Source organism: Neoarius graeffei, chromosome 17 (assembly GCF_027579695.1).
Source record: "Neoarius graeffei isolate fNeoGra1 chromosome 17, fNeoGra1.pri, whole genome shotgun sequence".
NCBI classification, from domain to species: Eukaryota; Metazoa; Chordata; class Actinopteri; order Siluriformes; family Ariidae; genus Neoarius; species Neoarius graeffei.
In genome coordinates this window covers 64434823-64579001 of record NC_083585.1, presented here as the reverse complement: position 1 = coordinate 64579001, position 144179 = coordinate 64434823, and the positions used below count along the sequence as shown (strand labels likewise).

Here is a 144179-nt window from a genome sequence, read left to right as displayed (position 1 = left end):
ACCTCCTACACTCACCCGGCCAACCACTCATCCTAGGATACCCGTGGCTCCATCTACACAACCCCTAACTCGACTGGGAGACTGGCACCATACGAGAGTGGGGAAGGGGCTGCCATCAGACCTGCTTGAAGGGAGCCATCCTGCCAACCAACCAGGAGACCACCAGCTCCACCCCCGACATATCCAAGGTTCCTGTCTGCTATCACCACCTGAGGGAGGTGTTCAACAAGTCCAAGGCCACGTCGTTGCCCCCACACTGACCATACGACTGCGCCATTGACCTCCTGCCAGGCACTGCACCCCCTAAGAGCCGTCTCTACTCCCTGTCAGCCCCAGAAAGAAAGGCCATGGAAGACTACATAAACGACTCTCTGGCTGCCGGCCTAATCCGTCCATTGTCCTCTCCTGCCGGAGCTGGATTTTTCTTCGTGGGGAAGAAGGATGGTTCTCTTCGCCCATGCATAGATTACCGGGGCTTGAACGACATTACGGTTAAGAACTGCTACCCTCTGCCACTACTTTCCTCCGCCTTTGAACTACTGCAAGGGGCCACAGTGTTCACCAAGCTAGATCTCCGGAACGCTTACCATCTGGTGCGAGTGAGAGAAGGCGACGAGTGGAAGACTGCGTTCAACACCCTGACGGGACACTATGAATATCTGGTCATGCCATTCAGTCTCACCAATGCCCCAGCAGTGTTCCAGGCGCTGGTAAATGACATCCTCTGAGACATGCTCAACAAGTTCGTTTTCGTTTACTTGGACGACATTTTGATCTTCTCTAAAACCCTGTCTGAACACACCCACCATGTCCAGTTGGTCCTGCACCACCTGCTTGAGAATTCATTGTTTGTGAAAGCAGAGAAGTGCGAGTTCCACGCTCAATCTGTCTCGTTCCTGGGATATGTGGTTACTGAGGGCAGCATACAAATGGACCCTGCGAAGGTGTCGGCAGTGATGTCGTGGCCGGTTCCAGAGAGCCATAAGAAGCTGCAGCAGTTCCTGGGGTTCACCAACTTCTATAGGAGGTTCATCCGGGGCTACAGCACCGTGGCAGCCCCACTCACTGCACTGACCAGCATCAAACAGCCTCTCCAATGGATGGCAGCAGCTGACAAAGCCTTCAAAACCCTCAAGGCCCGTTTCACCTCAGCTCCCATCCTCCGGATGCCTGACGCCGAGCGGCAGTTTGTGGTGGAGGTCGATGCTTCGGATGTGGGAGTCGAGGCTGTGCTTTCCCAGCGGGCAGCTGAGGATGGAAAGATGCACCCCTGCGCCTTCTACTCTCGAAGACTGACCCCAACAGAGAGCAATTGCGACATCGGCAATCGCGAGCTACTGGCGGTCAAGCTCGCCCTTGAGGAGTGGCGCCACTGGTTGGAGGGGTCTCAGGTTCCATTTGTGGTCTGGACAGACCACATAAACCTGGAATATATCCGGACAGCCAGGAGGCTAAACTCCCGCCAGCGCCAGTGGTCACTATTCTTCACCTGCTTCAACTTTGTCCTTTCCTACCGTCCTGGCTCCCGCAACATCAAACCAGATGCACTCTCCTGGATGTTTCAGAGGGATGAGGCTTCCAAGGAGGAGTTAACACCCATCCTCCCAAGCCCCTGTGTTGTTGCTGCTCTGACCTGGGACATTGAGGAGCAGGTTCGAGAGGCCAGGCCCCAGCACTTGCCCCTCCAACCGTCTCTACGTCCCAGCTGACCTGAGGTCTCAGGTGATTCAATGGGGACACGACTCCCGCCTGGCCTGTCACCCCGGGGTCACACGCTCTCTCCATCTGCTGTCTCAGTGATTCTGGTGGCCGTCGATGAGAAGGGACATCCAGGATTTTGTGAGAGCCTGCCCCACTTGCAACCAGCACAAGTCCCCCAGTCAGCCCCCAGCCGGGTTACTCCAGCCCCTGCCAGTACCCATGCATCCCTGGTCCCATGTCTCCCTGGACTTTATTACTGGTCTTCCTCCATTGGAAGGTAATACGGTCATCCTCACCATCGTGGACTGCTTCAGTAAGATGACCCACTTTGTGCCTCTCCCTAAACTGCCAACTGCTAAGGAGACTGCCCGGGTCATCTTAGAACACGTCTTTCGGGTCCACAGCCTGCCCAAGGATATCGTTTCCGACCGGGGCCCACAGTTCTCCGCCAGTTTCTGGAGGGAATTCTGCCACCTCCTCGGGGCCACTGCCAGTCTGTCGTCCGGGTTTCACCCACAGTCTAATGGCCAAACGGAGCTCATGAATCAGGAACTGGAGAAGGCACTTAGGTGTGTGGCTTCGCGCAACCCCCACGCCTGGGCTCAACATCTGCTCTGGGTGGAATATGCCCACAACTCCCTCACCAGCTCTGCCACCGGACTCTCCCCCTTCCAGTGTGTGTATGGGTATCAACCACCTCTGTTTACCAGCCAGGAGGGAGAAGCCACCTGCCCGTCTGCTCTCGCCTACTCCTGCTGCTGCCGCCACACATGGGCCCAGGCCCGCACCGCACTCCTGAAGTCCAGTACCAGCTATGCTATTGGGGCTAACCGGCAGAGGACCCCGGCACCCGTTTACCATGTCGGCCAGAAGGTATGGTTGTCGGCTCGAGATCTACCACTACGGGCGGAGTCACGCAAATTGGCATCTCGCTACATCGGACCCTTTCCCGTACAGAAGGTCATCAGTCCCATGGCAGTTCGGCTGCTACTGCCCAAGACCATGAGGATACATCCCACCTTCCAAGTCTCCAAACTCAAACCGGTGCACGAGAGCCCCCTGGTCCCGGCAACACCGCCGCCTCCTCCTCCACGCTTCATTGATGGTGGACCAGTCTACACGGTCCGGCGACTGCTCCGCTTGTGACGTAGGGGCATCCAATACTTGGTAGACTGGGAGGGTTATGGTCCTGAGGAGAGGGCATGGGTCCCTGCTGGAAGGATTCTGGATCCGGCCCTCATCGCCGACTTCCATCGGCGACACCCTGACCAGCCCTCCATCCGACGGGGTCGACGTAGGGGTTCTCACCATGCGGATCCACTTCCGGACCCTGCCCCTGCTCCAGTGCCCGAGCCTGACACTGAACCGAATCCTGGGCGGGGGCCCTTGGATGATGAGTCTTCCGACAGTGAAGATGGTGCGGAGGCTATGGACACTGACCGGTCAGAGGAATTCTGACCCTCCACCAGTATTCCCCCTCCTCCCGCCCATCTTGGTGGATCTGTGGCTAGGAACTTCTGGAACCATCCCTTGAAGGGGGGGGGGGGTTCTGTCATGGTCCTACCTGTGGGTTTCCTCTTGTCAGGTAACATCTCCACTCCTCTCCACTCAACATTACCGGCCACGCCCGCATACACTTCCTCTTATTAACTCTCAGTGGCTGTCATTGGCTGTTGCCCATCACCTGCTCCTCCTCTGTGTGTATTTAAGCTGCTGTCCTCCATAGCTTCAGTGTCAGATCGTCTTCTAGACGTCGACTCCATCAACTCTTCCGTCCTTTTAACCTGACCCTGCATTTCTGTCCCTTATCTTGCTACCTGATCTGTGACTCTGTGTTCCAGCCTGTTCCCTACTCCTGCCTGTTGTGCTGTCTTGTCTTTCTGCTGAGGGACTGCTCACTGGGAGACAGCCTGAACATCTAGTGCTATCAGCTTACTGCTCTGACAGCACCTGATCCCATCTGATCTTTGAAGCTAAGCAGGGCTGAGCCTGGTCAGTGCTTGGATGGGAGACCACAGACATCCCTGCCTCTCAGTCCTCCTGCCACTGAACTTCACACATCCTCCCAACTCCCTTTCCCCTGTTGTCAATAAAACTCAAACATTTAACTTGCGCTCTTGGGTCCTCGTCTGTTTCTCCTGACAGCCAGTTTCCAGAACAGCTACACACATCCTTTAAGAGTGCACTTTTATCACAAGAAACTGCCACATGAGCAGTTACAAACATTAAGAAACTTACTGTGGATTGACAGGACAAATATACAGACTCTGACTCCTGGCAAACAATTCATTATTTTTAAAGGGCCCATTTTTAAAATTTTAATTTATTTGTTATTCTGCGGCGGCACGGTGGTGTAGTGGTTAGCACTGTCGCCTCACAGCAAGACGGTCCGGGTTTGAGCCCCGTGGCCGGCGAGGGCCTTTCTGTGCGGAGTTTGCATGTTCTCCCCGTGTCTGCGTGGGTTTCCTCCGGGTGCTCCGGTTTCCCCCACAGTCCAAAGACATGCAGGTTAGGTTAACTGGTGACTCTAAATTGACCGTAGGTGTGAATGTGAGTGTGAATGGTTGTCTGTGTCTATGTGTCAGCCCTGTGATGACCTGGCGACTTGTCCAGGGTGTACCCCGCCTTTCGCCCGTAGTCAGCTGGGATAGGCTCCAGCTTGCCTGCGACCCTGTAGAAGGATAAAGCGGCTAGAGATAATGAGATGAGATGAGATCTTGTTGAGTGTTGTATGGCCTATTCTTAGATGGGTGATGATGGTTTCCTCTCTTCTGTTTCTCCTAACACCCACATGCTTTTGTATATTGTAGAGATGTCTTCCTGTATCACTGGTGTCCTAGTTCTCCTGACCTACTTTTTCTGTTTGACTCTTAATGATGGTTCTAGCCTCAGCTTTACATAATGAAACTTGCAGATGAATTGTTTGTGATTTCACTGATTGTTTTGCCAATATGTTTACATCCTCGTTTCCTTCTACCCCTACATGAGCAGGAACCCAAATGAAACATCCACTTAAACCCACTCTGTGTATTCTGCATATATGATATTTCATTTATGATATATTCCCTGCATGATTTCTCTGACCTGATGCTCATGAGTATTGATAAACTGTCTGTTGCTATTAGTGTATTGTTTTGGTGTTTTTTCTCTACCCATAGTAATCCTAGCATTATGGCCACAAGCTCTACTGTGTATACTGAAAGATGGTATGATGTTCTCCTTTTTTATAGCTGTGCCATACTGTGGGATATATACTGCAGCACCAGTATGTTCAGATTCAGGGTTTTTGAACAATCTGTAAATACCACTGTCTTATCTGCAAAGTGTTGTTGTATGTAGCTTTGGACAATGTAACAAGCAGGCACTAGCTTGGACTTGTCTTTCATTTCTTTCTGTAAATTCAGATCGACAGATGGCATCACAAACAGCCAGGGAGGGATCACTGAAATTGGAACTGTTCTGCTGTACTGGTGACTGTGTAGACCTGCTTCACCTGTCTTGACATCACCAATCCATCCAAAACTGTAAGTTTGATTTGTTGTGTTCCCAGCAACTTGCAGGATGGCCTTTGTTGGGTGCAATTCATTGTGCCCCTGTAAGTTAACCCAGTATGCCAACATAAGCTTACAGTAACTCTCCTAATATGTAATGGCATTTCTCCCATTTCTACCTGCATGGCAGCTACTGGAGAGGTTTTGAATGCCCCGCAGCATGTTCTTTGGGCCTGTGTTTGCTCTACATCTAATTTTTTAAGGTTGCTATTTGACGCTGACACACAGGCTACACAGCCATAATCTAATGTTGCTCTCATGAGTGCCCAGTAAATGTTTAGTAATGACGACCTTACTGACCCCCAGTCCCGTCCTGACAAGCAACGCAGAAGATTGATTTTCTTACATTTTCCTTTCGTTTGTTCGATATGCTGTCTCCACGTGAGTTTCTCATCAAAAATAACCTCAAGAAACCGAACCACTCTGACTTGCTCAAGTGTTTGACCATATAGTTTCAGCAAAAGTGATTTTTGCTGCTTAGAAAAACATATTAGCTGGGACTTTGATAGCTTAAACCCCCATTTCTTTGACCATTCCTCTACTTTTTTTTATTGCTGTCTGCATTTTCTTCTGAATGTATCCTAAATTTCTGCCCCTAATCCCGAGGGCCCCATCATCTGCATACAGTGCTTTCCCAAAACCATATTCCACCTGCTCGAAAATGTCATCGATCATTATGTTCAATAACACCGGACTACACACACTGCCTTGTGGAGTTCCATTTTCTACTAAATACGTGTTCGAATACTCCACACCTACTCTTACTTCTATTGTTCTGCCAAATAGAAAGTCTAACACCTAGTTATATAACTTACTGCCTATACCTAATTTATTCAATTTAATAAGAAGTCTTTCTTTCCACAACATATCATATGCTCTTTCTACATCAAACAGGACCGCGACAACTATTTCTTTATTAGTCTGGTCTTTCCTGATTTCTGATTCCAAGCATAAGACAGAGTCCAATGTGTTTCTTCCTTTACGGAATCTGCTTTGATAAGGTGGGAACAGGTGTTTATTTTCCATGAAATAATTAAGCCTCTCAGCTGTCATCTGCTCCATTGTTTTACCAAACTGTGATGTTCATGCTATTAGTTTGAAGGGTCAGAAGGGTCTTTTCCAGGCTTTAAAATTGGCACAATGATACAGTAGACTGCTTCCAGGTTGTTGGAATTATTCCTGTTTCCCAAACCATGTTAAATAGACCGATTATCCAGATGTTCCAGCATGCTATAGCTAATACCATCTTTCCCTGGGGAAGTTTGCTTTACCTTCATGATTGCTCTATTTAACTCAAATAGACTGAAGGGTAAATCTAGACTATCACCTAATGTAGTTTTCCTCACCTCAACACCTGGATTTAATGCCAGTGTATTATCCCTAGATTGTCTAGCTGTATTTGACAGATTCTCTAAGCTATGAATTTTAACAAATGTTTGTGCCAATAGCTCTGCTTTGTCTGTTTGTAACTGCTATTTTATTATTTTTGTTTAATATTGGTATTTCATACCTTCTTATACCACTCATTTGTCTGATCGTTCCCCAGACATCTGACAGCTGCATTTCCCTGCCTATGCTACGGCAGTAGTGTCTCCAATATGTACATTTTGTTATTCTAATAATTCTTCGAACTATTGCTTGTGCTCTTTTATACTGAATTAATGTTTCTAATGAATGATGTTTCTTTAATTGTCTGAAAGCTCCATTTCTTCTTTTGATATCCTTTCCTCAATTTTCATCCCGGGGCGGCACGGTGGTGTAGTGGTTAGCGCTGTCGCCTCACAGCAAGAAGGTCCTGGGTTCGAGCCCCGTGGCCGGCGAGGGCCTTTCTGTGCGGAGTTTGCATGTTCTCCCCGTGTCTGCGTGGGTTTCCTCCGGGTGCTCTGGTTTCCCCCACAGTCCAAAGACATGCAGGTTAGGTTAACTGGTGACTCTAAATTGACCGTAGGTGTGAATGGTTGTCTGTGTCTATGTGTCAGCCCTGTGATGACCTGGCGACTTGTCCAGGGTGTACCCCGCCTTTCGCCCGTAGTCAGCTGGGATAGGCTCCAGCTTGCCTGCGACCCTGTAGAAGGATAAAGCGGCTAGAGATAATGAGATGAGATGAGAATTTTCATCCCACCAGGGAACCATCTTTTTCTCTCTGCCTCCTACTGCCTTTGGAATTGTTTCCTCTGCTGTCTGTATGATTGCTGTCACCAACTTATTGTTAAACTCCTCTACACCAGTAATATCCTCCCTAACCAGTTCTTCACATCTTATTTTATTTAATATTTGAAATTTGGTCGGCACGGTGGTGTAGTGGTTAGCGCTGTCGGTTCACAGCAAGAAGGTCCGGGTTCGAGCCCCGTGGCCGACAAGGGCCTTTCTGTGTGGAGTTTGCATGTTCTCCACGTGTCCGCGTGGGTTTCCTCCGGGTGCTCCGGTTTCCCCCACAGTCCAAAGACATGCAGGTTAGGTTAACTGGTGACTCTAAATTGACCGTAGGTGTGAATGTGAGTGTGAATGGTTGTCTGTGTCTATGTGTCAGCCCTGTGATGACCTGGCGACTTGTCCAGGGTGTACCCCGCCTTTCACCCATAGTCAGCTGGGATAGGCTCCAGCTTGCCTGCGACCCTGTAGAACAGGATAAAGCGGCTGCAGATAATGAGATGAGATTTGAAATTTGTCCCAGTTGGCTTCTTTGAAATTCCATCTTGGCATCCCCATTGATATTTCCTGACATACTTCTGTACCAACTTTGATCACTATAGGATAATGATCACTACTGACAGGTGTTTTATTAATTACTTCCCATGTTGTGATACCTGTTATTTCCTGCGATGGTAGTGTGAGGTTGATTGAACTTTGTGCTATATTTTGTGCCTTTATCATTGTTAACACACACTAATCATTTCTCATCAATAAAATCATCGATACTTGAACCATTAGCATCTGTATCCCTACCACCCCACAGTGTACTATGAGCATTAAAGTCCCCACACCGTATTACTTTACCCTGCAGCCTTCCACCAATAATATTTAATGTGTCTTTAGTCAACCTTTTATAAGGGTTATAATAATTGATTGAAATCTCCTCTTGTCCTGTCTAGATCTTAACCGTTATTGGTTCATCTTCTTTCCCTTTACTGACTACATTGTACCTCATTCCATTCTGCACAAATATTAGCACCCCTCCACCTTTACCATATTTCCTGTCATTTCTAATAGCAGTGTATTCATGTAGAATAAAATCCCATTTTGGTTTCAGCCAGGTTTCCTGTATGCAGATTATGTTTGGTTTATCTTGTAAATTTACTAAGAAATGTTTAAACTGCTGATCATTAGCAAGGAGACTTCTTGCATTCCACTGCAGAATGATCAGTGCCATGAATCACCAAGCCTCGGGGCCTGTGTACTAGGGGGGCCCTTCCCCACTTAGCACTTCCTCAACCGCTTCCCAACACAAACCATTAACCCCAAGATATTTTTCTGCTGACTTCACTATTATTTTGATTTTCTCAGTTTTCTTGTCTGTTTGTGCTGAGCAGTTTATCTCCTCCACCATGAATAACACAAAATCATTTCTCCTTACAATCAGCGTCTCCTCCTTTATTTTATCACAGCTTTCACATGGGTTTGTTTTGTAGCTTTCTGTGTTACTTTGTTTTGGCTTCTCTGTCTAACCAGACACCCTCCTTACTGCTTCTGCATGTGTTATCCCTTGTGAGATTTTCACTTTTTGCACCTCTGCTGCTCTCTTACTGGCCTCACATCTGCGAGAGGCTGAGGTCTATTCCCTTCCACAGTTACAGCACTTTAACTTGGCTCCACTTTCACACTTTCCGTATTCATGCTCTCCTGCCCATCTTCTACATCTCTGTTTTCCTTTGCATATGGCTGCTACGTGTCCTTATTTCTGGCATTTGAAGCACCTCGATGGCGGGGGAACATAAGGCTTAACATCATAGCACATAGAACCTAAATAGACTTTAGCTGGCAGCTTTTCCTCATCAGTTTTTATCATTATCACTAAACTATCACACTTCTCCCTGTTTCTTGTCGTTCTCAGTCGTTTTGCCTCAATCACTTTTGTCCCTACTATATTCTCTTTAATCTGGTCCACTGATGCATCTGTGGGTCCCCCTGAAATGACTCCTTGTACAAACTTCTTATCCTTGACCAATGTTCATTGCACTCTTTTGTCTTCAATTTTATTCAGTTTGATGGCCCTCCCTTGCTGAGTACTATCTCTGCACACAACTAAAAGTGCTCCACTTCGTAGTATCTTGGCACTCTTCACATCACCTAACAGTTTGTTTATCGCTTTGGTTAGTTGAATCGGGTTCCACTCACTGAATGACGCTCCTTCTTGAGTTAGTTTAATTATCACTTTATACTCTTCAACTTGTTTCCCTGCAGCTACCATGCTTTGATCACTGTCCGTGTCTTCAACACTCGAATTTTTCGCTCATTGCTTACGCTTCCTTCGTTTACGACTATTTTTAAAAGTTGCAGTCCACCAACCTTCGTCTTTCCCGCCACCCTCATCCATTCCTCCTAGCTCACTTCCTGATCCATCACTACCTTCTGCCATCCTCTGTCCATTCACAATCCAGCCGCATGCCATGACTCTGCCCCCTTCAGATCTCTTCCCTCTCCTCTTTCCTGAAATTAACTTCCTGGTTCTGTGTGGCAGAGAGAGTGGGCATGGCTTTAAAGACAGAGCTCCTTTTTTGTGATGTGTAAGTCGTGGCCTGGCTATGTTAGCAAATTGCTATTCAGCATGAAGAGATTTGAAACAGTGTGTGTGAATGTATTTCTTGCAGGGCATATAAACTTGAAGAATCTTGCCAGTGGTAGTTTAAAAGAAAAGAAAATCCATTTATGAAGATAGATTATGATATAAACTAATGATTCATGTGAATAATTGAAAATTAGGAGCTCACACAACAAAGATTTCCATCTCCGAAAGTTAGTTTCTATGCAGAATGGATGATTTCATGGATACCGCCATTGACAATGTTTTAACCAATCAGAAAATTCCCCCCGATCGTTTCCGGCAATTCTGACATCGTTTGGGTGCAAGACATGGAAGCTCCGCATAGCGAGTAAGACTTGAAGCTTACAAACGAGACAACACAGTCAGTAGTCCGCAAAAGAGAAATTCAAAGGGTAAGAAAACACTTTATGGCTTCCCTAAGTTTGTATTAAGTGTGATGCTATTTTGAGTTCCTTTGGGCATAAACATAATAATTGCTGATGCAGCTAAGCAGCTCGATGTTTGTTGGGTGTCTTGCTTTGATTCAGTGTTCTCAGAAAAGCCTCAGTAATGACTGACTCAAACGACTCTATAAATATTATTCACTTGTCTGTAACTAATTGATACGGTAATGCTTGTTTATCATGATCCTCATCATTATTCGTGTCATTGTCCGAAATACTCGAGGAAATCAGTGAAGAAATGTTGCTAGCACTGTGGTCCATTTCGTTGAATACGACTGTGTATTGGAAGTGATGTCAAACACATGATAATTTTAAGAAAGAGGTGAAACAGTTTTTATGGAGTAAATTCCAAACCCAGTTTGTTTGTTTGTTTTTTTGTGTGTGTGTTTTTAATCATTTTGGTGGTACTTCTGTAATCTAGTTGTACTCTAATAATTACAGTTAGCATATTTTTGTTTATGATTTTTTCATCATTGTTTATAGAATTTTGTCAATTTATTATTGTCTGGTATATTTTATCGTTTCCTGCTGTCATCAAGAGGACCACATTGGAAATAAGTGTATTTTATACTTTGTGTTGTCCTCGGTGCTATTTATACTGTATCCTTTACATGTATGAATTTTACCAGATAAATCCATCCCATACCAGCAGCTCGGGGGTTTCTGGCAATATTTCTGCCTTTTCTCGTACAAGTGCATCCTGCTGTAATGTTCAGATGAATCCTGTATAGTAAAGCAGTTTGTTTACCCTCTTTCTGCGTTGCTGCAGGAGTTGGACTGTCTACCACGGTAATTACGGTCGGCCAGCCTGGGGACATCTTGATGGAGTTTTTCATGAATGAGTCGAGCGCATGCTAAGCGTGCTAATGAGTAGTATAATGCAGTTTCAGCCTCGTTTTACAGGTAAAGAGTTCAGATTTGTCCAAAAGTCAGGGTTGCAGCTCATTAATACACTATTTCAGATGTATAGTAAAAAAATCAACATTTTCACCTTAGCAGACCTTTCGCTTTACTCCTTCAGTACTGAAGAGCTACACTCAGCCTTGCGCCCAAATGACGTCATGCATCGCCCTTCCAACAGGCAACATGGCAGCCTCCTGGTGGCATTAGAGCAGCGATACAAAAACGCTCATAAATTTCTTAGTAATGGTCAAACATGACTGAAACCTTTCTTACAGGCTCTCAATATTACAAGTTACCAACCCATGCATGTATTTACATTTTCTATTCCTTTCAGTGAGCAATGAACGCATCTCTCTCTCTCTCTCTCTCTCTCTTAGGAACAGGATTCTGAAGTGATTAATTGATCTGACCATCCATCCATCCATTCTCTGTAGCCGCTTATCCTGTGCAGGGTCGTGGGTAAGCTGGATCCTATCCCATCTGACTATGGGTGAGAGGCGGGGTTCACCCTGGACAAGTCACCAGATCATCACAGGGCTGACACACAGAGACACACAACCGTTCACACTCACATTCACACCTCCAGTCAATTTAGAGCCACCAGTTAACCTAACCTGCATGTCTTTGGACTGTGGGATTGATCTGACCAAACACTGCTATTCCTTTACACTTTTCCCCCATGTGTACTTTTCTTTTGTCATTTACTTTATTTGTTGTCACATATGACTGGACAATTAAAAACATCTTTTATATTGAATATGTTATAATGTTGGCACATAGTTTACTTACATTATGTTTAAATTTCTGATTCCATTCTGAAACCATAATAATCTAATATACTACAAAATGGTCACCAGTAAAAATAAAAAGATCAGAAAAATGCCCAAGGATAAAATGAAACAGTAGAAGGGGAAAAGTGTGTGTGTGAGAGAGTGAGAGATAACTATATTCTAAAAATAAAATCTATAAATACCTGAACAGTGGAAGTGTTTTGATCAAAGTTAAAAATTAAAAATTTCTCATGTCATTTCCTGACTTCTTGTTAACACCCTTTTTAACACATTATACTAAAATTAAAGTCAGAAATGGCCCTGATGCTGCTCCTGAAGACCTTTCCAACACACTTAGCACTTTTTGACTCTATAGTATCCAGTTATAGAAGACTTATAAGAAGAATTAATGTTCTAGTCATCCAAACAAAATTCATAATGAAATCACTTCATCCTTTTCCACCTTGTTGTTTAATTCAGCTCTTCAGGTTTCGACTAGGTGTGGGCTGATCTTAATTCTCATAATCGTATCATAATTTACACCTACCGTAATTATGGCATTTCTTTAGAACAGGACTGGATCCCAGACGTCAGTCTCCTGATCATCAGCCCTTTTCCAGTTGTTCCATCTGAAACTGTAGTTTTATTTTACTTTTTGTTTTTTTGTACTGTATATGTGTCTGAACAGAGAATCTTGATGATACTGGATCGGTGGTGTTTGTGGTTTTTCCCCGTACGCTAGCGTACGTGTGGAGCTGCACATTAGTGAAGGCCTCACAGGAAACCAGTGTGTGGTGTGTGAGGCCTGAAGTGTGTGCAGTTCTCAGTGTGTAGTGATGGAGAGAGACATGAGCGCTCCATCTGGGATTTAAACTGATCTCTGTTTAATAAAGCTTTGTTTTAACACAGTGTTTGGATCTTGAGTTTATGAAGCATCTTTTATAAATCTGAATTTGATTAATAGTCATCATTTGGCCTTTAAATGGAAACAGAAAGAGAAAAGTAGAAACACAAAGGGAGTTTTTATGCCCTGGTAATTAAAATTAACACTATTTTATTGTTTTCATTGATTTACATCATCTGTTAGTTTTAAAGTACAATAAACTACTACAAATGAGTTTAGAACATGGGGGGAGAGACACATCACTGACATTAAATCAGGCATCTAAGAGGAAATACAGCCCCAAATCAGAAAAATGTGACATTGTATGTTGAAATTAAAACTGAAAACAATGATTTGTAAATAATCTTTGATCCAGGTCGCTGGTCCTTAGGAAAGGCAAGATAACTGACCAGTTTCGCTTCTGTCTGGGAGACACCAGAATTCCATCTGTGTCAGAGAAGCCAGTTAATAGCTTAGGTAAGCTCTTTACCAGCAAGCTGAAGGACAAAGCAACATGCCAGGCAGCCAGCGATGACCTCAGCTCGTGGCTTTCCACTGTGGACAGGTCAGGACTCCAAGGTAAATTCAAGGCCTGGATATACCAACATGGAATCCTGCCTTGACTCTTCTGGTCACTGCTAATCTATGAAGTCCCTATTACCACCATTGAGAGCTTCGAAAGGAAGATAAACCACTTCTTGCACAGGTGGCTGGGCCTGCCACGGAGTCTCAGCAGCATAGCCCTTTATGGGCGTGACACCAAGCTGCAGCTCCCATTCAGCAGTGTGGTGGAGGAGTTCCAGGTCTCCAGAGCCAGAGAAGTCCTGCTCTACCGAGACTCTGCTGACACCAAGGTCGCATCTGCAGATGTAAAGGTCAGGACCAGAAGGAAGTGGAGCGCCAAGGAGGCAGTTAACCGAGCTGAGGCAAGACTACGGTACAACATCCTGTTGGGTGCTGTGGCGACCAGGTGTGCTGGGTTTGGGTACATCCCATCACCCTGCTACACCAAAGCTAAGGGAAAGGAGAGGTGGAAGCTTATCCAGGAAGCGGTGCGGGCAGAAGTGGAGGAAGTTTGCCTCAACAGAATGGTGGGCATGGGCAAGCAGGGGGCGTGGACAAAGTGGGAGCATACTGCGGGCCGGAAAATCACATGGACTGAACTGTGGAGAGCAGAGCCTCAACAATTTAGGTACCTAGTCCAGTCAGTGTATGACGTCCTCCCAAGTCCAACAAATCTGTTCACCTGGAGCTTGGCAGACTCACCTGCTTGCCAGTTGTGCCAGAAGAGGGGGTCACCAGAGCACATACTCAGCTGCTGTTTGAAGGCCTTGGGAGAAGGGCAGTACAGGTGGCACCACAACCAGGTCCTGTGGGCAATAGCAGATGCCATTTATACCAGCATCAGCTCCATCAAGTGGCAGCACCCAACCAAGCGCCCCATCTCTTTTGTGCGGGCTGGAGAGAAGCCACAACCCTGACCAAAGTCCCAGGGTGGGCTGCTCTCAACAGCGAGGGACTGAAACATTCAGGTCAACCTAGGAAGGCAGCTGAAGTTCCCAGACATGATCACAGCCACCACTCTCAGGCCTGGCATGGTCCTGGTGTCAGAGACTACTAAGCAAGTGGTGATGCTGGCACTCACAGTCCCCTGGGAAGACAGAATGGAGGAGGCCCAGGAGAGGAAAAGAGCTAAGTACACATCCCTAGTGGCAGAAAGCTGAAGACAGGGGTGGAAGGCCAGATGCGAGCCTATCAAAGTGGACTGCAGGGGCTTCGCAAGGCGGTCTCTGCACAGGGTCCTGGGACTCTTGGGAATTGGCAGACAGCAGCAACAGAGAGCCATCAAAAACATCTTGGAAGCCACAGAGAAGGCTTCATGATGGCTCTGGACTAAGAGGGGTGAAATGTGGCAAACTCAGCTACCTGGACACAAGTCGTGGTCTGATCACCCCCGGCTGAGTCGCCCAGGAGAGGGTGTATGATGATAAGACCCGAAACATCCGATGACCCCGGGTTCATCACTAGCGATGTGTCCAGGTTGCACCACAAGGTGTATGCATAGGACTATATGGATAGATTACAAAACCTGCAAAATGAGTCTGTATTTATTCCCTATTTTATATTTTAAATGTTTTTTTTTAACGGGTCTGACTACGTTGAGTGCATTTTTTTAACAGAAAATGGTTCAAGACACAAAATTTTTAAAAAGGTTCTTACACACAGTAGGGTGTGTTTCCACCAGCAGCAGGACAGAAAGACGCAGTAGTTTGAGGAAGTTTTATTTCTGAAGAAACAGATTTTGCCAAAGAATAAACAGAACTTGAGACATTCTAACTTTCATATCAGTGTAATTAATTTTCATATCAGTGTAATAAATCTCATTTAACTTTCACCAGCATGTAATAGTACATACATTTAAAACAGTCTAATAGCATTTCTTTTTTTTTCTAGAAACATCCTACATTCTGCCTTAAGACACTTATTTGTGGAATTTATTTATTTTTAATCTATAAAACAGATGCACTTTGAAAATAATTCATTAGTGCCACAGTTTCTGCACACAAAAGTGTCTTTGTATTTCAGGGAGAAATTCAATCTGACATGTCAGTTATAATTTTACTAAAATTTCAACTTTAACCAGCATTTTATTTTTTCATTGGCTCACAAAACCTCAAAGTTGAGTCAGAACCAATCCAGAACCCAGCGTATAGAGGCTGAGTGAATGTGACATGGACTCTGTGGAGGAGCCTCATCGTGTCAGAGACACTGTAGAAGGACAGAGTTCCTGCACTGAGATCCACATACACTCCTATTCTGGAGGATGATGGACCTCAGAGATCAGTCTTAATGTTGTTGTGTTGGAAACAGACAGAGGAAGGAAAACACTCCAGACTTCAGGACTGACTGTTGAATCCAAACATACACGTATCACCCCATCCTTTCCTGCTGATCTCTTTATATGAGACTGATATTTCCACACCATCACCCCTCCACTCCACCTCCCAGTAACAGCGTCCACACACACTCTCCTTACACAACACCTGAGACTTGGAGTCAAATCTCTCTGGATGATCAGAGTATCTCTGTTCTGTCTCACTGCGTGTCATCGCTCTGTTCTTCTCAGACAGAATGATTTCAGGATTTACTGTGTTTGGATCCAGAGTCAGATAACAGAAATGACTTTGATAACAGAAATCTAAAACAATAAAATATCCACAGGTTAGATGTTAATCACAGGATTTATTAGAAGTGTGTGTGAGACACCTGTCTGTCGTGAGGCTCTGAAGCGCGTACGGAGTAGAAGGGGGCGTGGCAGAGGAAACCACGTGACCGATGACAAATGAGGCCTCGGCTCTATATAACATCTGGAGGGTTCAGGACCCATTCCCCTCTGTAGAGACGAGTGAAGCCATCTGGACGCCATCTTACCATTCACATCACGTGTATTTAGTTTGTGCGTTAAACCGTCGTATCTGATCAAATTTGCCCCAAGAAAAGTATCTCCTGAGTTTTTTCCTTTCATTCCCTCCTCTTATTTTCTCAACTTTACCCCCCATTCCTTACATATCTTTATAGTGCTTCCCTTCACTGCTACTGGTTTATTTTTTTCCTTTTCCAATCCAGTCTCTGATCATTTTTCTTTTTGAACGGCTCTATTCCTACACCTACTGTTCAGAGAAATGTACAGCATATTTTAGTTCCTACATCACAACAGTGTTCTGACATTTTACATTATTATTCACACAATTTTCTTTTTTAAAATAATGTCTTTTTTTTTTTTACATACCTTTTTATTATTCGGTGCCAGTGTTGGGGAGTAACGAGATACATGTAACGGCGTTACGTAATTTAATTACAAAATAAATGTAACAGTAATACATTACAGCTACTGGAGAAAAATGTGTAATTCAATTACAGTTACTTACGAAAATATTCAGAATTACAATTTGAATTACATCTGAACAGGGCAGGAATTTGGCCTTGTGCCCTTGGGAAAAAATATCTGCCGTCAGGCCACAGCGGCCTTGACGCTTTCTTTCTTTCTTAGGGTTTTATGGCGGTTGACAACCAACTTAAAGGAGCATTACCGCCACCAACTGGGCTGGAGTGTGGAACAGGTAGATATTGTTTTAAATAAACAAAACAAAACAAAAAAACCTTATATCCAGTATGGCACAGCTGGGGCCCCACCCTGGAGCCAGGCCCGGGGTTGGGGCTCGTATGCGAGCGCTTGGTGGCCGGGCCTTTGCCCACGGGTCCTGGCCGGGCTCAGCCCGAAGCGGTGACGTGGGCCCGACCTCCTGTGGGTTCACCACCCACAGAGGTAGCTGTAGGGGGCTGGTGCAGTGTGGATTGGGTGGCAGTCGAAGGCAGGGGCCTTGATGACCTGATCCCCGAACGCAGTGGCTAGCTGTTGGGACATGGAATGTCACTTCGCTGGGGGGGAAAGAGCCTGAGCTTGTGCGGGAGGTTGAGAGGTACTGGCTAGAGATAGTCGGGCTCACCTCCATGCACAGCTTGGGCTCCGGAACCCAGCTCCTCGAGAGGGGCTGGACTCTCCACTTCTCTGGAGTTGCCTATGGTGAATGGCGGCAGGCTGGTGTGGGCTCACTTATAGCTCCCCAGCTCAGCCGCCATGTGTTGGAGTTTACCCCAGTGAACGAGAGGGTCGCCTCTCTGCGCCTTAGGATCGGGGAGAGGGCTCTTGCTATTGTTTGTGCCTACAGGCCAAATAGCAATATAGAGTATCCGGCCTTCTTGGAGTCCCTGGGAGAGGTACTGAGAGGTGCTCAGACTGGGGACTCCATTGTTCTACTGGGGGACTTCAACGCTCACATGGGCGACAACAATGACACCTGGAGGGGCATGATTGGGAGGAACGGCTTCCCCAATCTGAACCCAAGTGGTGTTTTGTTATGGGACTTCTGTGCTAGTCACGGATTGTCCATAAAGAACACCATGTTCAAGCATAGGGGTGTCCAAAAGTGCAAGTGGCACCAGGACACTTTAGGTCAGAGGTTAATGATTGACTTTGTTGTCCTGCCAGAACGTCTGTGGAGGACATTGAAGATATCTACCTATTCGGAACCATGATTACCAGACTTTTGCTGATTGGATTAGGCATTGCCCTGGTATATCGTGGAAATCAGACAATGGTGACAGCTGTTCAAAGCCCCACAAAGCTGCCCGATATGATTGGAGCGGTGGGCAAAGCTGTCGGCACTCAGACTGTGGCAGAACTTGAACCACAACAGGGTTGTTATCTTGGAGACGCTTTCGGCTTTTCAAGGAATAAGTATTTCGGAGACTAAATGGAATTGAACAGAAATGGACAGATATGGACAAAATGGACAGATATGGACGAGTGGTGTGGACGTGTAAAGACTGCATCTGTTCGAAAGACCAAACAACCTCTATCTTATCGACATTCGGCTCCCTGAACAGCACCGGCCTCAATCAAGGCCGTTGCTGGGGCACCATTTCCCCCAGAAGGTCACTGCTGGGAGACACTTTCGCATTCTTCGACATTCCTTCCCCAATTTTCTGCGGTCACCGTTTTTCATCCCCAGTGTGACAAGCGGGTGCATGACCAGCGCCGCTTGCATGGCTGCAGGAGCGGACGGCTGCTTGCTTGCGCTGGGTTACCGCTACCTCCTCCCCTCCCCTCCTACCCCCTTACCCTTTCCCCCCCTCAAGTCCCATGTTTTAAAGTGTACTTGCATAGGCGCCAACTTCATGTCAACATTGGGGGGTCAGAATTATGTTCTTGCACCGTGACGTCATGACATCGGCAGTGTATGTAGTTAAATATCAAAGACTTGTAAGTCATTTTCATTCATTATTATTCACCATTGCAAGTGGGAAGCGCCCATTTTAACGATAACTTATTATGATGCATTAAAAAAATCTCACGACTTTAAACATTGTATGAAACACAATTTATTCAATAAACAAATTTAGTTTCATGCAATTTTCTTTGAGATGAATTCGGCAGACAACTGTACATGAATGTAGTTTCTGTTAAGAGTTAATGGATATGACAAAGTTAATTTTAATCTTACTTACAAACTTTAACAACACATCTCTTTCATGGCCACGGAAATTAACAAGTAGGCAGTGAGAAAATCATATTCATGAACATGAGAAAATCATATTCACCCTAATAGCCCATCAGCCCTAAAACTTCTCAAAAACATCACTCCTTCTGTCACAAGCGCTGAACTCATTGGTAATTTTTTTCAAATCAATGTGGTCTGTATGTTCCTTGTGTGTGTCAAGAACAGCCAAGTAATTCAGTCTCGGAGCAGTCATGGTGCTCCGCAGGTAGGTCTTAAGTCTGCGCAAAGCACTAAAGGACGTGTAAATTTTGCGTAGTGCAACCTGTCAATCACTCACTGCCAACCATTGGAATATTGCAAGCGGAAAAGGGGGCGGGTCATGTCCGATCATAACATTTTAGGTGACGTTTCTATAGATTACTTATTTTGCATTCAAAGCTAGGCTATTATTTGTTTAGGTGGTTTCAATCGTCAGTTAACATGAGTTCATCTGTACTGTTTACTACTTTTTTCATTATTGGGGTGTTTTTGCCCCCCCAACTTTATCTTTGGGGGGTCAAAAAGGTCCGTGCCCCCCGCAGATGGCGCCAGTGTGTACTTGTGTTATTGTGTGCTTGTGTGGAGGTTTTTAAATGCTCCCACACTGTACTCCTGATAGGAGCATAGTGGGGGGTGTTCTTTTTTTTCCTCATCTTGCCTCGTGTAACTACTGTGTTTCTTTTTCTTTTATCCCTGTCTTCCTGTCCTGTTCCCCCTCTGTAGGGACAGGTTGATGGTCAATTTCACTGGTAACAGTGATAATAAAGGGTTCATTCATTCATTCATCTCCGGCCCTATGTCTTGGACACTTGGGTGAAGAGAGGGGCTGAGCTGTCAACTGATCACCACCTGGTGGTGAGTTGGATCCGCTGGCGGAGGAGGAAGCCGGACAGACCTGGCAGGCCCAAACATATGGTGAGGGTCTGCTGGGAACGTCTGGCTGAGCACTCTGTCAGGGAGATCTTTAACTCCCACCTCCGGGAGAGCTTCTCCCAGCTTCCGAGGGAGGCAGAGGACATTGAGTCTGAGTGGACCATGTTCTCTGCCTCCATTGTCGACACGGCTGTTCAGAGCTGTGGCCGCAAGGTCTCCGGTGCCTGTCGTGGCGGCAATCCCCGAACCCAGTGGTGGAAGTAAGGGATGCCATCAAGCTGAAGAAGGAGTCCTATCAGGCCATGTTGGCCTCCGGGACTCCTGAGGCAGCTGATGGGTATCGGCAGGCCAGGCGTGCCGCAGATCGGGCAGTTCCGGAGGCAAAAACTCAGAACTGGGAGGAGTTCGGTGAGGCCATGGAGGAGGACTATCGGTCAGCCTCGAAGAAATTCTGGCAAACCATCCGGTGCCTCAGGAGGGGGAAGCAGTACTCTGCCAACACTGTTTACAGTGCGGGTGGGGAGCTGTTGACCTCGACTGGGGATATTGTCGGGCGGTGGAAGGAATACTTCAAGGATCTCCTCAATCCCACTGTCACGTCTTCCATTGAGGAAGTGGAGGCTGATGACTCAGAGGTGGACTCGTCCATTACCCAAGCCAAAAAGTCACTGAGGTGGTTAGCAAGCTCCTTGGTGGCAAGGCACTGAGATTGGATGAGATCAACCCCGAGTATCTCAAGTCTCTGGATGTTGTGGGGCTGTCTTGGCTGACACGCCTCTGCAACATCGCGTAGTGGTCGGGGACAGTGCCTCTGGAGTAGCAGACTGGGGTGGTGGTCCCTCTTTTTAAGAAAAGGGACCGGAGAGTGTGCTCCAATTATAGGGGAATCACACTTCTCAGCCTCCCAGGGAAGGTTTACTCCAGGGTACTGGAGAGGAGAATTTGGCCAATAGTCAAACCTCAGATCCAGGAGGAGCAATGCGGTTTTTGTCCTGGTCGCGGAACACTGGACCAGGTCTATACCCTTCATAGGGCAAGGCAAGGCAAGTTTATTTATATAGCACATTTCATACACAGTGGCAGTTCAATGTGCTTTACAGAAGTAAAAGCAAAACAGTAAACAATAGAAAATAAAATTACATAAAATAAATGGGGAAGAAAAATAATAAGAATTAAACAATATTAGAAATAAAATAAAATGAAGTAAAAGTTCAGTAAAAAAAACAGCAGAATAAAATAGAATAAAATTTAAGTAAAGTTTAAAACATGCAGAGACTGTAAAAGTTAAGAAAGTTTAAAACATGTAAAGATGACACTATTAATCAGTTAGCAGAAAGCATCTGAAAACAGCTTGGTCTTTAATCTAGATTTGAAGCTGCCAACAGCAGGAGCATTTTTGATGCCCTCTGGAAGTTGGTTCCATAGCTGTACTGCATAGTAGCTAAAAGCTGCTTCACCACACTTTGTTTTAACAACAGGTTTTACCAGTAAATTTTGCTGATGCGATCTGGTAGATCTGATTGGGTTAGGTCGCTGCAACATATCAGAGAGGTAATTGGGCCCTGTACCATTTAGAGATTTGTACACCAGCAGCAATACTTTAAAGTCAATTCTGTAGCTTACTGGAAGCCAGTGAAGGGACCTTAGAATTGGAGTAATGTGCTCTCTTCTTTTTGTTCGTGTGAGAACCCTAGCCGCTGCATTTTGAACCAGCTGAAGTCGTTTGATGGTCTTTTTTGGCAGGCCTGTGAAAAGGCCATTGCAGTAGTCAACCCTACTAGAGATGAAGGCATGTACAAGTTTTTCCAGATCATTTTTTGACATAAGTCCTCTTAGTTTGGAAATGTTTTTTAGGTGATAAAATGACGTTTTAGTAATTGCTTTCATGTGACTGTCAAAGTTTAGCTCGCTGTCCATGAAAACACCAAGATTTTTAACCATATCTTTTGTTTTAATCCCCTTTTGTGTCAAGAATAGTGGTAATCCTGAGTCTTTCATCTTTTTTCCCAAATAGAATTACTTCTGTTTTATCTATGTTCAGCTGAAGAAAATTTTGTGACATCCAGTTGTTGATTTGGTCGATACACTGGTAGAGACATTCAAGGGGGGCATAATCATTAGGTGATGGAGCAAAATAAATTTGGGTGTCATCTGCATAGCAGTGATACAAAATTGAGTTGTTCTTGATAATTTGTCCAAGTGGGAGCATATAAAGGTTGAATAGTAATGGTCCAAGAATCGACCCCTGGGGGACACCACAGGTCAAGGACATTGATGTTGAGGTACAATTTCCCATGGTAACAAAGAAGCTTCTATATTTTAAGTATGATTTTAACCAATCGATAACTTTACCAGTCAACCCAACCCAGTGTTCAAGTCGATATAGCAGTATGTTGTGATCAACAGTATCAAAAGCTGCACTGAGGTCCAGTAACACGAGGACTGATGTTTTGCCTGCATCAATATTAAGACGTATGTCATTTATAACTTTAATCAGCGCTGTTTCAGTGCTATGATTGGCACGAAATCCTGACTGAAAGTTATCAAAACAGCTGTTTGATATCAAAAAGGCAGTTAATTGATTGAAGACAATTTTTTCAAGGATTTTCCCGATGAATGGTAGATTTGATATTGGCCTGTAGTTGTTTAATACTGAAGCATCCAGATTATTCTTTTTAAGTAGGGGCTTTACAACGGCTTTTTTCAGGGACACAGGAACAATGCCAGTCTCTAGGGATGTATGTATGATCTGAAGCACATCTGTAATTATAAGGTGAAGAACAGACTTAAAGTTGGTGGGCAGGATGTCCAATTCAGATGTTGAGGAACTGAGATTTTGTACAGTTTTCTCAAGAGTCTCGTAATCAATTAAACAAAATTCTGACATTGTGTTGAAGTTGTCTGTCTGTGTCACTGGTGATTGCAGCTTTTCAATTTTTTGCAACTGTTATGTCCCCAAATTGTCTAGGGGGAAAAAAATGAGGACACAGACAAAAGTGGTAAAAATAAGCGACAGACTTCTCACAGAACATTTAAGGGGAGGTTTATTTACATAAAAGAAAATAAGGAAATGAATAAAAAAAAACCAAAACACAAACAAACAAGCTAAAGCTCTCTCTCCCCCCGGGTGACATCACCGCCGGTGGCTTTTGAAGGCTGAGCACCAAATACCCGCCAATCCTGTGCTGCTCTCACCAGACTCCAGGTGGTGGTAATTTGGGCCCATCAGCCACCCACGGGATCTGCAAGAATAAAACACAAAACAAACAAGAAAAATATGGGGTCATAACACCCCCACCACCAAAAATCAACATCTATGTTGATTACAAAAATAACACAGCTCATTCACAAAAAGCTCGCGACAAAGTGTCTGCCAAAATATTTTCACTACCCCTCTTGTACTTAATCTCTAGGTTGAAGCCTTGCAGATAGAGTGACCAGCGCATAAGGTGCTGGTTGGCATTCTTCATCTGGAGAAGTAACAGACGGGGTGATCAAATCCATCCGCTCCCTCCTGAAGGAGCACCGCACCAGCACCTGTTGCGCTAGCATCCACCTCGAGTTTAAAGGAACAGTCCACCATATTTCCATAATGAAATATGCTCTTATCTGAATTGAGACGAGCTGCTCCGTACCTATCCAAGCTTTATGCGACCTCCCAGTCAGACACGCTGTCACTCCTGTTAGCAATGTAGCTAGGCTCAGTATGGCCAACGGTATTTTTTGGGGCTGTAGTTAGATGCAACCAAACTCTTCCACGTTTTTCCTGTTTACATAGGTTTATATGACCAGTGATATGAAACAAGTTCAGTTACACAAATTGAAACGTAGTGATTTTCTATGCTATGGAAAGTCCACACTATAATGACAGGCATACTAACACCTTCTGTGCGCTTAGGCAGCGCATTGATACGGAGCTCAGATATCAATGCGCTGCCGAAGCGCGCAGAAGGTGTTAGTACGCCTGTCATTATAGTGCGGACTTTCCATAGCATAGAAAATCGCTACGTTTCAATTTGTGTAACTGAACTTGTTTCATATCACTGGTCATATAAACCTATGTAAACAGGAAAAACGCGGAAGCATTTGGTCGCATCTAACTACAGCCCCAAAAAATACCGTTGGCCATACTGAGCCTAGCTACATTGCTAACAGGTGTGACAGCGCGTCTGACTGCGTCTGACTGACTGGGAGGTCGCGCAAAGCTCGGATAGGTACAGAGCAGCTCGTCTCAATTCAGATAAGAGCATATTTCATTACGGAAATACGGTGGACTGTTCCTTTAAAGGGAGTCTCAAAATTAGGCGCACTGAGCACTGGTGAGCTGCACAGCAAAGCCTTGGTGTTCTGAAAAGCAGACTCAGTCGTTAGACCACACAAAATCAACACGATCGTGGAGGAGGTTCGTCAATGGCAAAACAACATCCGAAAAGTTGCGGCAAAAATTACAGTAATAACCGGCCATTCCCAAGAACCGACGGACCGCACGTTTGGTCCTGGGAGTGGGAAACTCGGCAATTGCCCGAACCTTGGCCTCAACAGGACGAACCTGACCTTGACCTACCTGCTTACCTAAATAGGTAACGGTTGCTTTGCCAAACTTGCATTTGGCGAGGTTCAAGGTCAATGAAGCTTTACGCAAACGATCGAAGACTGTATCAATTAACTGAAGATGACTAGACCACAAGGACGAATATAATACGATGTCATCCAAATATGCCTCACAATTCAAGATGCCAGCTAAAACTCGGCACATCAAGCGTTGGAATGTGGCGGGAGCATTCCTCAGCCCGAATGGCATGACTCGATATTGCATGAAACAATCTGGAGTAACAAAAGCGGAAATCTCAGCAGCGCGAGATGTAAGCAGGACCTGCCAATAACCTTTAAGAAGGTCGAGCTTGGTAACAAACTTGGCAGAGCCAACTCAATCCACACAATCCTCCATCCGGGGGAGTGGAAACGAGTCAGGCTTTGTAACCGCGTTGACTTTTCTGAAGTCGGTACAAAATCTAAATGTTCCGTCAGATTTCGGAACCAAGATACATGGGGAGCTCCATGGACTAGAGCTAGGCTCAGCTAACCCATGATCAACCAAATAGTCAACCTCAGAAATCATCGCCACCCTCTTTACCGGATTAACACGATATGCGTGCTGTTTGATTGGAGGATGATTATTCACATCAATATCATGACTAAGGACGCGAGTCTGCGAAGGGACATCTGAAAATAAATCAGAGTAAAACTCAATCAGTTGCTGGATATCCTTAGCACAATCATCTGGCAAATCTGAAAGAAAATTGGTGAGATTAGTCAGCAACTCAAAATTCTTAAGACGTGGAAAAGACACTGGAACATCACGAAAACTCAGCCCATCCTCCTCTGGGGAATAAGAGGAGAGCACAGGAGCACACGAAGCAACAGATACAGGAGACGCAGACTCATACTTCACTCCCCACCACCTCACCATCACGAGACACATATTGCTTTAACATATTCACATGACAGATGCGAGTCTTACGCCTCCTTTCAGGTGTATGGATCACATAGTCTGTCTCACTCAATTTAAACAATTTCATAGGGCCCAGAAAATTTGGCCTGTAATGCGGATCCCACCATTGGCAGCAACACTAAAACTTTATCCCCCACCTGAAAGGAGCGCAGAACTGACTTGCGGTCAAAACGAATCTTCATTTTTGACTGAGCAGAAGACAGGGCTTTCTGAGCACAAGCACAAGCATTGTGCAAACACTCACGAAATGAACAAACATAATCCAAAACGTTCTTCTGCTGAGGAGCTGTGGTCTCACACCCCAACTGCTCTCTAAGCAGCTTCAATGGACCTCTCACAGTGTGGCCGAACACCAGGTCAGCAGGACTGAAACCTAGTGACTCTTGGGTTGTTTCACGCACAGCAAACAAAAGCAGTGGGAGATCTTCATCCCACTCCTTTGCAGAGTCATGACAGTAAGTGCGAAACATGGACTTCAGTGTCTGATGGAATCTTTCCAGAGCTCCTTGCGACTCTGGATGATATGCACTAGATGTAATGTGCATAATGGACAACTGCTGTAACACCTGTGTGAACAAACGCGACAGGAAATTTGATCCCTGATCAGTTTGCACCACTTTTGGTAGCCTGAAGATTGAAAAAAAAAAGAATAAGTGCTTTAATTATGGGCTTTGCTTTTAGCGAACACAGTGGAATAGCCTCAGGGTAGCGAGTAGCTGCACACATGATTGTCAAGAGAAACTTATGGCCAGATCTAGTTTTGGGCAAGGGGCCAACACAATCCAAAATTATGCGCTCAAATGGCTCACCAATTACTGGAATAGGGCGAAGAGGAGCAAGCGGAACAACTTGATTTGGTTTTCCTGCCATCTGACAGCGATGGCACGAACGGCAATATCTCACAATGTCAGACTTTAAACCGGGCCAAAAAAAATAACGAAGAATACGATTATAACTCTTCTTAATGCCTAAATGACCAGCAAAGTCATGATCATGGCCCAAAGTCAAAACATGTGGTCAAAATTTGGCAGGAACAACCACCTGGTAAACAGTGTTCCACTGTGAATCTTGATTTAATGGTGTCCACTTTCTCATCAACATGCCACTTTCCCAATAATAAGCCACCGTTTTACTTGCCGTTTTCCCCTTCCCATTAGCTATAGCATGACACTTACCCAGTGATGGATCTTTTCTTTGCTCACTCTTAAGTAACTCACAATCAACAGGTAGCGACAACACATGAACATTTTCTGCGGACACGGTCACCGACTTCAGGGCATCAGCACTACTGGCCGTGGACAACGACCGATGCGCTGAGCTACTTTGAGAGTCGAGACACAGCACAACTGGATTCTCAAGTGACATGAATGTATCACAGAGATCAGTAGGGTGAGATTGGCATGCTTGAGCTCTCGTTACAACACTCTCTGGAAATACATCAAATAACTCTAGGCTTACCTCACTGTTCTCTGATGGAATCGAAGATACTTCAGGGAGAGAAAACACTTTTTCCCCCACATAAGTCATTCCCCACGAGAAACTGAATACCTCTGATCGGTAACTGGGAACAAACAGCCACTTTAACAGTCCCAGATACTAAATTACTTTTAACATAAATAGTATGCAAAGGGACTTTTAAATATCCCATCTCAATCCCTTGCACCAACACATCCGTTCCACAATAACTACTGTCAGAAAATGGTAAAACAGAAGACAAAACAAAACTCTGAACAGAGCCTGTATCACGTAATATTCTAACAGATACGCTGTCTGCCTCACGCCCTGTAAATGATACTTTCCCTTCAAAAACAAACGGATCATAAACAGAGTCAACTTCATCATGACAATTACCATGCTGAACAAAACCAGAACTTTTCGGTGACTTTCGTTTCGGAGAGCCTGACTTGGGGGAGCCCTGCTTGAATGAGCCTCGCTTGGGGGAACCTGGCTTGGGGAAGCTTCCATATTTTCGTTTATACACAGGACATGATGCAATGAAATGACCAGCTTCGTGACAACAGAAACATTCACGTGAATCATTTGACGAAGACTGGTCAGACTTTTGATTTCGAAAGCTTGAATAAGAGTTGGGAAGTTGCGCAGTGTCATAGTGAGAGGAGGATAAACGAAAAGAACGTTTATGCGTAAGGACATATCAGTCAGCACAAACAGCAGCATTCGCAAAAGTGGCAACTTTTTGGTCATTTAAATACATCGCCACGTCGGTGGACACACAATTTTTGAACTCTTCGAGTAACATCAACTCTCTTAGTTGGGCCCGGGTGTGTGCGTGTTCTGATGTGCACCACCTATCGAACGCATTCTCCTTCTCTCGTGCAAACTCTACAAATGTTGTTCTATCATTTTTACGAAGACCACGGAACTTTTGCCTTTAGGCCTCCGGGACCAACTCATAGACGGTTAGTATTGCATTTTTCACAATCTGGTAATCAGAGCCCTGCTGCACAGTTAATGCAGAATACACAGATTGCACCTTACCACTCAATACAGGTTGCAATAATAATGTCCAAATGTCTACCGGCCACTTAAGCGTTAATGCTACCCTCTCAAAATGAGCAAAATATTTAGCAACTTCTCGTTCATTGAAAGGGGGAACCATATGGACATAACGACTAATCTCCAATGGTGGGTCAAGCAGTGAGTGCGCCATCAAAATGGGAGCATTTACATTAGTGCAGTTGGGAACCGGCAACGGAGTCATGACTGGGACATACGAGCCAGAGTCTACACTTACTAATGGGATGGCATGTGAGGACACAATATTATGTCCACTCATCAGAGGAACTGAATCAGAATCTACAACATTTACGGTCTCAGAATACCAAACAGGCGAAGTATGTTTATCGCTGGAAATACCAGCAGAGAGCCGAACAGGAGAGGTAGGCTGTGAACTGAAGGCAGGAACCGCGGCAACATCCGACTGGGATATAGTGAATTTCTTTACTGCTAACTCAAGCTCAAGTCTTCTCAGTTCAAACTCATGCTGCTCTCTTTCTCATTGATATTCACAGTCTTTCTCACGAGCTGCAAACTCCAATTTTTTTTAACTCCAACTCATGCTGTAATTCCAACTTTTTCAACTCGAGTTCTTTATCAACCTTGCCTTCTTTGACTACGCGACTCACAGTGTGCTCCGCTCTCTCAGAAAATTGCTTGCTTTTAAATTCCTGATCGAAAATATTGCTCTCACCCAATGACACTGACGTCGGAGATACTAGACCTTCACCAATAGAGATGATCTCTTTCAACTAAGCCTGCTCGAACAACTTTAAACAAAGAACTTTTAAGTTTCTTTTCCTCAGTTGAAACACTAAGTGAATAATGCTCTGCTATATCAATTAATTGGTCCTTAGTACAGCGAACCAAAATAATTTCTGAAGGATTCTTCACAAATTCTTCTACCAGCGACATGATTAACTAAAGTGCTCTTCCGAAACAAAGTGAATGTGACTTACCTCACAAACTAATTCATAACCTCGGTCAGGCAATCCATAATACGCTAAACCTTTCCCCTCCACCCCGAAAATGCTGCTCCGTAGCACAGCACAAAAATAGAAAAGATGGGAGGAAGAAAAAACACCAGAAAAATTCCATGGACAAGTTAGGTCACCCAAGAAAAAACCTGAGTCAAGCGCAACAGGTGCGCACAGGTAAAAAAGATGTGCAGCAGGAGAAAAAACACTTCTAACAAAAAAAAAAAAAAAAAAAAATATATATATATATATATATATATATATATATATATATATATATATATATATATGTAACCCGGATGCCATCTCCGAGTCACGTGACTGCATCTTAGCATGTCAATTTATTGTCAGTAATAAATGGTGGTAAAATTTATGATGAGCAGAATATTTGTATTTTTGTTTTTTATTTCTGTTAAAACATTGTGAAAGCACCTAGATAAGATTTAATGAGAGATGTTCCATCAGAGAGTAAAAGGGGAAATACTGTATACGTGAGTTCATGAAGTTATCGCGGGACTTGAGGGGGAGGGAGGAAGGAGGGAAATGAAAAAAAAAGGAGGAATAAAAGGGGAGCTCCGGGCAAGCTGCTTGGAGAAGGCTAAAGTTTGAGAAATATTTCATTATTTACTCAGTTACTGATAATTTGTAACAGTTTATTGTTGATGAACCAAGCCATCCGAGTTTGGGGAGGCTTGATTTTAATACCGGGCAGCAACTAGTTGTAAACATTGCGAGGTGGACACCGAGTTAAGGCAACGCACATGAGTTGTGCCAGCAGCTAGTTAAGTGCATAGCCACGCAGCCGTTGTTGGCTATAGTTAGACAAAGAAGACAGCGAACGTTGCTTGGTTAGCGCCTCAGACTACCAGGCACGTCTGAGGTTCCACCAGGTAACCATCGAGGGATCAACGCACCCCGGATAGCGCCACTGACGACCCGGGTAAAGTCAGTGGTTCATCCGGGCAACGAGGGAGGCTCGCGCTTCGTGTCGGATGGTTGCATGGGCGATATGCGACAACATAAAAATCATCCCGCTACAGCTCGCTGGGTGTCGTGAGTAATAACAGACTTTTGGAAGGAAGCAAAACTAGTGAGACGCAACAGGCCTGCAACGTTTGTTATTTTCATAGCCGGCTTTTTCTTTTGTTTTTTCTTTTGGTGCACCGGTGCATTTGTGTGATTGTAACTAAAAGTGTGAAGTAAGCGTCGCGGTTTCTCTGAGTGCTTGGGGAAACATTTGTTTAGTTTACAGTGATAGTGGGGCGACCGTGTGACGGATTTACTTGTAAAGGGGAAGCCTTTTGTTTGGTTAAAGGGGCACTTACTATTTGTTACGGGGAAATTTATGAACGCAACTAGTGTGTAACATCCTTGGTTATTTTATTTCTGCTGGTTTACACAGGGGTGACATAAGTGTTGTTTGTATTGTATTGGTTGGGATTTTTCCTTTTTTTTTATTTACCCTTTTGAACATTGGTCACAGACAACAATTTATGTTGCTATTGAGTGTGCACCTGGTGTTCTGAATAAATATTTTTCCTTTTGAAAATTCCGTATAGTACTTGTCAGACTCCACTCGCTTTAGGATAATTACACTGACAGGTACCAATACTTGCTATAACTTAGCGCGAACCCACTTTGGTCCTCTTATTTATTTGAATGGTAATAGGATGGGCTACATAAAATGGCGACGAGGATGGGATTTATCTAGCAGTGGGTATAGTATTTAAGCTGGTGGCTAACGTAATAAGTGAGTGGAGTAGTTTAGTTTAATATAATAACTTACCAGTAGCAATGTCTTTTTTGGTCAATTGGTGTAAGGGGGAGGGGCTAGACCCCAAACATGCCTTGGTAGTCCGTCGTGTCTTAGCTGATGTCAGCAATGACACATTGGAAGAAACTCTCAATTCAATTAAACGCCTTGGTCGGGTTAAAGTGAAGGGAAAAATGTTCGATCCCCAAACTAATGGATTAGTGGTACTGTGTGCTTGTAGTGAGGTGGTGAATATAAAAGCAATTCCACTAGATGTGGTACCTAGCACGGGAGGGGAGCCTTGGACACTCAGTGTGCCCGGTTCAGAAGAAGAAGAAAGTGTGACCCCAAAGCCTGTACAGCAGACTGCGTCACCACCACTCACAACCGAGCAGCAGTTCCTAAAGTCCATAGGGGATATTTTAGAGAAAACACAACGACCGGTAGTACCTGAGAACACTGCTTTTCGGAGGTTACGAGCTTTCTCCGGAAACGCCCCAACCCCAGCTGGGGAAGAAACCCTCGACACTTGGCTGATGCAGGCCCATTTGATGGTGGATGAATGTGAGTGCTCTGTTGGCGAAAAACGCAAACGCATCATTGAGAGCTTAAAAGGCCCTGCATTAGAGATAGCTCAAGCGGTTAGGTCTAGTGACCCTCAAGCAACACCCAAAGACTATCTAGAGGCCTTGGAGCGGGCCTTTGGCTCTTCTGTATCCGGAGAGGACCTGTATTATACATTTAGATCACTTCGCCAAAATCAAGGAGAGCGATTGTCAGACTTTCTGCGCCGCGTTGAACATGCATTAACTAAGGTTGTTTTTAGGGGTGGTGTAGCAGCTAGCCAGAGAGATCGGGTGCGTATTGAACAACTTCTACGAGGGGCAATCGAGTCAGACCTTATGCTGGTACAACTACGCCTCCGTGAGCGCAAGGACTCACCCCCTTCATTTTTACAGCTGCTAACTGAAATCCGGGAAGAGGAAGATCAGCAGTCAGTGAGACAGAGGTCACCGCCCCCGAACCCCAAAGCCACAATACGGCAGGTTAGAACAAATGATGATGAGCCGCTGAGTTCCACAGATGCAGCTAAGCTCCGAGCCGAACTGGATAAGCTCAGAGTGGTGGTTGCGAAGCTGACAGCTAACGAAGCAAGACACTCAGCTCCCAGCAGGGAGACAGAGACTACCGTAGCTCCACCCAGTAATCAAATGGGCAACGACAGTGAGGTGCGGGCATTACAAAGACAGGTATCTGACCTACAGCAACAATTACAGATTATGGCTGTGAACCACCGAAGTATGCCCTTCAGTACAACCCCAGAATGGAAGCCCCAGGGTGCGGGTAGCTCTTATAGCAAACCAGTGCCTGCTAGCAGTAGGAGGGCGCAGCCTCCTAGTGGGTTAGGAGAGTATTTTTGCTATCGCTGCGGGCAGGATGGACATATAGCCACTCGGTGCAATGCTGAAGAAGACTCCGCTAAAGTCATCACTCGACTTATTCGCAATTTGCGTAAGCAAAAGGGTGAAGACCACGACTTTTCCCAGAATCAACCCGCCTCTGCAGATACACATTGCCCTGCAAAGAAAAGTCACGTGGAGACCCCAGTCACCTCCCTCCTTCCTGATGGGTTGGTGGGAAAACCATCTCTGAGCCCTGTGAAGATAGAGGGACAGGCATGCATGGCTCTAATGGATAGCGGGTCTACGGTTACTATTATTTTTGAGAAGTGGTACCATGAACATTTGTCTCATCTTACCATTCAGCCCATTTCTAGTTTGTGTATCTGGGGTTTAAGTGACAGCAGCTACCCATACCTGGGTTATGTGGCAGTCTCTCTGCAGATTGAAGATGATGAGGGCAATTGCCTTACCCAGACAGTCTTAGCATTGGTTTGTCCTGACCCTCAAGGGCCAGACCAAGTACCCGTGATCATAGGTACCAATGCGAGGGCATTCCGCCATGAACGTGTGGCATGTATCAGATCAAGTGGCCGTCACCCCGCGACAACCTGGAGAGTGACTACTGGTCTCCCAACACCGAGCTACGAACCCATGAAAAGTCTTACGGCTGATCATGTGGGACAGGTGAAGTGGGTAGGCCCAGGGCCACTTACCTTGACACCTGGGGAATCCTGTCTAGCTGTTGGCAAGGCCACGATCGACGGTGCAGGAACTCCGGGCATACTGGTTGTAGATAGCTCGAATGCATTGCCACAGGGAGTGGCCTTACCTCCTTGTGTGTTGTTACCAACTGACCTGGATAAAGACCATTGTAAAGTTCTCCTACAGAATGTCTCACTAAAAACAAAATCCATTCCCAAAGGGACAGTCATCGCTCAGATCCATAAAGCAGACGTGGTAACTGGTCTTGCCCAGGCTCCATCAACTCAGGATGCCATTGATCCAGCTCTGTTTGATTTTGGCAACTCCCCGTTACCCCAGATATGGCAAGACAGACTGGCTCAGAAGTTAGCTGAAAGGACCAAAGTGTTCTCCGTGGAGGAATGGGATGTGGGGTTGGCAAAAGATGTGGAGCACCGCATTAGGCTGACAGACTGCAGACCTTTTAGAGAACGGTCCCGACGCATTGCTCCAGGGGATATTGATGATGTACGGCGCCATTTACAGGAGTTGTTGGCGGCCGGAATAATTAGGGAATCACGTAGCCCATACGCATCGCCCATCGTCGTGGCGAGGAAAAAGAGTGGCAAAGTTCGCATGTGTATTGATTACAGAACCCTAAACACCCGCACTATTCCTGATCAGTACACCGTGCCCAGGATAGACGATGCACTCGACTGCCTATCCGGGAGCAAGTGGTTTTCCGTTTTAGATTTGAGAAGCGGTTATTACCAGATTCCTATGTCTGAAGAGGACAAGGAGAAGACAGCTTTTATCTGCCCACTGGGTTTCTATCAATTTGAACGAATGCCGCAGGGCATCATGGGTGCTCCTGCAACGTTCCAACGTTTGATGGAGAAAGCAGTGGGAGATATGCATCTGTTACAGTGCCTGGTATATCTGGACGATGTAATCGTGTTCAGCCGCACCCTTGAAGAGCACGAAGAGCGATTGCTTAAAGTTTTGGACCGCCTGGAAGAATTTGGTCTGAAAGTGTCCATTGATAAGTGTCAGTTCTTTCGTACCTGCGTTAAGTATGTTGGACACATTGTGTCTGAAGATGGGGTCTCAACAGACCCAGACAAGATTACTGCGGTGTCCCAGTGGCCACAGCCCACAAACTTAAAGACGTTGCAGTCATTTTTAGGGTTCTGTGGTTATTACAGACGGTTTATCGCTAACTACTCGGCAATTGTACGCCCCCTGACTGATTTGACGAGAGGTTATGAACCCCCCCGAAGGGGGCGACCAAAACAAAATGAACAGGGAAAACTTTACTTGAGCAAGACCGAGCCGTTTGGAGACCGATGGACTCCTGCTTGTACAGAGGCATTCCAAAAAATTAAGACTTGCTTGCTTCAGGCCCCAGTTTTAGCATTCGCTGACCCAACACGCCCTTACATACTGCACGTGGACGCCAGTTTTGATGGCCTGGGAGCTGTGCTCAACCAAGAATACCCAGAAGGGTTGCGACCAGTAGCATTTGCAAGCAGAAAGCTCAGTGGATCAGAACACAACTACCCAGTCCATCAACTCGAATTTCTAGCGCTGAAGTGGGCGGTAGTCGATAAATTTCACGACTACCTTTATGGCCTTCGTTTTACTGTACGCACCGACAATAATCCACTAACTTACGTCCTGACTAGTGCCAAATTGAATGCCTGTGGCCATAGGTGGTTGGCGGCCTTGTCTGTATATGATTTCAGCATACAATACAGACCAGGCCGTGAAAATGTTGATGCTGACCTTTTATCCCGAAATATAGCCGGTGAGGTTGAGTGTATCTCCCCTGCTGGGGTGAAAGCCATTTGTAAGCCCATTCATGCCCCCTTGCTCCGTGACCCCGCAACACGATGCATTGATCAGTTGGGTGCACCACCCCAGTGCGTTCCGAAGGCGTATGTTCACACAGTCCAGGTCAACGAACGGAATTTAGAGCCCTTTAGTTTAGCAGAGTTGCGTGGGGCACAGGATGGAGATGACACTATCACTAAAATGAAACAAGCCCTGCTAGCAGGACGTAAAAGTGCCTCCCCACATGACTCGCCAGAACTTGGTGCCTTACGAAGAGAGTGGCCACGTCTCGTTATCAAGAATGGGGTGCTATATCGAAACACTGTCAGGAAATTAGGGAAGAAGATCTCCCAGTTCGTGCTACCCAAGCAGTTGAGAGTCCCTGCCCTTAAGTCACTACATGATGATGGAGGCCATTTGGGCATTGAACGTGTCGTTGAATTGATGAGGGAAAGATTTTTCTGGCCTAAGATGGCAAATGACATCGCCAACTACATAAAAAACTGCGGCAGATGTGTAGCTAGGAAGACTCTCCCTGGACGTGTGGCTCCCTTAAATCAGCTTACCAGTAGTGGACCACTCGAGCTGGTGTGCATTGATTTTTTATCGATCGAGCCAGATTCCCGCGGAATCGCAAATGTTTTAGTAGTGACAGACCACTTTACAAGATATGCACAAGCCTATGCAACTCGGGATCAGAAGGCACCTACGGTCGCACGAGTATTGGTTGAGAAGTTCTTTGTCAATTATGGTTTGCCCGCTCGGATCCATTCCGATCAAGGGAGGGATTTTGAGAGCCGATTGATCAAAGAGATGCTCAGAGTGTTGGGGATCCGAAAGTCTAGAACGACTCCTTACCATCCTCAGGGGGACCCTCAACCTGAGAGGTTTAACCGTACTCTGCTGTCCATGTTGGGTACTCTAGATCCTGGAAAGAAACAAAGATGGAGCCAACAAATAGCCATGCTTGTGCACGCATACAACTGCACCCAAAATGATGCCACAGGTTACTCCCCTTATTTTCTAATGTTCGGGAGAGAGGCCCGCCTGCCCATAGATGTGTGTTTTCAGGCAGTGCTAGACAGTGAGGAGGCGGTCACTCACCCGAAGTATGTTGACAACCTGAGGCGTGACCTCAAAACTGCATACCAGTTGGCCATGGAAGCCTCCACAAAGAACCATCAAAAGAACAAAAGGGCTTATGACCTAACTTTACGACATCAGGCTCTGGAAAAGGGGGACAGAGTACTTATACGTGCATTAGGGGGAACTGGGAGGCAGAAGCTGAAAGACAAATGGGCTTCACTGCCCTATGTAGTCCTTGATAAGTTGCCAAACTTACCAGTTTATCGGGTGCGACCAGAAATGGGAACAGGGGCAGTGAAAACTCTACATAGAGATCATTTATTACCCATTGGCGAGTTAGTACGATTGCCCTATCCACAGACTAATGGCAATGAGGCACCGGGGCCAGCCGACAAGGGGGTGTCTACACGGCACAAACACAGGGCAACACAAAATAGTCACCGCCCACAACACACTGACCATGAGTCCAGTTCCTCTGATAGTGATGATTATTATGCCCCTGGAGCGAGTGTGAGTTTAGAGCCTTACCTCACCCCACCTCTTGAAGGATCTGTGAGCATAGAAAGTAGAGACCAAGATGTGTTGGAAGTACCCTCCCCTCCGCCAACACAACCTGCTACAGAGAGTAGAGAGTTTGATAATAGCGGAGATGAGAGTTCCCCTATCAGAGAAGCAGATACTGGGGTGGTATTGGACAGTGATGATGTGGATGGGCAACAAGCTCACTTAGAGCCGCTAGAAGGTGCTACCGATGATACAGACAGTGTCATTGTATCTGTTGACAGTCAAGGTGTAAAACAGCCTGCCCTGAGAGAGAGGCGACACACAAAGCCTGTGCTGCGGTTTACCTATGATGAGTTGGGGGAACCTTCAACTCGCCCTTTAGTTATTCAGCATAAGGGTCTACGGGTATTGATCAACAAAGAGGGGCACAGCCCCAAGGCTGCATGTTTGATGATTCGTATTGTTTCAACAGTCTGATGGGGACATACAGACCATTTGAAGGGGGAGGGTGTAACCCGGATGCCATCTCCGAGTCACGTGACTGCATCTTAGCATGTCAATTTATTGTCAGTAATAAATGGTGGTAAAATTTATGATGAGCAGAATATTTGTATTTTTGTTTTTTATTTCTGTTAAAACATTGTGAAAGCACCTAGATAAGATTTAATGAGAGATGTTCCATCAGAGAGTAAAAGGGGAAATACTGTATACGTGAGTTCATGAAGTTATCGCGGGACTTGAGGGGGAGGGAGGAAGGAGGGAAATGAAAAAAAAAGGAGGAATAAAAGGGGAGCTCCGGGCAAGCTGCTTGGAGAAGGCTAAAGTTTGAGAAATATTTCATTATTTACTCAGTTACTGATAATTTGTAACAGTTTATTGTTGATGAACCAAGCCATCCGAGTTTGGGGAGGCTTGATTTTAATACCGGGCAGCAACTAGTTGTAAACATTGCGAGGTGGACACCGAGTTAAGGCAACGCACATGAGTTGTGCCAGCAGCTAGTTAAGTGCATAGCCACGCAGCCGTTGTTGGCTATAGTTAGACAAAGAAGACAGCGAACGTTGCTTGGTTAGCGCCTCAGACTACCAGGCACGTCTGAGGTTCCACCAGGTAACCATCGAGGGATCAACGCACCCCGGATAGCGCCACTGACGACCCGGGTAAAGTCAGTGGTTCATCCGGGCAACGAGGGAGGCTCGCGCTTCGTGTCGGATGGTTGCATGGGCGATATGCGACAACATAAAAATCATCCCGCTACAGCTCGCTGGGTGTCGTGAGTAATAACAGACTTTTGGAAGGAAGCAAAACTAGTGAGACGCAACAGGCCTGCAACGTTTGTTATTTTCATAGCCGGCTTTTTCTTTTGTTTTTTCTTTTGGTGCACCGGTGCATTTGTGTGATTGTAACTAAAAGTGTGAAGTAAGCGTCGCGGTTTCTCTGAGTGCTTGGGGAAACATTTGTTTAGTTTACAGTGATAGTGGGGCGACCGTGTGACGGATTTACTTGTAAAGGGGAAGCCTTTTGTTTGGTTAAAGGGGCACTTACTATTTGTTACGGGGAAATTTATGAACGCAACTAGTGTGTAACATCCTTGGTTATTTTATTTCTGCTGGTTTACACAGGGGTGACATAAGTGTTGTTTGTATTGTATTGGTTGGGATTTTTCCTTTTTTTTTATTTACCCTTTTGAACATTGGTCACAGACAACAATTTATGTTGCTATTGAGTGTGCACCTGGTGTTCTGAATAAATATTTTTCCTTTTGAAAATTCCGTATAGTACTTGTCAGACTCCACTCGCTTTAGGATAATTACACTGACAGGTACCAATACTTGCTATAACTTAGCGCGAACCCACTTTGGTCCTCTTATTTATTTGAATGGTAATAGGATGGGCTACATATATATATATATATATATATATATATATATATATATATATATATATATATATATATACGGAAGTCTGTCAACTCAAATAAAAAAAAATTAATTATAAAACAAAAACAAAGTGCTAACTTCCACAACGCGGAAGCAACGCTGCCACATCACGACTCTGGTCCCTAGTTAAATTCACAAAAACTAAATAAACCTCAAATATCTTCGAAGAGTACCAATTGAAGGCCCCTTTAAACGCTGAACGCAAAGAAGTTGACCTGTCAGTAGTCAAACTTCCTGCAGCGTACCTCCCCCCGGAGTTGCTTCAATAAACCCACTTCCCCAAATCAACAAAACAATCAAAACGCTAAACTCACCAGAGACGCTGTCCAACAGTGTGCCCCAAACAAATGTGGGTATCTAAGAAAAAATGCGCAAGGCAAGAATAAAACTACAGCCAAAAAAAAAAAAAAATTAGACGAGCCCCCAGTTGTTATGTCCCCAAATTGTCTAGGGGAAAAAAAATGAGGACATAGACAAAAGTGGTAAAAATAAGCGACAGACTTCTCACAGAACATTTAAGGGGAGGTTTATTTACATAAAAGAAAATAAGGAAATGAATACAAACCCCCCCCCCCCAAAACACAAACAAGCTAAAGCTCTCTCTCCCCCCCGGGTGACATCACCGCCGGTGGCTTTTGAAGGCTGAGCACCAAATACCAGCCAATCCTGTGCTGCTCTCACCAGACTCCAGGTGGTGGTAATTTGGGCCCATCAGCCACCCACGGGATCTGCAAGAGTAAAACACAAAACAAATCAAACAAGAAAAATATGGGGCCGTAACACAACGGAGATATATTATGAGCAATATTCTGCCATATTTTATCAATTTTACCTTTGAAGAAGGATGCAAACTCATTGCATTTATTAACTGAGAGAAGTTCAGGTGCTAATTGTGGTGGGGGATTAGTTAGCTTCTCTACTGCTGAAAATAGCACACGGGCATTGTTCATATTCCTGTTGATGTTGGAGAAGAAAGACTGTCTTGCTTTACGAATTTCATAATTATATTTTACAAAGCATCTCTTTATGGATTTGATAATGGATGTGAAGTTTAGATTTACGCCATTTTCTTTCAGTCTTTCTACATTCTCTCTTAAGCAATTTAACAGCTGGGTATTGCTTCCATGGTGCTTTCTGCTTGTCATTATTTCTTTTGATTTTGAATGGAGCAATATCATCCATAATTTGGGTCATATTTAAATTAAAAATTTCCAGTAAATCATCTATAGAGTCTGACATTTTAGTTGAGATCCGAGAGAGAGCTTGCTCAAAGAGAACACGTGTTGCCGTTTATGACTCTCCTGCCCATAGTCGTTGAGCTGTTCTGAATGTGAGGGGACATAGAAACATCAGAGAAAACACAGAAATGATCAGATAAGGCCAGGTCAACAACAGTAGTAGAAACAGTAAGACCCTTTGTGATGACGAGGTCAAGGATATGACCACGAGAGTGGGTTGGCCCCTGTACATGTTGTACTAGGTTGAAGTTGTCAATAAGTGTAAGTAGTTCTCTGGCACAAGTGTTTTCAGGATTATCTACATGCAAGTTAAAATCCCCAGATATAATAAGACAGTCAAACTCTAAGCAAATGACTGACAACAGTTCACCAAACTCTTCTAAAAAAACTTTGGCTGAATGTCTCGGAGGCATGTAAGTAGTTAATAACAATATGTGGCAGATCACAGAATCCAGGGACACATGTCGGCCCGGGGGCATTTTGAGTTATTGACAGATTCAGAAAGTACAGTTTCTAAGCTTTCCAATGATGCCTTACATGTGGAGATCTGACAATATTTGAAGAATGTGTGGCCTTTTGAAAGTGTATACTTCTTAAAACAGAAAAGGGAGAAAATCGCCCTCAAAGTTTTCCATCTCAGCTACTCTGGGTGTAGGGCGGGCACATAATGGGGCTCATTTGCATGACATTAAGGAAAGCCCTACCCCCTACTAGCTAGCACGATACTACTTTCATGTAAACAAAGATCACCACGTCAATTTTCATTCCATGCAAAGTATGCCCAACACAATTATGAAGTACAAAAATAAGTCCTAAAGTATACTTTAACCTTTTGTGGTTGAAAAATTACTCACACCGTAAGAAAGAAAGATAGCACGATGATGACACAACTAACATAACACTAGTTTCATGTAAAGCCTCGGTCACAACCTGCCGTATGTGCTCCTACAGCCGGTCTACATGCAAAAAACGCAAGAAACGCACGGAGAGCGCGCATGTGAAAAGCACGAGAGCGCGCATGTGATGTGCTGATTTTGGAGCCGCAGACTGGCCACAGACCAGCCGCAGAGGTTCTTTGTCATGTCAAACAAACTCTACGGGCGCTTACGTTTTTTTCAGGTTGCAAGACAAACTTACGGCCAACGCGCGTCTTTCTCCGTGAACAAAAAAAAAAACTGCAGCGATTTGGGAAACGCCAAAAATCACACGGCCAAAAAATCGTACGTCCGGTTGTGACCGAGGCTTAACCAAACCACAACACTCTCCGTTACATGCAAAAATAAGCACACAGCCTTAGATTAATAAACTTACCCCATCAGAAAGAGAAATGGCGCCTTGCACACACCAATGCCTCCGATGGAAAGTAGTCCTAGAACGATCCGTGTATCATCCGATCATTCAAGTATTCCATTCAATCTGGAAAACGAGGTTGCGGTTTTTTTTTGCTAGAAATGGTTATCTCCGATGTGTGTCAGCTCCTCTGCGCTCTGTTTAGTAACTCATGAAATCAGTGAAACCACACGCCTGTATGCAGTTAAGTAGCCATGCGCTCAGCCCGGATCATACAGCTGATTCGCGGAAAAAAAAAGCAAAAAAGACCATCATGTGAATGGCCCATATGGTAATTTACCCAGACCCCCCAGCAGGCTACAGTCCTGACAAGAACGAGACAATTTGCAACAAAAAATGTATGCTTTTCCAACAAAACAATCTATTATCTGAAATACTGATTGCATTCTTCAAGATCTCAACTTGCACATGATGGAAAAAAACAAAAATCACAAATTTCGAAAAAAAATGCTTCTTTTGCGATTATCTCGGATTCGTTTCGGCCGACATGTGTCCCTGGATTCGGTGAGGGGTCACATATGTTAGGAGAGCATGTAACAAGTGCACATAAGTGTTCAAAGGACGTAAAATCACCAAGTGAGGACTGTTTACATTGAAAAGAGGCTTTGAATATATTTGCAATCCCTCCACCTTTCCCCTGTCAGGTAGCATTCATGAAATTAAAATTTGGGGGGGCTGCTTCAATAAGGGTGGTAGCACTATTTGCTTGATCCAGCCAAGTTTCAGTTAGAAGCAAAAAATCAAGATTGTGTTTGCAGATAAGATCATTAATTAAAAATGACTTGCTTGAAAGTGATCTAATGTTCAGAAGAGCTAGCTTTACAGAAAGTCTAGAAGTAATATCCACTTGGGCACTCTGATGTTGTTTTGAAACAGGAAGGAGACTAGACTGGTTTACCCCCTGGGTTAAATATGCTCTATGTTTTCTATTTCTTATCAACACAGGAATAGAGAATGGCATAGGCATACTGGGTCCCAGCTTGTTTTCAAAACTACACCCAATGCAGGGACCCACAGCACATCATACAAGACTCTCTGTATGTTCCATAAGATTTGAAGGGGGAAGACTTGGAGAGGTCATGTATTTTTTAGATGGTGAAAAAAGATTGGTAGCCAGCTGAAAGTCCTGGGCGAACACAATTCAGTCTGTTGGTTGATTTTTGATGAACTGGGTACACTGCTTGTCGCGAATAATTTGGGCTGGAAAAAGAGAGTGCTGCCATTGGCAGCAATCTCTGCATACTTTTAGGGAAATCCATGCAGGGGGGAGATGGAGATGGTACAATAAAGTCAGAAGAGCGAGACTGAGATTGGAACTTTGGTGAGGTCTTTGTAAGTGTCTTCATGACTGTCTCTGTGGTGACTGTCTCCCTGACAGTCTCTGTGATACTTGCATGGGGTCGAGATGTGGATGATGGAATCTGGATGGAATCGCATGATGGAATCACATGCTCACATTCTTCATGTGATTGTTGATGTCCTTGGCAGTTTGCCCCAGATGGTCCTTGGCAGTCTGCCCCAGATGGTTCTTGGCAGTCTGCCCCAGATGGCTGTGTGTCCTTGGTGAAGACTTGCATGGATGATTGTTTTGGCTTTGCAAAGTCAGTCTGCGATATCTTATCAACTGTTTTCCTGAATGTAGGCTGAGAGAAAATTGCATGTTGTAAAGCGAGGTTATAGTGATCCGCTAAAACTTTGGTCCCAATCCGGCTGAGTTCAGTGCTGTTTGGCTTGAAAAATTCTCTGCGATTCCAGAAAAGGTTAAAATTGTCTATGAAGTTCATACCAAATAAAAAACAAGTTTTTCCAAGCCAGGTGTTAAGACTGAAGAGTCGAGTAAATGCAAAGCTTCCCCTTGTAGGGAGTGAGCCACTGATAAAAGATTGTATTCCAGTCTTATAGAGATCAGAAAAAAGTTTTCTGAAATCATCTTGGACAAACAGCTGTTCTCTGAAAACATCATTTGCTCCCACATGCACAACAATACGTTTGATAGTTTTATGCTCAGACATGAGTTTCAAAATGCTGTCTTTGGTGTCAGAGATGGATGCATTTGGAAGGCAGCAAATAATCATTCCATGTCCCTTTAAATGTCTTACAGTGGAATCACCAAGAACAAGGGTTGTGGGATCAGGTGGTGTTATGAGCTGCTTTTTGCCTCTTCCCACAGCTCTTCGGTTGTGGTGTGATCTCTTTCTATGATGCGTTTGTCCACCTGAAAATTCCACTTCCACATCCCTGAGGCATTTGTTCTGAAGCCTTATAGGCTGTGGATTTTCCATAGGATTGTAAATTCTATTGCAGTTTGTAGACCTGGCTCTATTTCTAATAGCATGGCTGTGGAGCATGGGTTGCATAGTATCAGAACAAACTGGTGTTGAGGTAATTACTCTTCTGTTTTTATTTTTGGGCCTGCCACCCATCATGTGCCAGTTTTCTGTACTCACATTTTGCACTGTTAGATCGATGAATTCATCCACTCGATCTGCAATGCCATCAGCCTGTCGGGGTGCAATCTCTGCATTCTCAGCCACTGTTTCTGTACTCCTTTTGTGAGATATCGCTCTTAATTCGTCCGTCTTTGGTAGGGCATCAATCTTTGATTCCAGGATAGAAATCCTCTGTTCTAGTTCCGTGCATTTTCTGCAAGATCTCCTGGATTTTTTGCCCCCTGGCATTTTGTTTTAAAAGCTAACTTATAAAGATGAAAAATAAAATGAAAAATAAAATGAAAAAATAGTGGAAATTAAATGAGAAAGTAAAAGAAAGATCAAGCAGGAGCAAAGCAAAGAAGCGTCCTACTCGCTTGAGTAGGCGGAGCAAAAAGGTGCTCAAGGGTGCTCGAGGGTTCATGGGAGTTTTCCCAACCAGTCCACATGTGCTTTGTGGATTTGGAGAAGGCATTCGACCGTGTCCCTCATGGTATTCTGTGGAGGGTGCTTCGGGAGTATGGGGTTCGGGGCTCTTTGCTAAGGGCTATCTGGTCCCTGTACGAACGGAGCAGGAGTCTGGTTCGCATTGCTGGCAGTAAGGCAGACCTGTTCCTAGTGCATGTTGGACTCCGGCAGGGCTGCCCTTTGTCACTGGTTCTGTTCATAATCTTTATGGACAGAATTTCTAGGCGCAGCAAGGGGCCGGAAGGAATCCTGTTTGGGAACCACAGGATTTCATCTCTGCTTTTCGCAGATGATGTTGTCCTGTTGGCTTCTTCAAACCAGGACCATCAGCATGCACTGGGGCGGTTTGCAGTTGGGTGTGAACCGGCTGGGATGAGAATCAGCACCTCCAAGTCAGAGGCCATGGTTCTCGACCAGAAAAGGGTGGCTTGCCCTCTCCAGGTTGGTGGAGAAGTCCTGCCTCAAGTGGAGGAGTTTAAGTATCTCGGGATCTTGTTTACAAGTGAGGGAAGGATAGAGCGTGAGATCAACAGGCGGATTGGTGCGGCCTCCGCAGTGATGCGGTCGCTTTACCGGTCCGTCGTGGTGAAGAAGGAGCTGAGCCAAAAGGCGAAGCTCTCGATTTACCGGTTGATCTACGTTCCGACTCTCACCTATGGTCATGAGCTTTGGGTAATGACCGAAAGAACAAGATTGCGGATACAAGCGGCCGAAATGAGTTTCCTTCGCAGGGTGGCTGGGCGCTCCCTTACAGATAGGGTGAGAAGCACAGTCACTCAGGAGGAGCTCAGAGTAGAGCCGCTGCTCCTCCACATTGAGAGGAATCAGCTGAGGTGGCTCGGGCATCTCTTTTGGATGCCTCCTGGATGCCTCCCTGGGGAGGTGTTCCAGGCATGTCCCTCCAGGAGGAGGCCCCGGGGAAGACCCAGGACACACTGGAGGGACTATGTCTCTTGGCTGGCCTGGGAACGCCTCGGTGTTCTTCCTGAGGAGCTGGCCGAGGTGTCTGGGGAAAGAGAAGTTTGGACTTCCATGCTCAGACTGCTGCCTCCGCAACCCATCCCCGGATAAGTGGAAGAAGATGAGATGAGACGAGAAAACTTATATCCTCTGGGCTAGCCCAGTTTCTTTGAGAAATCTGAGAACAAAATGATATGGTTGATGCCTTACCCAAAATGCCAGGTAGACTAGAACTGCTGTGTTTCACTGTGCTTAATGACTGACAAAGGTTTCTTCTTTCTTCCTCATACCGTTTGCAGTGAAATAAAACATGCTCTACTGTTTCCAGCTGGCTACAGTAATCACAGTTTCCTGTGTGATGTTTACCTATTATTTTTAGTGTACCGTTAAGCCCTGTGTGACCAATTCTTTGACGGGTTATCATGCTCTCATCTTTCCTACTTCTCCCTTCATTCTTCCTTTGTCCACCTGTTTTTGGATGTTGTACAGATGTCTGCCCTTTTCATTATCATCCCAGTATTCCTGCCAGATTGATTTGGCATGATTCTTTATAAGGACCTTAGCCTCCACCTTACTCACAGGGATTAGTAAATCTACCTCTTTATGTTTGAGTGTTTATTTGGCTAACTTGTCCACCTGCTCATTACCCTCAACACCAGCATGTGCCGGTACCCAAAGAAAATTAGTTACTATTCCTACTGCTTCTAGATGGAATAATGTACTGTATACTTCATTGATGAGGTCGCCCCTGAATGATCTATGATACCTGACTGTATGCTTTGTAGAGCTGAATAACTATCTGAGATGATGACAGTATTGTGAATTTTGTTTTCTTTTATCCATTCCAGGGCCAACCAGATCGCTACTAACTCTGTAGTGTAAACAGATAAGTTGCCATCTATTCTTTTCAAAATGCTTAAATCATTTGCTGGAATGTGTACTGCTGAACCAGCACACTCTCTTTCTGGATCTTTTGATCCATCTGTGAATATGAATGTATGGCATGAAAAAATGTAACTCTAAATAATTCTGCACTATGGTTTCTACTGTCACCTCTTTTGGTTTCTTTTTAATTTCTAAATGAATACCCAGGCCTACAGAAGGTAATGGGAAAAACCATGGCTGAATAGAGGATAAAGGTACAACAGGACTGTACTGCAACTGATGCAGCCCTAAACTCTCTGCTTTAGCATCACCTATCCACCCAAAGCTTCTAAAGTTGGACTTGTTATGCTCCCAACAGTCATTTAAAATATTTTTGGCTGGATGATCAGCATATTGCCCTCTAAGGTTAACCCAGTATGTTAACATATGTTGTATTCTTCTAATCCTTAGTGGCATCTCACCCATTTCCACCTGCACTGCAGGTACAGGGGATGTTTTAAAGGATCCACTACAGATCCTCAAAGCCTGAGCTTGCAGTACATCTAAGACATTTATGTTAGATTCAGCTGAAGATGTATATGCTCTGCAGCCATAATCAAAGACAGACCTCATAAGTGCCAGGTATACATTAAGCAAAGCTGCTCTGCTGGCTCCCCAGGACTGTCCTGATAAACAGCGAAGGATGTTAATAACCTTTTTTACACTTGTTTTCTACCTTACTCATGTGCACTTTCCATGTTAACTTTTCGTCAAACCATACTCCAAGAAATCGGATAGCTTTGACTTGCTCAAGAGGATGTTCATAAAGTTTTAAAGAAAAAGGAGTGATTTTGCTCCTTCTTGAAAGTGGCCTTGATGCCCTGCGGTTTTGTAGTCTGCCTCGTGACTGCCAATAGCCTTTAACATCACCTGCGTCTATTGAGAAAAAATACATCTTCTGATGACATTCTGGATACTTATTGGGCAACTCATTAGTGGTGGCTCGGACTCGAGCCTGGCATGTTCTTCTTCTTCTGTCGATTTATTGGCAGTTAACAATCGATGTGTATTACCGCCATCTACCGGGCTGAGGTGTGATCTCAAGGGATATTAATCATTGCAAATGCTTGCATGAGAATAAATCAAAACTGAGCCTATAGTCAGACCTTGAGCAGGTCACGTCCTGATAGAATGTTCAAAAAGATATCAATATTATGTCTCGAGCAATGTGTCATCACAACAGTACAGTACACAGTGAGACACAAGGTCACAGAAGAATTCTAGCCTTCTAGCTGAAATAGTAAAATAGAATGGAGTAGAATATTAACAATATTAAGAGATGTATGCTTGAGTTAATCCTTGCTCTTCTTGACGTGTATTGGTGCTCAGAGGGCGGGCATGCCCTATCAGCCCTCGTCCCACCTCACCGGAGCTTAGAGAAACTTCAGCCAAATTGTCCCATGAACCAAACAAAATCTTCCCGTAAACCAATTACGAGGATAACCAAACAAAAATCTTCCCGTAAACCAATTACGATGATAATCAAACAAAATCTTCCCGTAAACCAATTACGAGGATAACCAAACAAAAGTCTTCCCGTAAACCAATTACGAGGATAACCAAACAAAAAATCTTCCCGTAAACCAATTACGAGGATAACCAAAAAAAAATCTTCCCATAAACCAATTACGAGGATAACCAAACAAAAATCTTCCCGTAAACCAATTACGAGGATAACCAAACAAAAATCTTCCCGTAAACCAATTACGAGGATAACCAAACAAAAATCTTCCCGTAAACCAATTACGAGGATAACCAAACAAAATCTTCCCGTAAACCAATTTTGAGGATAACCAAACAAAATCTTCCCATAAACCAATTACGAGGATAACCAAACAAAAATCTTCCCATAAACCAATTACGAGGATAACCAAACAAAAAATCTTCCCGTAAACCAATTACGAGGATATGAGGATCTTCCCGTGAAACCCTTCACGAGGATAAACAAATAAACAAGTCATTGCAGACTGATTATAAAAAAAACTAAATTCTATTTGCTAGTTGAGTGTCCTTTAAATACTGTGTTAGAGCTGTTACTGCTGATTGTGTGAATGGCTGACTTAATAAGTTGTCTATAGTTACAGATTTTCTTAATGTTCTCCCCATCTTCTCTCTTTCACTGGAATACTGTGTACAGTGTATAAGAACATGCTCAACCTTTTCTACTTCTCCACAGTGTGCACAGGCCCCAGAATGATGTTTCCCTATTGTATACAACCCACTATTTAGACTTGTGTGTCCTATCCTCAGCCTCGTCAACCAAACCTCCTCCTGTCGTTTCAGTTCACCACCCCTTCTAAACACCACCTCCTTTTGTAAATTATATAGATGCCTTCCTTTCCACTCTGTATTCCATCTCTCCTGCCAGATTTTGTTGATGTTGTCTTTAATTATTACTTTAATTTCTGCCTTGCTTAATGGGACTTCTAACTCAACCTCATTTGCCTTGATGGCCTCTTTGGCCATTTTATCCACTTTCTCATTACCCTCAACCCCCTTATGAGCTGGAACCCATGTGAACTGAATAAAAGTTTTATGTTGATTTATCTTAAATACGAGATGGTTAATTTCATCTAAGAGATCTTGTCGGCATGTAGATTTTCCACTCTGGATACTATTTAAGGAAGACATAGAATCTGAGCAAATAACTGCTTTACTAGGCTTCACCTCCTCCACCCACTGCAGGGCCAGTATAATAGCCATCATTTCTGCTGAAAAAACTGACAAGTGATCTGACGTCCTTTTCCCAATACTTATATTGTAGCTGGGGATGAATACCACTGCTCCTGTCTTACCAGTTTCGTCTTTAGAAGCATCTGTATATATCTGTGTTGTGTCATCATACATTACTTCTAAATACTGCTGTACATTCTGGTTTGCAATCTCCTTAGTTTTCAAATTTACAATAGGGAAATAAAATAACCAAGGGGGAATGATTGACCTTGTAATTGTTTTGCAAAGAGGAATGTCACTGATCCCCAATTGATCTGCCTGCTGATTACCATCCCACCCAAAACTGCGTACGGGTCGACCATACTCCCAACATTCCCTTAGTACCTGTTTGGTTGGGTGATTGTCTTCATGACCCTGTAGGTTTAGCCAATATGATACTGATAATTTCAGTCGCCTGAGGTCCAGTGTCATCTCCCCTACTTCCACCTGAAGTGCTGGGACTGGAGAGGTCCTGAAGGCACCACAGCATATACGGAGGGCTTTGGCTTGTATCTTGTTTAGCTCTAACAAGGAAGTCTTAGCTGCTGAATTATATGCTATACATCCATAATCCAACACTGGTCAGATTAGGGCACTATAAATTCTTTTCAAGGATGTGCTTGATGCCCCCCAGTCATTCCCTGCTAAGCATTTCAGAATATTAATTCCCTTTGTACATTTATCTATAACCTTTTGAATATGATTTTTAAAATAAAGTTTGTTATCGAACCATACACCAAGGTATCTTAAATTATCCATTTGCTTGAGTGGCTGCCCATACAACCAGAGGTCCACTGTAGGGTTAACCCTTTTTTTTGAGAAACATATAACTTGTGTCTTTTCAACAGATAAATGAAACCCCCACTCATGTGACCATCTTTCAACCTCGTTTATAGCTATTTGCATTCTGTTCCTTAGATTATCAGAATTTCGGCCTCTCACCCACAGTGCTCCATCATCTGCATAAAGTGCTCTACTGATTCTGGAATCAATATTGTTAAAAACATCATTAATCATTATATTAAATAGAATTGGGCTGCGGGCGGCACGGTGGTGTAGTGGTTAGCGCTGTCGCCTCACAGCAAGAAGGTCCGGTTTCGAGCCCCATGGCCGGCGAGGGCCTTTCTGTGTGGAGTTTGCATGTTCTCCCCGTGTCCGCGTGGGTTTCCTCCGGGTGCTCCGGTTTCCCCCACAGTCCAAAGACATGCAGGTTAGGTTGCCTGGTGACTCTAAATTGACCGTAGGTGTGAATGTGAGTGTGAATGGTTGTCTGTGTCTATGTGTCAGCCCTGTGATGACCTGGCGACTTGTCCAGGGTGTACCCCGCCTTTCGCCCGTAGTCAGCTGGGATAGGCTCCAGCTTGCCTGCGACCCTGTAGAACAGGATAAAGCGGCTAGAGATAATGAGATGAGATGAGAATTGGGCTGCAGACGCTACCCTGTGGGGTACCATTTTCTATAGCGTAGATTTTTGAATGGCTTGCTCCAACTCTTACCTCTATGGTTCTATTCCTTAAAAAATCTCTAATCCAATTGAACATTTTGCCTTCTATTCCCATTTTATTCAATTTAAGTAAAAGACCCTCTTTCCAGAGCATATCATATGCTTTTTCAATATCAAAGAATGTTGCCAAGACTGACTCCTTATTTGCTTGAGCTTTCCTAATTTCATTTTCTAGGCAGATTATTGGATCCATAGTAGTACGGCCATTTCTAAACCCACTTTGATGTGGAGAGAAAAGACTTCTTTTTTTTCAATCTCGTTGAAAAATCTCAATTTTCAACCTCAATTTCAATTTTCAATCTCAATTTTTTACAAAGATTAGATGTTAGTGCTATAGGCCTATAGCTTTTGACCTCTGCTTTATCCTTACCTGGTTTAGCTATAGGTACCACTACTGAATGTTTCCAGCTAGAGGGCAGCTTACCTTGCTCCCAAATTTTATTATATAACTTTAAAATCACACTTTTAGCCACATCAGATAATTGTTCAATCATTTTGTAACAAATTCTATCTTTACCTGGAGACGTATTTTTAACACCCACTAATGCGTTTTTCAGTTCAAATAATGTAAAATTATCATCAAGTGCGCCCTCACTTATATCTTTCTTTCCTAAAACGTTTTCATTATCTTCAATCATTTTTGTTCTCCATAATAACTCTTCATTTGTTAAGTTTTTGAGCTATGCACTTTAACAAAGGCCCTAGCAAGTAGCTCTGCTTTTTCATCATTATTTACTGCTTCACCATTACTATCTTTAATTACTGGTAAAGAGAAATCCCTTCTTATTCCTCCCATCTTTCTGATCATTCCCCATAGAGCCTGGCATGAACCGCTCCGACGCGCTATAATGACGCCAATCTATCACCAGCCAATCAGAAGACTTAATCAAACGCATCCCCCGCCCACTTGTGTCCGCGTCTGAATTTTCACAGGAGGGAAGAAGCTGACTGAGGTAAGACTGTGTGATAAATTAACGAGAGAATAAGAGAGGAATTTCAACATATAGGGCTTAAGTTTGTTCCCGTTAAATAAGCATTGCTTATACAGTAACGTTATGTCGTTACAACGTTGACCCACTTTTAACGTGCCGAGCACCGACTGTAGCCGCTAACATGCTAATTAGTTTGCTGTCAAAAGTGCAAAGACCTTAAATTGCTCTGTGTAAATTAGAAAATGGCGCAACTTCCTCTGTAGCCGTCAAATCAACTTGTCTTGAGTTTTGAGCCAATCACAGCAGGGCAGCACTGTGGCCTGAGGTAAAACATGATAGTTTAAGTTTGTTTAAATTACAAAAATGAGTAATCCAATGACTGTCTCATATACTCCTACTGTTTAAAGGATATGGGACATGAAACATAAAAGCACGCTATATCAGTTTCTTTCCATTAAAAATATGAATTAATTGCATCAACAAATACAAAATCATCTATTAAATTCAGCAAAATCGTTATATTCGTGATGATATAGCATTTCTGCTCGACTTCCGATATGCATTTTTTTGCAACCGGAAGAGCCGCTGTCACGTGATCATACGTCACAAAAACTTTCGGGCACAGCACAAGCGGGTAGATGAATGGAGAAGTGGATGACAAGAAAATTGTTTTTATAGTCTTTAAAGTACATTGGACATCATGGTGTATTGTGCTGCTTATGGTTGCAATAATTCCAATGGGAAATGCCCTGGAGTAAGTTTTTTTGCATTCCCCAAGGACCCGAAGCTGAGGAAAGTGTGGGCTCACCTGCGCATGCGCAGTAGGCTTGGTAGGACAACTTTACAGAACACCTGTTGAAAAAACTTTGCACCTACTGTTTCCCACAAACTGTATTCGGACCATTTCACTGAGGATTCTTTCAACATTAATACTCAGGTACTGAGCGATATTAATACATGAAACAGGAAGCATAAGGATGAGAAAAAAAAAACAGTTCAAATCGGGAAGCCGTGCACACCTGCGCCAGGCTGCACAAATGCACGCAGCTTCCCGACCCAAACCGCCGCTCTCTCATCCTTACACTTCATGCCTCATGCTCCATGAACCAACATCGCTATTTTTTTTTTTTTAAATCGGATCTGCGCGATTCAGCCGTGAAAAAGGCGGCATCCGCCGAAAGGCGCGCTGTTTGCATCCCTGCACGGAGGCCAGGGGACAGGGCAGGAATATTTTTGTTGATATGAGTGATCAATTTCGCAATTTCGCGACCCCCCTGTTGAAGACCTCTGCGCTAAGCGACTGAAAGCCGAGGTAAGGATTAGTATTATAATTTTGGGTGTATCAATTATTGATTATCATAATTCTGACTCGTTTCGCCATTTTGAATGTTTTCATCTCAGACTCTGGAAGCATTGTATCTCAATCAATCTCAAAAAATATCAGCAAAAAAAAAACGAGCTTGCAACGGACTTTAGCTAGATCTATGATGAACTTTCAGTGTATGATACAAAAATAATACTTCTTTCAACAGATCATTAGCCTTTGAGAAGAATTGTTTTTAACTTACCAGGAAGTGTTATCCAGCCGACCGCTTTCAGTTTCATGGGGACTGAATGAATGCTCACTCTCAGAATCATCTGACCCGTCAGAGTAAAGACAAGATCCATGTTCATGTGAATTTCCAGCTATCGGTTCGAATTGATAGGGTCTAACTTCACATCTCTGTGAAACATCGAGAATGTCACTGTCGATGGTGTCCATTTCGGTAACCTGTTTACATTAGATTCCCAAGCGCTGGCTCCTTGGAAAGTTTTTGTGATGTCACGGGTCACGTGACCACCTAGCTCATTAACGAATCCTTGTTTTACGCTGATGTATAAAAAAAACTTGAATAATGTGATGATTTTCACATTTTTGACGCCCTGCAGTGATTTCGATGGCATTTCTTATGTCCTTTATACATAATTATGCCCAGGTAAAAATCCATGTCCCATATCCTTTAAGTAATGGAATAAAACTAATCTTTAAAAGTGGTATTTACTCAAACTGTTTGCATAGAATGAACTTTGGGGTTAACAGTCATTGGGTGTACTCATTTTTGTAATTTAAACAAACTTAAGCTATCATGTTTTACCTCAGGCCACAGTGCTGCCCTGCTGTATTTCAGATCTTGAGACATGAAAGTGCTATTTAAAAAAATAAAAGGTCAGAAATGTTTTTTCTTTGTCGTCTATTTAGTTCATTTTATTTCCTCAATAATTTTCCTTGATTGAGAAATCGGTCTGGGCTCTTATGAGTTAATCAGTAGCCTGCATGCTAGTATATGTTCCATTTACAGTCAAACATTTTGATGTACTCCAGGCTCAATTTTGATTAATCAAAAATCTGCATAGTAGTACAGTCTGAAGATGCTCTTGCACATTTGGTGTCAATTGAACAAAAATTATGGGAGCATATAGGTTTAATAAGTTTACAATTTTTGAAGTGAGTGATGGATTGATAAGTTTTTAGATGTGTTCAATATTTTCTTATCTTCAGACAGTAGATGTTTCTTTACCTGCTTGATAGTTTCGACTGGGACTCCAATCTTCCTCAGAAGAGTCGTTAGTCCTTATTAAATTCATTATAGACATGAACTCATAATCATTGTCTTATTTTATGGCCTCGGTGCCCTGGCTTTTGGCCTTCGTGCCCTCAAAAAATTGACAGCACAAAAGGCGAAGTGGCCTTGCCCCTAAAATGACGAAATTCCGGGCCTGGTTGTGACTTTGTATCTGTATGTCAACTCAGATTGATTTTACAGTAAAATGTGTCTTGAAGTCTGACCTTGTGGTGGTTATTAGGATGCAGTGCTGCAGCACAGCAACCTATGGGCTCCCCTAGGGGAGCCCATAGGTTGCAGTGCAAAGCACTGCAACTATTGTTCTTCTACGTGTTTCTTCTTCTTCATATATTTATTATTCCTACGCAAATTTTGATTTCGAATAACTCAATAACCGTACGTCGCACACAGACAAACAATACATCAAAACGTGCGGCTCGATTGGACTCGCTATGCTATTACTTTTCTCTACAGAATACGATTTTTTCGCGACATAGTCGCGAAAAAATCGTCGAAAAAAACCCCATTCATTTCTATGGAATTAATTGAAAAAAAAGCACTTTTTCAATGTTTTTCAAACGTCCGCTGCTCTGGCATGCTTTAAACTAGAGACGTGATTCAAACTCTAAAACGTAGGAAAACTTCTCCTCTGTGGATCTGGCATTCAACTTTTCTGCTAGGTTCTACACTTTCAGATCAGTCCCGGCTCAAACGCCATGTGGGTTCTGGGAGAAAATCCAGCTTTTGAATGGGTGTCTATTGCGTTACACACCAGTGAAGCTCGTTAACTTAGAGTGGAGAGAGGTTGAAAATAAAGCTCAAACTTTCTCGCTTAAACTGTGTTTTCAGCCACAAATTTCACTCTACAGACATGATTTTCACAAAAGTAGTAGTAAAACTTGTCCTGATTCACACAATGTGTCTACCTCAACAATAGGATTTACAGTTTTTGATTGACAAGCGTCAAACTGAGGATAGGGCAGCTGACAGGCCTCATTGACACGCATTATAAACGTGAGAGAAAAGTCAGTCATTTTTAAATCGCTCTAGTATCATTATTTTTAACACTACAGACAAAAAAATACATCATTTTATTCAGGAGACCCTTCTAGCGCTCACTGTGAAAGAATTTTGTGAATAGCTGCTTCCGTTGTCGAGTTATTTGTCATTGTTCGAGGCCTGTTCCGTAGTAAAACACAGCACAAAATTCAAGACCTTGTGTGTCTTAGCTCATTGACACCCATTATAAAAGTGACAGAAAAGTCTCTAAGTTTTAACACTACAGACAAAAAATTACATCAGTCTATTCAGGAGACCCTTCTAGCGCTCACTGTGAAAGATTTTTGTGAATTTCGTTTTTTTGTGAAAAAAAAAAAAACAGCCTCGGTCGGCATGACACTTCACCTTAGCCGCCCACTTTATTAGGAACACTTCTGTTCGTACATACAAACTACAAACACTCTTCTTAGAGTTTATAGTTTATTTTATTTTTAAAAGGGACAGTGCACAAATTAAACATTATCCTTGTGGTAAGGACAGATGTCTGTCCCAGGTTATAGCAGTACATGCTAATTTCCGCCTGTAGTCACTTTGGTTATACTGTTGAATAGCTCTTCTTCATGACGGCTGCTGTCTCAAGCACACACATAATCATTGCATTGAAACATCATTGCAGGTCACACATTCACGGCCAGCAAACATGCGTGACCGAATTGCTTCGCGCACTGCATCCTCTCACAATTTCCCCCGGGGAATTGTCCGGTCTAGTTAGAGTGCTGCAGCACAGCAACCTATGGGCTCCCCTAGGGAGCATTTCTGCTTGTAACTTTTCAACCGTTGGTCCGATTTTTGAAAACTTGGTATCCCTAGAATCCTTGGCCCTAGACGAATCCAGCACATCCTATGATGTCATCTTCTGCCCGCCTACTTTTCCCGCCATTTTGATTTTATTCTTGTTCATCTTTCCATGCAAATTTCGATTGCGTGTTACTCGGTGACCGTTCGTCGCACACGGGCAAGCCATATATCAAAACGTGCGGCTCGAAAGGACTCGGTGTGCTGTAGCTTTGTACGTTACTCTGTGAAACTCTCTAGCGCCACCAACGGCTCAAAGTCTCAGGTAAATTTCCCATTCATTTCTATGGAGTTTTTGGAAAACTACATTCATCCCCCCTCTGCGTCTCCATTGCAACCCCTTAACGTCGTGAAATTTTGCACACTGTTTCTTCACATACTCAAGGTTCGTCTCAGAAAGTTTCAGGTCACCGCCTTCAACTCTGTAGTGCCACCAACAGCTCAAACTCGCGGGTGCAGGTCGCCAGCCCGTTTCTGCTTGTAACTTTTGACCTGTTGGTCTGATTTTCGAAAACTTGGTATCCCTGGACTCCTTGGGCCAAGACGAGTCCAGCGCACCCTCTGACAAAATTTTCAACACGGGAAAGTTTTCCCGCAATTTTGCATTTTGTGAAAATCACTTAAACTGCTTCTCCTCCCTCAATTTTTGACCCATTTCTCCCAAACTTGGTAGATGGCACCATTCGACTCAGCTGCACAAGACACTTGTCCGGTGTTCAGACTTTCGTCAGCGTGGGGCTGTGGCGGCCCATTAAAATTGCGCCCGCAGCTCTAAGTCGCTGGTTCATTTCTGTTTGTAACTTTTGAACCGTTGGTCCGATTTTCAAACACTTGGTATCCCTGGAATCCTTGGCCCTTGCCGAGTCCATTGTTACCTTTGATGTCATTTTCAACCCTGAAAGTTTTCCCGCCATTTTGAATTTTGTGAAAATCACTCGTACTGCTTCTCCTCCCTCAATTTTTCAACACTTTATCCCAATCTTGGTCCATGGCTTCATGGGACTCAACTGCACAAGACACTTGCCCGGTGTTTAGGGTTTCATGAGCGTTTGGCCGTGGCAGCCAGTCAAGGTTGGCCGCGCAGATGCGAAACAGGAAGTTTGCTCATATCTTGGCCGCCCTTTGGCGTACCTTCACGAACCTTCGTGGCCTTATGCCCCTCCACAAAGGCCCACAAAAAATTGGGACAAACTGGCCACTAGGGGGCGCTATACCTAGGGACAATGAATTTTGCCTCTTATCTCATGCTGCCTTTTGGGTGGTCCTTTCACCTTGCCTCATATCTCATGCTGCCTTTTGGATGGTCCTTTCACCTAGAGGCGTGGCTTCACGCACTCCATCACTCTCGCGATTTCCCGCAGGGGAATTGTCTAGTTTTATTTGTTGTGTCACATATGACTGGACAATTAAAAACATCTTTTATATTGAATTTGTTGTAATGTTTGCACATAGTTTACTTACATTGTTTAAATTTCTGATCCCATTCTGAAACCATAATAATCTAATAAACTACAAAATGGTCAAGCAGTAAAAATAAAAAGATCAGAAAAATGCCCAAGGATAAAATGAAAAAGCAGAAGGGGAAGTGTGTGTGGTGTGTGTGTGAGAGAGAACTATATTCTAAAAATAAAATCTATAAATACCTGAACAGTGGAAATGTTTTGATCAAAGTTAAAAAATAAAAATTTCTCATCTCATTTCCTGACTTCTTGTTAACACCAATTTAACACATTATACTAAAATTCAAGTCAGAAATGGCCCTGATGCTGCTCCTGAAGACCTTTCCATCCCACTTAACACTTTGACTCTACAGTGTCCAGTTATAGAAGACTTGTAAGAAGAATTAATGTTCTAGTCATCCAAACAAAAGTTCATAATGAAATCACTTCATCCTTTTCCACTTTGTTGTTTAATTCACCTCTTCAGGTTTCGACTAGGCGTGGGCCGATCTTAAGTCTCATCATCGTATCATGATTTACACCTAATTATGGCATTCCTTTAGAACAGGACTGGATCCCAGGCGTCCTTCTCCTGATCATCAGCCCTTTTCCAGCTGTTCCATCTGAAACTGTAGTTTTATTTTGCTTTTTGTTGTTTTGTACTGTATATTTGTGTCTGAACAGAGAATCCTGATGATACTGGATCGGTGGTGTTTGTGGTTTTCCCCCGTACGCTAGCGCACGTGTGGAGCTGCACATTAGTGAAGGCCTCACAGGAAACCAGTGTGTGGTGTGTGAGGCCTGAAGTGTGTGCAGTTCCCAGTGTGTAGTGATGGAGAGAGACACGAGCGCTCCCTCTGGGATTTAAACTGATCTCTGTTTAATAAAGTTTTGTTTCGACATAGTGTTTGGATCTTGAGTTTATGAAGCATCTTTTATAAACCTGAGTTTGATTAATAGTCGTCATTTGGCCTTTAAATGGAAATAGAAAAGTAGAAACACAAAGGGAGTTTTTATGCCCTGGTAATTAAAATTAACACTATTTTATTGTTTTAATTGATTACATCATCTATTAGTTTTAAAGTACAATAAACTAGTACAAATGAGTTTAGAACATGGGGAGAGACACATCACTGACATTAAATCAGGCATCTGAGAGGAAAAACAGCCCCAAATCAGAAAAAGGTGATATTGTATGTGGAAATTGAAATTAAAACTGAAAACAATGATTTGTAAATAATCTTTATATGGATAGATCCCAAAACCTGCAAAATAACTCTGTATTTATTCCATATTTTAAATATTATTTTTTGAAGGCATCTGAATACAGTGAGTGTAATTGTTATTTTTTGAACAGAAAATGGTTCAAGACGCCAAATTGTTAAGTGTTCTTACACACAGTAGGGTGCGTTTCCACCAGCAGCAGGACAGAAAGACGCAGTAGTTTGAGGAAGTTTTATTTCTGAAAAACAGATTTTGCCAAAGAAAAAACAGAATTTGAGACATTCTAAACTTTCATATCAGTGTAATAAATCTCATAATAGTGCAGACATTTTAAATAGTCTGAATTTTTTTCTAGAAACATCTTATATTCTGCATCAAGACATTTATGTAACTTATTTTCTTATTAATCTATAAAACAGATGCACTCTGAAAATAATAATTCATTAGTGCCACAGTTTCTGCACACAAGTGTCTTTGTATTTCAGGGAGAAATTCAATCTGATACCTCAGTTATAATTTTACTAAACATTTCAACTTTTACCAACATTTCATTTTTTCATCGGATCACAAAACCTCACAGATGAGTCAGAACGCCACATCTCGACCCCAGCGTATAGAGGCTGAGTGAATGTGGTGTGGACTCTGTGGAGGAGCCTCATCGTGTCAGAGACGCTGTAGAAGGACAGAGTTCCTGCACTGTGATCCACATACACTCCTATTCTGGAGGGTGAAGCACCTTGGAGATCAATCTCAATGTTGTTGTGTCGGAAACAGACAGAGGAATAAAAACACCGCAGACTCCAGGACTGACTGTTGAATCCAAACCCACACTCATTACCCCATCCTTTCCTGCCGATCTCTTTATATGAGACTGATATGTCCACAGCACCCCTCCGCTCCACCTCCCAGTAACAGCGTCCATACGCACTCTCCTTACACAACACCTGCTCCCAGGAGTCAAATCTCTCTGGATGATCAGAGTATCTCTGTTCTGTCCCACTGCGTGTCACCGCTCTGTTCTTCTCAGACAGAATGAGGTCAGGATTTACTGTGTTTGGATCCAGAGTCAGATAACAGAAATCTAAAACAATAAAATATCCACAGGTTAGATGTTAATCACAGGATTTATAAGAAGTGTGTGTGAGACACCTGTCTGTCGTGAGGCTCCGAAGCGCGAATGGAGTAGAAGGGGGCGTGGCAGACAAAACCATGTGACCGATGACGAAAGAGGCCTCGGCTCGATATAAAATCTGGAGGGCTCCGAACCCATTCCCCTCTGTTTTAACAGTATTTACTGGTCACATTTTAGACAAAGATTCAATTAGCAAAATTGTGACCAATAAATACTGTTAAAACATGTGAGAATGAAGCTTTTTCTTTTTAAGCCCACGCACTGTTTAGCAAATGGGGTAACTTTTAATGTGGTAAACAAATACAACTTTAATCAGAATTATGAATGATGTATGCATTGGAAAATAAAATAATTCACGCCTATGCAAGATGAGTTTTGTTAACTGCTTGTGGAGTGTGGGTTCAGTCCAGTTGTCATCTCACTGAAGCATTTGGCCAGATGGTGCATCCGGCATCAGGGGCGTGGCCCCTGAAAAAACACGACCGGCCGTCTACGTCTCGCTCTGAGCAGGTCACCGTGGCGGTGGTGGCAAGTCAAACCATGTTTGGGTTTTGCTGGGATTCAAACCCAGGTCACTGGTGTGATAATCCAGAAATCCGGGGACCCGGGTTCGATTCCGACCTGAGGTCATTTCCCGATCCCTCCCCGTCTCTCTCTCCCGCTCATTTCCTGTCCTGTCTCTTCACTGTCCTATCCAATAAAGGTGAAAAAAAAAAGCTTAAAAAAATAAAATAAAAGGATTGAGAAAAAGTCTTTAATATCCATGGGATGTGTTTATCTTTTCACATGACTGTACATGTATTAAAATGCTCTGATAAAAAGTTTGAGATTTGTAAAATCATGTGCAATTCATATAGGTTTTTTTTTCTTAATATAAGAAGTAAAAATATAATTGATACCGGGGTGGCATTGGCTACCCCTGAAATTTGGTTGGCCACCCTAAGTGGCCCCCCCTCTCCACCTCAGTAAGGGAGAAAAAAGGAGGGTTTAATTAATTGCAAAATTTATTTTTCCACGCATATATATAAAAGTACAATTTAAAAGTGTTTTGATGTTGGGCAATATTATTTTTAATTATTTTGTACGCAACAGTATAACTGCTTTTGCGAATAGGTTATTGGCCGCACAGGAAGAACGTCAATTTCATCCAATCACAACAGAAGAAGTTGGACCTCTTTCATGTTCATCAAGCTGGTATGGTTCCTGAGAACACCACCACTGCGGTGGTTAAACACAAAGATTAATTAAGGTAAGTGAGAATGTCCAAAGTGTGAAAAAAGTGTGAATGTTAGTGTTTAATGTATTGGGAATTTCGCAGGTGATTAGGTAACGTTTGTGTAGCTGAAGTTAAGGAGCTAACGTTAGCAACATTAGCTCGACAGTATGTTATCAGCATTTAGCTGTGCAGTTATGTACTCGCGTATGGGTCCCAAAAAAGACGGTTCGAGCAGGAAAATAGAAAGGTCGCACATGTGCGAGTACCGAATTCAGCCCATTCATTCACATTTTTCTCCAGGAATGAATTCGTGCAAAGAGGCTCTAAGTACAGTAAGTTTTTCGCGCATAAACAAACTTCCCTTTGGCACACCTCTAACACAGCCTGATAGATTTGACTTGAGTCAGGTCGGTGTCCTGAGCAGCCGCCTGAACTAGGCTATGTCCCTCGAGGGAAAAAAAAAAAACACTCAGCCCCACATGCAGACAGTAGCCTCATCAAAAAATATCACCCCATCATGTTGAGGTTGAATGTCTTTGTCTAAATTGTTGTATGCACCATGTAGTTTACCATCTCATGTCGTCATATCTCCATCTTTGCATCCTCTGCGTTGTGTTGCTAGAGGAAGCAACAGTTTTACGTTTTGGCTGTCTGTATGACTGTGATGTTGATGAGCTGTATCAGGCAAAGAAGGTTGTTCAAAGAAAAGCACAGCGTGGGACTGAAATGACCAATATTTTGGATTTTACAACTTTCCTTGAACCATACAAAGAGGTGTTTCATCAGCTTTTTCACTTGTGCCGAATAGCTCTGGCCTTGCCAGTGAGCAGTGCTAGTTGTGAGCGCAGCTTCTCAGCACTAAAGCTTATTAAAAATCATTTGCTAACAACAATGACTGATGACAGGCTTAGTAACCTTGGAGTGCTCAGTATTGAGAGGAGAAGGGCAAGGTTGTTGAACCTAGATGACTTTGTTGGACGCTTTGCTCACAGTCACGGAAACGGGCTAAAATAAGTCCACATTGGTGTACTACAAAATGTAGAAATGAAGCATTCATTGTCTAGGAAATTGTCTGTGATTGTTTACTCTTATATTTTGGATTAATAAGAAGGCTAGGCCTATGTTTCTTTTTGCTGCTGTAGGCCTAGATGGTTGAGCTACTTTTGCTATTTTATATATTATTGGCTAGTTTAATCTTTTTATTGCTCTGGGCCAATAGTACTTACTCTATTTTTTTTTGTAAAATTGTGCTTAAATGTGTTAATAAACTCAGTAATAATTATCTCACTAATTAATCATCAATAAAGTCATATTACTTATAATGTAGTCTACTGGTTATTATTGTCATCACCTAAAATCAGAGGCTGTCATAGGACACTTTAAACCATTTTATGTCAATACAATAGGGGTGTAAAGGTACAAGTACATTTACCGAACCGCTCGAAATCGAACGTTAGGTTCAATACAGTGCTGTATCGAACGGGAGCCTACAGTCAGTTTACATAGGCCATGACTGCATGCTGCCACTACATGTGCAGTGGCTCTTTAATATTCAAGAGGGTACTCATTCATGATTGGGGTGGTTAGGGAAGGATTTTAAATATTCATGAGGAAACTTGTCCGTGATTTGTGCTACTGTGATCATGTGTGACAGAGTTTTGGTTTAATAAACAACGTGCTGAGCAAGCAAATGGTTTAACATGTTATTCCTATACTGTACCAAAACGAATCGTGACCCCAAAACTGAGGTAATCGTGATTTTTGTGTATCGTTACACCCCTACAATACAATATGCCACCCCTCTACAGATTGTGACCCTATTTGGGCCCCCCCAAGAAAAAAATCTGAGACACGCCCCTGTCCGGCATCCATACTGTCAGACGCTGTATTTCTTATTACATTTGCCACGTTAAAAGTTACCCAATTTGCTAAAACACTGTGTTGTCTTAAAAAGAAAAAGCATCAAAATTGAATCGTTTGTGTCTAAAATGACAGTGAATTATGTGATGAATAAATACTGTTAAGACATGACTGTGAGAATGAAGTGAAAATGGCAAATAACATGAGAAAATAATCCTCTTTCAACAGCTGTCCTAAATAGAAAGGAAGTATTGTACAGCCTTTTGTGTTATTATTATTATTATTATTATCATCATCATCATCTCTCATGGCGGCACAGTGGTGTAGTGGTTAGCGCTGTCGCCTCACAGCAAGAAGATCCGGGTTTGAGCCCCGTGGCCAGCAAAGGCCTTTCTGTGCGGAGTTTGCATGTTCTCCCCGTGTCCGCGTGGGTTTCCTCCGGGTGCTCCGGTTTCCCCCACAGTCCAAAGACATGCAGGTTAGGTTAACTGGTGACTCTAAATTGACCGTAGGTGTGAATGTGAGTGTGAATGGTTGTCTGTGTCTATGTGTCAGCCCTGTGATGACCTGGCGACTTGTGTACCCCGCCTTTCGCCCGTAGTCAGCTGGGATAGGCTCCAGCTTGCCTGCGACCCGGTAGAAAGCGGCTACAGATAATGAGATGAGATGAGATGAGAGTTTAACACACAAACTAAATCCACACAATGTGAGTGGTAAGATGGCGTCCAGATGGCTTCACTCGTCCCTACAGAGGGGAATGGGTTCGGAGCCCTCCAGGTTTTATATAGAGCTCAGTGGTTGTGATTCACGAAAAGATTCATGACTCGGAGTCTCATTCAACAGAGTTCACTAGCGACACCTACTGTTCAGAGAAATGTACAGCATGTTTTAATTCCGACATCACAACAGTGTTCTGACACTTTACATTATTATTCACACAGTTTTCCATTTTAAAATAACTTATAAACATTAGTTTTTTATATACCTTTGTTATTCAGTACTCTTATTTTCTCTCTCTCTCTCTCTCTCTCTCTCTCTCTCTCTCTCACACACACACACACACACACAGTCTCTGTATGAATTTATGCTCAGTATAATTGTGTCTGCACAGGAAAAGGTTTAGATAAACATGAAGAGGATAATGTGTGTGTGTTGAACTCAGAGTCCTTCTGTAGCCGTAGTAACATTTCAGAGAACCTTTATTGATTTTTATTGAGGAACAGGATTTCTCCTCACTGTGTTTGGATCGAGGCGGTTCCTTTAATGACCTTCTGAATAAGTGTTGTACTTTTGTTTATCATGTCTGGAATTCTGAGATTGATCGTGTCATCGCCATAATTCTCAGCAGTAACGATGTCAGCTCATGAGCTTTATAAAATCCCAGCTTAAAATGTAGATACCATGTCTATAAAATCAACCTTCAAGCTTAGATTTGTGACTTCTGAATAGTGTTGCCACCTGTCCCGGTTTTTCCTGATTGTCCCGGATTTTCATGGTCTGTCCCGGAAAAAAAAAAAAAAATCCGGGACACTGAATGTCCCGGTTTTTTGTACATGATGGGCAAAATGTGTATTTCAACTTGCGAGCCAGCTGAGAACCAGTTTGCTTTTCCATAGCTCGCCCGTGCTAAGCACCGCTAAGCGGAGCCACGTCATCACGTCACTGAATACGTCATTACGTCGCTGTATACGTCACTTACGGCGCTACGTTTACATAAACCTTGGCGCGAATATCAAAGCAAAAACACGGAAGAAGCAGCAACAACAACAACAATAATAATAATAATAATAGATGACTTCGCGTTTGTACAGCTGCGGCTTCTCGGCGCTTAAAAATGGCGATCTTTCGCGGTCTTGTTATTGTTGTTGGTGTTAACAACTCCGCCCCCCCCCCCCCGCTGACGTAAGCGGTTCTTTCCTCTGGCCCAGCAGAGAGTTGGTGTTAGCCTGGAACCGGCTTGGACTGATAAAAGAAACAGACTCTCTGTTGCAATGGTGAAGGCTGAGCTTCAAGTCAGGCTAAACTTTCAGTTGTCCTGTACTGAGTTCAAGACATTCATTGAAAATCAGCCAGGACTCATAGCAGCAGCAAAGAAAAACACCAAATATAAATGGAAGATTAGGTAAGGTTTTGGTGAATTAAATGAAATAGTGTAGTGTAGTACATACTCCTGTATGTACTCAGTTATATCAGTTACATGTCCTCCTATGTATTTGTTTAGTCAAGAGCAGCAGAGGCACAGGCAAGCACAAGCAAAGCACACACCACACTCTAAGCAATCAGGTAAGCTGTTTGACACTACACCTTACATTGTTACATTCAGGTATTCTTAGATACAATGAAAAATTAGATTATTTATTTTTATTCCAGGCGGCACGGTGGTGTAGTGGTTAGCGCTGTCGCCTCACAGCAAGAAGGTCCTGGGTTCAAGCCCCGGGGCCGGCGAGGGCCTTTCTGTGCGGAATTTGCATGTTCTCCCCGTGTCCGCGTGGGTTTCCTCCGGGTGCTCCGGTTTCCCCCACAGTCCAAAGACATGCAGGTTAGGTTAACTGGTAACTCTAAATTGACCGTAGGTGTGAATGTGAGTGTGAATGGTTGTCTGTGTCTATGTGTCAGCCCTGTGATGACCTGGCGACTTGTCCAGGGTGTACCCCGCCTTTCGCCCGTAGTCAGCTGGGATAGGCTCCAGCTTGCCTGCGACCCTGTAGAAGGATAAAGCGGCTAGAGATAATGAGATGAGATGAGATTTTTATTCCACATAAGCAAACAAACAGAACTTATGTATTCCCCTTTTACCTGTGCCCACTACTGCCCCCAGGTGTCCACAACCAAAAACTGTTGGAAATAAACCAAAATAATGAAGACCTAGCCTAGTAAACTAGACCCACCCGCCTAGCGGCCAAAAATATTTTTGCCTAGCGAGTGGGTCTAGCCTTGCACCATATAAACAAAAACACCCCGGGCATCAAATCGTGCCCGCCAATCACAACGCAAGGTTTTTGTTTGGATTCTTTGGGCGGGCTTTTGCAGGAGTGACGACAAGGCTGTGCGACGCTGGAGAAAGCACAACAGGAAAGATGGCTACGGCTAGTGAACAGCGCGCGTTTGACTCTGCTTTGGAATCAGTTTTAGAAGAATTAGACTTGGAGTTTTCGTTGAAACATGAGCAGGAAGAGGCTCTCCGCTCATTCCTTTTCAAGAAGGACGTTTTCGCTGTTTTGCCGACCGGCTATGGCAAAAGTCTGATCTACCAGCTGGCTCCGCTCGTAGCCAAAAGGATGGGGCTAGTTTGTGCAGTACGAAGAATTAATAAACAGCTTTGAAACATTACTTTTTGATTGTTTCTTATTTTCCTGCTATTTTAAATTTAAGGGAAATTATTTCACCAAACACCACTAAATAAAAACTCTCAAAAACAGTTTAAGCAAACCCTTGAAAAACACTTGGGGAAAAAAATGAGTGTATGTTAAGTATGTGTTACAGACTCCAAACTTGTGGTCATTATCTCCAAACTTCTTAATGTCTAGAACCTGTTTATTAATTAATATGCATTTTGAAAAATTATTTATTTCAAGGTCTCCCCCACTGCTTTCTGTCACTCTGGCTACGTCACAGTCACTGTTGCGCTGATTGGTCAGAGCGTTGGCCTATATGCACAGAGACAGTTTGAAAGACAGCGGTTTGTTCATCCCACCCCCGTCAGAAATGTCTACGGATCGAGGCCAGACTAAATATTCACATTTAGTCTGGCTTGCCAGGCTAATGAAGACCTGCTATATTATGTAAAGCAATTAACTAAACAAATAACTAGCAAAAGCATCATTTTTACTAATTAGAGCAATACACTTTCAGCGTAGAAGGGCGATTTTTGTCTTGGGTTAGATGTGCGAAGGGCGCCATTGCTTACAAGCAAAAAGGTCGATTGGATGGTCGAAATGTCCAGGATTTTTGTCAGACACAGGTGGCAACCCTACTTCTGAAGACCATTCAGATTTAAAAGATGGTGCTGATTTGTTAATAAACTGTGGTGAGGAATGTAGATCAGTTTTCCAAGTCCAGTGCATTTGTTGTTAAATATGAAGCCCTTTTTTATTACATAAAAATAAGATTAAGCTCCAACTTGACACATCGAGGATAATGTACATTTAATCCACGCATGTCACGACAGTCGAGGCGAAAGAAAGAAAAAAAATCAAATGTTGTTTATGCATTAATAACCAAGTTAATGAACAAAATCTTGCTTTTGGTGGTCCGTCTTCACCCACTGCAGCTCATCCCCTTTAGATTCTGCAGTTGCTGCCCCCCATCGTGAAAAACAGGCCCTGGGGTCGCTTCACATTCCTGATGGAACCACTCCAAACAGCTTTCACATTCAGCCATTTTTTTCTTTTCCTCCCTTTTCCCTCAGCATTCTGTACACACAAACTACTTCAATCTTTAGTGTTGTATTGTGGTGTCTTTTTCTGTTTTGACCTTAACTTTGTCAGTATAATTGTGTGTGAATCAAGCTGACGTTGTTCCTGCTTAGAATTATTATGAGATTAATTACGATGATTAGAATTATCACCAAACCTAAATGACTTCAATCCTGATGTGAATACGCATCATATTAATTCTAGGTACTATTCCCCACACGAATTTCATTCTTCTCAAGAACTTCGTAATTATTCCCCACCCAAACGAAGGTTGGAGAAGGATATAGAAACAGGTTCTGTCGATCCATCCGTCCATCTGGTCACGTTTTCGTTTCTGGGCCATATCTTTAAAACTACTGAAGATATCTTCATGAACCTTTGTATACATTTCAACCAACATGTGAACTGGTGCCTTTTGCTATTTTCGATTTTTGGAAAAAAAGTATTTTTCAAATTTTTACATAGTAATAGATTTTGACTTTGAGCAATGTTTGTTTCTGGAGCATATATCCAAAACTATTCATGATACGGATTTGAAACTTGTTACATGTTAACAAGGTGATGTACAGTGGTGCTTGAAAGTTTGTGAACCCTTTAGAATTTTCTATATTTCTGCATAAATTTTATTATTAAATGTTTATTTGATATGGACATAGCAATAACATTGGACAAACCAGATGCATTGTTTGAGTGTTTTAGCACAAGTGCTAATTTACAACACCAGTCCACAGGAGGCTTTTATAAAAATAAAAACATTCAAATGTGAAAATAAAGAAGAAACAACCAGGAAAGAGATAAAAGAGAAAAAGAGAGACAAATTTCTAAGCAAAGACATTTTGAACAAAACCAGTCAGCCAACTACAAGACTTAATGTGTACACTGTTGTGTACATTTTAGCCATTGTTTTAGTCCTTTGTAAAAAACATTTCTATTTGTTTCCAGCTTCAACTCTGTGGGTAGAGAATTCCAGAGTTTTGCCCCCTTTACAGAGAGGGCAGACTGACAGAAAGAAGTCCTGCATCTTGGAACTAAACAATCACCACTAGTGACAGCTCTCGTAACTCTGTGAGAACTCTGGCACCTAATGGCCAATTCAGAGAACAGTCTTGGCATATGATTATTTAAGCATTTGAAGAAGAATGTAAGAATATTAAAATTAATAAAATTATCAAAGGTAAAAAGCTTATGTTTCTTTAATATGTGGCAATGATGCCATTTCACTTGTTTCTGGTCCATGATTTTAATTGTTTGCTTAAATATTGAGACTATGGGTTTCATAGTGGTAGAGGACGCCTGTGACCATGAGGTAATACAGTATGATAAATGAGAGAAAATCCTTGCATGCATGTATAGCTTTGCAGCTTTCATTGACAGGTTTCTTCTAATAAGGCGGAAGCAGTTCAGATTTGGTTTGACCTTATCACAAATGTGTTTAACCTGACTATCAAATTTTAAATATTTGTCCAGGATAATACCTAGATACCTCACCTCATTTACAGCATCAATGATTTCTCCCTTGATCATGACCTTAAATGCATCATGGTTAAAGGGGTTATTATGGATGGAAAAACATATGGTCACAGTTTTTTTAACATTAAGGGTTAAATGAGATAGCTCAAGCCACTCAGATATATGAACCAAAGCCTGCGTCAGGCGTTCGCTAGCCAGACTGGGTGTTTTGGCAGACACATGGATAATTGTGTCATCAGCATACATCTGGCAGCTAACACCTGGGCAGCAGCTTGGTAGGTCATTGATATACATGGAAAACAGCAATGGGCCCAGCACTGATCCCTGTGGTACACCCATGCTGCTTCCATGTACATCAGACTTTACCCCATTAATCCTAACACACTGCTGTCTTCCCTCCAGATATGATTTAAACCACTTCATGGCGTCAACTGACATTTTGAACTGATTTAATTTGTTCAGTAGAACTTTGTGATTCACAGTGTCAAAAGCTTTTTTTAAATCCAGGAACACTGCCCCTACAACATTTCCTTTGTCAAGTGAAGTTTTGATCTTCTCAATTAGATAAGCATTTGCTGATTCTGTAGAATGTTTCTGTCTAAATCCAAACTGCTGTAAATAAAGCAGTTGGTTAGACTCCAGATGCTCCATTAATTGTTCAGCTACAATTTTTTCTAGAACTTTAGATACTACAGGAAGAATGGCAATAGGCCTGTAGTTGCTTACTAAGTCCTTTTCTCCTGATTTGTAGACTGGAGTGATTGTTGCCATTTTCCAGCTCTCAGGGAAAGTGTAAGTTTGAATTGACAGATTCACTAAATAAGTAATTGGTTCCACCAGACAACTGTGATATTTCTTTATAAAAGCAGTATTTAAATTCTGGTTGTCCTTTGCCATAGAGTTTCTCAGGTTTGCAATCACCTTTTTAACTTTGTCCTGAGATATTTCTTTTATGCGAAAGGAGTCTGTGTCGTCGTAGTCAAACTGGACAGGAGGCGGACCAGTAGATTTGAAATGTTTTGCTAATTCTCTTACAGATTCAATAAAAAAAATATTAAAATCATTTGCAATTGATTCATTGCTATCAGTAGGTTTATTGAATATTTTGTTCATGTTTAAATGTTTGTGCTTACTTGTGTTAGTTAATCTATTTATCTGTTGCCACAATTTAGAGCTGTTTCCATTGGCCTCTTCAATAAGTTTGTGGAAATAATTGGTCTTTGCTTTGCGCAGCTCAGACACTACTTTGTTTCTTAAACTGGTGTAAGTAAGGTGGTCAGTGTTAGTTTTAGTAATCAATGACCTTTTAAGAGCACGGTCGCGCTCTTTGGTGAGCTTTAAAATATCACTGTTAAACCATGGGAGAGAGTTTTTCTTCGGTTTACTTTTCCAGGATTTTGTATGCCTGGTTATTATGTCGTTAAGGGTAGATGCAAAAATGTCCGCACTATGATCTATATTTGACTCTTTCATTGTCATCTCCCAGTTGACTTCTTTCAGATCATGTTCAAAATCAGCCATTTTTGACTTGGGGATTCCAGTTGTTGAAATTCGATTTTGTATTTTGTTGTGATGGACTAAACGCTTTTTGGTTAATTTCCTTATAATCAGTGTCATGTTGTGATCTGAAAGACCAGTAATGAGATTATACAGCTTTATTATTCTCTCTGGTCTATTTGTAAAAATCAGGTCAATAAGTGTTTCACTCTTTCTAGTAATCCGTGTAGGTCTATCAATCAGCTGTTTGTATTTAAATTTGTCCATCGTTGATTTGAGTTTTGTTTTCCCCTTTTTGTCTATCCAATTAATATTAAAATCTCCAAACAACATACATTCACAAGAGGTATCAACAACATTTAAAAGATTTTTCAGATCATTGTAAAAATATACACCGCAGGATGGAGGATTATACAGTGCAATTATGTTGAATTTCATGTTTGGTGAAAGTATTACATTTAGTCCCAGGCACTCCAAATTCACATTCAGGTCAAACTGTAGGACCTTAAACTGTTCTCTTATGTAGATCAAAACACCCCCTCCCCTTCCCTTGTGCCTATCTCTCCTGTAACATGTATATCCTGGTACATTGACCAGGTCAGTAGAAATGTTACTGGATAACCAAGTCTCAGATATGCACAAAAAATCCAAATTTGACTCTATAAGTAAATTTTGTATCTGATCTATTTTTGGTAAAAGGCTTCTTATGTTTATATGCCCTCCCATAATTCCGTTCGGTTTTTTATCTGGATTCCAAATGATTTGGGCATGATTCACAGTTTGTAAAAGTCTCGACTGTCTCTGTTTCAAGGCTGCACTATTTGTGAGATGTTTTTTGGCACTCACAGCATGCCGTAAGTCTATTTGACATTCATTCGTTTCACTCGGTTCATCCGCATTCATTTGGACATGATTCCCAGTTTGGAAAAGTCTGGACTGTCCTTGTTTCCGCACGGCGCGATTAATAAAATGTTTTTGGGCACTCACTTGTTGCCGTCTTAGATGACATTCGTCCGCTGTTGCAGTCGGTTTCTCCCGAGGATGATATTCCATGGCTGGGGAGATGTCACGTAATGTTAAGTCCATACGGGTCACCGAATCCAACATTGGCTCGCCGTTTCCGATGCCAGCTGGCGAATTCACCAGCCTCTCCGCCCTGGACTCGGCAAGAGAGCCCCGCCAACCGGCATTCCACTCGGTCAGATGACCTCCAGGCGCCGCAGGCCCACACGCCACTCTTCCCCCATGATAGACGTTCTCCAACACCGGAGCCAGGGTGAGTTGCGTGTGTGTAGTATCTGGAGCAGGTGTAGTCGCTACCGATGGTTCTGACCGGGACGGGGTGATGTTATGCGCTGTTGGGTCAGGCTCTGGATGGCAAAGAGGGCCTGGATTTAGATGGACATCTCCTGATATTAACAGCAGCATTAGTAGCAGCATTTTGGCTGATGACTGGTTGGCCTTCTTCCCGGTGTTGATTTTGCTGCTTTGCGTAAAGACCCGACCATTCTTCGAAAATCGTGTAAAAACGGTGTGATATCCTAATCCAAGAAAGTTCAGTTGTGTTTTCTCTGTCAGAATGCCCAGAGGATCAGCGGTATTATTATGAGCATGATGCGTACTCACAAGAGGCTTTGATTTGTTGCAGATAGAGAACGTTGGCGTTAGTAGGCCTAATAAAAGACCGCAGGTGAGCAAGTAGAGGCCAGCATTGGTTTGTTCAAGGTTGTCTTTGTTTTGACGACACCGTTTGATGGACCTATGCAATAACATTAACTTCCTAAACAACCAAAGAGAGATATTTAAAAATAAGTATGAGAGATTAAAAACGGCGATGTTAAAATGTTCCTGCTCATGAGTGGAGCCTTCCAAACCACCCAGAGCTGCCGCCATATTAAGGTTGTAAATATGACCTAAAACATCATCAGATTTTCACACAAGTCCTAAAAGTAGATAAAGAGAACCCAGTTAAACAAATGAGACAAAAATATTATACTTGGTCATTTATTTATTGAGGAAAATGATCCAATATTACATATCTGTGAGTGGCAAAAGTATGTGAACCTTTGCTTTCAGTATCTGGTGTGACCCCCTTTGTGCAGCAATAACTGCAACTAAACGTTTCCGGTAACTGTTGATCAGTGCTGCACACTGGCTTGGAGGAATTTTAGCCCGTTCGTCCGTACAGAACAGCTTCAACTCTGGGATGTTGGTGGGTTTCCTCACATGAACTGCTCGCTTCAGGTCCTTCCACAACATTTCCATTGGATTAAGGTCAGGACTTTGACTTGGCCATTCCAAAACATTAACTTTATTCTTCTTTAACCATTCTTTGGTAGAACGACTTGTGTGCTTAGGGTCGTTGTCTTGCTGCATGACCCACCTTCTCTTGAGATTCAGTTCATGGACAGATGTCCTGACATTTTCCTTTAGAATTTGCTGGTATAATTCAGAATTCGTTGTTCCATCAGTGATGGCAAGCTGTCCTGGCCCAGATGCAGCAAAACAGGCCCAAACCATGATACTACCACCACCATGTTTCACAGATGGGATAAGGGTCTTATGCTGGAATGCAGTGTTTTCCTTTCTCCAAACATAACGCTTCTCATTTAAACCAAAAAGTTCTATTTTGGTCTCATCTGTCCACAGAACATTTTTCCAATAGCCTTCTGGCTTGTCCACATGATCTTTAGCAAACTGCAGATGAGCAGCAATGTTCTTTTTGGAGAGCAGTGGCTTTCTCCTTGCAACCCTGCCATGCACACCATTGTTGTTCAGTGTTCTCCTGATGGTGGACTCATGAACATTAACATTAGCCAGTGTGAGAGAGGCCTTCAGTTGCTTAGAAGTTACCCTGGGGTCCTTTATGACCTCGCCAACTATTACATGCCTTGCTCTTGGAGTGATCTTTGTTGGTCGACCACTCCTGGTGAGGGTAACAATGGTCTTAAATTTCCTCCATTTGTACACAATTTGTCTGACTGTGGATTGGTGGACTCCAAACTCTTTAGAGATGGTTTTGTAACCTTTTCCAGCCTGATGAGCATCAACAACGCTTTTTCTGAGGTCCTCAGAAATCTCCTTTGTTCGTGTCATGATACACTTCCACAAACACGTGTTGTGAAGATCAGACTTTGATAGATCCCTGTTCTTTAAATAAAACATGGTGCCAACTCACACCTGATTGTCATCCCATTGATTGAAAACACCTGACTCTAATTTCACCTTCAAATTAACTGCTAATCCTAGAGGTTCACATACTTTTGCCACTCACAGATATGTAATATTGGATCATTTTCCTCAATAAATAAATGACCAAGTATAATATTTTTGTCTCATTTGTTTAACTGGGTTCTCTTTATCTACTTTTAGGACTTGTGTGAAAATCTGATGATGATTTAGGTCATATTTATGCAGAAATATAGAAAATTCTAAAGGGTTCACAAACTTTCAAGCACCACTGTAGATGTGCCTTTTCATACGAAGAAATTTGAGAAATTTTAATTTTTCATGTTTCCATGGAAACAATTTCAGACTTAGTCTCTAGGGTAGGTTTGGTTTTCAGAGCAGAACCTGAAAACTATGAGTGGTTTGGTCTTGAAAGTTGGTATATGTGTTGATGAAGTAATGTGTATGTGCCTTTTGATACTAAGAAATGTGAAATTTTAATTTTTAGCTCACCTGGACCAAAGGTCTGGTGGGTTTATGTCATGGGCTGCTGAGGTCAGTGTAAAGAGGTACGGTTGGTTTCCTGCAGCAGAACTTCAAAAACATGACAAAATCTTGAAACTTGGTATATAGTTGGTATGTAGGGCGGGGGATATAGATGACTATCTTCTTGTTTATCTGACAAGTTGTTCTCTTTCCTTCACTATATTATCAGGAGCCTCTCAGCTAAATTTGATGCATTTCAAGACATAGTATTTTAGATCATCTATTGAAGATCCTTTGCCATTCAGAAACCTGGCATTCAACTCAAAGATAGTTTTGTCAATTTTTACTTACCTGACTTTAATTACATTTCCCCACACTCCAAATTGGACTCTTCATAAATTCCTGAAGTTATAATCTAAGAGATGACCTTAATACTTCTGATCAAGACGAATCAGTTTCTGTTGAGCTCCATAATGAAGGCAGTAAGTTTGTGGTGTGAGATACAGACACCGAAACAGTTCTATTCAGTCATTTCTGGATAAGCTTTCAATAATAATTGATAAAATCCATGAGGAGTCAAAGCTTTATATTTTTGTGAGCAACCTAAAATATGATGAAGTCAGACACTCAGATACCTACAGGTGAATTTATCAATACTTTATCTTCCTATTCGTTTCAGCCATGTTTATTGACAATATATTTTTTTAATTCACTTAAATATCCTGTGCAGGGTCACAGGCAAGCTGGAGCCTATCCCAGCTGACCCTGCACAGGATAAGCGGTTAAGGATAATGGATGGTCGGATGACTTAAATATGCTACATATAATGGGAATATTTTATAATGACCTAACTAACCATTTTTCCAACTTTTTGTCTATTGACTCAATTCACCCTCCCCATTGAATAAACAAGTTTAGAGAAGAGAGTTCCTATGGTAGGTGGCACAGTGGTGCAGTGGTTAGCACCATCACCTCACAGCAAGAAGGTTCTGGGTTCAAGCCCAGTGGTAAATGGGGGCCTTTCTGTGTGGAGTTTGCATGATCTCCCTGTGTCTGTGTGAGTTCCCTTCACCGTCCAAAGACCTGCAGGTTAGGCTAATTGTTGGTTCTAAATTGACCGTAAGTGAGAATGTGAATGGTTGTTTGTCTCTATGTGCCAGCCCTGTGATGACCTGGTGATTTGTCCAGGGTGTACCCCACCTCTCACCCATAGTCAGCTGGGATAGGCTCCAGCTTGCCTGTGACCCTGCATAGGATAAGCGGTTATGGATAATGGATGGATTTCATATGGTTCAATGAAGATGCATTTATTTATGGTTTTCAACAAATTGACTGCTCTAGCCAGTCCGATGGTGAGCCTGATATTCATGACATTCTCCAGCTTTCTTGAAAACTCTGATGAAATTATTACTGCTCATGTTCCTCTGAAAAACCATGTCAAGGAAGGAAATCAAACTCAAATCTGAACCTTGGATTTCCCTTCAGTCTTAGAACAATGAATTATAAAATCAAATTGTATAGAAAAATTGATCAAGACGAGAAATCAGTGCCTGTATGCTCAGTACAAAGTGTAGAGAAATAAGCTAAACCATTTGACTCCTATAGGTAAAAGGATCTAGCAAATGAGTTCAATGTTTATTTTGCAGACATTGGTAAAAGTATCAGCCAAGCAATACCAAAGGTCAACAAAATATTTTCAGATTTTCTTGCTTCTCTGACAAGCGACAGCTTTCTTCTTAGTCCTACATGGACACAAGAAATTCAAGACATTTTTCTCCGGCTCAAGTCCAGAGAGGCTTGTGGCCCCTTTAGTATTTCTGTAGCCCTGTTCAAGATATTAAACTCAATCTCAAAGCCTGTGGAGATCCTACATCACTTCTCCTTTACTTCTGGTACTGTTCCTGATTCTTTTAAACTTGCTCGTGTCAGACCCGTGTTTAAAGCAGGAGCTCAACTGTTAACTTCTAATCATAAAAATTGACAAAAGAGAAATTAGTCTATCAAAAATATTAGAAAAAACTCATGTAAAATAGGCTGAATACATATCGAGAGAAGTTTGATTTAATATATTCTGGTCAGTTCGGTTTCCGTGACAACAGATCTACAGAACATGCACTTTTACTAAATCACTGATAAAATCCAAAGAGCAATTGAAGATGGCAAATTTTCCTGTGGTATCATTCTTTGTCTGAGTAAAGCCGTTGATGGCATAGATCATGATATTTTGTAAGCAAAGTTATATTCTTATGGCATCCGTGGGATTGTCCATGATTGGTTTGCCTCATATCTATCAAATAGACATCAGTTTGTTTCAATTGGTAATATTTCATCCAGCTCTTTACCAATTTCATGTGGAGTACCACAGGGTTCACATCATGGCCCCCTTCGATTTCGCTTATACATAAATGATTTTATGAGCTGCTCCAATACATTTGATTTTCATCTTTTTGCAGGTGACTCAAATTTATTCCTGGCAGATTCATCTTTAGATTCTCTAGAAGCCAGGGTAAATTCTGAATTGGTCAATATGTGGGAGCTTGGTTGCAAATTTGAATTTCCCTCCGGGGATTAATAAAGTAATTCTGATATCATCGCGTGGCTTTGTGCAAATAAATTCTCTCTGAATGTTGACAAAACAAATTTTGTTCTTTTTTAATCCACCCCAAAAGAAACTGAGCAGAACCATTTCCTGAAAATTAATTATAAGCCGATTAAACAGAAGAACCACATCAGGTATCTTGGAGTAGTTTTCGACTCTCACCTCATCAGGAGGAAACACATCCACCAGTAGAGCAAGAAAATCTCCAGAGGCTTTGGAATTATTGCTGAGCTTCATCACTATGTTTCTCAAAGTATTCTAACTCAGCTGTACTACTCTCTTATTTATTCTTTTTTAATATATGGTGTTACAGTTTGGGGTAATACTTATGAGGCTACCCTTTGACCGATAACTGGACTCCAGAAGAAAGCTGTCAGAATTATTAATTTAGCTTCTTTTAATGAACACACACCTCCTATTTTTAAAAAGCTGGAGATGATGAAATTCTCTGATGTTATAGATTACTTAAACAGTATTTTTATGTTTAAATTTCATTCTAGTTTATTTGGTGCCTGCCTTTGATAACTTTGACAATTTTAGCATCAAGGCACAAGTATAAAACTTGACTGGCTTCGAGATCTTCATTTTGTGTTCCTTCAGCCAGAACTAACGATGGCAAGTTTAATATTCGCTTCAAAGCTGCTGCTCTCTGGAACAGTATTGATGAATCTTTCCAGAGTCTTAGCTTCAGCAATTTCAAGCGTTCTATCAAAAGTACGATTATCACTTCAGATCAGCATTCCTTTCTCTTTTCCTCACACTGTCATTTCATTCTTTCCCTCTTTTTATTGTTTTCTGTATTTGTTGAAATATTGTATTTTATCATTGTGCCTCTGTGCGACTAGCTTTCTTCTTTATAACAGTAATCCATTATTTTTTTCTGCCGAGTGAGATTAGATTACTAGTTTACTAGATTACTAGGCAGAATTTTATCCTTCGTATGTATTAGATTTGTGTGTGTGTGTAACTCAATTTCTGTGTGTGATATAAATAAACTATTATTGATACACATTCTGTGTGATGTAGGTCAAAATAAAGACCATCATGTGGGAGGTCCTCCTCTGAGTTGAAGAGTGTGTGTGTGTGTGTGTGTGTGTTAGTTACACCTACACTGCAGGAAATCTTCTCTGCTCTTTGGTTTTGAGGGTAAAATCATGTGAACTGCTGCAGCTGTAGAGACACAGAGACAAAATGGAGACTGAAAAATGACACGAAAACAGTTTAAAGCATGAAAATGAAAAATTAGATTCCTCACTGCTCTCAGTCAGACACGAGTTAGAGATCGGCCAAAATGTCATCACACTGTGCAGCATTTGAATGTAAGAATCATGAGAAGCAAAAAACTTTTCCCAGCTGACGCTCTGACAATGTGTGTGTTTTTTTACTTTCTGATGGATTTTATGGAGGAATTAAGGCCTCGGTTCTGATCTAATGTTCATCATATTTGTTATGTGTAAAGTTCAATAAGATTAGTTTGTGGAATTGTGATTAAGGTCCTGTTTATCTGGGAAATTTATTTGTAATTTGCACATGTAATTTCTGAGGCGGGCGGCATGGTGGTGTAGTGGTTAGCGCTGTCGCCTCACAGCGAGAAGGTCCGGGTTTGAGCCCAGTGGCCTGCGAGGGCCTTTCTGTGCGGAGTTTGCATGTTCTCCCCGTGTCCGCGTGGGTTTCCTCCAGGTGCTCCGGTTTCCCCCACAGTCCAAAGACATGCAGGTTAGGTTAACTGGTGACTCTAAATTGACCGTAGGTGTGAATGTGAGTGTGAATGGTTGTCTGTGTCTATGCGTCAGCCCTGTGATGACCTGGCGACTTGTCCAGGGTGAACCCCGCCTCTCGCCCGTAGTCAGCTGGGATAGGCTCCAGCTTGCCTGCGACCCTGTAGAACAGGATAAAGCGGCTAGAGAGAATGAGATGAGATGAATTTCTGAGGCTAAAGGCCTCTGCATGCTCTTGCGACAAGGCTTTCGCAGATAGCTTTTCTCAGACAGTTGTAATTTATCGTTGAGCGGGGAGCAATAGGCGTGCGCAATGTTATTCACCACCACAACGCAAGGGGGCGCGAAGTCGCGAAATCGCTAGGAGTAGTTGGTGGGTGTGGTTAGTGGAGTGTTTATCCTCCGGTAATGACTAGAACTGGAGTCGTATAGATGTACGTACTTCCTCACTTCCTTGATCAACCGCTCTTCGTGCTGCTCCATCTTCGCTTGTGTTTTTAAAAATGGCGGTCGTGAAAACAAACCAAACCGGGAAAGTAGGGAAGCGGAAGTGCGTGTACAGCGGATGTAGAGTGGACCAATCAGAGCCCTCATCTGCGAGGCTGTCTGCGGTGGTCACAATTTTTGGGAGGTGCGCGCAGAGCGTCTGTGAAGGGGGGGGGGTTCGCCGATGCCATCTGCGACGCCATCTGCGACGCCATCTGCGAGGACTGGGTTGTCAGCATAAATTGGCCTTAATACTAACGCTTTGTGATTTGATGCGGTTTTGTTCCTGCTTACGTTTTATTTCCATTACATTAATTTTATGGCTCTCTTTACTGTGATACAGAACAAATGTTTGTTTGTTTACCTTGTGGATGGATTACATTGAATTCCTCCTCACAGATTTCCTCGACTCGTTTTTTCAGATCTGAGAGAGATTTCCTCACTCCATCAAATGAGAGAAGTTGATTGACAGTGAAGCTGGGTGAGTCGTCACATCCAGGAGAAACACAGAGAGACGGGAAACTCTACAGAGAGGAAACACAGAATAGAGAAGGAGAAAAGTGTAGGAGAGGAACGAATGAATCTCAGACTGAATCAGACCAAAGACACACTTGGGATCTCAGACAGGAACATTTATTGTTGCTGTAATGAGCTTTTAGGAGGAAACTTTGTGAGGAACAGCGCCCTCTGTAGATCAGACAGTGAGTGTTACCTGGAGGAAGTGGATGTGATTGTGTGTGTGTGAAAGCTGCTCCAGCTCAGTGACTCTCCTCTGAAGATCAGCAATCTCCTGCTCCAGTTGCTTCAGGAGTCGCTCAGCTTGATTCAGTTCAGCTTTCTCCTGAGCTCTGATCAGCTCCGTCATCTCCGAGCGCTTTTTCTCCATGGAGCTGATCATCTCAGTAAAGATCCTCTCACTGTCATCTACTGCTGCCTGTGAACGCTTCTGTTAGTACACACACAAAATGGAGGTCTAATCGAATACTCTAAAAATAAACTCTCTCTCGAGATATTTGAGTTGTTTTTGTTAAACCCCGGGTTTTCATTCCTTGTTTTTTTAGTTCACTATTTTAAGGAGATACGCAGAACCTTTATTTTTAAATACATTTCTGAGTGGATAGTATCTCCATCCTTGACTCTTGTATGCTGCATAAATAGGAATCAAAAAAATATTTTTTTGAGAGTTAAACTCGACCGCAAATTTGGCATTGGAGCTGCCCCGCTGAGCCAGCCAGCCCTGAGCGCGTGAGGTCACTGCGGGAACCGGTTTTAAGGCCGCGGCCTTTGACAGCTATAGACCAAAGTCATATAAATAAAAATTTATGGTGAAAGTAAGAAATACCGTTACCGACTTGCTCAACTAAGACTGATTTGACTTCATTGATTGTGGGTTAACTCTCATGAAAACAGGATGGGTGTTATAACTTATGCAACATACATGTACATGCATCTATTCATTCTCATCTCATTATCTCTAGCGGCTTTATCCTGTTCTCCAGGGTCGCAGGCAAGCTGGAGCCTATCCCAGCTGACTACGGGCAAAAGGCGGGGTACACCCTGGACAAGTTGCCAGGTCATCACAGGGCTTACAGATAGACACAGACAACCATTCACACTCACATTCACACCTACAGTCAATTTAGAGTCACCAGTTAACCTAACCTGCATGTCTTTGGACTGTGGGGGAAACCGGAGCACCCGGAGGAAACCCACGCGGACACGGGGAGAACATGCAAACTCCACACAGAAAGGCCCTCGCCGGCCATGGGGCTCGAACCCGGACCTTCTTGCTGTGAGGCGACAGCGCTAACCACTACACCACCGTGCCGCCCACATGCATCTATTTTCACTGATAAAACGTAAAAGGCTCATTAAATAATCAGATGAACTGAGAATCACATTCTGAAGCAAATTAAATAAATCTTAGACCGGTAACTTAAATACACAATACAAGTTACATGTATTAATCTAAATGCAGGTAAACGTGTTGTTTTTGTTGTTTTGTATCCAAATGAGAGTCGGAGCTTGCCCGTCTGTGTTCTCGCTTCTTGAAGGCCGATCTTGTGGCCGATTGTTTTGAAACAATCTAACGTTCAGTTGTTCATTCAGTTCTCCATTCATTCGCTTCTTCCACGTAAGGGTGAGATGGCAACAATATCCAGTTTAGAAATCAGATGGCTGCTCCATTCATTCTTCATTTTCTCCATACTGAGTACTCCTCCATTACTGCTCGGCTCAGGCAATTACTAAAACCTGGGACGGGACATCGCCGGTTTTCGCAACAACCGCAGGGAGGTCGCTGCCTGAGCAATAATATGTCACGTCCCGTTACATCCTGGGTTTTACCAACAACCCTCGGCTCAAACTGTGGGAGAGCTGGTGCCACTGAACTTACTTTCCTTTTTTAAAAAAATTTATTTTTTTATTTTTCCTTTTCTCATAGTTTTATTTAATTGTTGATACTGCACCCTCTTTCAAAACTGGCTTATAGCCAACGCTCCTCAACAGATCAGAGGTTTCGTACAAGTCTTCAGTAAAATGTGCAGAGCAGAGGAGAGACCACTTCGTAGGCGCCCAATGTGCCTGTGAACTTCTCGCAAAATGCATCCAAATCTTTGCAGTTTGAACATTTTTGGGCCATGAATGCAACATAAATCCACCTTCTGTCATGTTGCTGCACCGGCCAGCAACACATCTACGTGGCATGGCGATAAATTAGCTCAAAACGTACACTGGAAGTTGCAGTTACTTCTGTGTTTTAGTATAGCGGAAATGGCGATGGGACCGATAGCCTTCCTGCTGTGACGTTACAGACGTCAAGGTCATTCACTCAGGCCGCTACCTATATGAATCATTTTAATCATAAATATTACGATATTAGATTTATTGTTAACGCTTAAAACTATTCCTGTGCCATTCTTGGGGTCTCAAGGCATTTATGAACAAAAAATGAGGCCATGGTTCTGCGTATCTCCTTTAAGCAGGTTAATTGAAACACAGCTACTCTTCACTCCTCACCTTAATAGTGTCCACAGCCTGTTTCAGCTCCTGCACCTCCTTCTGCTTCTCCTGGATCCTTTGCTGGGATTTCATCTGCTCCTCCTTTAGCTCATTCTGAGAACAAATAAAAAACATTTTAAATACATTTCATCATCTTCTACACAATTATAGCCAAAAAGAAAAAAAAAACAAACTAAAAAAAGTCAATAAAAACATTTCAATGAAAACTAGAAATATCACCTCTAGAACTAACTAAAATTAAAAGACACCCAAAATTGAAGTGACTTCTATCTTCATATGTTTGCACCACTTATGATATAAGTTTAGTTTTCTGTGAAAATGTCAACTGATTGTTATTTCAATGTTATTTGTGTGACAGAAACATCAAGGTAGTTCAGCAATATCCTCTGGAGTGAAACTGTTCAAAAGGCAGCTGTGACTTTCAATGGGATTCACGGACAGACTGATCTGAGAAAAAACGTGATGAGTGCTTCCGGGAATGCGAAAGAGCTGCCAGATTCATTGCAACTGGCGTTTGGTGGACTGGGGTGCGATCAGGGATTGAAAGGAGTTCTAGATGAGTGTGAAACTAATGATTTGGAGGAGTTTTCAGAAGAGAATGACAGTGAGAGTACTATAAAAGTGAAAGTGAAGTCAGGTAAATGGAATTACCACCAATTAGATGCTTTAAATGTCAGCGATATGGACACATTTCTTCTGTGTGCAAGTCAAAACCTAGGTGTGCTAGATGTGGAGGCGAACATGAATATGGTAAATGTGAGGAAGGAACAAAAATCAAGTGCTGTAACTGTGGAGGTGAACACAGTGCGGCCTATAAAGGGTGTGAGATGTATAAAAGTGCAATTCACGTGCAAAGTGTTAAGGTGAAAGAGAGCATTACTTATGCCGAAGCTATTAAAAAGGTTGACAAAGAAAACAAAGTAAAATCAAGGGTTAAAGGAAGTATGACTCCTGTAGTTTTACCCCCGAGTCAAACTCAAATGACTCTGAAATGCTGTAAAGTAACTGAAGAGACTTTAATTGTGGAGAAGAAAAAAATTCATTGCTTTTATGGTGGAAGTGGTTAATTGCTCAGCCCAAGTAGCAAGTAGAATTGATAGAATTAAAATAATTTAAAAAGCAGTGGAAAATTATCTAGAGATTCATGAATTGTCAGTTGATTCCATTCACAATATGCTATTAGGGGTATCTGATAGTCAAGCACCACGTGGCAGTTAATAATGACTTTATCTATTCTACAGTGGAATGCCAGGAGCTTAATTGCTAATGGTCAGGAACTAAAACACTTTATTGAGGAACAAGTTGTTAAACCAAACATTATCTTTATACAGGAAATCAGGTTAAAACCATCACTTGATTTAATAATATATGGATACCTAGCAGTGCATAAAGACAGGGATACTGCAGGAGATGGAGTGGCCACATTTATTCAGCAGTGGATTAATTACAGAGCTTTAAATATAGATAAAGAGGTTGAAGCAGTTCTGGTTGAGATTTGGGTCAGTAAAACTAAGGTTAAAATTATCAACTTTTATAACCCTGGTAAAAGAATCTTGAGAGAGATGCTAGATGGTATGTCTCATCTCATTATCTCTAGCCACTTTATCCTGTTCTACAGGGTCGCAGGCGAGCTGGATCCTATCCCAGCTGACTACGGGTGAAAGGCGGGGTACACTCTGGACAAGTCGCCAGGTCATCATAGGGCTGACACATAGACACAGACAACCATTCACACTCACATTCACACCTACGGTCAATTTAGAGTCACCAGTTAACCTAACCTGCATCTCTTTGGACTGTGGGGAAAACCGGAGCACCCGGAGGAAACCCACGCGGACACAGGGAGAACATGCAAACTCCGCACAGAAAGGCCCTCGCCGGCCCCGGGGCTCGAACCCAGACCTTCTTGCTGTGAGGCGACAGCGCTAACCACTACACCACCGTGCCGCCCTGAGTTAAACTCAATCATTACAAATATATTATGAGTCAGCAGAAGAGGTTCTTGGCAAATCTTCTGGGATGGGGAAAAAGAGAATGGTACCTTGGTGGTCAGATGATTGTAAGGAAGCAATTAAAGCTAGAAATAAAGCTTTCAAAATTGTTCAATCAAACCATTCCTATACCAATTTAATGGGATACAAAAAAAAAAAATCACATTCAAAAGGTTAAAAGAATTATAAGAGAAGCTAAAAGGAAATATTGGCGTGATTTCTGTTCTAAAATAGGGCAGAAGTCAAAGGGGATGATGTTTGGAGCATAATTAAAAAGATGGGAGGCATTAGAAGGGAGTTTTCCTTACCTGTGATTAAAAACAATGATGTGGAGGCAGTAACTAATCAAGAGAAAGCAGAGATGCTTGCGAAAAGTTTTGTTAAGGTTCATAGTTCACAGAACTTAACTGATGAAGAATTGTCTTGGAGAGTTAAAGTAATAGATGAGAATAGAGGATGACTGGAAAAGCAGGTAATAAGTGAGAGTGTACTTGATAAGGATTTTACATTATTTGAGCTGAGGAGAGCGTTAGATGGGGTTAGGAACACTTCACCAGGGAAAGATGGTATATGTTATAAAATGATTAATGAAGTCAATGACGTGGCTAAATATGTAATTTTAAGTCTTTTTAATAAGATTTGGGAGCAAGGTAGATTGCCTTTGTGTTGGAAACATTCTGTAGTGGTTCCGATTGGAAAACCAGGGAAGGATAAAACTGAAGTTAAAAGTTATAGGCCAATAGCATTAACATCTAATTTATGTAAGATTATGGAAAGAATGATCACTAGAAGGCTAGTGTATGAAACTGAAAAAAAGAGGTCTAGTCTCCCCACACCAGAGCGGCTTCCGTAGTGGACGTACTACAATGGACCCTATTGTATGTTTAGAAAATGAAATAAGGAAAGCACAAGTCAATCACGAATCAGTTTTAGCAACATTATTTGATAGAGAGAAAGCGCATGATATGCTATGGAAGGAAGGGTTGTTAATTAAGCTGAATAGGATGGGTATTGGTGGTAAGATGTTTAACTGGATTAGAGACTTCCTAAAGGACAGAACAATAGAAGTAAGAGTTGGGGTTAATTTCTCTAACATCGATTCAATAGAAAATGGAACATCTCAAGGTAGTGTATGCAGTCCAGTACTGTTCAACATTATCATTAATGATGTTTTTAATAAAATAGATGACATTCGAATCAATAGAGCATTATATGCTGATGATGGAGCTTTGTGGATAAAAGGATAAAATATTGATATTAGAACTAAAATGCAATTAGTTATCAACAAGGTATAAAAATGGGCATGTGAGTGGGGTTTTCATTTGTCTGTAGAAAAGACTCAATTTATTTGTTTTTCAAAGAAAAGAGTGAGTCCCACACTAGAGCTTAAGTTGTATAACCAGTCCTTAGAGCAAGTTAATATTGTTAGGTACTTGTGAGTTTGGTTTGATGTCAAGTTAACATTTAAGGAACATATTCAGAAAATAACTGAGAAATGCAAAAAGGGCATTAATGTTTTGAAATGTTTATCAGGGTACAACTGGGGAGCCTCAGGGATGTCCCTTAAAAGAATGTATATTGCACTGATAAGATCAGTTTCAGATTATGGCTGTATTGTGTATCTTTCAGCATTGAAGACATTGCTTAATGAACTCAATAGAATGCAGGCTAAAAGTCTCAGGATATGTTGTGGTGCATTTAGAACTCCTTCCATACCAGCGTTGCAAGTAGAATCAGGAGAAATGCCCTTAAGCCTCAGACATCTTAAGTTGAGTGTGGCTTACTGGATTAATTTAAATGGACATGAGGCATCACACCCTACTGAAAAAGTTCTCAATAAGTGTTGGGAGTATGGTAGATCCCAGATTAGTAGCTTTGGATGGAATGGTAACAAATTAGCAAATCAATTGGGAATAGATGATATCATTTGTAGTAAGACTGTGCCCCTGGTAACAACTCCACCTTGGTTGTTTTGCTCCCCTACGGTGATCATGGAAACCAAAGAGATAGCTAAATCTGGAGGAGTGGATCAGAACGTAGAGCAATATTTAGGAAGTAGGTACTATAATACAACACAGGTTTATACAGATGCATCTAAAGATTCAGAGGGTAAAACAGGTATTGCAGTTTATATCCCTGATTACAAAATCTCTATTAAAAAGAGAACATCAGATCATCTGTCTATATTTGCAGCTGAAATGACAGCCATTATTATTGCATTACAGTGGATAGAAGAAACTAGGCCCCCTAAAGCAGTTATTTGTTCCGATTCTGTGTCATCTCTCACATCCGTTCAAAGTGGAGAATCGTCATGCCGACAGGACTTATTGAATCAAATTAATAATATCTTATTTGCAATCAGTCAACAGGGAATATCAATCCAGTTTGTATGGGTTCCAGCCCATAAAGGAGTTGGTGGCAATGAGGAAGCAGACAAGCTGGCAAAAGAGGCAACCAAAGAAGAGGAGGTTCAGTTAAGTATTCCACTCAGTAGATCAGAAGTTAAAATGCATATTCTGCACCAATTTAGTTTTTTTATATGAAAGTATGTCCCTTTACCCACTCACCCAGAAGGGTAATTTTGCACAAGGCCATCTGTCTACAGCAGAAAAAAATAAAATAACAAAACGCGTCTGGAAAAATCCCAAGGGAGTCTGGAGCCAGAATCGTGACGTCACCTGCAGAAGCGCCGGCAGGCTGCGAGAGCTTGTGCGGTTTCAGTGCACAGCCTGTGTAGACCAAGCGCTCCCATTTCTCTCTCATTGTCCTGTCTTTTGGAAAACGATGAGTACTAATCCCATCATGATTGGTGTTACTACACCCTCCTACAATACATCTGTTTACCATTTTAATAGTTACACGATAACGAAGAAATTTGCAGAAAATCACCAGGTAATTTTCTCAGAAACAAACCAGCGCTGATGCAGGATTCAGAGGGAGGCGTCCCGCAGATGACATCACGAAAATCAATGTTTGCCGGGAAATTCAAATGCCAAGTTTTTTTCAGCGGCGGACCAATTTGCCTCACATGGCTTGATTTCAACTGAAAATTTCTGGTATTGTGCAAGGTTAAAAAAACAAAAAGCAGAGAATGCAGAATGTTCCAGATATTTGACCAAAGTTTAATATAAAATAGGAGAATTACATCGATCTTGCTCCTGAACTTACCTGTGATATGCACTTTAAGGTACTCATTAAATATAAAGTTAACATATGGCAAGCTGAATGGGATAAGGAGAAGAAAGGTAGACACTTATATAATATACAAAAAGATCTCAAGTAGCAAACCGAGTTACCCAAACAGACAGGAGGAGGTTTGGTTTACAAGACTGAGAATAGGCCATACTGGATTAAATAAGTTTATACGTTGTGAACAAACATCCATCTGGAAAATGTGAACTTTGTGGAGTGAGAGAGGATGTAGATCATGTTCTTTTAAGGTGCTTAAAATTCTACAGACAAAGAGAAAAACTGAAGAGGGAAGTGAATGCAGTCAAGAAAGCCTTTTCTTTAGACACCTTATTAGGTGAGCCGAGATCAGAAAACATCACTTGTGCTTTGATTGCACCTCAGTCCAGTAGATGGCGGTAATACACTTTGCTTGTAAACTGCCATAAAACCTGACAGAAGAAGAAGACTGATCTGAGAGCAGTGCGCGTCATCACTGTTCCCTTTTATTTCTCAGTGAGTTTAGAGGGGGGGAGACATGCATAGTGCACATCTGGATTCATGGGAGTTATTTATTTGTTCAGCAGTAAAATCCAGAGTCATAGTCAGGTTTACTTCTTTAAGGTGCTGTGTGTACATTCAAAACCACACCCAATTCCACTGGAAGAGAACCACACCCAATTTCCACATTCAGAAAGATAGATTTTTTTTTTAACCTGTAGATCATTAAATGTTATGAAATATGATCTCCAGTTACAGAGCTTTAACACAGTCACATGAGCACTTTAGCTGTAAAATGCTGGAAGAAGGTTGTTGGGTGTTGGCTGTTTAAAGCAGACTGACTGGTCTGACCTCTAACATTTCTTTACATATGTCTGTTTGACTGGAAATAAAAATTTACTTCACTGAGAATGACAGTCAGAGAACCAATTAAATCCACTGAATAGAAATTAGATTAGAAATAGAATTTGTATAAAATGACTTGGAAAAGAAGAATGATGTCCAGTTCTCACCTGTTTTTCATTTCTTTCTGCTTTAGTTGAAACTGTATCATGACCTTTATGTTCATCCATTGTACACAAATAACAGATGAAGCTTTGGTCAGTACGACAGAAGATCTCGATCAGTTTGTCGTGTTCAGAGCAGATCTTCTCTTGGAGCTCTGCACAGGCTTCAACTAACTTGTGCTTCTTAAAGGCAGGAGACTGATAGTGAGGTTTAAGATGAGCTTCACAATAGGAGGCCTGACACACCAGACAGGACTTGACAGCTTTGTATTTCCTCCCAGTGCAGGAATCACACTCCACATCTCCAGGTCCAGCGTAACAGTGAGCAGGAGAAGCAGCTTGGAGTTCAGTCTTCTTCAGTTTCTCCACCACTTCAGCCAGCATGTTGTTCCTGTATAGAACAGGCCTTGGGGTGAAAGTCACTCTGCACTGGGGGCAGCTGTAGACGCCCTTCACATCCTCCTGATCCCAGAATCCATTAATACACACCTTACAGTAACTGTGTCCACAGGGAATAGTCACAGGATCCTTCAGGGGATCCAGACACACTGGACAGCTGAACTGATCTACTGAAACACTAGCCTCTGCCATTTTCCTGTACTGAGAGAGAAAGACTCTGAACTTTCTGCTGAGGAATTTCGTTTTCTCTGAAATGAACTTCCTGTTTCTGTGTGGCAGAGAGAGTGGGCGTGGCTTTAAAGAGAGAACCGCTTTTTTGTAATGTGTAAGGCGTGGCCTGGCTATGTTAGCAAATAGCTATTCAGTGTGAAGAGATTTGAAACAGTGTGTGTGTGTGTTTCCTACAGGGCGTATAGACTTGAACAGTCTTACCAGTGATAGTTTAAACGAACAATGAATGCATCTCTCTCCCTCTCTCATGAACAGGATTCTGAAGTGATTAATTGATCTGACCATCCATCCATTCTCTGTAACTGTAATTTAAAAACATCTTTTATTAGGATGCAGTGCAAAGCACTGCAACTATTGTTCTTCTACATATTTCTTCCTCTTCTTCTTCTTCCTCCTACGCAAATTTCGATTTCGAATAACTCGATAACCGTACGTCGCACACAGACAAACAATATATCAAAACGTGCGGCTCGATCGGACTCGCTACGCTATTACTTTTCTCTACAGAATACGATTTTTTCGCGATGTAGTCGCGAAAAAATTGCCCCAAAAAACCCCATTCATTTCTATGGAATTAATTGAAAAAAAAAGCTCTTTTTCAACGTTTTTCAAACGTCCGCTGCTCTGGCATGCTTTCACCTAGAGACGTGATTCAAACTCTAAAACGTAGGAAAACTTCTCCTCTGTGGATCTGGCATTCAACTTTTCTGCTAGGTTCTACACTTTCGGTTCAGTCCCGGCTCAACCGCCATGTGGGTTCTGGGAGAAAATCCGGCTTTTGAATGGGTGTCTATTGCGTTACACACCAGTGAAGCTCGTTAACTTGGAGTGGAGAGAGGTTGAAAATAAAGCTCAAACTTTCTCGCTTTAACTGTGTTTTCAGCCACAAATTTCACTCTGCAGAAATGATTTTCTCAAAAGTAGTAGGAAAACTTGTCCTGATTCACACAATGTGTCTACCTAAATGATAGGATTTACAGTTTTTGAATGACAAGCGTCAAACTGAGGACAGGGCAGCTGACAGCCCTCATTGACACCCATTATAAACGTGAGAGAAAAGTCACTCGTTTTTAAACCGCTCTAGTGTCGTTATTTTTAACACGACAGACAAAAAAATACATCATTTTATTCAGGAGACCCTTCTAGCACTCACTGTGAAAGAATTTTGTGAATAGCTGCTTCCGTTGTCGAGTTATTTGTCATTGTTCGAGGCCTGTTCCGTAGTAAAACACAGCACAAAATTCAAGACCTTGTGTGTCTTAGCTCATTGACACCCATTATAAATGTGACAGAAAAGTCAGTCATTTTTAAATTGCTCTAGTGTCCTTATTTTTAACACGACAGAGAAAAAAAATACATCATTTTATTCAGGAGACCCTTCTAGCGCTCACTGTGAAAGAATTTTGTGAATAGCTGCTTTCGTGATCGAGTTATTTGTCGTTGTTCGAGGCCTGGTCCTGAGCAAAAAAACAGCAGAAAACTCAATACCTTGTGTGTCTTAGCTCTCCTGAGGCCCGTCGCCATGCCGACTGGGGCCAATGACAGGGCAGGTGGGGGGGGGGGGGGGTTGCTGTCTCAAGCACACACATAAATCATGCTCAAAATTTCAAACTTAAACTGTGTTTTCAGCCACAAATTTCACACTACAGACATAATTTTCTCAAAAGTAGTAGTCACACTTGTCCCAAAAAACCCCCATTCATTTCTATGGAATTAATTGAAAAAAAAAGCACTTTTTCAAACATCCGCTGCTCTGGCATGCTTTCACCTAGAGACGTGATTCAAACTCTAAAACGTAGGAAAACTTCTCCTCTGTGGATCTGGCATTCAACTTTTCTGCTAGGTTCTACACTTTCGGATCAGTCCCGGCTCAAACGCCATGTGGGTTCCGGGAGAAAATCCGGCTTTTGAATGGGTGTCTATTGCGTTACACACCAGTGAAGCTTGTTAAGTCAGAGTGGAGACGGCTTGGAAAAAAAGCTCAAACTTTCTCGCTTAAACTGTGTTTTCAGCCACAAATTTCACTCTACAGACATGATTTTCTCAAAAGTAGTAGGAAAACTTGTCTTGATTCACACAATGTGTCTACCTAAATGATAGGATTTACAGTTTTTGAATGAGAAGCCTCAAACTGAGAAGAGGGCAGCCGAATGGCCTCATTGACACCCATTATAAACATGACAGAAAAACAGCCTCGGTCTGCATGACACTTCACCTTAGCCGCCCACTTTATTAGGAACACTTCTGTTCGTACATACAAACTACAAACACTCTTCTTAGAGTTTAGAGTTTATTTTATTTTTAAAAGGGACAGTGCACAAATTAAACATTATCCTTGTGGTAAGGACAGATGTCTGTCCCAGGTTATAGCAGTACATGCTAATTTCCACCTGTAGTCACTTTTTGTTTATACTCTTGAATAGCTCTTCTTCATGATGGCTGCTGTCTCAAGCACACACATAATCATTGCATTGAAACATCATTGCAGGTCACACATTCACGGCCAGCGAACATGCGTGACCGAATTGCTTCGCGCACTGCATCCTCTCACAATTTCCCCCGGGGAATTGTCCGGTCTAGTATTGAATTTGTTGTAATATTTGCACATAGTTTACTTACATTATGTTTAAATTTCTGATCCCATTCTGAAACCAAAATAATCTAATAAACTACAAAATGGTCAAGCAGTAAAAATAAAAAGATCAGAAAAATGCCCAAGGATAAGATGAAACCACGTGGGTTTCCTCCGGGTGATCCGGTTTCCCCCACAGTCCAAAGACATGCAGGTTAGGTTAACTGGTGACTCTAAATCAACCGTAGGTGTGAATGTGAGTGTGAATGGTTGTCTGTGTCTATGTGTCAGCCCTGTGATGACCTGGCAACTTGTCGAGGGTGTACCCCGCCTTTCGCCCGTAGTCAACTGGGATAGGCTCCAGCTTGCCTGCAACCCTGTAGAACAGGATAAAATGGCTAGAGATAATGAGATACTGTGATACAGGGTTCACCTACTGGTTACTGTCCAGTCTGTGGCAGTAGTCAGTTAATGAACTACGTGGTATTGGGTGTTTTCTATACAAGTCTCTCCACCTAAGGCACTTAGTCCTGTCCCCTAAATCAGCTAGGTATCATATGCTAGAGTATGTGTAGTCAGAATGTATTCTTTCAGCTATCACCATGTGATTGGAATGATCAGTTAATATGTCATGAACCCATATTTTTCCAGCTGAGAAGTCTGCCCCCTGGAGTACCTGTGGTGTGAGACACTGCTCCTGTAATATGTGCATTAATCTCCGTCACTGGACAAACTAGCAAATACTACTTATACCATGTATGAGGTTCACAATTAGGTACAGAATGAAGAATGCGTTGGAATGCACAGTCTGTCATGTGGCTGTGTGTGTTGATGTGTCGTTGCTCGTGTTCGTTGGTCCCCCTAAGCAGCTCTTGATAGCAGAGTGTCCACTCACAGTGCAACGAGGCCCCCTGAGGGCTTCTTGAATGCTATCTTAATCTCCTTCCTGTACCAGGGCCTCCTTGTGCTGCTTGTCTGTTGGTTCAGGTACTCTTCTGCAGTGGCTGGCGTGTACCCATGTGGCTCTGTTGTCCACTTTTACAGCTGACTGTGTGGTGAGCAGCACTTGGGATGGTCCCGTCCACCTGGGCTTGTTCCACTTCGTCCCTCTGAAGTCCTTTATCACCACTCCATCACCAGGTTTCAGGTCATGCAATGGTCCCAGCACCGGGACTGGTAAGGCTGATCTCACCCATTTGTGAATATTATTCAGAGCAGAAGAGAGTGTTCCACAGTAATTCAACATCACATAAGGAAAGGTCAGGGCATCCTGGTGTAATGGGACCTATCCCTGTGTTTGGGGGTCTTCCAAAAAATATCTCAAAGGGGCTCAAACCATGCTTTGGTCTTTCTCTCATTCTCATCTGCATTAATACTATGGGTAGGACCTTTGTCCACCCTAGTCCTGTTTCAGCACAGCATTTGCTCAGTTTATTCTTCAATGTCCCATTCTACCATTCCTCCATTAGCAGGGTGGTATGCACAATGTTTTCTTAAGTCTATCCCCAGATAATTACCCAATTGTTTTAACACCTGGCTTATAAATGGCGTGCCATTATCACTGGAAATCTTCCTTGGAATGCTCCATCGGGGAATTATACCCCATAGGCCTTGGCCACCGCGTCTGAGTCCTTTTTTGCTGTAGGGAAAACTTCTATCCACTTGGAGAATATATCAACCAACACCAAGCAATACCTTTTCCCCCTCACTAGGTGAGAGTAGGCCGGTCGCGATATTCGATATACCGACTTATCGTACGGTAAATGAAAATGAACTTGGTAATTTTTTTTTACTGCGATTTTGGCATTTACGCACTGTACATCTACACAGGGAAGTCGCCAGAGTATTAGCTTCACCCACTGACTGAATAAAACACTGCGCTGTTTTCTGTCGTCTCACACAGCTCTCTGTCAGAGGCGGGGCCTCCCAGCATGCAACAGTTATCCAGCCAGGGGATCCACTGAATGGGGAAAAGACAACAACACATTGCTCCATTATACAGACCACAGGCATAGAATTGGGTATGGGCATGTCCCTACAAATATTTCTGATTGAAGAAAAAAAAATCCCGCTCTGTGCGCGGTTCACAAATGGTTCCTGTAGGTTTCCACTGGGAGAAACACCACACAAACTCGCTCATGAATATTCACTCTGGGGGTGTGGTCACAAAACAGCAAGCAGGTTTAGCTACCGTGTCAATTAGCAAGTGCGGTTGCAGTGCAGTGACCGGCTGCTAGCTAGCAAGCGGTCCTTGAGGAATGTAATGTTAGATTAGCTTGTAAAATGAATCACATAACAGTTTGTATTCAGTGTGTAAAAACGACAACATACGAATATGAGTTTTTCTAAGTTTGTGTGGCATGTAAATAACAATCCGACTTGATACTGACAACAACTGGTGTTCATGAAGGCCACAAAGACATTATTACATCATATCAAATTCTGCTAATGTTGGCTAATATTGCATCGAGTCTTGCTTGTGAAGCACCTGCAAACTTTAGCAGCCCGCTAACCCTTAATTTGAAGTGCTTCAGTTAAGACCTGCAGAGCCCTGACCGAGTTCATGTAAATAAACTTATATAAAACAACAACCCGATGGTGATGTGGACATTAAAAGGTGTCTGGGCCACAAACAATCAAATAAAACATTTTCATGTAATAAACATAACAGCCTCCGCCTTCTTGATCAGAAATTTTTGGTTACTCCGCCTCTCTTTTGAAATGTTACATACCGAGTCGACACATCCGCTGAACTGATTGGTTTTTGAGGGGGTTCATTTGAAAGCAGTGGCTAAAAACTTCTCTCTGTAGAACCCTGTCACTCACTCACTCCCCCCTCCTCCTCTCCTCTCCAGAAGAGGACAAAAGGGCAATAATATAACAACCAATCAGAATTCAGATACAACAACCAATCAGAATTCAGATACATTCTGTTGCCAAGTAAAACTCCTCTGGCGGGAAACTTCAGAAAGGCAGTGAGGTGAGGAAATGACTCTCCAAACATTTTAACGAATTGGATGGCTTTATTGGTGAATTATGCCTCCAAAAAAAGAACTTTACAGCTGAGGAAGGCGAGGACATTAAAAAGTCACTCAACTTTCTGGCGGAGGAAGTTTCTGTTATTAAACAACAGAAAGCCATCATGGACCTGGTGACGGAAGTGAAGTCGCTCAGGCTGCAGAATGCTGAGAAGGACCGGTGGCGTTTCGCCCACCTGGAAAGCAGAGTTGCTGAACTGGAACAGGACACCAGGATGAAGGACGTCATCGTCACTAGGATTCAGATTAAACCCAGGTCATATGCAAAAGCAGTGACAAGGGAGGGAGAATCTGATGAACTGGGCAGCAACTCCATGGAGCAACAAGTGTCGGCATTCCTACACTCAAAGGGAATCGATATTGATTGTAGCAAGTGATGTGTCATGCGCAAAAGCTTTGTAGTGAATCAGAAGAGCCAACTCCCATCAAGTGAGAGCCGGCTCCCCACTTTTTTTTTCCTTTTGCTGCTCAGCTCTCACTCTCAGTGGCTCAGCTCTGCTCACGGCAGAACTTTGTTTTGATTGGCAACATGGCGGCCTTGTGGCCAATCACATGTGAGGATATAGGATCATACCATTATGTGAAAACAGAGAGGGGGACAGACGCGACAGTCAGGTGGATCGTCTGTCCGTTCCCGTCAGTGAGGGAGACAGTAGACAGCGGTGAGGAGGACAGCGCGAGTGCATCACAAAAACACGTAAATATGACTGACACCCATAAACGAAGCAGCATCTGGCTGCAGTTTAAAGATATTGGGAATAGCAGAGCAGAGTGCCTTCACTGTAAAATGAAAATAACAGTAAGAGCAGGTTCCACCACAAACCTGCACAGACACATCAGAACTGTCCATCCCACAGTGCAGTTGGAGGAGAGAGGGCAAGCTGGCTCAACGTCTACTGACCCTGGTGTGTCTGGTCCCAAACCAACAACTGCTCCAGCAGCTACTAGTAGTACAAGTATAATAACCCCTCCTACTGCAACTCAAAGCAAAATAAGTCAGTTTATACCAAAGCAGATGACCCCAGCCAAACAGCACAGTATTGATGAGGAGTTGGCTAAAATGATTGCCACTGACTTCCTGCCGTTTTCCATTGTGGAGGACAAAGGTTTTAAAAGTTTTGTCAAAGCCTTAAATCCCACGTACACTCTACCCAGTAGAAAAACACTGTCCCTAACGATGATCCCAAAACTATATGACACAGAACATGCATTATGGCAAGACAGGGTGAAAAAAGCTCCACCAGTTTGCCTGACAACTGACTGCTGGACCTCTAGAACCACCTGCTCTTTCATGTCCGTCACTTGCCACTTTATTGAAAATTACAAGATGACATCTTGCCTGCTGGACTGCTTTGAGTTCACCGACAGACACACTGCAGAAAACTTGGTCAAGGAGCTATTAAGAGTGGTAAATGAGTGGCAAGTACAGGACAAAGTGGTGTGCTGTGTGAGTGATAACGCTGCAAACATCACCAAAGCCATAAAAAATCTGAAGTGGACCCACCACCCATGTCTGGCGCATACATTAAACCTGATGATAAGAGATTCCCTGAAGGTGGTGAAAACAACCGTGGACAAGGTAAAGGCTATTGTGGAGTTTTTCCACAGAAGCACAGTACTGTAGCTGCAGAGAGGCTGAAGTCCACACAGCGCCAGATGGAGTTGCCCAAACTGAGGCCCAAACAAGAGTGTGGTACCAGGTGGAACTCAACATTTTATATGTTGAAACGCATTCTTGAAACAAAAGATGCCACCATCTCCAGATGCCAGGTTCCCCCCCCAAAAAAAACAAAAATTGTCCCTCTGAGTTACATGTCGGTCCTGGGATCGAGATGCTGACCTCTTCTACTCCTTGGACCTGCCTGATCCATCCTGGTGCCCTGTGTCTGGTTGGAGTCTCATCGCATCGCTCCTGTGGAGGGCGGCCCCATTTGGACAGTTGGGGGTCGCGCCTGGAGGACGCTCTGGACTCTTGCAGTGGTGCTTTTGTGGCTGGCAACTGCAATTGACTTGCTGAGTTTGGGACTGTGGTTGTCGTGAACGGTTTTGTGCTTGGGTTTCCGTCGGTGGGGGTTTATAGCATCAACAAAGCTGACTTTATGTTAGGACTGTTAATGTTATAGTCATGTTGTCTGTTGTTGCCCAAATGAGGATGGGTTCCCTTTTCAGTCTGGTTCCTCTTGAGGTTTCTTCCTTATGTCGTCTGAGGGAGTTTTTCCTTGCCACCGTCGCCACAGGCGTGCTCATTGGGGATAGATTATGGATAAAATTATCTCATGTTTTAAGTCGTTCAAATTCTGTAAAGCTGCTTTTGCGACAATGTTTATTGTTAAAAGTGCTATACAAATGAACTTGACTTGACTATTCTTTCATTATTCTTTAATCAATCAGATGTGGCAGGAAGTGGAAGCCACAAGATGCTGTGGTCGAAGCAGAAGCCTACTGGAAGTACCAGGAGATTGTAGGCATTGTATGCCAGGGTCGCTTGGGCCTGGGAAATTACAGCACGAAGCAGTGGAGCAAGGCCAGCGCGGAAGGTAGAAGGAAGCTTCTGGTGCAGAGAGTGCGAGAGGCAGCAGAGGAAGACCGACGAGTGAAAACGGTGGGGCTTGCCTCCCAGGGCCAGTGGATGCATTGGGACCAAGCGCTGGATCGATCGCTGTCCTGGAAGGAGATGTGGAGTACCGACCAAGGCAAGCTGACCTTTTTACTTTGTGCCATAGCTGATCTCTTGCCAACCCCAAGTAATTTAAAGATCTGGGGGAAGGAAGAAAACTCATCATGTGCTCAGTGTGGGGCAGAACATTGCACACTAAACCACATCCTCTCAGGCTGTCCAAAGGCACTGGGAGAGGGCCGATACAGGTGGAGGCACGACAAGGTGCTAACGGAAATTGTCAAATGGGTGGAGTTCCAGAGAGTTAGGGCCAATGAGAACCAGGCACCTACCCCTGTGGTCACTCATTTCCACCTCCAAGGCGAGCAGGCTCCCAGGCCAAAGACAGCCATCAAGCATCCTCGTTCCATCCTGCAGCATGCCTCAGACTGGGAGTTGCGAGCCGATCTGAAAAGGAAGTTAATCTTCCCACAAGAGGTAGCAGTGACCTTGCTCCGCCCTGATGTGGTACTGATGTCTAGGAGCACCAGGACCATATTAGTAGCGGAACTCACTGTACCTTGGGAAGATAGGCTTGCCATCTCACACCAACAGAAAGCAGCAAAATACCTGGACTTGATCGATGAGGTAGTCCTCAAAGGATGTCACGCCAGCATTTTTCCCATGGAAGTAGGATGCAGAGGTTTCCCAGCAACATCGGTGCATTACTTCTTACAGAAGCTAGGTCTGGAACCAAAGCACTTGAAGAAGGCCATTAGGGAAATAGGACAGGTAGCTGAGACCAGCTCAAGATGGCTGTGGTTAAGGAGAGCCCACAGTTGGAACCCTTCTGCAGGTGAAGGCTAACCACCCTTTGCTGCCCCACTCAGGCGAAGTGTATAGGTTAAGGGGTGAAACGCTAGTGAACCTGAGATACCCGCTGACGATGCAGAAGGGTTCTCAACATGTTGGGAACGCAGACCAACCTCGTTAGGGAACACCAGTATAGAGTTCTTGTTATCCCTCAGCAACATCATTCTAGTAGCCCAAGCAGTTCCTGCTTGTAGCAAAAGCATCTCTGATGTTTAATTCACCTTTTCAACCACATTTATTGACAATACAGTGTTTTCCCCAGAAAAAATATTAAAGCCCTAAATTCTGGCATGGTAAAACCCAGACAATTGAGCGCCAACGGCGCGAAGCGAAACTAGGGGGGTCCGGGGGCATGCCCCCTGGAAAATTTTTTTGAAAATAGATGCTCTGTGAGGTTTTAGATACATGATTATAGGATACATTTTAACAGTGCTTCAATGATTTCTGACCTAAATAGTATTAATGTATACACATTTGAAATTTCACCTTAAAGTTCAACATGCAAGTTAAACTGTTTTGTTATAGATTACTGAGGTATACGATAGATTTAAAAATCTACGGGGATACCTTGCACTTAATTATCTATGATCAAGTAGTGTTGGAACAAAAATGTGCATGAAAAATAGGAACAGTGGTTTGCTCCATCTTATGCAATCCAATGAAGAGAATCAATCATCATGACCTCCTGTTGATCACAAAGGGATCTGAACCTAAGACCTGCCACCTTAAAATAAGTTGCTGTATAACTATAACTGTAATGATTTAGAATGTTTCTGATGCAATTACCATAATATATGTATAACTAAGATGCACTGAAAAGAAAAGTATGGCAACTGCATCTTGTAAAGTTTAAATTTTGGCACTTTATTAAATGGACTAGATTAAGATTAAAACATATTTAAAGGAAAAGGAAACTTAATTCATACATTTAAGTTTGCAGAAATATTATGTATTTATAAAAACATTCATGAAGAGAATTTGTTAAGTGTCAAATGTAGCATAATTTCGAATAATAATGATAAGCGGGCGGCACGGTGGTGTAGTGGTTAGCGCTGTCGCCTCACAGCAAGAAGGTCCGGGTTCGAGCCCCGTGGCCGGCGAGGGCCTTTCTGTGCGGAGTTTGCATGTTCTCTCCGTGTCCGCGTGGGTTTCCTCCGGGTGCTCCGGTTTCCCCCACAGTCCAAAGACATGCAGGTTAGGTTAACTGGTGACTCTAAATTGACCGTAGGTGTGAATGTGAGTGTGAATGGTTGTCTGTGTCTATGTGTCAGCCCTGCAATGACCTGGCGACTTGTCCAGGGTGTACCCCGCCTTTCGCCCGTAGTCAGCTGGGATAGGCTCCAGCTTGCCTGCGACCCTGTAGAACAGGATAAAGCGGCTAGAGATAATGAGATGAATGAGATGAAAAACATTCATGAAGAGAATTTGTTAAGTGTCAAATGTAGCATAATTTCGAATAATAATGATAAGCGGGCGGCACGGTGGTGTAGTGGTTAGCGCTGTCGCCTCACAGCAAGAAGGTCCGGGTTCGAGCCCCGTGGCCGGCAAGGGCCTTTCTGTGCGGAGTTTGCATGTTCTCCCCGTGTCCGCGTGGGTTTCCTCCGGGTGCTCCGGTTTCCCCCACAGTCCAAAGACATGCAGTTTAGGTTAACTGGTGGCTCGAAATTGACCGTAGGTGTGAATGTGAGTGTGAATGGTTGTCTGTGTCTGTGTCAGCCCTGTGATGACCTTGCGACTTGTCCAGGGTGTACCCCGCCTTTCGCCCGTAGTCAGCTGGGATAGGCTCCAGCTTGCCTGCGACCCTGTAGAACAGGATAAAGTGGCTAGAGATAATGAGATGAGATAATGATAAGCGTATTTGGCAGTGTGATGTCACTGTGAGCCTTTAACAAAAGAATAATCTGGAGCTGCCTTTTGTTAAATGGATCCCAGTGACCACGGGTGCAGATAGAGGGGGGGATGGGGGGGATTCGTCCCACCCAGATTTAAATTCACCTCGTTCGGTCCCCCCCACTTATAGGGAGGAAAAAACGTCTATGCTGTCTTTCTTTGCATAAGGCAAACCTCACAGAAAAATCAAAAGACTAATTACCATTCGGTTTATTGAGGTGCACACTGGTTTACACTTTACACACACACACGTAGCCCAGCCTCTCGCTATGTTTAACAGTTGGAACTTAGCGGTTTTAAAACTAGTTTTGCAGTTTCTGTGCGTGATGATAATGTGTAAACTTTGGATTTCCATAGGCTATGTTAAAATGTTATCATTGTCCTGGCGTGCAGGTAGTTCCTGGTGATGGCAGTGAGGGAGGTGAAATAACATGTATACACACTACCGTTCAAAAGTTTAGGGTCACCCAGACAATTTTGTGTTTTCCATGAAAAGTCACACTTTTATTTACCACCATAAGTTGTAAAATGAATAGAAAATATAGTCAAGACATTTTTCTGGCCATTTTGAGCATTTAATCGACCCCACAAATGTGATGCTCCAGAAACTCAATCTGCTCAAAGGAAGGTCAGTTTTATAGCTTCTCTAAAGAGCTCAACTGTTTTCAGCTGTGCTAACATGATTGTACAAGGGTTTTCTAATCATCCATTAGCCTTCTGAGGCAATGAGCAAACACATTGTACCATTAGAACACTGGAGTGAGAGTTGCTGGAAATGGGCCTCTATACACCTATGGAGATATTGCACCAAAAACCAGACATTTGCAGCTAGAATAGCCATTTACCACATTAGCAATGTATAGAGTGGATTTCTGATTAGTTTAAAGTTTAAAGTGAAACGAATTGCCCCACTGGGGGACAAATAAAGGTTGATTGAATTGAATTGAATTGAATCTTCATTGAAAAGAACGGTGCTTTTCTTTCAAAAATAAGGAAATTTCAAAGTGACCCCAAACTTTTGAACGGTAGAGTGTGTGTATATATATATATATATATATATATATATATATATATATATATATATATATAATTTGCTGACAGCTCAGTCCCCCCCAGTTCAAAAATCCTATCTGCGCCCCTGCCAGTGACATCACACTGCCAAAAATGCTTATGATTATTATTTAAATTATGCTGTATTTGACACATTTGGACAACTTCACTTCATGAGTGTTTATAAGCACATAATCTTTCTGCAAACCCAAACAAATGAATTAAGTTTTCTACTCCTTTAAAGCAGATTAATTCTCCTTGGCTTTTGGCCCAATGTTGGGCGACTCTCTCATAGTCCATCTCGCTGTCATCCATGCTGATGTGGATTAATTTGTCCAGCGAGTCTCCTCGCTTATTAAAGTCAGTCGGCTTTGTCCGTCTGGTGCGGGACAACATCGGCAGCCAATGAGATCGCTTATAAAGAATCGGAAACTTCCGGGATGTCTGACGTTTCCTTTCGATATTTTTATTGGACGGTTTGAACACGTGATCTTGACGTAGCCAACAGATTACAGTTTGTTTACATCATACCACGCGGACATATTACTTTGACAGAATCAACACAAACATTGGGGAAAAAGACCGCTTGTTAAACACAAATATCAATCAGTATGTAAATGGATCTGTTATTTGCTCTCCTATGTATCTAGTTAGGCGGCACGGTGGTGTAGTGGTTAGCGCTGTCGCCTCACAGCAAGAAGGTCCTGGGTTCGAGCCCCGGGGCCGGCGAGGGCCTTTCTGTGTGGAGTTTGCATGTTCTCCCCGTGTCCGCGTGGGTTTCCTCCGGGTGCTCCGGTTTCCCCCACAGTCCAAAGACATGCAGGTTAGGTTAACTGGTGACTCTAAATTGACCATAGGTGTGAATGTGAGTGTGAATGGTTGTCTGTGTCTATGTGTCAGCCCTGTGATGACCTGGCGACTTGTCCAGGGTGTACCCCGCCTTTCGCCCGTAGTCAGCTGGGATAGGCTCCAGCTTGCCTGCGACCCTGTAGAAGGATAAAGCGGCTAGAGATGATGAGATGAGATGAGATGAGATGTATCTAGTTATTTGTGGGTAGGAAATTTAACGTATCGGTATAAATCTAAGCGTATCGGATTTTAACTAAAGCGACTAAATCGGCAGGCAGAGCAAGCGTATCAGGCCCGATACGCTAAAACGCTTTGGGGAAAACCATGCAATATAATTTTTTGATTCACTTAAATATGCTACATATAGTGGTAATATTTTATAAATGACCTAACTAACCATTTCTCCAACTTTTTGTCTCTTGACTCAATTCACCCTCCCCATTGAATAAGCAAGTTTAGAGAAGAGAGTTCATGAGGCTCAATGAAAATGCATTAATTTATGGAAAGAAACTGAGCAGAACCATTTCCTGAAAATTAATTATAAGCCGATTAAACAGAAGAACCACATCAGGTATCTTGGAGTAGTTTTCGACTCTCACCTCATCAGAAGGAAACACATCCACCAGTAGAGCAAGAAAATCTCCAGAGGCTTTGGAATTATTGCTGAGCTTCATCACTATGTTTCTCAAAGTATTCTAACTCAGCTGTACTACTCTCTTATTTATTCTTTTTTAATATATGGTGCTACAGTTGCCACAGGCTTCATCACTGGGGATAGATTAGAATAAAATTAGCTCATATTTGAAGTCGTTCAAATTCTGTAAAGCTGCTTTGCAACAATGTTTATTGTTAAAAGCGCTATACAAATAAACTTGACTTGACTTGATCTCCACCCTGGCCCTCATCAACGCACCTGTTGATACGTTCAGTCAAGAGGAATGGGAGCTGGTGAAAGAGGTCTGCACCATCCTGCAACCATTTGAGGAGGTGACTGTGGAGATAAGTGCAGACAGGTACCTTGGACAATTGTTTTTTCTCTACTACTATTCAGTCACTATTATACATTGCAGAAATAACACATATGATTGACAAAACTAAATTGAAAAAAGCAATATGCCGCATAATTTTTAAAAAGCCTAATTTTAAAAGTTGCTGTTTTCTCTCCTTCAGCTATGTCACAGCCTCCAAAATGCTCCTGCTTTGCAAAGGTCTTCTGTGAAAGCTCAACACCAACTGACAGTAACCGTGCAGAAAGTAAAGGAATTGGTTGCAGCTCTTTGTTCAGCCATGGACCAAAAATTTCTGCGTATGGAGTTCAACACTGTCCTCTCAGAAACCACATTACTGGATCCTAGGTTTAAAAAGCTTGCATTCAGTGACAACAGAGCTGTTGGCTTCCCTAAGTTTTTATTAAGCGTGATGTTATTTTGAGTTCCTTTGGGCATAAACGTAATAATTGCTGATGCAGCTAAGCAGCTCGATGTTTGTTGGGTGTCTTGCTTTGATTCAGTGTTCTCAGAAAAGCCTCAGTAATGACTGACTAAAAGAACTCTATAAATATTGTTCACTTGTGTGTAACTAATTGATACGGTAATGCTTGTTTATCATGATCCTCATCGTTATTCGTGTCATTGTCCGAAATACTCGAGGAAATCAGTGAAGAAATGTCGCTGGCGCTGTGGTCCATTTTATCAAATACGGCCGTGGATTGTAAGTGACGTCAAACACGTGATAACTGTTTCACCTGTTTCTTAAATTTTATGGAGTAAATTCCAAACCCCGTTTTGTGTGTGTAACTAATTTCTAATCATTTTGGTGCTATTTCTGTAATCTAGTTGTACTCTGTGATAATTACAGTTAGCATATTTTTGTTTGACTTTCATTATTGTTGATAGAATTTTGTCAATTTATTATTGTCTGTTATATTTTATTGTTTCCTGCTGTCATCAAGAGGACCACATTGGAAATAAGTGTATTTTATACTTTGTGTTGTCCTCGGTGCTATTTATACTGTATCCTTTACATGTATGAATTTTACCAGATAAATCCATTCCATACCAGCAGCTCGGGGGTTTCTGGCAATATTTCTGCCTTTTCTCGTACAAGTGCATCCTGCTGTAATGTTCAGATGAATCCTGTATAGTAAAGCAGTGCTTGTTTACCCTCTTTCTGCATTGCTGCGGGAGTTGGACTGTCTACCACGGTAATTACGGTCGGCTAGCCTGGGGACGTCTTGATGAAGTTTTTCATGAATGAGTCGAGAGCATGCTAAGCGTTCTAACGAGTAGTATAATGCAGTTTCAGCCTCGTTTTACAGGTAAAGAGTTCAGGTTTGTCCAAAAGTCAGGGTTGCAGCTCATTAATACACTATTTCAGATGTATAGTGAAAAAATCGACATTCTCACCTTAGCAGACCTTTCGCTTTGCTCCTTCAGTCCTGAAGAGCTGCACTCAGCCTTGCGCCCAAATGACATCACGCATCGCCCTTCCAACAGGCAACATGGCGGCCTCCTGGTGGCATTAGAGCAGCGATACAAAAATGCTCACAACTTTCTTATAAATGGTCAAACATGCCTGAAACTTTTCTTACAGGCTCTCAATATTACAAGCTACCAACCCATGCATGTATTTACTTTACATTTTCTATTCCTTTCAGTGAGCAATGAACACATCTCTCTCTCTCTCTCTCTTTCTCTCTCTCTGGAACAGGATTCTGAAGTGATTTAATTGATCTGACCATCCATCCATCCATCCATCCATCCATTCTCTGTAGCTGCTTATCCTGTGCAGGGTTGTGGGTAAGCTGGATCCTATCCCAGCTGACTATGGGTGAGAGGCGGGGTTCACCCTGGACAAGTCACCAGATCATCACAGGGCGACACACAGAGACACACAACCGTTCACACTCACATTCACACCTCCAGTCAATTTAGAGCCACCAGTTAACCTAACCTGCATGTCTTTGGACTGTGGGATTGATCTGACCAAACACTGCTATTCCTTTACACTTTACCCCATGTGTACTTTTCTTTTGTCATTTATTTTATTTGTTGTGTCACATATGACTGGACAATTAAAAACATCTTTTATATTGAATTTGTTGTAATGTTTGCACATAGTTTACTTACATTATGTTTAAATTTCTGATCCCATTCTGAAACCATAATAATCTAATAAACTACAAAATGGTCAAGCAGTAAAAAATAAAAAGATCAGAAAAATGCCCAAGGACAAAATGAAACAGTAGAAGGGGAAAAGTAAGTGTGTGTGTGTGAGAGAGAGAGAGAGAGAGAGAACTATATTCTAAAAATAAAATCTATAAATACCTGAACAGGGCGGCACGGTGGTGTAGTGGTTAGCGCTGTCGCCTCACAGCAAGAAGGTCCGGGTTCGAGCCCCGTGGCCGGCGAGGGCCTTTCTGTGTGGAGTTTGCATGTTCTCCCCGTGTCCGCGTGGGTTTCCTCCGGGTGCTCCGGTTTCCCCCACAGTCCAAAGACATGCAGGTTAGGTTAACTGGTGACTCTAAATTGACCGTAGGTGTGAATGTGAGTGTGAATGGTTGTCTGTGTCTATGTGTCAGCCCTGTGATGACCTGGTGACTTGTCCAGGGTGTACCCCGCCTTTCGCCCGTAGTCAGCTGGGATAGGCTCCAGCTTGCCTGCGACCCTGTAGAAGGATAAAGCGGCTAGAGATAATGAGATGAGATTTCCTGACTTCTTGTTCACACCAATTTAACACATTATACTAAAATTCAAGTCAGAAATGGCCCTGATGCTGCTCCTGAAGACCTTTCCAACACACTTAACACTTTGACTCTACAGTGTCCAGTTATAGAAGACTGATAAGAAGAATTAATGTTCTAGTCATCCAAACAAAGTTCATAATGAAATCACTTCATCCTTTTCCACCTTGTTGTTTAATTCACCTCTTCAGGTTTCAACTAGGCGTGGGCCGATCTTAAGTCTCATCATCGTATCATGATTTACACCTAATTATGGCATTCCTTTAGAACAGGACTGGATCCCAGGCGTCCTTCTCCTGATCATCAGCCCTTTTCCAGCTGTTCCATTTAATAAAGTTTTGTTTTGACACAGTGTTTGGATCTTGAGTTTATGAAGCATCTTTTATAAACCTGAGTTTGATTAATAGTCGTCATTTGGCCTTTAAATGGAAATAGAAAAGTCGAAACACAAAGGGAGTTTTTATGCCCTGGTAATTAAAATTAACACTTTTATTGTTTTAATTGATTACATCATCTATTAGTTTTAAAGTACAATAAACTAGTACAAATGAGTTTAGAACATGGGGGGGAGAGACACATCACTGACATTAAATCAGGCATCTGAGAGGAAAAACAGCCCCAAATCAGAAAAAGGTGATATTGTATGTGGAAATTGAAATTAAAACTGAAAACAATGATTTGTCAATAATCTTTATATGGATAGATTCCAAAACCTGCAAAATGAGTCTGTATTTATTCCATATTTTAAATATTAGGATGAAAATCTGCTAATGGGTAATAATATGTCACAAATCATGTCAAAATTCATATTCTTTTATTGAAAAATTAAACTACATCATATTAAACTTTTATTATTTTATTAAACATATTAACAATTGAAAAGATAGTAATCACACTGGATTTTCAAAAAAATCATCTGCGAAGTTATCAAATCTACGCTTATGCATGTTATTTTTTGACGGAAAAAAATGAAGTATTTTTAGTTTTTTTCTCCTTATTTTACAAAACTCCATGCATATAAGAATGAAATAATCAGGTTTTTACAATACTTAATGGAAAATATCAAAGATCTTTCCAGAAATGAGAATATAATTATTCAAGAAACAGGTGAAAAGATTCACGACCAAGATCCAAGGTGATAACTTTTCTGTTATCACTTATGAACCGACATAACACAAGAATTCATTGTGAAGAAATCCTCATAACATAACAGTAGTAACTTACTATTAACATTAAGGATTGGAAACAGGACTCTGTGGAACAATACAATATTAAACACATGTGGGTTAGTATACTTATGCATGTTACTTTTGACGGACATAAATTACCAAAGATGAATTCATTGAAATGTACTCTAATTGCACTATAAGATCTGACTAGGGACAGGGGAATATGAATATTTAAGTAACAGGAGAAATCTAAGACTAAAATTATATAGTAAAATTCAAAAATGAAGACTACAACATGAGTATTGCACACAGCCGGAACTGTCTGATAGTAATATGCATGCACCATAAAGTAATAAATGAGACTTAAAATTTGGATTACAGCCATGGAAACATATTTCTGGGCCATCAATCTCTTCCTTTTTCCAACAAGTCCACTTAAAGCTCTCTGACTCCAGAAGGAGACCTGTCTGACCTGTCTGACATGGTGACAAGTACACCCAAAACAAATTTTATTTATCTTCAATTGGGGGACGTCAAAATATAACGTGCATAAGAAATGTCCGTCAGATTGTAACGTGCGACTTCCTGCTTCCGTCAGGGACCAACGCATTCCACACGATCCTTCACCCTCCCGGCAAATTCTTTCAGTTGCACTGGCGTCAATTTTTGTTCACATCCATTATGAAGTATTTCAGCCAGTTCCTCGATCGCTACGGTTCATTTTTAGTGAGTGAAGAACAAATCTATACTTACGTGCGTTACGTATTATGCACGTTAGCTTTCCTGACAGACTGCAAACACACGCTGCTCAGGCGGCCAGTTTCTCCATCTTCTCGGAAAGCGATGATGTCATCAAAACTTGTGGTAGTGTGGATTTCCTGGAGGTTTGTGTATCATGCGGTGCTCTGCCGGTCGGAGATATACGATACAGTCTTGTGTACGTTATTTTCTGACAGACAGCGATCCTTTGATTTTACCATCGATGTATTTTGAAAACAGGCAGATTCCAAGGCGAGAATTAATTATAAATCAATTGGTGCTTTTATATTAAAGTGATTGATTACATATATTGTTCTAATGTTTTTAGTTGGAATATTCTGATTCACAAGTTGATGTTGACTTCTGACGGACACAGTAACGTGCATAAGGGTCTTTTTTTAAATGATTTTTTCGTGTTTAGAAAATGTGCAGGCCCATTGTATGTGGTTTTTTAAACACTTCAGTAAACCTGTTTTATGGAGTGTAGTTGATTTAATTCCGACAATAAGTTGTATAGCAATCAAACCTTGTCGAAGTTGGTTAGTCAGAACTGTTACGGTCGGGTGTCTAAAATTCACCAACTTCAAAAAATTAATTCATGATTTTATTGGGAAAATATAGCTTGTGATATCTGAAGCTGTCAACATTATTTCTTAGAGGAATATTTTTTTATTTAAACCAAAAAATATCCAATTTATGTTTAAAATAGTGGATGAAGATGATTTTTTATACGTGTCTCACCATTATTACCCATTAACAAATTTTGACTCTATTTTTTTTGAAGGCATCTGAATACAGTGAGTGTAATTGTTCTTTTTTTTTTAACAGAAAATGGTTCAAGACACAAAACTGTTAAAAGTGTTCTTACACACAGTAGGGTGTGTTTCCACCAGCAGCAGGACAGAAAGACGCAGTAGTTTGAGGAAGTTTTATTTCTGAAAAACAGATTTTGCCAAAGAAAAAACAGAATTTGAGACATTCTAAACTTTCATATCAGTGTAATAAATCTCATAATAGTGCAGACATTTGAAATAGTCTGAATTTTTTTCTAGAAACATCTTATATTCTGCATTAAGACATTTATGTAACTTATTTTTTTTATTAATCTGAAAAACAGATGCACTCTGAAAATAATAATTCATTAGTGCCACAGTTTCTGCACACAAAAGTGTCTTTGTATTTCAGGGAGAAATTCAATCTGACACCTCAGTTATAATTTTACTCAACATTTCAACTTTTACCAACATTTCATTTTTTCATCGGATCACAAAACCTCACAGAGGAGTCAGAAAGCCACATCCAGACCCCAGCGTATAGAGGCTGAGTGAATGTGGTGTGGACTCTGTGGAGGAGCCTCATCGTGTCAGAGACGCTGTAGAAGGACAGAGTTCCTGCACTGTGATCCACATACACTCCTATTCTGGAGGATGATGCACCTCGGAGATCAGTCTGAATGTTGTTGTGTCGGAAACAGACAGAGGAAGAAGAGCACTCCAGACTCCAGGACTGACTGCTGCGTCCAAACACACACTCATTACCCCGTCCTTTCCTGCTGATCTCTTTATATGAGACTGATATGTCCACAGCACCCCTCCGCTCCACCTCCCAGTAACAGCGTCCACACACACTCTCCTTACACAACACCTGCCGCCAGGAGTCAAATCTCTCTGGATGATCAGAGTATCTCTGTTCTGTCCCACTGCGTGTCACCGCTCTGTTCTTCTCAGACAGAATGAGTTCAGGATTTACTGTGTTTGGATCCAGAGTCAGATAACAGAAATCTAAAACAATAAAATATCCACAGGTTAGATGTTAATCACAGGATTTATAAGAAGTGTGTGTGAGACACCTGTCTGTCGTGAGGCTCCGGAGAAGAAGGGGGCGTGGCAGACGAACCATGTGACCGATGATGAAAGAGGCCTCGGCTCTATATAAAATCTGGAGGGCTCCGAACCCATTCCCCTCTGTTTTAACAGTATTTATTGGTCACATTTTAGACACAAAAAGATTCAATTAGCAAAATTGTGACCAATAAATACTGTTAAAACATGTGAGAATGAAGCTTTTTCTTTTTAAGTCCATGCACTGTTCAGCAAATGGGGCAACTTTTAATGTGGTAAACAAATGCAACTTTAATCAGAATTATGAATGATGTATGCATTGGAAAATAAAATAATTCACGCCTATGCAAGATGAGTTTTGTTAACTGCTTGTGGAGTGTGGGTTCAGTCCAGTCGTCATCTCACTGAGCATTTGGCCAGATGGTGCATCCGACATCCATACTGTCAGACGCTGTATTTCTTATTACATTTGTTTACCACGTTAAAAGTTACCCCATTTGCTAAACACTGTGTCGTCTTAAAAAGAAAAAGCATCAAAATTGAATCGTTTGTGTCTAAAATGACAGTGAATTATGTGATGAATAAATACTGTTAAGACATGACTGTGAGAATGAAGTGAAAATGGCAAATAACATGAGAAAATAATCCTGTTTCAACAGCTGTCCAAAATAGAAAGGAAGTATTGTACAGCCTTTTGTATTATTATTATTATTATCATCGTCATCGTCATCTCTCATGGCGGCACAGTGGTGTAGTGGTTAGCGCTGTCGCCTCACAGCAAGAAGATCCGGGTTTGAGCCCCGTGGCCGGCGAGGGCCTTTCTGTGCGGAGTTTGCATGTTCTCCCCGTGTCCGCGTGGGTTTCCTCCGGGTGCTCTGGTTTCCCCCACAGTCCAAAGACATGCAGGTTAGGTTAACTGGTGACTCTAAATTGACTGTAGGTGTGAATGTGAGTGTGAATGGTTGTCTGTGTCTATGTGTCAGCCCTGTGATGACCTGGCGACTTGTCCAGGGTGAATCCCGCCTTTCGCCTGTAGTCAGCTGGGATAGGCTCCAGCTTGCCTGCGACCCTGTAGAACAGGATAAAGCGGCTACAGATAATGAGATGAGACGACGGTTTAACACACAAACCAAATCCACGCGATGTGAGTGGTAAGATGGCGTCCAGATGGCGTCACTCGTCCCTACAGAGGGGAATGGGTTCGGAGCCCTCCAGGTTTTATATAGAGCTCAGTGGTTGTGATTCACGAAAAGATTCATGACTCGAAGTCTCATTCAACAGAGTTCACTAGCGACACCTACTGTTCAGAGAAATGTACAGCATGTTTTAATTCCTACATCACAAGTGTTCTGACACTTTACATTATTATTCACACAGTTTTCCATTTTAAAATAACTTATAAACATTAGTTTTTTATATACCTTTGTTATTCAGTACTCTTATTTTCTCTCTCACACACACAGAGTCTCTGTATGAATTTATGCTCAGTATAATTGTGTCTGCACAGGAAAAGGATTAGATAAACATGAAGAGGATAACGTGTGTGTGTTGGATTCAGAGTCCTTCTGTAGCCGTAGTAACATTTCAGAGAACCTTTATTGATTTTTATTGAGGAACAGGATTTCTCCTCACTGTGTTTGGATCGAGGCGGTTCCTTTAATGACCTTCTGAATAAGTGTTGTACTTTTGTTTATCATGTCTGGAATTCTGAGATTGATCGTGTCATCACCATAATTCTCAGCAGTAACGATGTCAGCTCATGAGCTTTATAAAATCCCAGCTTAAAATGTAGATACCATGTCTATAAAATCAACCTTCAAGCTTAGATTTGTGACTTCTGAAGACCATTCAAGTTTAAAAGATGGTGCTGATGTGTTAATAAACTGTGGCGAGGAATGTAGATCAGTTTTCCAAGTCCAGTGCATTTGTTGTTAAATATGAAGCCCTTTTTTATTACATAAAAATAAGATTAAGCTCCAACTTGACGCATCGAGGATAATGTACATTTAATCCACGCATGTCACGACAGTCGAGGCGAAAGAAAGAAAAAAAAATCAAATGTTGTTTATGCATTAATAACCAAGTTAATGAACAAAATCTTGCTTTTGGTGGTCCGTCTTCACCCACTGCACCTCATCCCCTTTAGATTCTGCAGTTGCTGCCCCCCATCGTGAAAAACAGGCCCTGGGGTCGCTTCACATTCCTGATGGAACCACTCCAAACAGCTTTCACATTCAGCCATTTTTTTTTCTTTTCCTCCCTTTTCCCTCAGCATTCTGTACACACAAACTACTTCAATCTTTAGTGTTGTATCGTGGCGTCTTTTTCTGTTTTGACCTCAACTTTGTCAGTATAATTGTGCGTGAATCAAGCTGACGTTGTTCCTGCTTAGAATTATTATTAGATTAATTATGATGATTAGAATTATCACCAAACCTAAATGATTTCAATCCTGACGTGAATACTCGTCATATTAATTCTAGGTACTATTCCCCACACGAATTTCATTCTTCTCAAGAACTTCGTAATTATTCCCCACCCAAACGAAGGTTGGAGAAGGATATAGAAACAGGTTCCGTCCATCCATCCGTCCATCTGGTCACCTTTTCGTTTCTGGGCCATATCTTTAAAACTACTGGAGATATCTTCATGAACCTTTGTATACATATCAAGCAACATGTGAAACGGTGCCTTTTGCTATTTTTGAAAAAAAGTATTTTTCAAATTTTTACATAGTAATAGATTTTGACTTTGAGCAATGTTTGTTTCTGGAGCATACATCCAAAACTATTCATGATTTGAAACTTGGTATACATGTTAACAAGGTGATGTAGATGTGCCTTTTCATACTAAGAAATTTGAGAAATTTTAATTTTTCATGTTTCCATGGAAACAATTTCAGACTTGGTCTCTAGGGTAGGTTTGGTTTTCAGAGCAGAACTTGAAAACTATGAGTGGTTTGGTCTTGAAAGTTGGTATATGTGTTGATGAAGTAAAGTGTATGTGCCTTTTGATACAAAGAAATGTGAAATTTTAATTTTTAGCTCACCTGGACCAAAGGTCCGGTGGGTTTATGTCATGGGCTGCTGAGGTCAGTGTAAAGAGGTAGGGTTGGTTTCCTGCAGCAGAACTTGAAAAACGTGACAATATCTTGAAACTTGGTATATAGTTGGTATGTAGGGCGGGGGATATAGATGACTATCTTCTTGTTTATCTGACAAGTTGTTCTCTTTCCTTCACTATATTATCAGGAGCCTCTCAGCTAAATTTGATGAATTTCAAGACATAGTATTTTAGATCATCTATTGAAGATCCTTTGCCTTTCAGAAACCTGGCATTCAACTCAAAGATAGTTTTGTCAATTTTTACTTACCTGGCTTTAATTACATTTCCCAACACTCTAAATTGGACTCTTCATAAATTCCTGAAGTTATAATCTAAGAGATGACCTTAATACTTCTGATCAAGACGGATCAGTTTCTGTTGAGCTCCATAATGAAGGCAGTAAGAACATAGTTTGTGGTGTGAGATACAGACACCAAAACAGTTCTTTTCAGCCATTTCTGGATAAGCTTTCAATAATAATTGATAAAATCCATGAGGAGTCAAAGCTTTGTATTTTTGTGAGCAACCTAAACTTAAATCTGATGAATTCAGACACTCGGATACCTACAGGTGAATTTATCAATACTTTATCTTCCTATTCGTTTCAGCCATGTTTATTGACAATATATATTTTAATTCACTTAAATATCCTGTGCAGGGTCACAGGCAAGCTGGAGCCTATCCCAGCTGACCCTGCACAGGTTAAGCGGTTATGGATAATGGATGGATTTCATATGGTTCAGTGAAGATGCATTTATTTATGGTTTTCAACAAATTGACTGCTCTAGCCAGTCCGATGGTGAGCCTGATATTCATGACATTCTCCAGCTTTCCTGAAAACTCTGATGAAATTATTACCGCTCATGTTCATCTGAAAAACCATGTCAAGGAAGGAAATCAAACTAAAATCTGAACCTTGGATTTCCCTTCAGTCTTAGAACAATGAGTTATAAAATCAAATTGTATAGAAAAATCGATCAAAATGAGAAATCAGTGCCTGTATGCTCAGTACAAAGTGTAGAGAAATAAGCTAAACCATTTGACTCCTATAGGTAAAAGGATCTAGCAAATGAGTTCAATGTTTATTTTGCAGACATTGGTAAAAGTATCAGCCAAACAATACCAAAGGTCAACAAAATATTTTCAGATTTTCTTGCTTCTCTGACAAGCGACAGCTTTCTTCTTAGTCCTACATGGACAAGAAATTCAAGGCTTTTTTCTCCGGCTCAAGTCCGGAGAGGCTTGTGGCCCCTTTAGTATTTCTGTAGCCCTGTTCAAGATATTAAACTCAATCTCAAAGCCTGTGGAGATCCTACATCACTTCTCCTTTACTTCTGGTACTGTTCCTGATTCTTTTAAACTTGCTCGTGTCAGACCCGTGTTTAAAGCAGGAGCTCAACTGTTAACTTCTAATCATAGACCAATTTCTCTTTTGTCAATTTTTATCAAAAATATTAGAAAAACTCATGTAAAATAGGCTGAATACATATCGAGAGAAGTTTGATTTAATATATTCTGGTCAGTTTGGTTTCCATGACAACAGATCTATAGAACATGCACTTTTACTAAATCACTGATAAAATCCAAAGAGCAATTGAAGATGGCAAATTTTCCTGTGGTATCATTCTTTGTCTGAGTAAAGCCGTTGATGGCATAGATCATGATATTTTGTAAACAAAGTTATATTCTTATGGCATCCGTGGGATTGTCCATGATTGGTTTGCCTCATATCTATCAAATAGACATCAGTTTGTTTCAATTGGTAATATTTCATCCAGCTCTTTACTAATTTCATGTGGAGTACCACAGGGTTCCCTTCATGGCCCCCTTCTATTTCTCTTATACATAAATGATTTCATGAACTGCTCCAATATATTTGATTTTCAACTTTTTGCAGGTGACTCAAATTTATTCCTGGCAGATTCATCTTTAGATTCTCTAGAAGCCAGGGTAAATTCTGAATTGGTCAATATTCGGGAGCTTGGTTGCAAATTTGAATTTCCCTCCGGGGATTAATAAAGTAATTCTGATATCATCGCGTGGCTTTGTGCAAATAAATTCTCTCTGAATGTTGACAAAACAAATTTTGTTCTTTTTTAATCCACCCCAAAAGAAATTGAGCAGAACCATTTCCTGAAAATTAATTATAAGCCGATTAAACAGAAGAACCACATCAGGTATCTTGGAGTAGTTTTCGACTCTCACCTCATCAGGAGGAAACACATCCACCAGTAGAGCAAGAAAATCTCCAGAGACTTTGGAATTATTGCTGAGCTTCATCACTATGTTTCTCAAAGTATTCTAACTCAGCTGTACTACTCTCTTATTTATTCTTTTTTAATATATGGTGTTACAGTTTGGGGTAATACTTATGAGGCTACCCTTCGACCGATAACCGGACTCCAGAAGAAAGCTGTCAGAATTATTAATTTAGCTTCTTTTAATGAACACACACCTCCTATTTTTAAAAAGCTGGAGATGATGAAATTCTCTGATTTTATAGATTACTTAAACAGGATTTTTATGTTTAAATTTCATTCTAGTTTATTTGGTGCCTGCCTTTGATAACTTTTTGACACTTTTAGCATCAAGGCACAAGTATAAAACTTGACTGGCTTCGAGATCTTCATTTTGTGTTCCTTCAGCCAGAACTAACGATGGCAAGTTTAATATTCGCTTCAAAGCTGCTGCTCTCTGGAACAGTATTGATGAATCTTTCCAGAGTCTTAGCTTCAGCAATTTCAAGCGTTCTATCAAAAGTACGATTACTGCTTCAGATCAGCATTCCTTTCTCTTTTCCTCACACTGTCATTTCATTCTTTCCCTCTTTTTTATTTGTTTTTTTATTTGTTGAAATATTGTATTTTATCATTGTGCCTCTGTGCAACTAGCTTTCTTCTTTATAACAGTAATCCATTATTTTTTTTCTGCCGAGTGAGATTAGATTACTAGTTATTTCTAGGCAGAATTTTATCCTTCGTATGTATTAGATTTGTGTGTGTGATATAAATAAACTATTATTGATACACATTCTGTGTGTTGTAGGTCAAAAGAAAGACCATCATGTGGGCGGTCCTCCTCTGAGTTGAAGAGAGTGTGTGTGTGTGTGTGTGTGTGTGTGTGTGTGTTACACCTACACTGCAGGAAATCTTCTCTGCTCTTTGGTTTTGAGGGTAAAATCATGTGAACTGCTGCAGCTGTAGAGACACAGAGACAAAATGGAGACTGAAAAATGACACGAAAACAGTTTAAAGCATGAAAATGAAAAATTAGATTCCTCACTGCTCTCAGTCAGACACGATTTAGAGATCGGCCAAAATGTCATCACACTGTGCAGCATTTGAATGTAAGAATCATGAGAAGCAAAAAACTTTTCCCAGCTGAAGCTCTGACAATGTGTGTGTTTTTACTTTCTGATGGATTTTATGGAGGAATTAAGGCCTCGGTTCTGATCTAATGTTCATCATATTTGTTATGTGTAAAGTTCAATAAGATTAGTTTGTGGATTTGTGATTAAGGTCCTGTTTATCTGGGAAATTTATTTGTAATTTGCACATGTAATTTCTGAGGCGGGCAGCACGGTGGTGTAGTGGTTAGCGCTGTCGCCTCACAGCAAGAAGGTCCGGGTTCGAGCCCCGTGGCCGGCGAGGGCCTTTCTGTGTGGAGTTTGCATGTTCTCCCCGTGTCCGCGTGGGTTTCCTCCGGGTGCTCCGGTTTCCCCCACAGTCCAAAGACATGCAGGTTAGGTTAACTGGTGACTCTAAATTGACCGTAGGTGTGAATGTGAGTGTGAATGGTTGTCTGTGTCTATGTGTCGTCCCTGTGATGACCTGGCGACTTGTCCAGGGTGTACCCCGCCTTTCGCCCGTAGTCAGCTGGGATAGGCTCCAGCTTGCCCAAGACCCTGTAAAACAGGATAAAGCGGCTTGAGATAATGAGATGAGATGAATTTCTGAGGCTAAGGGCCTCTGCATGCTCTTGCGACAAGGCTTTCGCAGATAGCTTTTCGCAGACAGTTGTAATTTATCGTCGAGCGGGAAGCAATAGGCGTGCGCGATGTTATTCACCACCACAACGCAAGGGGGCGTGAAGTCGCGAAATCGCTAGGAGTAGTTGGTGGGTGTGGTTAGTGGAGTGTTTATCCTCCAGTTACTGATAATGACTAGAACTGGAGTCGTATAGATGTACGTACTTCCTCACTTCCTCGATCAACCGCTCTTCGTGCTGCTCCATCTTCGCTTGTGTTTTTAAAAATGGTGGTCGTGAAAACAAAACAAACCGGGAAAGTAGGGAAGCGGAAGTGCGTGTACAGCGGATGTAGAGTGGACCAATCAGAGCCCTCGTCTGCGAGGCTGTCTGCGGTGGTCACAATTTTTGGGAGGTGCGTGCAGAGCGTCTGCGAAGGGGGGGGGCTTCGCAGACGCCATCTGCGATGCCATCTGCGAGGACTGGGTTGTCAGCATAAATTGGCCTTAATACTAATGCTTTGTGATTTGATGCAGTTTTGTTCCTGCTTACGTTTTATTTCCGTTACATTAATTTTATGGCTCTCTTTACTGTGATACAGAACAAATGTTTGTTTGTTTACCTTGTGGATGGATTACATTGAATTCCTCCTCACAGATTTCCTCGACTCGTTTTTTCAGATCTGAGAGAGATTTCCTCACTCCATCAAATGAGAGATGTTGATTGACAGTGAAGCTGGGTGAGTCGTCACATCCAGGAGAAACACAGAGAGACGGGAAACTCTACAGAGAGGAAACACAGAATAGAGAAGGAGAAAAGTGTAGGAGAGGAACGAATGAATCTCAGACTGAATCAGACCAAAGACACACTTGGGATCTCAGACAGGAACATTTATTGTTGCTGTAATGAGCTTTTAGGAGGAAACTTTGTGAGGAACAGCGCCCTCTGTAGATCAGACAGTGAGTGTTACCTGGAGGAAGTGGACGTGATCATGTGTGTGTGAAAGCTGCTCCAGCTCAGTGACTCTCCTCTGAAGATCAGCAATCTCCTGCTCCAGTTGCTTCAGGAGTCGTTCAGCTCGACTCAGTTCAGCTTTCTCCTGAGCTCTGATCAGCTCCATCATCTCCGAGCGCTTTTTCTCCATGGAGCTGATCATCTCAGTAAAGATCCTCTCACTGTCATCTACTGCTGCCTGTGAACGCTTCTGTTAGTACACACACACACACACACACAAAATGGAGGTCTAATGGGATACTCTGTAAAAATAAACTCTCTCTCGAGATATTTGAGTTGTTTTTGTTAAACCCCGGGTTTTCATTCCTCGTTTTTTTAGTTCACTATTTTAAGGAGATACGCAGAACCTTTATTTTTAAATACATTTCTGAGTGGATAGTATCTCCATCCTTGACTCTTGTATGCTGCATAAATGGGAATCACATATTTTTTTGAGAGTTAAACTCGACCGCAAATTTGGCATTGGAGCTGCCCCGCTGAGCCAGCCAGCCCTGAGCGCGTGAGGTCACTGCGGGAACCGGTTTTAAGGCCGAGGCCTTTGACAGCTATAGACCAAAGTCATATAAATAAAAATGTATGGTGAAAGTAAGAAATACCATTACCGACTTGCTCAAATAAGACTGATTTGACTTCATTGATTGTGGGTTGACTCATTAAAACAGGATAGGTGTTATAACTTATGCAACATACATGTACATGCATCTATTCATTCTCATCTCATTATCTCTAGCAGCTTTATCCCGTTCTACAGGGTCGCGGGCAAGCTGGAGCCTATCCCAGCTGACTACGGGCAAAAGGCGGGGTACACCCTGGACAAGTCGCCAGGTCATCACAGGGACGACACATAGACACAGACAACCATTCACACTCACATTCACACCTACGGTCAATTTAGAGTCACCAGTTAACCTAACCTGCATGTCTTTGGACTGTGGGGGAAACCGGAGCACCCGGAGGAAACCCACGCGGACACGGGAAGAACATGCAAACTCTGCACAGAAAGGCCCTCGCTGGCCATGGGGCTCGAACCCGGACCTTCTTGCCGTGAGGCGACAGCGCTAACCACTACACCACCGTGCCGCCCACATGCATCTATTTTTCACTGATAAAACGTAAAAGGCTCATTAAATAATCAGATGAACTGAGACAATCACATTCTGAAGCAAATTAAATAAATCTTAGACCGGTAACTTAAATACACAATACAAGTTACATGTATTAATCTAAATGCAGGTAAACGTGTTGTTTTTGTTGTTTTGTATCCAAATGACAGTCGGAGCTTGCCCGTCTGTGTTCTCGCTTCTTGAAGGCTGAACTTGTGGCCGATTGTTTTGAAACAATCTGACGTTCAGTTGTTCATTCAGTTCTCCATTCATTCGCTTCTTCCACGCAAGGGCGAGATGGCAACAATATCCAGTTTAGAAATCAGACGGCTGCTCCATTCATTCTCCATTTTCTCCATACTGAGTACTCCACCATTACTGCTCAGCTCAGGCAATTACTAAAACCCAGGACGGGACATCGCCGGTATTAGAAACAACCACGGGGAGGTCACTGCCTGAGCGATAATATGTCACGTCCCGTTCCATCCTGGGTTTTACCAACAACCCTCAGCTCAAACTGTGGGAGAGCTCGTGCCACTGAACTTACTTTCCTTTTTTTTTAAAAATTTTTCCTTTTCTCATAGTTTTATTTAATTGTTGATACTGCACCCTCTTTCAAAACTGGCTTATAGCCAACGCTCCTCAACAGATCAGAGGTTCCGTACGAGTCTTCAGTAAAATGTGCAGAGCAGAGGAGAGACCACTTCATAGACGCCGAATGTGCCTGTGAACTTCTCGCAAAATGCATCCAAATCTTTGCAGTTTGAACATTTTTGGGCCATGAATGCAACATAAATCCACCTTCTGTCATGTTGCTGCACCGGCCAGCAACAAATCTACATGGCATGGTGATAAATTAGCTCAAAACGGAAGCTGGAAGTTGCAGTTAGCTCTGTGTTTTAGTATAGCGGAAATGGCGATGAGACCGATAGCCTTCCTGCTGTGACGTTACAGACGTCAAGGTCATTCACTCAGGCTGCTACCTATATGAATCATTTTAATCATAAATATTACGATATTAGATTTATTGTTACCGCTTAAAACTATTCCTGTGCCATTCTTGGGGTCTCAAGGCATTTATGAACAAAAAAATGAGGCCATGGTTCTGCGCATCTCCTTTAAGCAGGTTAATTGAAACACAGCGACTTTTCACTCCTCACCTTAATAGTGTCCACAGTCTGTTTCAGCTCCTGCACCTCCTTCTGCTTCTCCTGGATCCTCTGCTGGGATTTCATCTGCTCCTCCTTTAGCTCATTCTGAGAACAAATAAAAAACCATTTTAAATACATTTCATCATCTTCAACACAATTATAACCAAAAAGAAAAAAAAAAAAAAGTCAATAAAAACATTTCAATGAAAACTAGAAATATCGCCTCTAGAACTAACTAAAATTAAAAGACACCCAAAATGAAGTGACTTCTATCTTCATATGTTTACACCACTTATGATATTATAAGTTTAGTTTTCTGTGAAAATGTCAACTGATTGTTATTTCAATGTTATTTGTGTGACAGAAACATCAAGGTAGTTCAGCAATATTCTCTGGAGTGAAACTGTTCAAAAGGCAGCTGTGACTTTCAATGGGATTCACAGACAGACTGATCTAAGAAAAAACGCGATGAGTGCTTCCGGGAATGTGAAAGAGCCGCCAGATTCATTGCAACTGGCGTTTGGTGGACTGGGGTGCGATCATGGATTGAAAGGAGTTCTAGATGAGTGTGAAACTAATGATTTGGAGGAGTTTTCAGAAGAGAATGACAGTGAGAGTACTATAAAAGTGAAGGTGAAGATAAGTCAGGTAAATGGAATTACCACCAATTAGATGCTTTAAATGTCAGCGATATGGACACATTTCTTCTGTGTGCAAGTCAAAACCTAGGTGTGCTAGATGTGGAGGCAAACATGAATATGGCAAATGTGAGGAAGGAACAAAAATCAAGTGCTGTAACTGTGAAGGTGAACACAGTGCGGCCTATAAAGGGTGCGAGATGTATAAAAGAGCAATTCAAGTGCAAAGTGTAAAGGTGAAAGACACCGTTACTTATGCTGAAGCTATTAAAAAGGTTGACAAAGAAAACCAAGTAAAATCAAGGGTTAAAGGAAGTATGACTCCTGTAGTTTTACCCCCGAGTCAAACTCAAATGACTCTGAAAAGCTGTAAAGTAACTGAAGAGACTTTAATTGTGGAGAAGAAAAAATTAATTGCTTTTATGGTGGAAGTGGTTAATTGCTCAGCCCAAGTAGCAAGTAGAATTGATAGAATTAAAATAATTTAAAAAGCAGTGGAAAATTATCTAGAGATTCATGAATTGTCAGTTGATTCCATTCACAATATGGTATTAGGGGTATCTGATAGTCAAGCACCACGTGGCAGTTAATAATGACTTTATCTATTCTACAGTGGAATGCCAGGAGCTTAATTGCTAATGGTCAGGAACTAAAACACTTTATTGAGGAACAAGTTGTTAAACCAAACATTATCTGTATACAGGAAACCTGGTTAAAACCATCACTTGATTTAATAATATATGGATACCTAGCAGTGCGTAAAGACAGGGATACTGCAGGAGGTGGAGTGGCCACATTTATTCAGCAGGGGTTTAATTACAGAGCTTTAAATATAGATAAAGAGGTTGAAGCAGTTCTGGTTGAGATTTGGGTCGGTAAAACTAAGATTAAAATTATGAACTTTTATAACCCTGGTAAAAGAATCTTGAGAGAGATGCTAGATGGTATGTCTCATCTCATTATCTCTAGCCGCTTTATCCTTCTACAGGGTCGCAGGCAAGCTGGAGCCTATCCCAGCTGACTACGGGCGAAAGGTGGGGTTCACCCTGGACAAGTCGCCAGGTCATCACAGGGCTGACACATAGACACAGACAACCATTCACACTCACATTCACACCTACGCTCAATTTAGAGTCACCAGTTAACCTAACCTGCATGTCTTTGGACTGTGGGGGAAACCGGAGCACCCGGAGGAAACCCACGCAGACACGGGGAGAACATGCAAACTCCGCACAGAAAGGCCCTCACCGGCCACAGGGCTCGAACCCGGACCTTCTTGCTGTGAGGCGACAGCGCTAACCACTACACCACCGTGCCGCTCTGAGTTAAACTCAATCATTACAAATATATTATGAGTCAGCAGAAGAGGTTCTTGGCAAATCTTCTGGGATGAGGAAAAAGAGAATGGTACCTTGGTGGTCAGATGATTGTAAGGAAGCAATTAAAGCTAGAAATAAAGCTTTCAAAATTGTTAAATCAAACTATTCCTATACCAATTTAATGGAATACAAAAAAAAAAAAACATTCAAAAGGTTAAAAGAATTATAAGAGAAGATAAAAGGAAATATTGGCATGATTTCTGTTCTAAAATAGGGGCGGAAGTCAAAGTGGATGATATTTGGAGCGTGATTAAAAAGATGGGAGGCATTAAGGCCTCTGCATGCTCTTGCGACAAGGCTTTCACAGATCGCTTTTCGCTGACAGTTGTAATTTATCGTTGAGTGGGGAGTAATAGGCGTGCGCGATGTGATTCACCGCCACAACGCAAGGGGGCGCGAAGTCGCGAAATCTCTAGGAGTAGTTGGTGGGTGTGGTTAGTGGAGTGTTTATCTTCCCGTTACTGAGCAACAGGTCATTCAACACCGCTGTCCTTATAATGACTAGAACTGGAGTCGTATAGATGTACGTACTTCCTCGATCAACCGCTCTTCGTGCTGCTCCATCTTTGCTCGTGTTTTTAAAAATGGCGGTCGTGAAAACAAACCAAACCGGGGAAGTAGGGAAGCGGAAGTGCGTGTACAGCGGATGTAGAGTGGACCAATCAGAGCCCTCTTGTCTGCGATGCTGTCTGCGAGGCTGTCTGCAGTGGTCACAAATTTTGGGAGGTGCGCGCAGAACGTCTGCGAAGTGGGGGGGCTTCGCAGACGCCATCTGCGAGGACTGGGTTGTCAGCATAAATTGGCCCTTAGAAGGGAGTTTTCCTTACCTGTGATTAAAAACAATGATGTGGAGGCAGTAACTCATCAAGAGAAAGCAGAGATGCTTGCGAAAGGTTTTGTTAAGGTTCATAGTTCACAGAACTTAACTGATGATGAATTGTCTTGGAGAGTTAAAGTAATAGATGAGAATAGAGGATTACTGGAAAAGCAGGTAATAAGTGAGAGTGTACTTGATAAGGATTTTACATTATTTGAGCTTAGGAGAGCATTAAATGAGGTTAGGAACACTTTACCAGGGAAAGATGGTATATGTTATAAAATGATTAATGAATTCAATGACGTGGCTAAATATGTAATTTTAAGCCTTTTTAATAAGATTTGGGAGCAAGGTAGATTGCCTTTGTGTTGGAAACATTCTGTAGTGGTTCCGATTGGAAAACCAGGGAAGGATAAAACTGAAGTTAAAAGTTATAGGCCAATAGCATTAACATCTAATTTATGTAAGATTATGGAAAGAATGATCACTAGAAGGCTAGTGTATGAAATTGAAAAAAAGAGGTCTTGTCTCCCCACACCAGAGTGGGTTCCGTAGTGGACGTACTACAGTGGACCCTATTGTATGTTTAGAAAATGCAATAAGGAAAGCACAAGTCAATAACGAATCAGTTTTAGCAACATTCTTTGATATAGAGAAAGCATATGATATGCTATGGAAGGAGGGGTTGTTAATTAAGCTGAATAGGATGGGTATTGGTGGTAAGATGTTTAACTGGATTAGAGACTTTCTAAAGGACAGAACAGTAGAAGTAAGAGTTGGGGTTAACTTCCCTAACATCGATTCAATAGAAAATGGAACATCTCAAGGTAGTGTATGCAGTCCAGTACTGTTCAACATTATCATTAATGATGTTTTTAATAAAATAGATGACATTAGAATCAATAGAGCATTATATGCTGATGATGGAGCTTTGTGGATAAAAGGACAAAATATTGATATTAGAACTAAAATGCAAGATGCAATATTAGAGCTAACAACAAGGTATAAAAATGGGCACGTGAGTGGGGTTTTCATTTGTCTGTAGAAAAGACTCAATTTATTTGTTTTTCAAAGAAAAGAGTAAGTCCCACACTAGAGCTTAAGTTGTATAACCAGTCCTTAGAGCAAGTTAATATTGTTAGGTACTTGGGAGTTTGGTTTGATGTCAAGTTAACATTGAAGGAACATATTCAGAAAATAACTGAGAAATGCAAAAAGGGCATTAATGTTTTGAAATGTTTATCAGGGTACAACTGGGGAGCCTCAGGGATGTCCCTTAAAAGAATTTATATTGCACTGATGAGATCAGTTTCAGATTATGGCTGTATTGTGTATCTTTCAGCATCTAAGACATTGCTTAATGAACTCAATAGAATGCAGGCTAAAAGTCTCAGGACATGTTGTGGTGCATTTAGAACTTCTTCCATACCAGCGTTGCAAGTAGAATCAGGAGAAATGCCCTTAAGCCTCAGACATCTTAAGTTGAGTATGGCTTACTGGATTAATTTAAATGGACATGAGGCATCACACCCTACTAAAAAAAGTTCTCAGTGAGTGTTGGGAGTATGGCAGATCCCAGATTTGTAGCTTTGGATGGGATGGTAACAAATTAGCAAGTCAATTGGGAATAGATGATATCATTTTAGTAAGACTGTGCCCCTGGTAACAACTCCACCTTGGTTGTTTTGCTCCCCTACGGTGATCAAGGAAACCAAAGAGATAGCTAAATCTGGAGGAGTGGATCAGAACGTAGAGCAACATTTAGGAAGTAGGTACTATAATACAACACAAGTTTATATAAATGCATCTAAAGATTCAGAGGGTAAAAGAGGTATTGCAGTTAATATCCCTGATTACAAAATCTCTATTAAAAAGAGAACATCAGATCATCTGTCTATATTTGCAGCTGAAATGACAGCCATTATTATTGCATTACAGTGGATAGAAGAAACTAGGCCCCCTAAAGCAGTTATTTGTTCTGATTCTGTGTCATCTCTCACATCTGTTCAAAGTGGAGAATCGTCATGTCGACAGGACTTATTGAATGAAATTAATATCTTATTTGCAATCAGTCAACAGGGAATATCAATCCAGTTTGTATGGGTTCCAGCCCATAAAGGAGTTGGTGGCAATGAGGAAGCAGACAAGCTGGCAAAAGAGGCAACCAAAGAAGAGGAGGTTCAGTTAAGTATTCCACTCAGTAGATCAGAAGTTAAAGTGCATATTCTGGACCAATTTAGGTTTTTTTATATGAAAGTATGTCCCTTTACACACTCATCCAGAAGGGTAATTTTGCACAAGGCCATCTGTCTACAGCAGAAAAAAATAAAATAACCAAACGCATCTGGAAAAATCCCAAGGGAGTCTGGAGCCAGAATCGTGACGTCACCTGCGGAAGCGCCGGCAGGATGTGAGAGCTTGCACGGTTTCAGTGCACAGCCTGTGTAGACCAAGCGCTCCCATTTCTCTCTCACTGTCCTGTCTTTTGGAAAACGATGAGTACTAATCCCATCAAGATTGGTGTTGCTACACCCTCCTATGATACATCTATGAACCATTTTAATAGTTACGCGATAACGTTGAAGAAATTTGCAGAAAACCACCAGGTCGTCTTCTCAGAAACAAACCAGTGCTGATGTAGGATTCAGAGGGAGGTGTCCCGCGGATGACGTCACGAAAATCAATGTTTCCCGGGAAATTCAAATGCCAAGTTTTTTCAGAGGCGGACCAATTCGCCTCAAATGGCTTGATTTCAACTGAATTTTTCTGGTATTGTGCAAGGTAAAAAAAAAAAAAAAAATGCAGAATGTTACAGATATTTGACCAAAGTTTAATATAAAATAGGAGAATTACATTGATCTTGCTCCTGAATTTACCCGTGATATGCACTTTAAGGTACTCATTAAACAGAGTTAACATATGGCAAGCTGAATGGGATAAGGAGAAGAAAGGTAGACACTTGTATAATATACAAAAAGATATCTCAAGTAGCAAACCGAGTTACCCAAACAGACAGGAGGAGGTTTGGTTTACAAGACTGAGAATAGGCCATACTGGATTAAATAACAGCTTATACGTTGTGAACAAACATCCATCTGGAAAATGTGAACTTTGTGGAATGAGAGAGGATGTAGATCATCTTCTTTTAAGGTGCTTAAAATTCTACAGACAAAGAGAAAAACTGAAGAGGGAAGTGAACGCAGTCAAGAAAGCCTTTTCTTTAGACACCTTATTAGGTGAGCCGAGATCAGAAAACATCACTTGTGCTATGATAACATTTATCAAAGAAACAAAATTAGCAAATAGGATTTAGTTTGTTGTTTTTCTTTTTTATTCAATTTTTTCTTTGAAATGACATCCATTTGATTGCACCTCAGTCCAGTAGATGGCAGTAATACACTTTGCTTGTAAACTGCCATAAAACCTGACAGAAGAAGACTGATCTGAGAGCAGTGCGCGTCATCACTGTTCCCTTTTATTTCTCAGTGAGTTTAGAGGGGGGAGACATGCACAGTGCACATCTGGATTCATGGGAGTTATTTATTTGTTCAGGTTTACTTCTTTAAGGTGCTGTGTGTACATTCAAAACCACACCCAATTCCACCGGATTAGGAGCGCAGGTGGCCAAGTGGTTAGAGCGCTTGACTGCTAAGCGAACGGTCCCTGGTTCGAGCCTCAGCTCGACGGGGATCTGGGGCTCGCTCCCTGTCCACCCAGCAGTGAATGGGGACCTGGTGGAAACACTGGGGAAGTTAAAGGCAGCGAGGAAAGGAACTGGCCACCCTACCTCACTATGCCGATGGCCCAGGACAAGTACGCTCTCTAACAGGCACTCCCCCAATGTACGAAAACGTATATGGGACTCCCCTTTGCTTTTTTTTTGCCACTGGATTAAAGGAACCATCAGTGAACATTGTGATTGAACTTCATCAATCTAGTGAATGTTGACATTAACGCCGAGTTTTGACCAAAATCTCTGCAGAGATTTGAACTTTCCAGAATTGGGATCATTCATCCCAAAGTAGTTTTCAGAAATGGACCACAAATCCACTCACATTCAGAAAGATAAAGATTTTTTTTAACCTGTAGATCATTAAATGTTATGAAATATGATATCCAGTTACAGAGCTTTAACACAGTCACGTGAGCACTTTAGCTGTAAAATGCTGGAAAAAGGTTGTTGGGTGTTTAAAGCACATTGACTGGTCTGACCTCTTTAACATTTCTTTACATATTACTGTTTGACTGGAAATAAAAATTTACTTCACAGAGAATGACAGTCAGAGAACCAATTAAATCCACTGAATAGAAATTAGATTAGAAATAGAATTTGTATAAAATGACTTGGAAAAGAAGAATGATGTCCAGTTCTCACCTGTTTTTCATTTCTTTCTGCTTTAGCTGCAATGGTATCATGGCCTCTGTGCTGATCCATTGTACACAAATAACAGATGAAGCTTTGGTCAGTACGACAGAAGATCTCGATCAGTTTGTCGTGTTCATAGCAGATTTTCTCTTGGAGCTCTGCACAGGCTTCAACTAACTTGTGCTTCTTAAAGGCAGGAGACTGATAGTGAGGTTTAAGATGATCTTCACAATAGGAGGCCTGACACACCAGACAGGAATTAGTGGCTTTACGTTTTCTCCCAGTGCAGGAATCACACTCCACATCTCCAGGTCCAGCGTAACAGTGAGCAGGAGAAGCAGCTTGGAGTTCAGTCTTCTTCAGTTTCTCCACCACTTCAGCCAGCATGTTGTTCCTGCACAGAACAGGCCTTGGAGTGAAAGTCACTCTGCACTGGGGGCAGCTGTAGACGCCCTTCACATCCTCCTGATCCCAGAAGCCATTAATACACACCTTACAGAAACTGTGTCCACAGGGAATAGTCACAGGATCCTTCAGGAGATCCAGACACACTGGACAGCTGAACTGATCCACTGAAACACCAGCCTCTGCCATTTTCCTGTACTGAGAGAGACTCTGAACTTTCTGCTGAGTTTCGTTTTCTCTGAAATGAACTTCCTGTTTGTGTTCTGTGTGGCAGAGAGAGAGAGATCCTTTTTTGTAATGTGTAAGGCGTGGCCTGGCTATGTTAGCAAATTGCTATTCAGTGTGAAGAGATTTGAAACAGTGTGTGCGTGTGAATGTATTTCCTACAGGGCGTATAGACTTGAACAATCTTACCAGTGATAGTTTAAATGAACAATGAACACATCTCTCTCTCTCTCTCATGAACAGGATTCTGACGTGATTAATTGATCTGACCATCCATCCATTATCTGTAACTGTAATTTAAAAACATTTTATATTGAATTTGTTGTAATATTTGCACATAGTTTACTTACTTTATGTTTAAATTTCTGATCCCATTCTGAAACCATAATAATCTAATAAACTACAGAATGGTCAAGCAGTAAAAATAAAATGATCAAAAAATGCCCAAAGATAAGATGAAAAAGCAGAAGGGGAAAAGTGTGTGTGTGTGTGTGTGTGTGTGTGTGTAAGTACATTCTAAAAATAAATCTATAAATACCTCAAAAGTGGAAGTGTTTTTGATCAAAATTAAAAAATAAAAATTTCTCCTCTCATCTCATTTCCTGACTTCTTGTTCACATCCATTTAACACATTATACTAAAATTAAAGTCAGAAATGACCCTGATGCTGCTCCTGAAGCTCTTTCCAACACGTCGTTGAAAAATGACAAACACCACCAGTCTCGTCCTTTTGTAAGTTAAAGAAGGTTTATTGCAGAAATAGACACATGGTGATAAGGAGTTCAGCACACTACTCATACCGTCCCTTTGTTCTCAAATCTATATATACTCTTTACTAGATAAAAAGGAGACATCTATTGCAATTACATCTATTGCAATTACATGCCGGAGCGTAATCAGCTCTAAAGCTGATTGGATCTTCTCTAATCGCTGGTTTGTACGCACATCTGCTACGCACATAACGAGCATGATAAGATTAACATGTTGCGGTGCTGAATGTTCTGAGTCGTTAGTCCTTGAAGAGGAAACGCTCAGTGAAAAGGAAAATTACAAAACAGTGTGACACTAAAATTTACTCTACAATTCCCCCTTTTATCATGTAAATAACATTAAATCTATAATACTGTCATACAGGGTTCACCTACTGGTTACTGTCCATTCCATGTGATTGGAATGATCATTTAATATGTCATGAACCCAGTTAACAGTTTGATCTCTTTATCTTATTTTTCCAGCTGAGAAGTCTGCCCCCTGGAGTACCTGTGGTGTCAGACACTGCTCCTGTAATATGTGCATTAATCTCCGTCACTGGACAAACTAGCAAATACTACTTATACCATGTATGAGGTTCACAATTAGGTACAGAATGAAGAATGCATTGGAATGCACAGTCTGTCATGTGGCTGTGTGTGTCAATGTGTCGTTGTTCGTGTTCGTTGGTCCCCCTAAGGGGCTCTTGATAGCAGAGTGTCCACTCACGGTGCGATGAGGCCCCCTGAGGGCTTCTTGAATGCTGTCTTAATCTCCTTCCTGTACCAGGGCCTCCTTGTGCTGCTTGTCTGTTGGTTCAGGTACTCTTCTGCAGTGGCTGGCGTGTACCCACGTGGCTCTGTTGTCCACTTTTACAGCTGACTGTGTGGTGAGCAGCATTTGGGATGGTCCCGTCCACCTGGGCTTGTTCCACTTTGTCCCTCTGAAGTCCTTTATCACCACTCCATCACCAGGTTTCAGGTCATGCAGTGGTCCCAGCGCCGGGACTGGTAAGGCTGATCTCACCTGTTTGTGAATATTATTCAGAGCAGAAGACAGGGTTGCACAGTAATTCAGCATCACATAAGGAAAGGTCAGGGCATCCTGGTATAATGGGACCCATCCCTGTGTTTGGGGGTCTTCCAAACAATATCTCAAAGGGGCTCAAACCATGCTTTGGTCTTTCTCTCATTCTCATCTGCATTAATACTATGGGTAGGACCTTTGTCCACCCTAGTCCTGTTTCAGCACAGCATTTGCTCAGTTTATTTTTCAATGTCCCATTCTACCGTTCCTCCATTAGCAGGGTGGTATGCACAACGTTGTCTCAAGTCTATTCCCAGATAATTACCCCATTGTTTTAACGCCTGGCTTATAAATGGCATGCCATTATCACTGGAAATCTTCCTTGGAATGCCCCATTGGGGAATTATATCCCATCGGCCTTGGCCACCACGTCTGAGTCCTTTTTTGCTGTACGGAAAACTTCTATCCTCTTGGAGAATATATCAACCATCACCAAGCAATACCTTTCCCCCTCACTAGGTGAGAGTAGGCCGGTCGCGATATTCGATATACCGACTTATCATACGGTAAATCAACATGAACTCGGTAATTTTTTTTTACTGCGATTTTGCCATTTACGCACTGTTAATCAACACAGGGAAGTCGCCAGAGTATTAGCTTGACCCACTGACTGAATAAAACACTGCGCTGTTTTCTGTCATCTCACACGGCTCTCTGTCAGAGGCGGGGCCTCCCAGCATGCAACAGTTATCCAGCCAGGGGATCCACTAAATGGGAAAGACAATAACACGTTGCTCTGTTGTACAGACCACAGGCGTAGAATTAGGTATGGGCATGTCCCTACCAATATTTCTGATTGAAGAAAAAAAAAATCCCGCTCTGTGTGCGGCACACAAATGGTTCCTGTAGGTTTCCACTGGGAGAAACACCACACAAACTCGCTCATGAATATTCGCTCTGGGGGTGTGGTCACAAAAACAGCAAGCAGGTTTAGCTACCACGTCAATTAGCAAGTGCGGTTAGAGTGCAGTGACCGGCTGCTAGCTAGCAAACTGTCCTTGAGGAATGTAATGTTAGATTAGCTTGTAAAATGAATCACAACAGTTTGTATTCAGTGGATGTGGAGATAAGTGCAGACAGGTACCTTGGACAATTGTTTTTTTTCTCTACTATTATTCAATCACTATTATACATTGCAGAAACAACACATATGATTGACAAAACTAAATTGAAAAAGCAATATGCCACAATTTTTAAAAAGCGTAATTTTAAAAGTTGCTGTTTTCTCTCCTTCAGCTATGTCACAGCCTCCAAAATGCTCCTGCTTTGCAAAGGTCTTCAGTGGGTGACAGCCCAACACCAACTGACAGTAACTGTGCAGAAAGTAAAGGAATTGGTTGTGGCTCTTTGTTCAGCCATGGACCGAAAATTTCTGCATATGGAGTTCAACACTGTCCTCTCAGGGCCAATTTATGCCGACAACCCAGTCCTCGCAGATGGCGTCGCAGATAGCGTCTGCGAAGCCCCCCCCCTTCGCAGACGCTCTGCGCGCACCTCCCAAAAATTGTGACCACCGCAGACAGCCTCGCAGACAGCGTTGCAGACTCTACATCCGCTGTACACGCACTTACGCTTCGGTTTGTTTTCACGACCGCCATTTTTAAAAACACGAGCGAAGATGGAGCAGCACGAAGAGCGGTTGATCGAGGGAGTGAGGAAGTACGTACATCTATACAACTCCAGTTCTAGTCATTATAAGGACATTCGCCATTGTTGTTGGTGTTGAATGACCTGTTGCTCAGTAACCAGAGGATAAACACTCCACTAACCACACCCACCAACTACTCCTAGCGATTTCGCAACTTCGCGCCCCCTTGCCTTGTGGCGGTGAATAACATCGCGCATGCCTATACTCCCCGCTCAATGATAAATTACAACTGTCTGCGAAAAGCTATCTGCGAAAGCCTTGTCGCAAGAGCATGCAGAGGCCTTCAGAAACCACATTACTGGATCCTAGGTTTAAAAAAACTTGCATTCAGTGACAACAGAGCTGTTGACGAGGCACTTCAGAGAATAACTGCCGTAGCAGCAAAATGCACCCCCAGCAGCCAGCCAGCTCCACCATTAGAGGGCCAAGTGGAGGAGGAGCCACAAACTTCTGCTGCGTGGAGGCTCTTTGATGAAAGAGCTACAGGAGATGCTGCAAGGAGAAATACTACAGCTGATGTTATAATGGAGATGCGATGTTATCTTGAGGAGCCCCTCATCCAACAAGCAGAAGACCCACTGAGCTGGTGGCAGGCCAAGGCCTCAGTCTTCCCACACCTGGTGAAGGTGATGGAGGGGAGACTGTGCATTGTGGCAACATCTGTTCCTTCAGAGAGAGTCTTCTCAAAAACAGGGCAGATACTAACTGAGAGGAGAAACCGCATCAGCCCATCCAAGCTGAGGCATTTGAGTTTTTTGAATGCCAACCTGCACTGAGGACATACTGTTGGGTTACTGAGTTTGGTTCTGTTTCTGTTCTGGTTCTGTGGATTTGTTTGCAGTGTTTTGTTCATTTGTTTTTCTCGTCTCGTCTCGTCTCGTCTTCTTCCGCTTTATCCGGGACCGGGTCGCGGAGGCAGCAGTCTAAGCAGGGAAGCCCAAACTTCCCTTTCCCCAGACACCTCAGCCAGCTCCTCGGGAAGAACACCGAGGCGTTCCCAGGCCAGCCGAGAGACATAGCCCCTCCAGCGTGTCCTGGGTCTTCCCCGGGGCCTCCTCCCGGGGGGACATGCCTGGAACACCTCCCCAGGGAGGCGTCCAGGAGGCATCCGAAAAAGATGCCCGAGCCACCTCAGCTGATTCCTCTCGATGTGGAGCAGCAGCGGCTCTACTCCGAGCTCCTCCCGAGTGACTGTGCTTCTCACCCTATCTCTAAGGGAGCGCCCAGCCACCCTGCGAAGGAAACTCATTTCGGCCGCTTGTATCCGCGATCTTGTCCTTTCGGTCATTACCCAAAGCTCATGACCATAGGTGAGAGTCGGAACGTAGATCGACCGGTAAATTGAGAGCTTCGCCTTTTGGCTCAGCTCCTTCTTCACCACAACGGACCGGTAAAGCGACCGCATCACTGCGGAGGCTGCACCGATCCGCCTGTCGATCTCACGCTCCATCCTTCCCTCACTCGTGAACAAGATCCCGAGATACTTAAACTCCTCCACTTGAGGCAGAACTTCTCCACCAACCTGGAGAGGGCAAGCCACCCTTTTCCGGTCGAGAACCATGGCCTCGGACTTGGAGGTGCTGATTCTCATCCCAGCCGCTTCACACTCGACTGCAAACCGCCCCAGTGCATGCTGAAGGTCCTGGTTTGAAGAAGCCAACAGGACAACATCATCCGCAAAAAGCAGAGATGAAATCCTGTGGTTCCCAAACAGGATTCCTTCCGGCCCCTGGCTGCGCCTAGAAATTCTGTCCATAAAAATTATGAACAGAACCGGTGACAAAGGGCAGCCCTGCCGGAGTCCAACATGCACTGGGAACAGGTCTGACTTACTGCCGGCAATGCGAACCAGACTCCTGCTCCGTTCGTACAGGGACCGGACAGCCCTTAGCAAAGAGCCCCGAACCCCATACTCCCGAAGCACCCCCCACAGAATACTACGGGGGACACGGTCGAATGCCTTCTCCAGATCCACAAAGCACATGTGGACTGGTTGGGCAAACTCCCATGAACCCTCGAGCACCCTATGAAGGGTATAGAGCTGGTCCAGTGTTCCGCGACCAGGACGAAAACCGCATTGTTCCTCCTGGATCCGAGGTTCGACTATTGGTCGAATTCTCCTCTCCAGTACCCTGGAGTAAACCTTCCCTGGGAGGCTGAGAAGTGTGATTCCCCTATAATTGGGGCACACTCTCCGGTCCCCTTTCTTAAAAAGAGGGACCACCACCCCAGTCTGCCACTCCAGAGGCACTGTCCCTGACCGCCACGCGATGTTGCAGAGGCGTGTCAACCAAGACAGCCCCACAACATCCAGAGACTTGAGATACTCAGGGCGGATCTCATCCACCCCCGGTGCCTTGCCACCGAGGAGCTTGCAAACCACCTCAGTGACTTCGGCTTGGGTAATGGACGAGTCCACCTCTGAGTCATCAGCCTCAGTCTCCTCAGTGGAAGACATGACGGTGGGATTGAGGAGATCCTCAAAGTATTCCTTCCACCGCCCGACAATGTCCCCAGTCGAGGTCAACAGCTCCCCACCCGCACTGTAAACAGTGTTGGCAGAGTACTGGTTCCCCCTCCTGAGGCGCCGGACGGTTTGCCAGAATTTCTTCGAGGCCGACCGATAGTCCTTCTCCATGGCCTCCCCGAACTCCTCCCAGTTCCGAGTTTTTGCTTCCGCAACTGCCCGAGCTGCAGCACGCCTGGCCTGCCGATACCCGTCAGCTGCCTCGGGAGTCCTGGAGGTTAACATGGCCCGATAGGACTCCTTCTTCAGCTTGACGGCATCCCTTACTTCTGGTGTCCACCACCGGGTTCGGGGATTGCCGCCACGACAGGCACCGGAGACCTTGCGGCCACAGCTCCGAACAGCTGCATCCACAATGGAGGTAGAGAACATGGTCCACTCAGACTCAATGTCCCCCGCCTCCCTCGGAAGCTGGGAAAAGCTCTCCCGGAGGTGGGAGTTAAAGACCTCCCCGACAGAGTGCTCGGCCAGACGTTCCCAGCAGACCCTCACCATACGTTTGGGCCTGCCAGGTCTGTCCAGCTTCCTCCTCCGCCAGCGGATCCAACTCACCACCAGGTGGTGATCAGTTGACAGCTCAGCCCCTCTCTTCACCCGAGTGTCCAAGACATAGGGCCGGAGATCAGATGAAACGACTACAAAGTCTATCATTGACCTCCGACCTAAGGTGTCCTGGTGCCACGTGCACTTATGGACACCCCTATGCTCGAACATGGTGTTCGTTATGGACAAACCGTGACTAGCACAGAAGTCCAATAACAAAACACCACTCGGGTTCAGATCGGGGAGGCCGTTCCTCCCAACCACGCCCCTCCAGGTGTCACTGTCATCTCCCACGTGAGCATTGAAGTCCCCCAGTAACACAATGGAGTCCCCAGTCTGAGCACTCCTCAGTACCTCTCCCAGGGACTCCAAGAAGGCCGGATACTCTATACTGCTATTTGGGCCATAGGCACAAACAACAGCAAGAGCCCTCTCCCCAATCCGAAGGCGCAGCGAGGCGACCCTCTCGTTCACTGGGGTAAACTCCAACACATGGCGGCTGAGCTGGGGAGCTATAAGCAAGCCCACACCAGCCCGCCGCCGCTCACCACGGGCGACTCCAGAGAAGTGGAGAGTCCAGCCCCTCTCGAGGAGCTGGGTTCCAGAGCCCAAGCTGTGCGTGGAGGTGAGCCCGACTATCTCTAGCCGGTACCTCTCAACCTCCCGCACAAGCTCAGGCTCTTTCCCCCCCAGCGAAGTGACATTCCATGTCCCAACAGCCAGCCGCTGTGTCCGGGGATCAGGTCGTCGAGGCCCCTGCCTTCGACTGCCACCCAATCCACATTGCACCAGTCCCCTACTGCTACCTCTGTGGGTGGTGAACCCACAGGAGGTCGGGCCCACGTCACCTCTTCGGGCTGAGCCCGGCCGGGCCCCATGGGCAAAGGCCCGGCCACCAAGCGCTCGCATACGAGCCCCAACCCCGGGCCTGGCTCCAGGGTGGGGCCCCGGCTGCGTCATCCCGGGCGACGTCACGGTCCTTGGATTTCTCTCCATAGAGGTTTTGGTGAACTGCTCTTAGTCTGGCCTGTCACCTAGGACCTGTCTGCCTTGGGAAACCCTGACAGGGGCATAATGCCCCCGACAACATAGCTCCTAGGATCATTCAAGCACACAAACCCCTCCACCACAATAAGGTGGCAGTTCAAGGAGGGGCATTTGTTTTTCTGTTAAATTAAAATTAAAAGTTTGACTAAGATATTAAACAAAAGTAAGAATGCCTGCTTTTGTAACAGAACAAATACACAAAATTAGGCAATTATAAGGCTTCTCAAAAAAACAATAAATGCACCAGGGTTTATCAACACACAAAGCATTCATATTTGCCAAGTTAGGCTAAAATATGAGGCTACAGATGAAAATAAATTAAGAGCCGTTTGGGAGCCGAAAGAGCCGGCTCTTCTTTGGGAGCCGTGCCACAAGAGCCGGCTTTCTGAAAAGAGCCAAACATCCCATCACTAATTGCAGCAACTTTGAGGCCTACCACATTCTACCCAGGAGAGACAAGGAAAGCACTGCCATCATCATGAGATTCATCAATCGCAAACAAAGCTGCATTGCTGAAACAAGGAAGGAAAGTGAAAAGGTACAAACGTCTACAATCAACGAGCACCTGGCAAAACGCAATGCTGACATCGCCAGAAAAGCACGACATCTGAAGAAAGAAAATAAAAATTTACATGGATCACCAACTGCAAAGTATTCATTAAGCTGAACGGTACACCGGAGGAGGCGAGAGTTCTGGTCATATCGAGGACTTGGACAAATACCAGTGATAGCTATCAGGACTGTACGGTAACCAATACCGATGTGACGCTATACCAAACTCAACCATGACACACACCGAAATAACTCTTTCATCCATTACTTGGAACACTACTCGGCTAAAGCAAACGCTTGTTGATTATGAAAACCTGGAACTGAAACCACATGAATTCACTGACCATAAACTATTGGATATAGAAAATGACATCAACCCAGACAATAACTTTTTCTCAACCATTAATAACAATTGCCACCATTACACAGAGGAACAGTACAATCAATCCACTCAGGCTGTGGGGAAATGATCAATAATACACTTCAACAGCAGAAGCATGGACACTAACTTCAAACACATCAAGAAATACTGAAGTCAGTTTACTCATCCATTCAACATAATTGCCATATTGGAGACCTGGATTGACCTGGAGAAAGGAGTGGATTTCGAACTGGCTGGATATGAATTTAATTCTATAAACAGGAAAAATAAAGGTGGAGGAGGAGTGGCGGTGTATGTGGACTGTAATTTGAATTATAAGTTAATAGATGGCATGACAACAGTGATTAACTTATTAGAATTTTTAACAATTGAAGTTAATATTGAAAAAAGTAAAAATGTATTAATTAGCTGTATATATAGAGCGCCAGAAACTAGTATAGAGGCGTTTAAGGACTGGGTAGAAAAGACATTTACAGTAGATAATAATAAAAAAAAGTTATCTTCATTTGTGGGGATACTAATATTGATCTGTTGAACCCTAATAAGCACAGTATGACTGAGGAATTTATTAATACCATGTACAGTATGAGTCTTCACCCAAAAATTACCAGACCCACCAGAATTACTGACCATAGTGCTACTTTAATAGAGAATATATTTACCAATGACATAGATAACATTATAAGTGGAATATTAATCAATGATATCAGTGATCATCTACCAGTTTTTACAATTTATGACTGTAATTGCAAGAGAAATGTGACAGACCATAAACGTAAGTACAGAAGAGTTAGGACAGAGGAAGCCATGTTTGCATTAAATAATGATTTATTACTGCAAGACTGGGAATCAGTTTATACAGAGAATAGCATTGATAGAGCATATGATAACATTTTAAGTATATTCAAATTATTATATGATAAGAATTGCCCACTGAAGCAATAGAATACAAAACAAAACTATAATGACCAACCTTGGATTACTAAGGGATTACAAAATGCCTGTGAGAAGAAAACACTCTATATAGAGAATTTATTAAATTAAGAACCAAAGAGGCAGAAAATAAATATAAAAAAATATAAAAAGTTAACGAGTATCATAAGGAGATGTAGGAAGGATCATTATGGCAAATTAATAGATAATAGCAAAAATAATATTAAAGGAATATGGAATATATTAAATAGTATTATTAAAGATGGCTCTGGACAAATACATTACCCTAAATACTTTAATGACAAAGATATCGAAAATTATAACATGGATGTAGTTGCTAATAGTTTTAATAATGTTTTTTGTGAATGTTGGACCAAGATTAGCTCAAAATATCTCTGATCCGGTAACAAATGCTGATTGTATTGATAATATTATAAAGAGGAATTCTTGTTCAGTTTGATGGCCCTCCCTTGCTGAGTACTATCTCTGCACACAACTAAAAGTGCTCCACTTCGTAGTATCTTGGCTCTTCACATCACCTACCAGTTTGTTTATCGCTTTGGTTAGTTGAATCGGGTTCCACTCACTGAATGCCGCTCCTTCTTGAGTTAGTTTAATTATCACTTTATACTCTTCAACTTGTTTCCCTGCAGCTCCCATGCTTTCATCACTGTCCGTGTCTTCAACACTCACATTTTTCCCTCGTTGCTTCCGCTTCCTTCGTTTACGACTATTTTTAAAAGTTGCAGTCCACCAACCTTTGTCTTTCCCGCCGCCCTCATCCATTCCTCCCAGCTCACTTCCTGATCCGTCACTTCCTCCTGCCATCCTCTGTCCATTCACAATCCAGCCGCATGCCATGACCCCGCCCCCTTCAGATCTCTTCCCTCCTATTTCCTGAAATGGACTTCCTGGTTCTGTGTGGCAGAGAGAGTGGGCGTGGCTTTAAAGAGAGCTGCTTTTTTTTTTAAGGCGTGGCCTGGAGAGGCCTTTTTCGGGCGGTACCACCATGGATGTATGATGACCTTAAGGTAGACCTATGGTTGCTTGAGAAGAGACAAGAGGATGAAATAGATAGCAGCATAGTTATGTGGTACATGAGGGAAACATACACAGAGTCACTACAAATCTACACTGTTGCATCAAAGAAGGATGAAAAGGTGGGGGTGGCCTGTGCCATCCCAAGGGAAAAAGTGGATGTGGCAAAAAGAATCAGTAACAGCTTGGCAGTGTATACAGCTGAATTGATGGCAATATGGTTGGCGCTACAGTGGGTGGAGGATAACAGGCCACAGAGGGCTGTGATTGCGTCTGACTCAAGCTCAGCACTCATGAGCTTAAAAAATGTACAGTCTGAGTCAAGGCAAGACATCATTTTTGAAATTGCACATATGGGAAATAACTTGAGGAAGGCTGGGGTTGAAATCACATTTCTATGGGTACCAGCACACATAGGTGTCAAAGGAAATGAGTTGGCTGACACACTTGCCAAGGAGGCCTTAAAAAAGGAAGAAACTGACATTGAAGTGCTATATAGTAAGGCTGAGGTTAAAAGTATTGTCAAGGCCAGGACAAGAAGTAAGTGGCAGAGCATGTGGAATGCTGGGGACCAGGGACGTCACTAGGTTTGAGAGACAGGGGTAGCTTAGCACCCAGAGGAGAAAAGGTATTGTGCGCGCAGCGCACGCCGAACATTTTTCAGAGCACCTACTAAGGCTGTCAATCAATTCATTATTTCAAGAGCATCACACCTTGGGGACACACTTCCCACCATTTCTATTCTATTTTAAAATTGCTTTCATCATTTAATTGCTTGCTGAAGCAACTTCACCAGCTAAACTACAAAAATGTGAAAAAAACAATGGTAGGTGTCATGCATTCCTGCGCAAACTGAAGAGGGCAAGTGCTTCACAAATCATCATGTAAACATTCTACAGAAGACTCAATATAGCCTAGGTAAAGTTAAGCAAATGCAAACCACTGACATCAAATTACAATCTCACCGTGTGTGTCTGCAAATGAAAGCATAGAATTCTGACTCTCTGCAAACCCAACTCAATGGAAGCCCGCACCGCGCCTGCTGCAGAATGCCCGCGTAGTTTTTTAAGTCCTACTAGCCTACCACTCGACGTGACGCTTGACACAGAGCCAATGAGGAGGAATCATAACGATATTAATAATGTTGCATTAAACAATAAATAAGCAAGCAGAAACTGTTGTTCGGATTAACTTGCGTTCTTAATAGCTCATGTTCAGTGCTTTACTGCCTTTGTTTTTTTGGGGGGAAAAAAATAAAAATATAAATAATTTTAAAAAGGGCAAAAAATATAGGGTGGCTTTGCCATAAGATAGGGTGGCTGGAGCTACCCTAAAATGGGTCTGGCGACGTCTATGCTGGGGACACTGGAAGGCAGTACTATGCCATTCAAAGCCAAGTGGGAAGAGCCAGGAGCACAAGCAGGGAGAAAAAGGTGGAGGATGTGTTGTCCAGAATGCGTTTTGGACACACAGTACTTAACAGCACACTATACAGGATTAAGAAACATGATGATGGAACCTGTGAGTGCAGTGACAGTCAGGAGACCGTAGAACATGTTCTTGTATACTGTCCAAAATACAGTGCTGACAGGGAGGTGCTTATAAGGCACCTACAGAGGGAAAAAGTGGTGTTTAATGTCCAGAACATGCTGCAGTTAAGCACAGGAGAGGTGTGTTTCAACCACCAATGTAGGTTTTTAAAAAACACAGGCCTAATTAACAAAATCTCATCTCATCTCATTATCTCTAGCTGCTTTATCCTTCTATAGGGTCGCAGGCAAGCTGGAGCCTATCCCAGCTGACTATGGGCGAAAGGCGGGGTACACCCTGGACAAGTCGCCAGGTCATCACAGGGCTGACACATAGACACAGACAACCATTCACACTCACATTCACACCTACGCTCAATTTAGAGTCACCAGTTAACCTAACCTGCATGTCTTTGGACTGTGGGGGAAACCGGAGCACCCTGAGGAAACCCACGCGGACACGGGGAGAACATGCAAACTCCGCACAGAAAGGCCCTCGCCGGCCATGGGGGTCGAACCCAGGACCTTCTTGCTGTGAGGCGACAGCGCTAACCACTACACCACCGTGCCGCCCTAATTAACAAAATGTAGCTGGAAATCTGAGTGATTTCTCTTCCTTTTATACTTTTTTTTTCTTCTTTTCTTTTTTGTTAAAAATTGTGGGTGGTAGATATTCTTGTTCCACACTCCAGTCCAGAGGTGGCGGTAATGCACCAACAAAGCTGGTTGCCAACCGCCATAAAACCCTAAGAAGAAGAAGAAGGCCTTTTTCGGAAACGAACACGGCGTTTTCCGGATTTTTTCGCCTTCTTCTTTTGTCGCATGTTTTTTTTGACCAGCTGTAGGGGGGTTGAGGTGTGATCCGGGAAGAAGCAGGATGGCAGGCGAGGATGAGGGAGAAGAAATAGATGGTATGGAGCAAGGCATTGACCCGATACAGGCTAATGAAAGACGCACTGAAGCAGGTGAATTTCAGATGGTCAATCACAACAAGAGAAGGAAGGGACAATCATCTGAATCTGACAAGAGCGGTAGGGAGGAAAGTAAACCAACTGAATTAAAAGTAATACTTCGATTTCAATCCCCGTGTACTGTCAATCCCATAAAGGCCAGTGAAGAAGTTCACAAACTGGTCGGAAATGTTCTTGCAGTCTTGCCTTTGAGAGATGGTAATCTAATGATTGTTTGTCAAGATAGAAACCAGCAACAAGCAGTGGCGGTTCTAGACCAAAATTACTAGGGGGGCCAAGGTGGGGCCAGTGTTTTTTCAGGGGGGCACATATGGACAAAACATGGCAATATTTAAGTGTTCAACATTTTTGTTTAGTTTATTTAAAACCAAAACAAAATACATTGAGCATAAATACAATGAGATAAACATTCTGTCTCAATAGCCTAAACATAAAATAAATTGTGCTCAATAAATCTTAAAACCATGCTTCTCTTTTTTGTAAAATAAGATTTCTATTTTTGCACACAATGAACCTTTTCTTCAGATGTGGCTGTACTGGAGTGTCGTCCAAGCACTTGCTGATATCTGGAGAAAGATGAATACAGTAAATATGAGAGTGCGACTGAGAACAACATTTATTTATCATTATTCATTTATTTATATCATTATTCATTTATTTATCATTATTCATTTATTAATTTATTATTATATCTATTTTTATTTTATATTTATTTATTATTATTCAGACTTCACACTTTCAGGGTAGGCTATATGAATTGTAGGCCGACACTGCTCACACACACACATTTGTTCAACATCACAAACCTGATTGTGCTGTACTTGATATGCATGGTGAATCTGGTTGTCCCAATGACTTGTTGGGTTGTCCCTCATTCTGTCCCTCAATCTGATCCTGAATGTCTTCATCCTCACTCTCAGATTGCCTTTCAGATGCCTCATTTTCCACCTCTCCAACCACCACCTCTGGCTCTCTCTCCACCTCTGGCTCTCTCTCCTCTTTCATAATCTTCATCTTCCTTACTCTCTCTATGTTGCTTTTTGCCAACAGGGGCAAAAAAGGACATAATGTCCTTCTTGCTCCTTTTCATGATGATAGCCTACAGTAGGCCTATACTAAAAAGTAAACGGAGAGGAATGTAGCCTCTACATATCACAAGGCCATTCAAGTTTTACAAGAAGGTTAAACACTGTCAGGTATTTTACCCATTTCCCAAAAATATTAAGTTAGGCTACTTATTGCTGTGCAACGCACTTTTAAGAAAGCGCAATAAAACGGATTTATTATTGTAGTGAACAACAACAGTAAAACACGGATATGTGCAAACACTGACGTTACGAAATTGAATAATTTTCCTTACCTTCGCCTCTTTGCAGTAGCCTAGTCCTTGCAGGGCTGCAGCTGTTATCTCTCACGTCCGAAGTTTGCAATTCGCGCTGCTGCTGGTCTTTCTGCTGCAGGTAACAGTGTGCGTGCAGCGCTTTAGGGAGTCTGTGTAGAACACTCAGTCATGTCAGTTCCGATCTTCGAGCCAGCGCACGTCGAAATTAATAAAGCTTATTATCTGTTCAGCACAGAGGCCACAACAGGGGCCAGGAGCAATTTTACAGGGGCACTGGCCCCCCCCGGCCCCCGTTTAAAACCGCCTATGGCAACAAGATTTAATGAAGTGTAAGATGTTCTTGGGGAAAGCGATTAAACCACAGGTGTGGGAAGAGAGAGGAAAAGTTTTGGGGGTGATTTCAGGAGTATTGACCAACATGTCTGAAGAAGAGATTAAAACTAGTGTGAGAGGTGCACGAGTTATTAAAGTGAAACGTCTACCTATCACAAGAAATGGAATTAAAAGTGCAAGTCTGTCTGTTATGCTGGTGATGGATGAGGATAAATTGCCAGACAGGATTAAAATTGGGTATGTCAGTTACAGCGTTAGACCATATATCCCCCCCATGAGGTGTTACAAATGCCAAAGATTCGGACACATTGCCGCGGTATGCAGGGCTAAACCCCGCTGCGCCAAATGTGGGGGCGAACATGATTATGGCAAATGCGCTGAAGGTACAAAAATAAAGTGCTGTAATTGTGGGGGCGAACATAGTGCGGCATATAAAGGGTGCGAGGAACACAAAAAAGCAGTGCAAGTACAGAATGTGCGAGTAAAGGAGAAATTGTCTTTCGCTGAAGCTATTAAGAAAGTGAATAGCAAAGCAAAGCCCATCGCCCGAGTACTTTCTGCCTCCCAGCCTCTACCGCAAACATTTGTTCAAACTCCGAGACACAATGTCAACGACAACACCCTTATTGTAGACAAACGGAAATTTGTTGCATTTGTGGTGGAATGTATTAATTGTTCAGCAACAGTAGAAAGTAGGACACAAAAAATCTATATCATCATACGAGCAGCTAAGAAGTATCTTGGAATGGAAGATCTGTCCTTTGAAGCAATTAATGAAATACTAACAGCAAAGGTAAATGAAAGTCAGCAGTCATGTGGTGGCGGATTGTGATGGTACTGTCCATACTGCAGTGGAACGCCAGAAGCTTAATAGCAAATGGCCAAGAATTTAAGTATTTTATTGAAAAGCAACATGATAAACCAAACATCATATGCGTACAGGAAACCTGGTTGAAACCATCACTGGATTTCAGAATATTTGGATACACAGCTATACGGAAGGATAGAGGTATAGGACCAGGAGGAGGAATAGCTATGTTCATCCAACAGGGTCTTAGTTATAAGCCTTTAAAATTAAATATAGAAGCGGAAGTTATTGGGACTGAAGCGTGGGCTGGGGATACAAAGTTTGAAGTGGTTAATTTTTACAATCCATGTCTAAAGATTACAAGAGAGCTACTTGAGAGAATCTGTGGTAGCAAATTGATTTTTTTGTGGGGATTTTAATGCTCACAACACACTATGGGGAAGTAATAGAACAGATGACAATGGGCGGGTAGTCAAAGAGTTTATGGATGATTGTACTGTAAGTTAGTGTGCATGAATGATGGAAGGGGGACAAGATATGATGTATTGCGTGGGGTGGACTCAGCCATAGATCTCACTATAGTATCAGAACAGGTAGCAGGAACCACTCAGTGGGAAGTGCTTAAAAACTCCTTAGGAAGTGATCACTTCCCTATTTTGGTCAAGATAAGAGAGCACTATGTTCATTTGGAGGACAATTTGCATCCTAGGTGGAATATGAGAGAGGCCAATTGGGGACTATATAGCATGAACGCGGATGTTAAACTTATGGGGGTTCTGTCACATGTCGGTGATGTAGAGGAATTGAACTCGGTGATCACGGCTATAATATGTGACACTGCAGAGGAAACCATAGGTTAATCCACTGGCGTCAGGCAAAGGAAAATGGTCCCTTGGTGGACAAATGATTGCAAAGCAGCTGTTAAGGCTAGGAACAAAGCATTTAAGAAGATGAAATTAAATCACTCCTTTGATAATCTAATAGCATATAAACAAGCTCAGTCTAAAGCTCGAAGGATTATTAAAGACACTAAAAAGAAATACTGGAGGGAATTTTGCGGCACCCTTGGGTCAGATACTAAAATTGAGGATGTGTGGGGCATGATTAGGAAGATGGGAGGAATAAGGAGGGACTTTTCTTTGCCAGTACTTAATGATTCTGAAGCAGTAACGAATACTGAAAAAGCAGAGATGCTTGCAGCAGCCTTTGTGAAAGTTCATAGCTCCCACAATCTGTCTACTGATGAACTAGTATGGAGGAAACAGGTGATACAGGATAATGTAGAACTACTGGGCAGGAAGGAAGTCAGTGATAACGCACCTGATAAAGATTTTACATTATTTGAGCTGAAGAGAGCTCTTGTTGGTGCAAAAAATACTTCTCCAGGCAAAGATGGAGTATGTTATAAACTAATTGAACAGCTATCTGATATGTCTAAGAGTGTAATACTAAAACTATATAATAAGGTGTGGGAAAAGGGACGGCTACCTTCCTGTTGGAAGCATTCTATAATTGTCCCTATACCAAAGCCAGGCAAGGACAAAATGGAGGTCAGGAGCTATAGGCCAATAGCTCTAACGTCAAACTTGTGCAAATTAATGGAAAGAATGTTGACTAAGAGATTGGTGTATGAGATTGAAAGGAGAGGTCTATTCTGTCCGCATCAGAGTGGTTTTAGGACTGGGCACACCACCTGGATCCAATTGTCATTTTAGAGAACGAAATTAGGAAGGCCCAGGTGAACAAGGAAATGGTTTTGGCAACCTTTTTCAAAATAGAAAAAGCCTATGATATGTTATGGAAAGAGGGCCTTTTAATTAAACTGAACAAAATGGGAATTGGTGGGAAAATGTATAACTGGATTAAGGACTTTCTGAATAATAGGACTATAGAAGTGAGAGTTGGAGCAAGTTTTTCTGGTACATATAATATTGAAAATGGAACTCCACAAGGGAGTGTGTGCAGCCCTATTTTGTTCAATATTATGATTAATGATGTGTTTAATGATGTAGACCTTAGAATTGATAGGGCCCTCTATGCTGACGATGGGGCCCTATGGATGAGGGGTAAAAGTATCTGTAGCCTAAAGAGTAGGATGCAAGCTGCTATAAGTCAAGTGGAGAAATGGTCTCATGAGTGGGGTTTTCATTTGTCTGTAGAAAAGACGCAGGTCATTTGTTTCTCCAAAAAAAGGGTCAATCCTAAGATGGATCTTAGATTGTATGGGCAGCTACTTAAGCAGGTAGAAAGTATAAGGTACTTAGGTGTATGGTTTGATGTGAAACTTTCTTTTAAAGTACATTTACAGAAAACAGTAGACAAGTGTAAGAAGAGTATTAACGTATTGAAATGTTTAGCAGGAAGTGACTGGGGGGCAACAAGTACATCCCTAAAAAGAATATACACTGCACTGATCAGACCGGCCATTGATTATGGGTGTATAGTGTA

The 144179-nt window shown here is 42.6% G+C and overlaps 2 protein-coding genes across 2 annotated transcripts; both read right to left on the bottom strand.

Moving 5' to 3' along the window:
• Positions 1-58375: 58375 nt before the first annotated feature.
• Positions 58376-87655, bottom strand: LOC132901269 (E3 ubiquitin/ISG15 ligase TRIM25-like). The gene is made up of 6 exons (XM_060943585.1): positions 87071-87655; positions 80896-80991; positions 78590-78823; positions 78219-78401; positions 76784-76826; positions 58376-58911 (listed from the first exon to the last, which is right to left on the bottom strand). The coding sequence occupies exons 1-6, from the start codon at positions 87653-87655 to the stop codon at positions 58379-58381; spliced, it is 1674 nt and encodes a 557-aa protein (XP_060799568.1). The 3' UTR covers positions 58376-58378.
• Positions 87656-107432: 19777 nt separating this feature from the next.
• LOC132864415 (tripartite motif-containing protein 16-like) lies at positions 107433-126206 on the bottom strand. Its single transcript, XM_060897833.1, has 6 exons — positions 125622-126206; positions 118422-118517; positions 116115-116348; positions 115767-115926; positions 114316-114375; positions 107433-108013 (listed from the first exon to the last, which is right to left on the bottom strand). The coding sequence occupies exons 1-6, from the start codon at positions 126204-126206 to the stop codon at positions 107481-107483; spliced, it is 1668 nt and encodes a 555-aa protein (XP_060753816.1). The 3' UTR covers positions 107433-107480.
• Positions 126207-144179: the final 17973 nt, after the last annotated feature.

Bases quoted from the DNA above. Each gene is read 5' to 3' on its own strand.
- LOC132901269 (XM_060943585.1), bottom strand. From the start codon at position 87,655: ATGGCAGAGGCTAGTGTTTCAGTAGATCAGTTCAGCTGTCCAGTGTGT. The intron at 76,827-78,218 runs GTATCACAGTAA...GCAGTTCACATG, and splicing joins AACAAACAAACATTTGTTCT to ATTTTACCCTCAAAACCAAA. The intron at 58,912-76,783 runs GTAGGTGTAACT...TTATTGTTTTAG, and splicing joins CAGAGAAGATTTCCTGCAGT to ATTTCTGTTATCTGACTCTG.
- LOC132864415 (XM_060897833.1), bottom strand. From the start codon at position 126,206: ATGGCAGAGGCTGGTGTTTCAGTGGATCAGTTCAGCTGTCCAGTGTGT. The intron at 116,349-118,421 runs GTGAGGAGTGAA...GTGTACTAACAG, and splicing joins AGACTGTGGACACTATTAAG to AAGCGTTCACAGGCAGCAGT. The intron at 115,927-116,114 runs GTAACACTCACT...TCCTCTCTGTAG, and splicing joins ATCACGTCCACTTCCTCCAG to AGTTTCCCGTCTCTCTGTGT.